Here is a 121,896-nt window from a genome sequence, read left to right as displayed (position 1 = left end):
TAGGGACATGTTGCACTTATTTAAACTTTTGGAAAGGAAGATGGGAATTTCATTTGTCTAAATCATGTAAAGCAGCAACTTCTGAACACACCGGGGTCACCAGAATAATTCTGGGGAGAGCACAGCCACTGCAGCCTGAGGAACATTAGCAACCTGTTGGAAAGAAGCAGAGCATGTTCATTAGGCAGAGACTTCAACAACAGCTGACAGCAAATAAGGGATCTCATCGTGTGGGGACATGCTCTTCATGTCTTAGCTTACTATTCACCTAAGGGCAGCCACTGGTGGCATGGGCATGTTCTGTGATTTGATCAGAACACAGTATTCTACAACACATATGAAAGATGAGGATTGGAGGAAAGGAGGTAGGGATCTTTTCCTGGAGGGACTTTGCATGAATGTATCTTTCTCTTGTTAACAGTAAGTGCTACATCAAGAGTACATACACATTCACAACATCATATTTCACACAATTTTATTTATAAAATTGTAATTATCTAACAAATTGCATATAAAATGATTTACTTCAAGTAAATACAGAATACTGCACGACTATTAAAACTATTGTATTGTCCATCATAAGTGTATTAAAACATTCCTAAAAAATGCCTCTATTAAAAAACAAAAACCCAAGAACACAAGTAGCATGACCAAGACCATTTTCAATAGCTTAAAATGAATTACCAGGAAGTTGCATTAACTTCCTAAGTAGACTCCAGTTACATCCATTGAGATCAGCATGTGATACAATACCACAGTCTAATGCTAAAGATGACAAGTAATACATTATGCACCTGATCTATGCTTTTCTCCTAGACTGAAGGGAACCAGTCTGAAATCAGAAAACTAAAGCTCAAGTCAAACTCTACAGGGCATGCAGTTCTGTAATAGCAATACTTTCAATTGGTAAGTGTAGTTGGCCTTTACAATCAATTTTACAACTGATAGAAAAGGAACACAAGAGAATACATTCGTATAAAAAGGAATGATACACAAAGGGTAAATATTGACACCTTGCTGTACACCTTCAGATGAACCAGAGAGAAAGATTCAGCTGGAACTAATCTGGAATATACATAACAGAAATGGCTCTGAGTCACAAACCCACATTCCAATCTCCCCAGAGCTCAAGGTCCATCTCTACTATGTACACAGCGTGAACATGAACACACATACAGATGGAGCTTTTTATTAACACACTTATATTGCCAAAACACAAAAGACAGCTAGCAGTGCTGCCTCGTGCACGCTAGTAGTACAACACTTCTTCGTATACTGCATGTTAAGGGAGATAGTTTTTTTTTTATTTCTTTTTTCAAGGGGCAAAATTCAGTAGCTAATGGATCAGGGTAGTATTTCATTTATTTTAGACAGTTTCATCACCTGTTACAGGTATCTGAAAAAGATTCAAAGAAAAAACAAAAATGGGAGGAACTGAAACATTCAGCAGTGCTTTACGCCTTTTAAGGTCTCCTCTCCTTCCTAGGTATTTGCAGAACTGCTATTTCAATGCACCCAAAAGACATACATAGCAAGAAGGAAAACAGAATCAAAAATTCAGACAATAGTTTCTCTCACAACCAACCATATTAATCAAGACCAATTTTAACAAGGGCATCTCTAAAGTAGTAAAAACACAGACTGACGTCCAGGACAGTTCTTATAGCACCATGTTTAGTCCCGCCACAAGTGATGGCAACCTCCCATAACTGGCAGGAGGTGCTGCCACCAACTCTCCACTTTACAGTCGAATGCTGTTCTAATGCCAAGCAGCAAAGGGAAAAGGCAAGGGAGGCCCTGCCACGACCCAGGCCCAAAGGGCTGGCCAGGGCTTCACTTTCCTCAGGTGCAGCCAGCCACACACTGGGCAAAGACTCAAGTGCAGGCAGCTGAGGGACTCCTGCTGCTCCACTGGGGCGAGGGACAGCCCAGACAACCACTCAGGACTCATCAGCAAATTCTCCTGGCAGACACCTTTCCTCTCCATAATAAACACTTTCAGGGTGAAAAGCAGTCATGTGCAAGAATCATTTAATCTGCATGCTACTATTTACATTTCAAACACTATTTACACACCAGAACTACAACGAGCATCTCTCTCAAAGGGGAGAGAAGAAGGCTTTCGGGACAGAGTACACTTGAGCAAACACCCCCACAGCTTCAAACTCTAAGGGGCACAATCAAAATTATCCTACTGCTACCAAAATAGACACAAAGAGATGAATCAAACATTTGTCCATTGGGCTATTAATAAAAAAACAAAAACAAAAACACCCCAAACCCAAAGAACTGAAAGGCTTGTGAATACAGAGGGTATTTAAAAAGCAGAGAAGCAAGGACTGTGATGCCCTCTGGCAGGGCTCAATGGGATATATGGAAATAGCTTTAAAGCTAGTGCTGCTGCTGAGCTACCAGAGTCCTCGTTAGCAATGCCACTACTCCACAGGAATCACCCAGCAAACAGAGCTCTTTCCCACTCTGTAAGCCTGACAACAATTTCTGAACAACTACTGCACATTAAAGATACTTAGATTGATCTTTGAACTCACATCTACCCCACCATGACACCAGGCAGGCTAGAAATTGCCATGGAGTCAGTCCTAGCACCTACCACATCTTATTGCTTTAGACACTGAGCCCATGTAGCCAGCAGTTGTGCTTTAGTTGCAGCTCACGTGAACTTTTCAAAGTTTCCTGGAAGAAAGTTTGCTTGTATTTGGCAGGCTCTGACAATAATACAATGATTTCCAAGGCCTCCCACAAGTTTTCCAAACTGGACACCTAAGCTGCTGAGTAGCTGTTGATGGGACATTTCTAGTACATCATACCTGACCTGTAGATAAAAAAATGTGGGATTTAAATGAGTAACATAGACAGCTAATGCCAAACATTCAGTGCACATCCATTAAACAATGCAGAAATAAGTAAATAAGCATCCTTTTGAGAACAAGGGAGGGAGAAGGATCAACATTCACAGCAACAAAGACAAGCTCTAGAAAAGTAAGTTATTTAGTGGTTTTTGTAAAAACAGTCAGTCATTCTGGGATTCAGCAGAAGTGTTGCACATTTGTGTGTAAACGTGCAAGTTGTGAGAACAAGAATTGCTCATCTTGGAGCATTTACCCTCCTCTCAGTCTGACGCTGCCAACAGCACAGCCAGCAGACTGGAACTCAGAACAGCATGACCACACAGAAGGCCAATACAGTACAACTGCAGAGATTCAAGTAGAAGAATGAAGCTATCTTCAGAAGCTCAGAGCAGCAACAGCAGTATTCAAGATCAGTGGCAACAAGGAATACTTCTGTAATTAGGCTTTTTGTTTTTCCCCAAACCAAAGCCCAGAATCACAATCAAGACTCTTTGGTGGAGGGGTCAGTTCCTCAACCCCACTTCCCTGACTCCTCCGTGCACCATTTTGTCTCAGTGCAGCAACACTGGTGCTGATGATCTATCTGTCCTGCCACTATCAGGAAAAATGGTATGTCCCTCTTGGGGAAAACAACCAGTAATCCTCAAGCAGAGGAGTAGCTAAGTAAAACATAACATTGTGCTGAGGTGGAACCAACTTTATTATGGACAATGAATTACAATTGTTTCGAAAGGCTTTAAAAAATACTCTGAGTCATGGCTGGCCTTTAACAGCAGATACCAAGGAATATAGAGGCTGCCTGATTCAGAGCCAGCCAGTGGGAGTTAACCAGAAGAGGATGAGGTAATGCTCAAAGATGGGAGGAAAACAGGTCTGTCTGAGGCATCTGTGAAGCACCGGCGTGCCCATCACCAGCCTTCAGAGGAGAGAAAAACCATGGCCAACTAAAGCACAGAAAGGCAAAATGTGCAAGGGTACATATATTCGTTTAAGAGTCACAGGACCAGAAAGGGCCTTAACAAGTCATCAGATCAGCCTTCTATCTATCCCCCAGAACAGGGAAGCTTTGAAAGCAATGTGTTCTGCTCTTCTACCCCATATGCCTCCTGTTTCAGGAAACTCAACTCAGAAAGATGTTACATTCTTACAAAGAGGTGCTATGCACCCTTTGCCACTGTCTAACCAAAGCAGGACCACAGCTTTCAGGACTGGTATGGAGATATTGAGAAGGTCATAAATTTATACAAAGTGCAATCAACTACCCAAGCCATGGCCAGGTCTTTAAGTTCACTATTGTTAATGAAGAAGAACAAATCAAAAGCGCTAAGCTGATGGAGTCTGATCTAAGTCTTCTTCCATTATTTGTGCTTTTTTCCACATTCTGTTTTCTTGTGTCCAATTCAAAAGGGTCTGTCTTAGAAGCATTTATTAGGATCATCTATTTTACGACTTATTCTGTTGCTGCAAGAAAGTTCTTTGTCGTCTTCAGAGCAAGAAAGGGAGACATCTCCATAGCATGGAGGTAAGCATTTACTCTGGCAAAAACTGTTCTCTCCAACTTCCAAGAGAATGGGATATGATCTTTCCATAATCACATGCATTTATCAATAAATAAGTTTGGATTAGACTGTATTAAAACATATGCACATATTTAAAGCACTGGAGTGTCACAGATTCTTATGCCACAGCTCATGCAAGTAAAAAAGAAATAAAGAAAAGAAAAAGAAAAAAAGAAAGACCAAAGCCCCAACTAGGAACAGACCAAAGAAACAAGCTTCACATGAGTATGTCAAAGCATTAGTATTAGTGAGATCCCTAAATACATTAGGTAACACTAAATTTCAGAAAAACAAAAGATTTTGCCATATTAGATACATATGTTTTGATTTTAAGTTAATATATAATTCATTCTTTGAATCTTATTCTACACTTGGACCAACATCCACACTGCTTTCATACATTTATACAGTTATATCCCATCCTTGCCTTAAGAGACTGATATCCAAAGATATGGCAGCAACCCTTGTTTGCCAAATATAAAACTTCTTTCTCTTCATACAAGGGCAGAGAAGGAAAAAAGATCTTGACAAAATTAAGCAATTCTCCCTTCTGCTGATTCCAATCTCAAAGTACTACAGGGAGATATTTGGAAGCTTGCATAAAAAAAATTTCCCTTGTTTTAAAAACAATTTCTTTTACTGTACAATAGATGCATAGAAAGTTGCTTCCTGCTTCATGGGTTTAGGCCTGTAGCTATGTTTAGCTGTGAAAACAAGAAGATTGTTCCTTTACAGAGTGGTGAGGAGATAGACCATCTCAGGAATATTTGGCAGCTATCAAAGAGCTCATGACATGAAGAATAAACAGCATATCCACAGACTACAACAATGCAACTCTGTCTCACTGAATACACCAATTTAAAAAAGTGTCCACTTGTTACTCAAAATCAAGAATACAGTAGAGATTCACGGCTCAACAGCTTTCAAAGTGGTGGTTTAAAAGAAAAAAAAATTGTCAGTGAGCAGCAGATTTTCAATAGCCCACTCTTCTTTCCCCCACCCCAAAGAAACACAAGTTCACTGCAATATCAGGAACTTAGACTTGAGGCTACTTGGGAGAGAAGTCTTCCCTGTCACCCATGTCCATACAGCTTGGTGTCGGAGTGACACACTGGAGGTTTCAGAGGTTTCGGTTGTCCAGTGTCTTGCTGTGGTTACTTCAGCAGTTTTACCAGCTGGCTCTGACAGCCTCAATGTCACTAACCAAATTCTGGGCTAAGCATATCCCAAATATCTGGAAGAGACAACAGTTTATTCATTTGGAGCATTGGACAACTCCTTTCACACAGGCAAACTCCTTAGGTTACACAGAACTTAGATATGAAAGAAACAACAGAGGTAGAAATTAAATTAACAGTAAGCGTTGGAAGAAGTAAGAAGATTACAGAACTCCTGTAACCCCATTATTTTTATGGTGGCACTGGGTTCCAGTTAATTAACTGTCCTAGTCCTGTTTCAAAGCAACCCTAAAGGCTCTCTGTTGTTCATTTAAGCACCACTGGAAACTGTAGGCCTGTACAAGTTTGAAAGACTTTACATAAGCTTTATCTAGCAGAGTGTTAGTTTCAGCCTGCTGAGAGTTGAAAAGAAAAAAATGCATCCCTGTAGATAAAAATTAAATATTCCTTAACACAAAGAAAGCCTCATACATTTAGTCCCCACTGCTAAAACCCACAAACAGGCAACTGGCACTACATTTCCCACTCTTATACACCATTTCCCCCGTCATGTATTCACTTTATCTATTATTCCTCTGTGCAACTTATTCCAGGGAACATGTTTACCTGAAGTAATGCTATCCCAATGAATATACCAGCAACTATGGTAAGGTTGTCCTGCAACCATTTCTCAAACTGAGGGACACAGCCTTTAGTGTAGATAACAATCTGCTGATCAACTTCCTGCCAAGGAGAAGAGGAAAGAAAACAGAGATAATTACATTTAACTACACCATCAGCAGAATAATCTCCTCTTGGAATAGGAATTCAGATCCTTAACATATCGCATTAAGAAGGGGGGGGGGGGGGGGGGGGAAAGCTTACTGGTTTTTGCCTTGCATCGTAGCCACACTGAGTATTAATAACATCTTCCTAAAGGAAAGAAAGAAGAAAGGCAATCAGTAAAATGTCACCCAAACACCTTCTTTCAACTCCCTGGAGTTGGTCCTATATGTAACAAGACAATCACGCAAACTTTGGTTAGCATATTGCTTTAATCAAAAACCTTCCTTCCTTCACCCTTCGCTATTAATTATTTGCAGCAAATAAGAGCACACAGTCAAAAAACTTTTTCTCTCTCAAGTCAGCAAGCTGGGAAAACCAGCCCTCCACCTGGGTGAACTCCATGTTCCAGATACAAGCATTTAGTAAAGGGAATAGGGAACATCAATGGCAAGTGAAAGAACTTCTGCTGAAAAATTTTGTCTGTGCTAAAAAATATGCCAAGAGTATTGTTGTCATTTTCAGGGTTCAGTCTGTGCAGAATGAAGAGGTGACAAGGGGCAGTTCTTTTGCAGAAGCTGCAAGTTCTTTCTAAGAGCATCTCTAGAAATAAGTACAGTTCCTTTCCAAAAACCTGAAAGAAAAAAGAACAGATGGGGTAATGTGTTCTTACTGCCTGTTCTTGATACCAATGAGAAAGGAGGGGTTTCTTTCCTACTCCCTTTCCTTTAGTACTCCTGAAGCACAGGTAATAAAATAGGCTCTGGCAGACTTTCCCTAGTGAACAAATGCTTCCCATTGGCAGCTGAAGCTGTATTTTTACTTTGTATACAGTTATTTCATGGTATGATATTTCATGGTATAAAATGAAGCATGAAACTTTTGGCACCAGCCACAATGGCAGCAAAATATTAAGTTACTGACTTATATAATGACAGTGAGCAGAAGAAGGACTACTCAAGAAAGTGAGAAAATCAGCCAGTCTTAGCTAGGTGTACCAAACACCACAACTTAGTCAAATTCTGGGAAGTGAGAAAGGCAAGCAGTGAAGAAATGGATTTTAAAAAGCAGTTATATGGAAAAAAGTATCTCCTATCAGCACGGAAAGCTCCTTTGTTTCCTCACTATGCAAGAAGTCCAACAGGTTGCATTCCATCAGCTGCCCAAACTGGATTCCCTTAATGGACCTTCAAAATTCAAGCAACTTTTATCTCTTAATGAGATGAATGCTTCTGTTCCAGAATCTACGTGTCACACACTACAAGGATGTAAAGGCACCTAAGATTCTAACAGAGGGATTTTAAGTTTTCCTCCTTGTACTAAATGCCTACTTGATTCATCATTAATGTCTTCTGCCTCTAGTCTTGGAGTTTGTTAACCAAAAGAAGGTACAAAAAATGCAATGGAAATAAAAAAGTTTTCTAAATTTGCCTGTACAGATATATGGAACACTTCAACCTCCTTAGCTACTTCAAAATGAACTACAATAGTTAAAATTTGTTTCAAGAGACTTATTTTAGCCTGCCTTAAACTTACCACTTCCTGATTGAAGCTAAACTAAAAACAGTAAGGCACCCACGTAACTGTTTGCATCAGTCCAACACTGAAACCTAATTCTAAAAGGACAAATTTGCTTTCTCATAGAATAAACCTGTGTTTATCACTGCAATTGAACCAATCACAGCTTGGTTACGATCATTTTACTTGTATGCATGACTTCTAATGTTTTCACTTTTTAAAGGCCATTAAGGTTGTTGTTTCCTTACAGTGAATGAGATTTATCTCTAAATTTCTGATTGCTGCCTCACACCCTAACAAACTGCATAGTCATTTACACAACAGAGAGAAAGAGAGAACTTTAGGATGGATTATGTATTTATAGGATTACCTTGTACTGCTGTCACTGGTTTGGTTTTATAACAACTATATTTTTAAAACTGGGTTGTGATGACCTCTGTGTGGGTGGGTGGGCAGATAGGCAAACAGCAGAGGAAATCCTAAGTACAAGGTAATGTTGAAGTCTAACCTACATTTTGTTTTAATATCCCATTAAAACATTTTCAGCTACGTTTGTGAGAAAAATTCGAACCACTGTAAAGACACATTCACTGCAGAGGAACCACAACCAGCTTGTGCAAGTGGCAGTGCCTTATCAGGAGAGGGGCAGAGCAGCAGCAACTGGATGCCAGGAGCAACAACTGCATCGCATTATTAGCAAGGCAGGAAGCACCTGAGGTGCCTTTTGGCAACTCGCCTAACTTCAGTCTGTGCTATACTAATACATTCAAGGAACTATAAGTTATTCCAGGTGGAGAAAAAGCCACAGCTGAATTGCTAGATAATACAAGCCAACTTCTCTCAAGCTATATAAAGTCAAACGTATCCAGTGCACATAACAGTTTCCATGCACACACCTATCCCTGTTCCAAGCCTTTCACTATTAATGAACTGATTCCCTACACTTCACTTTCCACTTCTTTATCATATCCATATTAGCAATGCACAGCTCCAACATTTTCCACTTGATGATCCAGAACTATAAATATTTTAAAAGACATGAAATTTTACCAAAAAAGCTGCTCCCACAAACAATTTCTGACCTTACAAGTCTGATTTCAAATGACTTTAGGACAGGCAGTAACTTTAAAGGTAAAAAAAAAAAAAAAGAGTATGTAAAGATACCCAAGTCAAGATTCTAATGCAAACATGTCAGTTCCTCAGGGCACAGACTGTCATTCCTTGCCGTACCTGGCACAAACTGGGTCAAACTGGTTGCAGCCTCAGGACACTGCATTAAATAATGAATAATACTTCCCTTAATGTGTCTGATCTTAAGGGTTCCTGTTCTGATGAATTTCAGTTGAAAGCTCACATCCTTCAACTCATTAAGTGCTTCTCCTTTTCATACTTGCCAAAATTAATATGTATGTTCAGCCAAGCCCATGGTTACCTCTTTCTAATAAAAGCCACAAACAATAAAGTTAGTTATCTTATGAGTTTTGCTGACTGCAGAAAATTTAGTGGCTAAACTGAGCTGCAAGAACAAAAAAAAATACAGGTTGGTGACAATAATAATAATTAGGCTAAATTTCCAGAAATAAAAAAGGAAAATCTTGGAGCATCATTTATGATTGGAGCAGCAGACCCATCCTACCCTCTAGACTGTCACTTACAGCAGGGTCTTTAGTACAGCAAGAGAACGGTACACCACAGCGCTCTCGACTTGCGTTGGAATCTGTACAATTGAAGTAAATATTAAGGTTCCAGTCATCGGCTCCAAAAGCCCCACAGCACTGCCACTAGAACAAAAAAAGAAGAGCTGCTTAAATTTCAGAATGGAAATCTCAGCATTAGTAACATGCATCAGTGCTGCCAGTTTCCCCTCTAGCTTTCAAAACAAAATCTGAGACACCCACTGCTTTCATTGAAACTGGCTTTTTTTGTTTGGTTGGGGATTTTTGTAATTTTTTAAAAATATGACATTCCAAATGTGTAAGTTGATCCAAAGTAATCATGTGATTAAAGTTACGTTCACACCCTGCTATGCTGCTCTCTGGAGAGAAACCTGTGGGTGAGCTGATAAGCCTACACAATACTACGGAGTTGCACAGGCCTACAAGCTCCGGCCCAAGGGACAGCAGAGCCAAGAGTACAATATCCAGTCTAATGAGCCCTGGATTTTCAAAAAACAAGCTACAAGGGCTACACCGACTGGTACAGCTACTCCTCTTGCCAGTTTGGGTGAACTTTACCTTGGCTGCACATTGGACAGTGTGAGCACATTGTTCCCTGAGCACCACACACTGCACAATTAACACCTTTCCTGAATCCTTCAAAGAGTAAATCTGCCAAAGGCAGGCTTAGTTTCTGGCAAAACATGTTGAACACACATGGAATTGATGTGTTTTGCTGAACATACAAAGAATGGATTGGAGGACCAGTGAAGCACTGACGCTTTACAGCATTTAAGGAGCTAGACCAATCTATCCATGAATCCATTCATGTCAACTTAAAAACAAAACAACCAAACCAACCATGTCTTTAAAACCATTGGAATAGCCATTCTCTCTTTTCAGATGTCGCAGTTCTCTCTGCAATACCTGACATGCTGTCTTCATGCACTATCTCTACTGGTTGAAGAAGTAACTTGCTCTCGCAACTCGGGCTGCCCCTGGCTTATCTGCTAAGTGCTACTCCAGTTAGGAGAGAAAGCTCAGGAGGTCACTGCAAAATTGGACTGTAGCCTTTGGCTGCATACAAGTGGACCATTACTTTCAGTTTGTAGCAACTTCTGACCTTCTTGCAAAAGATTCAAAACAGTGCAAGGATCCACATCCTGTTACTTACCATTTTTCCCCCAGGCTTGGGGAAGCAAATCAAGCACTGAAACTATTTTAATTGAAGAATGAAAAAAAATTAGTAAATATTAATTCAACCAACACTTAACCATGTTGGCCACACAGTGCCACATTCAAAGAGGACTTTGTCAATACAGGGCAGAACTGAGTACTGGAGAGGGAAGGTAGTGGCAGACCGTGTGTGCAAAAGTCAGTGCAAGACTTCTTCACACACATTGATACATTACAGAGCTTAATCTGCACAAACAGGTGTACTACTGGTTTCACCCTTCCCTCCCAAGTGCCGATGTGGCATCACTTAGAGATGCCCTACAAGAACTGTAGAAGTGGCCCACTTCATTAGGCTAATTCCATTAAGTCTAATTGAGAAGAAATAACATTGTGGTTTCGTTTGGACCAACTAAGTACCGCTGCCACTCTGCAGTGTGTTGTAGCACATCTAATGCTGCTAAAACTATACCAACATTCATCTTAGGATCAAATGAAGTTGGAAGAGGAATAATTTCTTAAACAGATGTGATAGCTTCTACAACAAAATATTTTAACTTTGGTGCATTTGACACACTATCTCTAAGTCTTCAAGAAAAGTCACCCCAACTCTCCATCTTGTTTTACTCAGTCATACATCAATAGAGCCACTTTACACAGGTGCTGCATGTTTGCAGAAGTTCTGTAAAAACAAATATAAATATTGTCAAAACCACTATATGCTAGAATATTTCTGTTGCTCCTTGAAGAAACAGAACAGATGGAAAGTAAAAAAATAAGAGCAGATATTCCTTAAAAGTAAGCTTTACAAAAAATAAACATAGTCCAACTTACATATTCCTGTGTAAAGTCTATGAGGTTTTGTAAATCAATGTCATCTCGGTATGCTCTGATGTTGTTGTTTATAAAGAAATACAGCTGGTCCTTTATCCAGTCTTTGAAAACAAATGCTAGAACACCAGCAGTGAGCTCCAAGAAGAAAATAATTCCAAGAAAAACAGAGAACTATGAAGAAAATAAAAAAGGCTAAGATTATTTTCCTTTATGACCAAAACTTTTCCAAAGCTCACAATTATATCCAGTGATAAGGCTTTATCTGTTTCAGTGCAAGTTCAAGCCATTTTGGCATATAGGAAATTTTAAATTAAAAACACACCATTTTTACTGGAGATGTAGCACAGAAATCTTAATTCTGTTCTAACAAATATGCTAACAAATGTCCAAACGTGGACATTTCACTGAGATTTTCAAAGAGATCCAAGAGAATTCACTGTAAATATCAAGACACAGTTAGTCACTGCCACATGTAGGGCCCTTGAAAACCCATCTTAAATTCCTGCATAGGCACTTACATTTGAGAAGGCATAAACAACCAATAGTGCCAGTAAAATGCTTTCTACATGACTTTTGGTTTAGATCCTCTCACTGGCAAACCTTCACCTAAGTAGACAAAGCAGAACCCGGTAACAGCAGAAATTAATTAATGACTAAGTCAGAGCGGAATGTCTATGAAATGACTCACATCCACATTAAAACTAAATGAGGCTGCTATGATTAATGCAAATGCAATGGATGCCAAAGGCATTACTAATGATCTGCCACTTTCTCTAAGCATTTCCACTGAGTCTACACTGTTTTAAACCACACAGGGGTCCTGGTATACTGGAAGTCCATCCCCTTTGCAACTGTGCTTTTGAGTTTCATTTTAATATGATCTCTGTGTGTGTTCAGATACATTTTTAATTTCTCCTGCAGCTGCTGTATGGGAAGCTATTTCTGGTACAGCAGATGGGTTCATTTTAGGCAAGCTAAGAGAAGCAAGGAAGAAGAAAAAAAAGTGTTACAAGCTGCTTTATAAATGTCTCGAGAACTGTGACTCTCAATTGCCTCCTCCCCTTACACAACACGTCTGTGGGAGCCAAATGTGTCACTTGGAGGCAGTTATTTCACTGGAAGCTTTTTCATGTATATATTAACAGTTAATGGTTATGAACACACAACTGTGTCCACAGGCTGCGCCCATCTCTGGGAATGGGAGTGATGGAGGAAAGAATCTTCTTTATTTTAAATCTTCAATTTATCTAAAAGTGAACATGACACTATTACCCTCAAAGTCACAGGAGGAAGTGTTTGTGCAAATACAGAACCTGGCTACTTAGCTAAAGAAGTTCTGCATACTGAGGTACGTTTGTATACCAGCAGCTCCTTCCCTAAGCAATAATCCAGTCCAGAGTTCAAGAAAACTTCAATTTTCTTTCCCCATCCTGGACACATTCTCCTCCCCTTCTCCTTCTCAGGCCCCAGCACTGAAAGCCGTGACGCCTCTTCCAATTAGCTGAATGGCACGGACTGAGGATCAGGATCTTTTAACAGTCCTATCTCCTTTGTACCATGAGAGGCCCTTGCACAGCAGAAGTCACATGGGTCACATTCACTGCTGCATCTACATCCCTCAGATTTCATAGGCAGCTTGTTACAGACTCCAAGTTTAACACGCAGAATCTCACATGAAATTTCTCCTTTTGTGTCAGGGAAGCAAAATGTTAGGCTACATCCATATGAAAAGTAGTAGTTCCATGTTATGATAGTTACCACCAACAGTTTCGAGCTTTAAAAAAAATCAGTAAGCACCAGAGACTGAAGAGCTGTAACGTGTTAAAAGCTAAGTGCTTTCCTAGTACTCTGACCCTGGATAACACCTTCCTCTCCAAAATACATTTTAAAAGCTTAACACAGTTAAACAGAACAGACAACATGGCATGCTACATAAATAAGAAATGTCACAGTTGCAAAAGCTACTTACAAATTTGAGAAGAAAAGTGTTTTCTCGTAAAGCTCCAATGCATCCTGCAAATCCCAAAATGAACATAACTCCTCCTACCACTAGGAAGAGCCAAACAGGATCAAAGCCTCCCAGGTCAGTGATGGAGGAGATATTGGACAGCACTCCCTGAGAAAGAGACAATGCCAAGGGATAAAAAGTATGTTCAGCTTTTTGTTGTATAAATTCTGCCTGCATTTTTCTTCTTAAAAAGGAAGAAGACTACAGGAAAATAAATGTTCTGCAGTACGGCAAGAAAACACAATTAAGAAAATCTTTGTGTCCCGAAAGAGATAAAAAGTGCGATTATGTGCAATATCTCTGAATCAACCTGTGAATGAGTAACAAAATGTTCTTGAAGAATTCTCTGCGAGAAACCCACAGGGCATTTCCTGCTTATGTAGCTGTAAGAAGCAGTCGGCCAGAAACTCAGAACAGATATTTGAACAAGACTTAACTCACTCTTATTATCCATTTTACGTATCATATACATCATCTATGTAAACATACAGTTACATGTTATATAGAAAAAACAGTTGAAAGCAATAAAACCCTCTGAATTTAGCATTTATTCTCAGTATTTACAGCAATCGTCAGAAATTAGAAGTGAGCTTCTAGGTTGCAGCATCTTGCAAGAAAAAGTTGTTCAACAGATTACGACAAACAACACATCTGGCCAATTCAACTTCAGGCATCTACAGTGCCAAAACCTCATTCCAGAAATAAAGTGTGGCTACTGACTACTTAGTTAGCAGGAAAAATTTTAAAATATCGAGGTCTCTTAGTAGGATGAAAGACAATTCAAGAACTTGTCTCGGGGCAAAGTTTACACTAATTTAGAGTAGACCTATCATATGTTAAACCACACATGCTGTGTTTTATATACGACAGCACAGTCTGCTTGTAATGCTACTTCTGCCTTGGAAGCAAAGCTTGGGTTGCGACTCCAGTAATCCTGAGGAACTATTTTAATTTTTTTTAACACATTTTAGGCAGAGTTTGGCTGATGTTGAACAGATGGGTCGTATCAAGAAGCAAGTACAAAGTTTACCCTGTGCAAACTCACTGGAATAGGAACAATTCCAGTTTCCCAAGGCTTTTTGGCAGAAAAAAAAAAAGCTCAAGTGTCACCATTTCTTCATTCCCCTCCCCAGTGCTGTAGGTCAATTCAAAGCACACTTCTGTGTTTCCTCACAGAAGCCTGAACCCAGGCTGAGTGCTTTGGACTACTTCTCCCTCTAACTCCTGCAGGATGCTGTGGCTTAAGAAACAGCAACAGAGATCTAACTCTACAGTGCCTTATTTGCAAAACTCTGTGGTTCATTCTTTTTCTTCTTCCTGTTCATACCCCTTTGTTTCTTTGAAATAGTCCCAGAACAGCAACAATTTAGAGGGAAGTTACCATAACCTCATATCCAGAATTTCAAATTAACATTGTTAATGATGACTGCTCACGAGTGTGGCTTTAGATCTGTGATTATACACACACAGACACACACACTCATTTTGGACCACTCAAAACATATCATTTATCATGTAACCAATATCTCTAATACATTACTTCATGTAGTCTGCAACCACTTTCATAGAGTTTCCCAAGTAAAACTTGAACAAGTAGTAAATGAAGACAGTGCTCAAAGCTTTTAATTCTGCAGACAAGAACGGAGTAAATAAAATATACATGTGAGTTTCACCAATGCACACCTCAAGGAGCAATAGGAAAGGCTGAAACCCAAAGAAAAATCTGACTACAAAGCACTCCTAAAGTACAAACAATAATCCAACAGCACGAATAACGTTCTCTAAGTATATTCTTTTCCCTCCTACTAGAGAAGGCTATTGCCAGAGAGGGATGGAAAAAAAAATTTTTAAAAAATCACATTCATCACTTTCCTCCTACATCGCATACTGTACTAGCCTTACTGTCATTCATTTAAAAAGCAAAAAGAGATGAAATGAACAATGTAACACAACTCAAAGCCAGCACTGCTACTAAAGTAGAGCAGCTGGCCCGTCCCTTTTTCTGGTACCATCTCAGTGGAGAGATGATACACACCAAGACAAAATGAACACTTACCTGTCATTAACACTTACATCAACTTGTGCAAAAGTTTTTCCATTACTTTGTCTTCATTACATTTGTCATAGAAAAGAAATCCAAGCCAACTTTCTGGCTAAGAATATCAAGCAATACAAACAGGATAATCCAACAACACAAAACCTTTGAAAAAATCAAGGCCTTGGCCCTACACAGGTCAAGAAACATGAGCTCTGCTTCAAGGGGAAAAGACAACTACAAAAATGATTTCTTCACAAAGTTTTAAAGTCCTTTCCTCTGTGCTTATATAGTTACCATAAGATGAGAATAAATTCTGTCTTAAAGCAAGCACTACTACTCTTTTCTTTTAACATTAGCCGATTTTGGAATTACTGGACTGTGGTGTAGTGGAGTGACAAAAACTAGTCACTGGACAAAGGATGTTGCCTTTGTTATTATTTGTATTTAGTTTAAAAAAACCCAAAAAATATGAAGATTTAAGTCTCTCTTCATAACACACTTTGTCTTTCTTTAAAATAAAGCGAACAAAACCAAATAAATCAACAAAAAACTCAAAGCAAATTACTACGCTAAATCAACTTCTTTCCATATCAAAGTAGTAAAATTCAAATGAAAAGAAATCAAAGTAAAATTCAGCTCGCATTTGTGGACAATACTGTTAGAGAAGACAGTCATAATACAAAAGTAGTGGTAAGAAACACACCACTCTGCATTTTGTCACAGTCACATTAAATTCCATGGCAATAAAATTTATTGAGCCGGTTTTATACTGATTTTCCCTTCACTTGATTTTCTAGAACTGCCAGGCTCTCAGCATCCTGTAATGCCACATGTTGACTGGCCACTCCTCAGGGTATCTGTGATCCAACACAAACTGCATAGATCAACACAGGCTTTAGCTGCCATTGTTTGCTATCCTTGGAAAGCACCTTTATATGCATCTGTTGCTAGTCCACATATGGCTATCATAAGCCTAGCTTGGATAAATCCCAAATAACACATCCTGACAATGCAAAGCACATACTGCTTACTTCTCATTTGTACTCCGTATGCTCTCTGCGTATCAACCACAAGTTATCAGTATTCGGGAGAGACAACTTAGGATCCACAGTCTTCAGAGAGGCTTTGTCAATTAAACAATAGCTAGCAGTGGGAATGAGAAACACAGACAATGCTCTGTGATTACAGCTCGAGATACAGAGGTAGTCTGATAGAAGATTACTGCTAACTGCTTAGAATACAATTTTCCAGTCTTGTACTCTGGACATTTACAAATAAGCTCTCTGAAGAGGCAGCAGTGCAATACCCTGAAGAAAAGCATTTTTTGTTTCAAGCAGCAGGGCAACAACTGGGGAATAATATCTCACTTTATATTGTTAAGAAGATCTAAATGTACAGTCCTCTAGGCACATACTCTTCTTATCCACTACAAGTTTCTATAATGCCTACTACACCTACTACCACAATATCAAATATTTTTTGGCTGCAACAGCTACTCCTGGGAAAAGTTTGACACAGATGTACAAACATCTGGCAGTGATCAATTCTGTCTTCAACCCATCTTTAGCCAAAAGCAGAAGTAAACATTTCCAGAGATGCTTGAGCAGAGGATCAGTAATCTCATATTCTAACAGTGTACCCTCCAAAACACGCTTTGAATCCTCAGGCTGAGCAGTCACTCATGGAATATATGGTGACTGTCCACCCCCTCATGCATCAGTGCAAGACCTAAACAAACCTTCTGTAAATACTTTAAAGTAAGGCTCTCTGCAAATGCAAGGTATTTTTCCTCAGCAACACTACTGCAGTTGCCCACTAAAACCAGGACTGTTAAATCATTTCAATACTCTGGTACTTTAACATCTAAAAGGAGGAACAATTTTTTCCTCTAGACAAATTCTTGCCTTGAAGTATGGTTATTTTTGAGGTACATGCACAACACTTTCTCGATAGTTTAGGCATGTGTGTAATCTATATTTGGCAGGAAATGCTTTGTTTGTACAAAGCTACATACTCTAGTAATTTACTTCTCACAATGGTGTCAACCGACGGCTCTGCTGTAGTCCCACAAGGAGAGTCGGCAGGACATGTTCCCTGGCTGATCTCCAGCTCATCTATTTGCTCTGTTCCTCCACCCTCCATAGCCTGCTGTATCTTACAGTCCATGAGTCACTATTTAATATTTTAATCCAACACAAGCCAAAATTTATTTGGCGTAGTGAAACAACAAAAGCATCATCCATAAGTGAACTAAAATAAGTAACAGTAAAGTTGTGGAAAAAGTTCCTTTATTTGTGAAATGTACTTCAATCATTAGGATACAATGACACATGGATGGAACAAGAAAGACTGACCCCACATTTCTACCCCACCCCAAATTCAGAAGAAGTCAAATGAAATGGTAAGGACCTGGGTGCATTCCACCCACCAAAAAATGTGAGACAACCAAGCCAGGCCCAACAAAAACTCCTGCAGAACTGGAGTCTTCTCCACCTGGTATGTGAGCACAGGTAGAAAAAAAGCCTAAGAGATGCCTGACAGGTCCTCTGTTGTCATGTCATGTTTTCAAGGCCAGAGCCCTCCATGCTACAAGCAGGATCTCATGTATAGCTCAAGGGAGAACAAGGCAAAGGGAAAATGCTGGTCTTGAACACAGGAGTTCCTGAATGCCCCTCCTGATGTTATAGCTGCACAATAGTTTCCCTATATCCCATCAATCAAGAATAAGGAAGCAACGGTTACATACAAAAGCAGTAAGGATGCACACCTCAGCCCTTCTCCATCTCGTACTCTTTAAGATCACCAGAACAGCTTGTACTGCTTTCCAGAGACAGACCTCTGACTCCAGCTCCTGCCTTTGGTGCACATGTGCATTAATATTTCAGGTCAGATCCAGCAGTCCTTTTGAAGTGATCACACACAAGCTGTGCTTCAGTTCACACCAGGAACAGTCTCGGAGCACGCAGACTGGATTACTTATAAATGAAGATGAGTCCCTGGAACACAACTCATGCTCCAACCACTAGCAAGCATTCAGTCCACAAGATCACACTAGAACTAGGTAGAAAAGAACTCAAACCTTTCAAAACCTGCAGTGTGCAAGCTGGATCTTCAGCACCACTTCCTCTCCTGTTGGTCCCCACTGCCTGCATTTAGCAGTAACAGCCCTCACAGGCTGAGCCCAAAGCCAGACACACACGTCAGCTGGAGCAGTGACCCAGTGTTATCACACCTACACAATCTGATGCGTTCCTGGACTCCTAAGAGAGTCACAAGTGCACGAACAAACCAGTGACACTTCCAGATCATCTGTTGCACAACAGCTGCTGCTCTGACAGGCACAGTAGCAAACTGCAGGACAAGAGAGGGTGGATCCAACTGAAAACACTCCAGGCAGCAGCAATTTCGAAAAGCTGACCCAGTAATGAAAATTCAAGGCATAATGAGTCAGAGACAACTTAGGAGAATCATCAGCCTAAGAAACAAATGGGTGATACAGTGAGTGGATATGGAATTTGGCCCACAGGATACATATAAAAGAGTGGGACTCAACACTACAGGAGGATGGGAGAAATCCTTTTTATTTTCCATTTCCTCCAGGATGGGGAAAAAAAACTTTTCTGCTGCAATATCTCATTACTGGGATGACAAAACAAACAAAACCAACCAATCAACCACCAAAACACATCACAACACCCAAGAAACACAGATGATCAGAAAAAGATACATCAATACAAGGTCGTCTGAAACATACATTTTTGCAAACAGAGGGTTAGCCTTTTCACAGGCTTGTCTCCAGGATTTAGTATCACTGGCAAACAGTAACATTTGGGGGGTGATGGTAGAAAAAAGAATTTTCAAATGCATGATTTTAAACCAGAAAAATGTCTCTCTGCTTTGTTAGTCACAAATTCCATGCAGTTCCTCCATGCTGCGCATTGGAATGAACATAGGGAACAGAACAATACTCACTGAAACATGCCAAATTAATTCTACTCCAGAATTTTGTCTCTGCAAGCAAGAAGCTAGGTGGTGGATGTTTACAAATCTTCTTTCCTTGATTTTTGTTGTTTCTGCATTTCCCACAGTAAACAGTAACAGCAGCAGAACTTTATTTTTCAAGTGTCTAATGGAAGAGAAGAACTAGTCTAGCTTTCTTGTCCTGACAAAGCAGAGTTCAATAGGTGAATAACTGGAATAAACACATACAAGACACAGATTTTTAGACGTTTCAGGATTAATGACTATAAAGTGTTGAAACACTAGTAAATCATTGAAGAGCCTGCCTGTTTAGATTACACATCTTAACGTACTAAAATTTAAATGAAGTGTAATAGTGAATCACCTCCTCTCTTCTCCAGTCCTACAAAACCCACACAACAGCCCTGTCTTGGAGGCAAGATACAGGCTTTGGGTATCCTTCAGCCTATGAGGAACATAGGATATGTGCAGTTTCCTTGTTGGCAATAATTTTTAGAAGAACTGTGTGATAGACATGTATGCATTACAATTATGGAGTGACTAGTGCATCACTCCTTCCTGATGTCTGCCACTCACTGGAACAATAAGTGAGAACTTTTTCTTGAAAACAACTTTAGTTTTCAGGGCAAGGAAAGACAGATTTGATCTTACGAATTGTGATTGTTTCCATGGACAGAGTTTAGCTTGTCCAAGAACACCAAGCAGACCTAAATCACCTCAGACAAGTAAAAGTCTATCTTAAAACTTAAGATCCAGATTTTGAGCTCCTGCTTACTAAGAATGCTACGCTGGCACCCAGAGGTACCATACTGGTACTCTAAACTGCACACAACTTGACTTCTGAGCTGAAGCAACTTATTGTTATGCTGATTTAACTGGAAAAGCTGAGAAGCCAAACTCATACACATTGTCAGCTTCTTCCACTTCTCCATCTTCATTTCAATTAACTTTATACACAAACTAAATTTAATCAACAAAATTTGAAAGATTTCCTCCCTACTTTACTATCTCTTACTTTTGCTACCTCCTACTTAAGAGTTTACCCCAAAACCACAGTGCTTTCTTTCTAAAGTCCCACTCCATGGACAATCTTGTAAGGTCTCAGATGATGTAACAGCAATTCATCACTTAGGCTCACTACTCTTGAACATAAATCTCCTGCAGATAGCTAGGAAACTTATTTTCCCAAGCACCTACTGGTATCACACCACCATCAGCCTTAAGACCACAATATCTAATATATACAACCAAGGAGGAAAACAGACATTTTGTACAAGTCTATTTTATTTTTAAAGAGCCAAGAGAAGACATGACTTGAAGTGGTCAAGAAAACCAATGAAATATAAGCATTTTCCCCTGCTGCTGAGCAAAAGTGCTCAAAGTTGTTGAGGTTTCGCACGGACTCTTTGTATGTTAACAATGTTCATGTCTCTGTCGCGGGGAGGAGGGTGGAAATCAGCTGCCATGGATGAACTATTTAATGGTACGAGCCCAAGCCTGGCATGCCTGAAAACACTGTGAGACTGTGAACTATACAGTACCACCATGTATAGATAGCTTTATTCATCCCCAGAGTTTATTGCCCCCACCCCACCCCCAGCTCTCTTTCAGGTTCATGGCTCAGAATGCTAATTGCCCAGCTTTTGTTTAGGGCTGGCTGACTGGCTGTCAAGCCAATTCTATTGCCTACTTGACAAATGAGCTCTTTTGCCTCCCTGTAAAGGCCGTAAGGAAGGCCACAAGACTGGATATTGTGCTTTTCTTCTTCACAAGAAAGTTTAAAGGGGAGAATCCAAGCCAACTTAGCAAAAAAAGAGAAACTAAGCACCAAATCCACAAATCTGTCCCAAACTGGTTTTAGCCAGCAGCCAATAGGACTCCTGTGAAGTCTGGATTATTTTTTATATCCTGCAGTTTTAATGTGGCCTGGAACACTATCTTTTTACCTTGGAAAGATTCTGTGAAGCAACAAAAGCATATACAAGTTGATGGCCAGGCTATAAAACCACACAGCTAAATATAAAGCCACACAATTCAAAACAGAAGTTAATCAAAATCCTCCCCACCACCAAATGAAATTTACAATAGGAGTCCTGAAGACCTACTCCTGCAAAAACCCCTAACAAATTTACACATTACACTACAGCAGTGTCAAATCCAATAAAGTCAAGTTCATTGGGGCAGCAGCAAGTCTTCACAGAATGGCTGAGGTCATCTGGCCACCTAACTCTGGCTGCATAGAACCCTGTCCTGATTGCTTTGGAAAAATCTCCAAAGACAGAGACTTCATTCAAAACATCTCTGGGCAAACTGTGCCAGTACTCAGTCATCCTCGCAATATAAAATAGGTGTTCCCTGATGTTCAGGGGAAACACCACCTGTGTTTCATTCTGTGCCCATTGCCTTTGTCACTGAGCACCACTGAAAATAGCCTGGCTCCATTCTCTTTGCATTCTTCCTTCAGGAATTTCCATACATTAAGATCGCCCGAGCCTACTTGTCTCTGGACTAAACAGTCTTAGCTTTCTCACCCTTTCCCTGTAGGAGAGAAGCTCCAGTACCTTAATCATCTATTCAGCCCTTTGCTAAATTCTCCAGTATGTCAGCATCCCTCTTGGACTGGGGAGCTCAGAACTGGACTAGGTGTGGCCCCACCAGTGCTGAATAGAGGGGAAGAATTCCCTCCCTCAGCTTGTTGGCAACACTCCTAATACAGCCCAGGACACATTCGCCTTCTTTGTCCCAAGCACACAGTGCTGGCTCATGGTTTGACTTTGTGTACACCAGGACCCCCAGGTCCTTCTCTGACAAGCTGCTTTGTTGTTGTACACTGTACCGTTGCAACAGCCCATAATGCCTAAGGATATCCATCCCAGCCTTAGACAAGCAGCAGCCTAGCTAGGGAAGTGCTTTTCAGTTATGTTACAGATCTCTCAAGCCCTGGGCTTCACCTCCTTGGCTTTCATCTTCGAATCCTCATCAGTAGTAAGAACAACTCTGTCTGGGATCTAAGTGATCTGCCCCCCATCAAATAACCAAGGGCCTTTGAGGACCTGGAACTTGATCCTGCTAACATCAGCTTTTGGCCACTGCCTGTCCTCTAAAGAGCTGAGTGAAATAAAGGACTCAAATTGTTTTGACACAAGTCAATTTTTTCATAGTTCTTCTACAAAACCCAAATCTGTCTGTGCTCAAGAGCTCTGCAGTTCAGCTATACCTATACAGCACTTTGATTGCTACAGCCATGAACTAAGACACTCCATACTAAGCATTGCAGAATAAAACAGTTAAAGAAGCTGGGGAAACATGGCCATTTTTCAAGGAAAAACCCGTGCTTTAAACCAATAAACAGTACTTTATTTTACTTGCTAATTGGAGGGGAAAAAAAAAAAAAAGCTAGAAAACCTACTACATATAGAGCCAGAGTTAATGCATATTAAACTGCGGTGGTTCTATTTGCTTGTCTTAAAACAACATGGCAATTTCTCCCCCTTTCAGAATCTGATTAAAAATGGTTTAAGATGACTTGGTAACAGATGTCCAAACCTCAAGTAAAAACATGAGCTTTGGCTTCTGGCTATTAGCAACTATGAACTGAATGCATTTTCCCTAGGAAAGGGTACATGCTTTCCCATACAGAAAATACGGAAACCCTAACAAAAAAGGATTCCACTAGAACACCTTCTAGCTGTTAAGACTGGCATACTTAGGACTTCAAACATTACAGCTGTTTTCCCTTACCTGCTCATTCACTCTAAGGAGGAATCATTTGTGTTACCTACTGTAATGACACAAAAATGTTCAAATATTTTTTCTATAAAGCCACTCCCAAACAGTGCAGTTCTCTGGGGCTTAGACATAGCTACAAACTCTGAGAGTATGTTCAGAGTATTAAATAAAACATATTTTTACATCTTTGCTGAATAAAAAAAGCCACAGCACCTCTTTCTAAGGTTGAGCTATCCAACATCAGTATTACATGACATGTAAATACACATATACATCTATATAGGTGTATACAGTGTGCATTAATTAATATCTCATCACTGTTTGTAATGATCTACATCCAAGGCACACACAGAGAGCAATTAGAATATAAGTTAACAACTCAAAATTTGACCTGAATTTTTTAGAGGCAGAACTCCAAAGCTTCCAAATCTGTTACTTGTTCTGCGGCAAGCACCGGTTACTACGCCTTAAGTGAAGATCAATTTATAACTTACTCAGTGTTTTCCATTAAAAGAAGAAAAACTTATTATGTAACTGAATAACACAGCACCGTTGTTAACAGCCAGGTTTTGCAATTTTCAATCTTTTAAACTAAGAAGAAAAGGAAATACTGGCTTTAATTTCAGCTGTTGCCTTTTAGCAAGCCAAACTCTTCATCCAGTGACCCAAGACATGCTGACTTGTTTTGTAAATTACGCCTTGACATTTTATCTTCTTCCCAATTTCTGCAGCAAGCAAACTAAAAATTAGGTTCTGGTTCAGAAATGTTTTCTCTTTCCCTGCCCACTCACCCCACACACACATACACTTCCCACTTCAAAGCTGATTTTAGAGTCTTGGAACAAAGGGTGCTCTAGTGGCCAGTGTCATTTGCACAAGAAAAAACAACAGTTATTCTGCCTCAGGTTTGCATTGGCTTTCAGGGCTCATCTTGATTTTCAGTTTTCTGGGTTTGTTTTTTTTAAAAGGAAAAGCAATTAATACGCCATGTTAAGGCAAAGCCTAGTTGGGTATTTTTCAGGAAGCTGTTTTCTAAGATATGTAGGCTCTCCCTCCATTTCTGGGGACACACTGCCCATAGTGCCCCAGTGGGGTGCTCTGAGCTGCGGTCTGAGTGTGCAAGGATTGAAATGGTTATTTTATGGGCAAGTGCCAGTCACCGCTTCTTGCCAAGGTATTCTTGGGAAAGATTCCAACAGTGTTCCTTCTAAGTGACCCAAGCTAAGGTTTTATTTGACAGACAGGCTTGATTTTGTTTCAGTAGAAACTGTGTGTGAACACAAAATATGCAGCATATTACTGTTTCAGTATTTCATCAGAAAAAGAGAGACAAAGAAGAAAAACAGTCTGGTGCTATATTCAACTTACCTTTTCATTCCATGCCCACAATCCAATCCCAAGAAACGCTATGCCAAGGAACTAAAAGAAAATGAAAAAAAGAGCAGGAATTAGAAATCTGTGGTGGGTTTTGTCTATAGGTTTTTTTTGAAGATACATACTGACTCATCCTCTCTGTCGGATAATAATTTTATCAGGACTGAGGGGCGCACTCAATGAGTTTTACAATATGTTTCTGGTTTATTTTATAATTCAACTACTTTAAGTTGAAGAATTTAAAACTTGCACAACTCAGGGATGTCCCACACAGGAACAGTAGGTGCAATAGGTGTCACTTTATCAGTACTGAGCAAGCAAAGTTCTTTCTGAGTTTGTAGGAGTCAAAGCAAACTCCACAGTCAAATAACATTTTTGTTTGCTATTTTACTATTGCATCAACACTGCTTGCACAAAGCAAATACCCTCATAGCGCTCTCCCAGTGGGAAAGTGATTTCAAAAAATCCTAAATACAGATTTATTATCAGTTTTGGTAATGCTGTCCACAAAAAAGAGCCCATAGTTTCTGAGGGGAAAAAAATAATTTAAAAATACTTGTGTGAAAGAGTAAGAATTCTTAAAAGCCCTGCAGCTAACATTTGATAACTTTTCTGATACTGATTGTTGCATAAAGGAAGTTCCATTCCCTTTCTTCTCCAAGGGATTCAACAGCACAAAACTCAAGAGACAGTCTTTCCCTCAAGATGAAAAAGGGAATGACATCTTTGATTTTGTTACATCCCTGCATTTTCCATTCAACTCAAAAACTTAAAATGCATCATTTCCCTCCAAATCTACTGGGATTCCATACAAAAGTTACACTAAAAACCAGTGAAACAAGCAAAACAGGCCTAATAAGCACTCCATCCCCCAACATCATTACTGCATATTTGGCACGATACAGTATCAATCATATAAAATGTTTAAAAAACATTTAGTAGATGTCTGAGCACATCTCTAAATGTCCATCTGTCCAAGTTGCATATCTGATTTTAAAAGTGCCAACTAAAAAGCAAACTATTTTCACTGTAGTTTCAGGGCATGTAATAGAACGTTGCTCAAATATAAAACTGGTTTTGTCATTTCTCCACACTGCAGTGTACAGACTTATTTTGGCACATAAATACCCTGTCTCTTAAGATCTGTGTAAACAGTGAAGAATTCTAATGATTTCTCTTTTGCAAACAGAACACAAGTGTTTTTCTGTTGAAAAGTGGGAGGAGGCAGGAACATAAAGTTTAAAACCTTTCCCAGAAGTGATTTCAACAGTTTCAAACAAAGGCTCCTTCCTTAAGTGCACTTTTTTTGAAGGGGCAACTTTAGTTTGGTATTACAAGGATATCTGTAAAGCATAACCAATTATCAAGTGGAATATACTCACTACAATGCCCTGAAGTTCCTAAACACCCCTTGCATTTCTGTAATTTTCTCCTCCAAGTGTGCTGTGCCAGCTACCCAAAGGACCATGCACGCTGGGAATCAAACTTTTCCTTTTTGACTTGAAGAGTCATGACTGTAAATTTAAACAATACTAGAAGTCAGCATTCTTCAGAGGAAACTGTTGCAGGCTTGGCTGCATTTTAACAAAAGATAAATGGAATTTTTTCTTAGATGGAAAGCAGAACTGCTGGTCAAGAAAGTCTTATTTCAACAGCCTTAATAATTTATAAAGTACAAGACATAGATTCAAGAAAGTCAGTACAGCCTCTTGTGATACACCACAAAAAAAGCCAAAAAAGGGTCACCTTACTTATATCAAGACTGCTTTTTTTTTATGGTTATAAAGCTTGCCAAAAGATAGTGTGTAATCTTCCTGACTGCAGTGATTATTTGAAACTTGAGATAAAGCTGTTCAGGTTTCCAAATCTCTCTCAGACGAATGCAGCTCTTTTTTTGCAGTAACAGGCTCCTTTCCTTCTTTCTTACACAGCCAAAGGCACCACAGCTGAAGGAACAGGAGTGGAGGGGGAAGCTATATATTATAAAAGTCTGTAAGTTATGTTTGTAAGAGGCAAATTGTTATATGTAAAGGGACACAAAACATCACGCTTTGTGAACAGTTTAATATGATATGAACAGAACAAGCATGGAAAACTAGAATACAAATATGTGATCAGTGCATATGAATGTAGCTTTACATTCATACATATCAGCTGCAGCTCTGTCCCAGCTTCACTGACTTTACACAAATTTAATCCAGTCAAGTGGCCCGATCCTTCACCAGAACTTGAGACTTAAGGATAAGATTACCTCATGGGTTGCAAAAGGTGACTTAGAGTAAACTACACAGGTCTCAAGCCAGGCTGAGCTCATCCCCATTTACAGACTGGGCGATCAGACCAGCTGTGTTAAACTGAAGCATCTAAGAAACAAGACTGTGTAGCTTCTGCCTAGAAAAAACAGAAAACTCAGTTCTCAGAGTTTTCAAAAGGAAAAGAGAATGACATACTCTCATCCTAAATGAAAAATGCTTTTTTGAGCAGATGAAGAACAGATGAGGAACAATGAGCAAGAACCATTAGGAGAAAAAAGATTCAGAATGGAATCATGAACTCTATCACAGGATGCTGTGGAAATTAAAAGCTTAATGGAATTCAGAAAAAAAAAAATAGATAATTAGCAGAATGGCCCACAGCTATTGAAATGTGATTCTGATGCAGCTTCTGGCTCAGAAAGTTTTTACACTGACACTCACTGGGAGATTAAAATCAGGAGAAGATTGCCGCATGCATGTTTTGTTGGTTAAATGCCTCTTGCCTTGGAGAAACTTTACTTGTTCTACTTGAGACACAACACGGAGGTGGGCAGACCACTGACCTAAGCCCCAGCAGTCATGCCCTGGTAACAGCCCACCTCTGGACAAACACAGCCTGTGATGGGGACAAAGCACACAGGAACACTCTCCATAACCCCCCTGGCAGAGAACACAAGTTTATGAGAAGACTTAGACCTCTCACCAGGATTAACTTTGAATTTTCTTGACAATTATGAAAGAAACTGCTGCATAGCCTAAAATTATTTGGAATCAATTCCAATGAGCAGTTAAAATGGAGAAGTTTACCTCATTATCAACAAAACACTTGACAGAGAAAAAGCCTCAATTCTCCACAGACATCTAATAAGACCATCTGGCCTAACTATAAATGGTCACTGCTGCAGAGCATGTAAAATCTTGATTTCCTTTTTTTCCTTACCTTTTTATGCAATAATTTTCAGGAGAATATTAAAACATTTCTCTGGAGCATTAGCCTTACCAAAAAAACTTGCATAGCAGGATTTTCCCAGCCATAAGTTTTCTACTCACAAACAAAACCCAAATGTTTTCATATTTCTCTTCTATAAAGATTAAATGTATTTAAAAGTAGAAGGTGTAGCAGTACTTGTACTGCTACTCTGCTTGTGAAATTCACATGCTGCTTTCCAAAGCGAACTGACCAGCATTTCAAGCTGTACATATTTTATTCTCAGTCTTGCCTGCATGGAGAAATTTTTTTTATATATATATATATATTTTTTTTTTTTTTAAGGGATGCAGCAATCACACAGCATTGCACTGAAAGGCTACTCGGGCAAACACTAACGAAAAGGCCAGAAAACCTTTGAGCAGCACTTAATTGAAGAGAGACCAGCGATTACTAAACATAGGGAATTTCTCATCACAGCTGACACTCTCAAATAACGTGACACCAGTTTTCAACCAAAAAGACAACAGAAGAAGGCCAAGCAGTAAGAGGTTGGTTAATGTGCCACATGCATCAACCAGCGCACCTTCAAGTGTGGTTACATTAAACACTTGTGAGAGGTGGAAGTCTTGTGCAGGCAGCTAACTTCAGCTTCCTTGTGACAACACAAACACAGCAGCCGAAGCCTGCCAAAACGGCCAGAGCTCCGAACCAGAGTTTTCTGCCTAGAGCTTTTCTGGCTTGTTGGGGTGGGGGCATGGGGGGTGTGTTTAAGTCCTGTATTTTGGCGGTGTGAAAATTTCCCACATGCCCTTCCTTTGAGGTGTCACAAGAACTTTGTGCATGGTGTTAGCATGGAGACTACCAGGATTCCTATGGGAACTTTGGTGTTTTCTCCACACCAGTGTGCTGTAGGTTATTCACTAAGCAAGACTTCCAGCTGTGATTCAAGCACACAAGGTACAGTATTTGACCAAGAGCACAGCAGTGCTCAGGACAACATGAAGTACAGCATTTCACATCCTGAAATATAGTCAGGAAAACACATGGCTCCTGAGCTTTGTGCATATATAAAGCAGCACTGACAAGTTCCTAACTGAACTCCAAAACCCCAAATGGACAATTTTTCCCAAAGAACTTCCTCTGCAGCAGTCTATGCTCAGACTAACTTGAAGTTATTTTAGCTGCAATACTCACTGCTTCTTTAAAGTATTTTATGCCAAATAAGTAATTTTACTTTTTAATCCAGGGCAAAAAATGAGCTTAATGTGTGGATCTATTTTCGTCCGTGTCAGAAAAGGATTTAGTTGTTGGTTTTGTCACTTGTTTGTTTTTAAGTAGCTCTGACAGAGAAAGAGCACCTAAGTAGAAATCAAAATGAAGTTTCACAGTTTTCCTCTCTCCTTCATGCCACTGATGTGTACTCTGCTTAAAACATGTCACTTAGCGTTCTCAAGCAGAACAGATAGGACATCCTCTCAACTCTACAGCTCTCACCTGCACCAGTAACATCACATGGAAGGGAAGTACCAGAAGTCTGCTATTATTTCTTTTTCCATATGCCCCAGCTTCAATGACTTTTCCATTCTCAACATAAATTGTTAACACATTGTCATATGACTAAAAAAGTGTGCTGATGAAAGGAGAGGCAAACTGCTCAAAGCACACCTATACATTCCCACATCTATGCTAATGCTTACAAAGAATATTTTCTACTAAAGCCCATTTCTTGTTTGCTTTGAGACTGGCAGCAAGAAAACTCCATGTACTACAGTCAGTGAACGAAGGTGCTGATAAAGATGCAGCGTAGGTGACTAATTACCATTTTAGTTCATGGTGATATTCAGACATAGAATACAAGATGTCAAACCTATCTCCATTTTATGTGCAGTCTCTAAAAACATCAAACTATATTTCACAGAGAACTGTCTTGGTAAATATTTTCCCTCCTGACACAAAACCCACACATGTGGAATTTGAAAAAAAAATAAATAAAAAATTTCTTGGTTTCCTCACATTTTTCTCAGCTAAATTAGAGACTTGACTGATTTTTATAGAACTATCCAAAGGAGAAAAACAGACCTGAGAACATAATGAGAAAAGCTGCCTGCTCCACCTTGCAAGATCCTTTGCATGATGTTTTCTAATGAAAAATCAAGCACACATGACCCCAATTTCCAGAGCAAGACACTATGGCTGTTAATATATGTTTTGTTTTCACCAGTATGGGGTTTTCCCTTTTGTCTGACAAGAAAGCAATATATATATATATAGATAGATAGACAGATAGATACACTCCCTGAATGCAGAGTCAATTGCCATCAATTTCTTACTGTCTTTTCCAGTTTTTTAATAGTAAAAGCAAGACATCTGTTTTCTGTTACTGTTGCTCTACATATTGATTTTATTGCTTTCTGGTGGTGCAATTGTATGCACTGCCAATCAGCTTAGAGCAAGAGTCCCTTAAGACTGAAGTCCCTCTTGCCCATAGAAATTGATATTCTGGAAAACACAAAAAGGAGAATGAATTATGCCCTATTTCCCCTGCTCCAACTTTTGAACAACTCCTCTCAAGCCTAGACAAAAAAATTTATCTCTTTTCAAATGCACACTGAGTCTTCAAACTCAGGTCCTGATGCCTAAAGAAAACACTTAATTTGGAAGAGATTTATTTTAAAGGATAAAAAACTTTAACATACTAACTTTAACTTTGTAAAATTCTTCAATAAAACTTTTGGGAGTTTAATGTTGTTTCTGTGAGATCTAGCTCATTTCCTAAAACTAGTACCTTTTTCCTCATACAAAACCCAAAGCCCATTAAGGTCAATACCACACCACTACCACACATTCAGCAAGGCTAGAGCTGAAGTAACAAGACATCTCCCTTCACAGTCACTTTGGTACACTCATCTCACATGGATCCCATCCTTTCTCTTCTTTCTACTGGAATTTGTTTTACCACACTCTCTCGGCTCTCCTTGAGCCCAAAAGACTTTGCAGAAAGACTGAGAAATTCTGCTGTACACACCTTTCCAAGGATGTCTTCCATGTCTTCATTTCTGAACTACAGTAAGTGCTACATGTCCTTCTGCCTTTCCTATCCAGCCTTATTCTGATCAACAACATCCCATCTCTAGCTCAGTCTTCTCCACAGCAGCATCCATGACTGAAGTCGGTTTCTATCTGCAAAACCTTCCAAAAATTATGTATGCGCTGCTGTAGCAGCATATATAAACAGAATGGGCTTAAAATACAAACACACTCAGTAGAAAATTGTAAAACACAATAATTGGGAAAAAACCTAAACCTGAATTTGACATCCTCTATCATTATACTCATCATTTTTCTTACGCAGTTTGACAGTGGAAAGACATAAAAGTCTTCTCATTCTGGCACACAAGGCAGGTATAAGAAGACGTATAAGGGCAAAGAAAGCATGTTTTGCTTCAAGCCAGGGTGAAGGAAAAAGGTCTGGAAGCAGAACTGCAAATGGGTCATTTTCCAGGTCTGTTTTTCTGCCCATGGTTAGCAGCTTCCAGGCCCTGAGGACAGCTAGACTTCTTCTGTCTTCTTCCTGCTGCTGTGCTGATCTTTTTCATCTCAAACCCCTCCACCTGAGCTTCAGACTCTTTAGGTGCATCCCCACCATGACTCTTCATGTTCTTTTTCTGAAGCCGCTGTTCCACTAAAATTTTGAAAAGTAACACCACATCAACAAAAAAGCAGAGAATACATTAAAGTCTCATTAGGAAACTGATACACAAGTGCTCACTTCTTTCAGCTGCAAGCAGTAAAGCTGTAAGGTCTACTTCAGGCATTTGATACAGCAAACAGAAACAACATGCGCTAGTCTTTTTCCCTAGTAACAAATGGGCAATTACATTGCCTACACAATTGATTGAACAGCTGAGAACATCAAGAGCGCAGAGCCAGGAAACACAAACAGGTTGGCTTGTCAACACAGTGGGATACTCTGAATGTTCAGCATTTCCTTTTGGGAGAGCAGCTTCAGCTTCTAGCTGTGCTTGTAGGCTACAGAGTGGGAGTCCCAAAATCTTTTATCCCAGCTACACAAGCTGCCACATCCCAGGAGATGTTTCATAGGAGATTCGTTCTCAGAGATTTCATAGGAGATTCGTCCTCTTCGCTTTGCAGAGAAGCAACCACATGTGGAGGATGAAGGAGGAATGAGTAGACTGAAGCAGTCTGAACAGAGGGGCAAGTGAACACCACCAGCTTTACAAAAAAACTTGCGCCAAGCAATTTAACTTTGCTCTCCTTCTACTTAAAAAAGGAAAAAACCAACCAGCACAGAAAAGAGTGAGCGTCAAGCAAATGGCGAACACACCCTCAAAATGCAAATGCACACAGAACCTTTCCTAGCAACTTTCTCAATAGCTTTATTGCCACTTCCCTCCACCAAAAGCTCATCTCTGGTTCTCTTTCTAGAGTCCCCCACAGTAAGATATTCAAAAGCATTTACAAAGAAACTGGTACCACATATATGAAGAAGTCATAGTGTGAAAAGTTAGGAAGTTACCGCAGTTCAGTAACATGCCAGAAGCCAAGCTCAGATGTCCAAAATCCTGGCCCTGACATGATGTGCTTGTAGCTTACCACACTTCCCCACCCCCGATCAAATCTGACTCAGAGTTACAAATACTCTAAGAGCAAATGCCCAAATGCATGGCATATATTAATACAAGAAATAAATCAACTTCCAATAGCTACAACACTGAGTATGGGGCGATGCAGGAGAGGGGCAGACACCAGAAGGGCTGTGGTAGCTTTATCAAGAGTTGACAGCCTAGCAACACTTTACTTTACAAAGGTGCACCAAGATGTAGAGAGGCCAGCAGTACTTCGTCAACATAAACAAAAGGAGAACCTCAGAAGTCACACCTGTGCAAAACTTGGTTTTTCAGAGAGATGTAGGGGAAAAAAATGAAGCCAAATGCTAAATAGGAGGGGAGAAAACTTATTTTCTAATACCCACGCACAATTGCTATCAGCAATCCAGACTCACTAAGCCAAATTACAAGACACACATTGCATAAATACTGACCAAAATTCTCCATCGCTTTGATTTTGCAGTCGTTGCAAGAGAGAGAAATGTCTCAAACAGAGAAGTATTTTAAGCCAATATCAACATTTCCTGTGTTTCACTAACTGCCCAGAACCAAAAAATTCAGATTTTGTATTAGAAATGGTTCTACAGACATCTGAGTGCAGCTTCCAGAGATACTAGAGGGCTGTTGACCAGAGCTTTTAAAAATCTCTTCCAGAAGGTAATTCAGCTCTGCATTGTCCTGCAGCGTGTTGCTTCTCACTAATTCTAAAGGTTACTGTACATAAATTAAACAAGACTGTTCACCAAATTAAGCTGTATTTTAAATTATGTCGACATTAACCCATGCTTTAGTATCTACATTTATACTATCAGATATCTTCCTAATTTCCAATAAAAGTAAAATATGCAGGGATTTACATCAATTTGTCCTTTCTGCAAGAGCACACTTTGCAGGGGCAGAGTAAACAAAAACTGTGATTTGAATTTCTTTTCAAACACAAGCGACATGGAACAAACCGGCAGCAACAAATGGTGGCAGTGCTGTTTACCTGAGGGGTTTCTTCCTAGGCAAAAGTTCCACAGTTTGGCAGTAGGAAAAAAAAAAAGGAAGCTATAAAACGGCTGCTTGGCTAAATGAAACAACTGTTGACCCTTTGTCTGATCTGCAAACAGCACCAAAAGCACCTCTGTGATTTGTCATTCTCAAACAAGGTGTTGGGGGCTTGACTAAACACGCGGACAAAATGCTCTTGACTTCTGTTCAGACGCCCCTTCAGGTCACAGCTGTTTAACGTGATGTGGCAGCCTGGGGTGGCTTTGCTGCCAACACCTTTGCTGGACTCGGGCTGAAGATACAAATACAATGCTATCACTGCAATTTAATTTGAGGGTTAAACTTGCTTTAGGAATAAATACATTTGAAAAACAGAACTACACTGGAAGATTTCCAGTTCACTATGACAGAGCCTACTCTTCTCACATAATTTCAGCTTAGTCAATAGTATGAGCAGTATCACCTCATCATATAAAATGCTCCCTTGCTAGCACGTGCGAACTTTTATTCCCAATTTTATTTATTTACCACTTTGAACTACATTATTTCCATAAACTACAGTTCCTAAAGAATCTACCAGTTTACTTACTGTTTGCACAAACCCTCTCTGCGTTGCACAAACACTAACAGCTGATTCCTCCACCGACACCTAGCAGTAAAAGAGGGACTAGAAAACGATTTGAGGGATCTGGAAATATAACTGTAGTACATGCAGATGGCTCCCTAAGAGAAAAGCTATAAAAAGCAAGTGACTAAGACCCTTGTGCTGCAAAGCTGGGCGCTCGCAGTCAGTCAGTCTTTGCTTACCACTTTTTCCAAACAACATCCCAATAAAAAAACCCCCAACAACTGTGCACAGAGAACTGGATTTGGTTTGACTTCATGCACTCAGCCATCACTTAAACTTAGTCCAACAACTGCTACTCCTCATACGAAAGCTTTCTTTCTTTCTGCTCAGCCTCAGAAGGGTTTCAAGGCATCAGGTATTTCAGCAGCACAAAGCAGCCATTTAATCATAAAAATATGAATACTGGGTAAGTTTCCATGCCCAGCTGGACATTGTTATAAAAGTGAATAAAAGAAAGCATTTATTTTTTACTTTTGAGTGCCAGCAGTAAAACTCATTTTAAAACTTCAGCTGTTTCCCATGGAACAGTCACCCTGCACAGAATCTCAAAAGGGACATCTGCAGTCCACAGAGTCTCAACTTCAGCCTTCCAGGCAAAACCCGCTACACTTGGCTCGATCCACTGGAAGATAACACCATTTTCTAGAACTCTGCCATTAAGAATTCCACAGAATCTTGTTGGAATAGTGATGCCTTGGGCATGTTACATGATAGCAATGTGTTAGGGCAAGCAGATCTCTGTCAGACTGAGGGGCTCAGAAAGCCTCCTGACCACCCCGATAGAAGACTTCTCAGCACCAATAATACAGTCAAGGAAAAAAAGAGATCCAGAAATGTGTGACAGAAATAAGGGCAAAAGCACCAGCCAGGACATTTCCTCAACTTTGCTTAACAGGTTTCATGCTGTAAAGAAGTACAACTCCACACTACAGATAATCCTATATATTAGCTAACAGAGAATTCTAAGGATGCATTTATATGGCAAAGAAGGCGTATCTCAGCTGCTAACTGGAGACAACTAATTCCTGCTAAAAACACCAATGTCAAGAGGGTACCCTGGCAGAGGAAAGGTAAAAACTTGAGTAAAGGAGAACATGCATAGCATCAAACTGCTAAATCAATCTTGTCACCTCTCTGCCTACACTGCAACTTCAATCCATGCTAGAAGAGAAAATAAACATTTTGTAACACAAAAGTTCAATCAACACTACATAGAAAAACGACTTACTTGGTTTTTTCCCCTTATCTGAAAAATAACACTTTAGTTTTACCCAAAGTTAATAGTGTCAGAGTTTCACTTTTCAGCTACTAACTGACAAACACAAGCAACAGGAAAGGATTCAACTTGAAAGGCATGTTTTCCCAGAGAAACGTTTAGAAAGGAAACCATTCTTAAGATAGCTTCACCTGCTTTTCAGCCTTGCTTTTATTTAAGAGCAAGTACATTTGGAAGCTGATTCTAAATTTGAGACGTAAATGCAAACAGAACAAAATAAAGTTTCACTGAGCAAGGAAAAGCAATATCAAACACATTTTTCCTGTTTTTCAATAATTCCATTTACTGATCCTCTTTGAAGCAACTGAAACAATTTGTATATTGACAAACACGCCCAGGAAAGTCCAGAATGCTCTGCCTGCCTTCTCTTCCATTTCAAAACATTTCAGTCTAGAAAATTTCCCCATTAACCTTGTAGTTCATCCAATGCAAGGACATTAGAAACCTTTCAAAGCATGAATTGTTTTCCTTTAACTGTATTTGCATACTTTTAGATATTTCTTTATATGAGCTGAAACACCAGGAAAGCGAAAGAGACCTTTAAATCTGGTCCTTCCCTGCTGCAAAAACCCTGCAGTTACCCCAGCACTGGGGCTACCCAGAGACAGAGTAAGAGGAGAGGTCTTCAACAACACACAGCTGTACCAGCTGTGACCACGACTGTGGAGCTATCAGCAAGAAGCCTTTCCAGCTACTCATGTCCTTTCCCTCACGCAGTGAAGAGAAGTGACCACAAACAAAATGGAACAGTAGGAGGGCTGAACATATGGGACATACAGATGGAATGAAATCTAACAATCCAAACACAGTGTCATATACTTAAAAACTAAGAAAATATCTCCTATAAGCTCAAATTTTTTTTCACTGGTAACACAACAGAAGACAGCCTTGAAATTGTGTGCATCAATCTGTGAGCTAGCAAGTTGATGGAATACAGAAGGAGAAAATACTTGACATTTAATACAACATTCTCAGAGACAATGTAACTGCTTCCTGTGAGTTTTTCTCACTTCCATCATCTCTGCAAAGATGTAAAATGGCCAGCACCACCAGTACAGCGGTAGCCTGCTAAATGTTTGTGAGCTCTTCTTTCAAGTGTCACATTGCCACTGGCAGTACCCAACTGTAGGAGTTACAGCATATGGATTACAACTCCCATTAGGAGACCCCACTGCACCCCATCAACACTCACTAATGAAACTGGGTTCTCAGGAATTTTGTACATGTATCTGTAACACCTTGTAAGTGGCTGGGCATTCAGCATAAAACTGCATCTTCATTAACTACATCGCACCCCAAACAATGCCAGGGACACGGGGCAGCCCAGAGAGTGTAGACTTAAATGCAAACACAAACAGAAGCATACAAGATTACACTCCCTAACTCGTTTGAGTGACAGGGGTTTTTGATTAAGGAACATGTCTTCAACAGCTCCTTCTGTAACTGCTAACTCCTTGTCTCCCTGGTAAATCATCAGGCTTGTGTCCCACAAACAGCAAGTAAGAGGGTTTTCTAGGATCAGGCTCGTAATTGCTTTCCTCCAAAGCCACTCTCATTCATTCACCCACTCACGGTTAGCCCTTCCCACCTGCCCTGAAAGGACAACACATTGTTTCCAGCGTGGGGTGGGGCTCCTCACTCCGTCCCATTTCGATGTGTCTGCATAAAATCACCACTTAATTCCACGACATTTGCTGCAGCGCTGACCCCTATTCACACAGAAGGCATGAAAGGAGCCCAGTGTAGTGGAACTGCGTTCCCGGCACGGCCGCGCTCTTCTGGCTGCCCTCACATGACCTCTGCTTGGTTTCTGTCACTGCCAAATGGGCAGAGCACAAACAAGTGCAGGGTGGCGTGTCACATCCTCTCTCTCGATGCACCAAATCAAGCAATTAGACTCTACAGCAGGCACCCTTAGGGCACTAAAAAGAGAGAGCAAGGGGAACACAGTGTGTGAAGACTGAGAGACACCGCTGACTGCTTTTTGTCTCTCCTTCGCTTAATCTGGTAATTAGCACTACCAGCTCTTGCCTCAGGCGGAGCAGAAGGAAAAACCCTGTACGAGTTGAAATGATGCGTCCCAAATTAAGCAATGGGGTTGCTGCCCTGCCTGCCATTACAGTCAATATATATGATTTTTATGTAACAATGCGGGACAACAAATCCATCCGTAGTTTCCTACACTGTCAGTGTGGTCTATCACCGACTTGCTCGGAGCTCCTACTCCTGCCCTTCCTACACAATTCCTACAAGATCCGGATGTTTGACGCTGTGCTACAAGAACGTACCGGCCCCAATTTGTAACACGCACAAGCCCCTGCACTCTCAACCAACATAATCACATTTCTGCACAAACAAAGAGCTTCTGATCAGCCATGAGACCGTGTGGAGGCTGGAGCTGCGAAAGAAGCAGCAGAAGGAGAAAGCCCACACTCCACAGCGCTCCAGTGACTAAGAGAGATTGGATTTGGCTGCTGGCTAAGCTGTCTGTCCCCATAAGACACTGCATCTATTATCTATCTAAAGGCATGAAACACAGCTAAGTTTGGGGGTTTTTTAATGTTTGAAAAAATTACACTGTTTTGGTTTTCCAGGCAAAAGATGCACAACAATCAGCATATACAAACGTACCAAATTGTGGCACAATTCCCTCTAGTTTCCCTTTTGACTTTAACAGTAGCCAAGAACTACTAGAAGTTTTTGCAAATTCTCTCCATAATAATTGCTAATGTCCACGGTGCCTGATTTAAGAGAAACTATTTACTACCAAACTAGTAGTTAAAACAGAGAAGTGGACCAAGAAAGCATAATGGGAAACCAGTAAACTCTCCTTAACTCTATTGCCAGTAATTCACATCACAGAATTAGAAGGCTAAAACTGGTGCCACTGTCCTTGAAGCCATCTGTTCCATCGCCTCTTAAAATATATTTTTATTTAGAAAGAAAAAAATTTAATGAGTGTCCACCAGCTTTACCAGATTTCCTGTTCCTTAAAATTGCATGCAATCAGTTTTACAAATGAAATTGGTTTAGCTCTTCATTTGAGAATAGCTACCTGTACTTTTGTATTCTCACACTGTTTATTTTTTAAAGAGTTAATCCCTTGCAAAATTAAAGCATCTGATAGATCACAGATTCCCTGGAGAAGAAAAAAAAAAAAAAAAGTTCCATGAATACAGCTTCCGTTCTTTTCATCACTTGAAGGATTCCCTCAATTCCTGGCTCCCAGTAAATATGAAATAACTTCATTCAGTTTGAGTCCTAAGATATTCATCCATGTTTATAAAATACATCAATTTCTTTCTCAACAAATCTCATTAATCAATGTAACACAAGCAGATCCTTCCTATTTCTGCCACATGAATCAGCAATAACCAGGAGCAAAACCAAAGATCCTAAGCTGCCTGACACTATGTCCTATGCACAGGAGTCTTTTTTGGCTACTTCCCTGCATTTCCATGCAGCCTTCCCATAAGCCAGGGGTGAAAAGACTGGAGGTTTGCACCAAAGTAAGGAACCAACTACTCTGTGGGTCAATCTCCACTGACAGAAGCAGTGCAATTAAGAGCTCAGCTTAAGCTCTGACTTATACTTTCTACTTAATTCACTCTTCCAAATCCCTTCACCAAGGGCTTTCCGAGTAGTGTAGGCACCCCAGAACTCCAGGTGCACATGAGGAAGGTAGTCAGACAGCTGATAAAATCACCCCCAGTGTACACTGGCCACAGGCAAGCATTTAGAACTTTGGACAAAACATCTCCCCCACGATGCACGGCCTTCTAGGGTAATGAGACATACTAGTAAATGCACAATCAGAACTTTGATGCATTTTTATAAAAATAATTTTTTCATATTGATCAGAATATTTTTCTGGCTTTAAAAGAAAAAAATGTGATCAGACACTAACAAAAATACTACCTGGATCTCAGACTCTTCTATCCCTCCTATTTTTCTTTTCTTTAGAGTGTGTGGCTCTGAGTCCTTCCTAATAATTGTTCTGCAGTTAATCTTACAAATTGAGGTTTTTATTCCTGTGTTCAATGATGCTGAAAATTGCCCATGTGAAGAACTCTCCTAGGAATTACACCAAAACTCCTGCTATTCTCAGCACATACAATGCCCAGTATGGTGAGCTCCGTGGTATGCATTCAGTTAAGTCTTCATTTGCAAAAACCTCTCTTCATAATGAAAATCAACATACCATCCTGCCATAACTTGCAAAGCAGAACCAAAAATATAATAAAGAAACCCTGACAAATACAATATCTGTTTGTAAAAATTGATTAGATGAGTTGTGCTCAGTGATCTGCCCTGAGTCCTGCACGACATCTGCCAGTCCCAAAGCAGTATCTTGGCTGTGCTGTGTTTTTAGAGGCGGTGCACTTCAGTAGTCTGAATAAGTAATCAATGCAGCACAGTCCACCTCATGATTTAGAATTATTTTTTTTAAATGCATCCATGCATGAAAATTTTCACTAGATTTTTTAACCTGAATGTGCACAATAGAGACTTCTTTGATTCACTGTAAAAAGATAACAAGCCAGTAACACTGACATCTTATCAAAGGCGATATAGTCTCACCAGTAATCCCTCATCTATCCCTGTTATGCCCTCAGGAAAAGGCATTGAGGAACACCTTCTAACTAAAATGTATCATTTTTATCAGTCAAATTGTAGACAGACACCTATTTTTAATACTTTTGCATAAGGCCATCGCTACTGATTTTGCATAGGAAAAAAACTCCCTGAGGAAGCAAAATTTCTTTCACCCCAGGAGTTGTCACCACCCATATTCTTCTACTGCAAAAGAGCTGCCAAAAAAATGTTTATACAGAAAAAACCTCATGTCCCCATCACCTCTCCGTTTACACAAGAGCTCTGCTAGAAGCATGTGTATGAACTCAAAGTCAGCAGTTTTCACACAAGACATCTGATGTGCTTTTCAGTGCGTCCTCTTTGAACAAGCCATGTGTCCTGCAGCACAGATAAATGCATTTCCATTGACTTTTTCTATCAATTGTTCAATTCCATTCCACAAAAGCAAAGCTGCAACTTTGACAATAAGAAGGATCAAGAAGTGTTTATTCTATTAGCGAGGGGAATTCTCCACTGAATTATTACTGATTGAATATTGTATATTCTGATATCAAATTACAAAAAATAGGGCACGCTTCAGTGAAATAATATGTTTTTTAAAAATCAAAGAGTGATTGGGAGCAATAGATTGAGATTGATACCATTGCAGCAGAGATAAAGAAAAAAACAAACCAGCCCCAAGTAAGGGCAATGAGCTCTTTTACAATATTTTAGAGTCACAGAAAAACACCTAACAAGTGTAGTATTTCTCCTGAGAAATACAACACCTAATATTATATATATATTTTATTCTATATCATTGTTTTATTCTATCACTGCAACTGGTAACTCTGACAAGCCTTTTTACAAATTTTCAGTTAAGATTCTGGTAGAACCTGTGAAATATGAAAGACAAAACCACTAAAACAAAGAATACAGCATCCAATTGATATGTTTGGCTGAATGAAGAACTAAAAGCAAGCCTTTTTTGTACTCCCATGTTTAATTTAACATTCAGAATGCTTTATGCAATATCCAAAAGTTTTATCTATTTGTTTTAATTTGTAATGCTTTTCATTATTAAAATTTGATCTGTCTGCCAAATTCAGCTAACTGGGGATTAGGCCAATTAACCGTAAGCATATTTCCCTCTAAAATAAGAGCAACACAAGCAGTAGAATTGCAGCAATTCTAAACAATATGAGAAGAATGAACTTCCAGCTATCATCAATTTCTTGTGTAAATCCCCAGTAAGAAAATTTATTTAGCACAAAGGTGCATGGTCAGTTCTGTTGGGTTTATTCACTTTCCATGGTCAGTTACAGACGCTCAGGACTAAGGCTGCAGCTTGGTTTTGAGAACTGTTTTTTTCAAACATTAGTTTTAATTTGCACTGTGGTATGAAACACAGAAAAGGTCAACCGTATAAGGACAAGAGATTGCAGTGGAAATTCCAGGGGAATAAATAAAGTAAAGTAAAATAAATAAAATAACTGTGGCCATCGGAACTTGCATTCTGCACCAAAGCTACCGCCCTTCACACAGAGCCCAGGAGCTTCTTCCAGCTCTGGCGTGCCTACCCCAATCTACCTTGGGAGCAAAGCACTGAGCTTAGGGCAGGGGTGACCACACAGCTGGTTTTAGAGAAGGGCTCTGAACTGTCTCTAGTTTAGATGCTCTCACACCTTTAATTGGGAGAGAGCTGACAAGCAAAATGCATTTTGTCTTGATGTATAGAGGAAGATGCTCTGTTTTCTGTTTAAGACCATCTAACATTACAAACTGAGAGCAAATCAGTTTTACACTTGCAAAGACACATGGGGTTAAACAGCAACTTCTGTGCAGTGCTTATAATGTACATAAAAAAGCATGAGAGTTTACTACCATGAAACAAACAAATGCCTAAAACTACACTCATGCTGCTAGAATCCTTATTATGCCAAAGGAACTTGAAATAACTTCAGAAAACAAAATCACCAAAAAGAGGATTACAACACAACATAAGGAAACTGTTGCATGCTTAGCAAAATTGAACATTAGCAGCAGCACAGTGTTTGAGTTGCTGAGAAAAAGCCTTGGGCCTGAACTACAAAGCACTAGCTCTTTACCTTTCACTAACCTTAAAATAAAAACTTCAAAAACATATATATATCTTTCTTTTTTAGCAGTAGTGACCTGAATGAGGACCTTTTATTAGCAATCCCTAAGGTCATGAACTTTTATTTACATACCAGACTGTTTGCCATGTAGTGTCCATAATCTGCTGATTAAAGGTCTCTCAAGTCCCACAGACACAATAGACCATGACAGCTTAATGACCTGCTTATCATAATCTGATGTAAAATACTTCTAGAAATTAACATTTTCTCATTCCAAACTAGTCTTGGAATTAATGAAGAAGTTTAGAAACAAGAGTGAGAGACCTGAAGCTATAAATCAGACAATGAACTGAAAGAACAGATGGCAGCCCCACCACCAGAGTTAATGAGCAGCCTGACCTGCAGTACACAAGTTACAAGTTGATTAGCAGGAGTCCTGGGAAGTGGCCGCCCACAGTGAGCAGGGGCTGACCCAGCAATGACACAGCAGCTACAGCACCCAAGTTCTCACCATGGATTTGCCACTGACCTGCAGCAAGACCCTTCCGTGCCTCAGTCTTCCCCATCATCTTTTGTCTTGTCCAAATAGACTGAATTCTTCAGGACAAGGCCTGTCTCAAAGCTGATGGTTGAGTACAATGCTATCCCTGTTGTATAAGCAAAAAACCCCTGCAGTTTCTCCAGCTCAGGAAGGGTAATATGTTGATGAAACATTGGCTTCTTATTGTCCAATTAAACGAGACTCAGTTTAGGGAATCATGATAGATTATTGCTAGTTCCACTTCCACTTTAAGGTACGGAGCACACAAGAAAGAACACAGCATGTGAAAAAGCATTTAGCAAAGGTTTCACCTTGGCAATACTGCCAGCACTCACTGGTTTTGGCCTTGCACTATTACGGTGGGTTACAAATCCACTATTTGATAGAGTTAAAGTCTAAAGAAAGGGAAGGGAGGGAAAAGGGAGATAAATGTAGGTGTAAAGGAATGGCTCTATGGTCATTTGATTAAAGTCTCTTGGAAAATCCCAGAGGAGACATGAGAGAAATGCAGAGACCCATCTTTTCTAGTGGCCTGTTCTAAATGCCAGTAGAAAAGTCTAAGAGCAGCTTTATCAGCCATTCCCACCTGACAAACTTTCAGCAGCAGCAGGATATTCAAGGTTGTTTTGGTACCTTTTAGTCACAGCAGGCAGCTATACTTTAAAAGATGCAATTAGCTTGTGTGACAAAGCCAAACACTTTTTTTTTTTTTCCATTACAAGTCTGAGAGTCAAAGAAGGAAGAAAAATAAAGCAAAGAACATAAAAAGCAGGATAGAGGGGGTTCATGTGACTTGTGCTGTCTAGTTCATTTTCTCCTTGCCTGTCCTAATTAAAGTGCATTTGGGATCAACATAATTAAGTCTAATAATGCCACAGAGGATCCTAAGAGAGCAAGGTCACTAAGCTTGTTTGCTCCAAGCTGCATGTCCTTGCCCTTGCCAGAATAATATGAAGTGCTGACCAGATTGAAACCTGCCCCTTGTGATATTTTCTGCCACTCTGGGACATCACAAATACAATTCAGGAAACACCAAGCTGGTAGTGGCCAAAATCACAGACGGACCTCAGGCAAGTCAATGAAAAGATACTAACTACAACACAAAAACAAAATAAAAGAAATCCAGAATTGTGGTAACATTTCCTTCTGTGGGCAGCACTAGCTACCTACTATTATGTCTGTTCCAAAATTCCTCATCTGGTTTTGCATGTCCACCCAGTTCTCAGAAGAGGAGAAATTCCCCTGTGAAACAAGGCTTGGAACAAAACCCTTGTTTTGGGACAGCAGATTTCTTCCATTTCATTTGCACTGCAGATTGCATTCATTGCATTAGATTTTAAAAACAAACAGAAACCCTAAGAAACAAGAACAGAAACTTGTTCCAACATGCCTTTAGGCAACAACCAGCTTTAATCAGCTCCTCCAGAGAAACAAAAAAAATCCAAACCTCACATAATAATAATCCCATGCGCTGAAACATGACATAAGTTTACTGCTCAGTGACAAAATGTTCATTCTTTAATGTTCCCTGACCGTGTTATTAGCAATGAAGACTGCAAAACAGATCTATCTAGTTTTCCATATGAATTATCAACTTTACATTAAATTAGTAAGTAGTCACTTAATTTTAACTGAATACTTGCTGTGCAGTCCCAAAGGTGTTTAAAGGATAATTTCAAATTAGAATGTTCTTGGAATCTTTATGTTGAATACCTTTATGTTGCTTTTGCTTATTTTTTTTGTTTTTGTTGGGATAGGGTTTTTTGTTTGATTTAATAAGAAAAAACAGTAAGTTACACTTACAAATAGAAGGCTTCCTAAGAGATTCATGTTTTCATCCAAAATGTTGACTCTGCTCACTCAAATACTTTTATTCCTTCCCACAGACTGTCAGCAATGACAAGACAAAGTAAAGTCTACATCAAAATTGGCAGAGTAGTCAAAGCAAGTGAGCGGCTGTGCGGCGCACAGTTGGAGGCTGAGGTTAAACCACAACAGCGTATCAAAGATGTGAAATAACACAGAATTCTAAAAGCTTGAAAGCTTCACAAGGTAGCATCTCCTTAAATCACAGAACCAGTTCCAGTGTTTTACCACACTCTTGCATGAAGCTTCTTCCTTACATCTAATTCAAATCGACCCTCCTCAGTTTGAAAATGTTACCCTTTGTTCAATCACAACAGGGTCTCCTGAAATGTGTGTCCCCAGCTTTCCCACAGGCCTCTTTAGGTACTGGAAGGTGCTGGAAGTTCTGCCCAGAGTCCACCCCTTCTCCAGGCTGAGCTGCCCCAGTTCTCAGACTGTCAGCACAGGAGCTCCACTCCTCTGATTCACATTCATGGCCTCCTCTGGACTTGCTCCAATGGCTCTATGTCCTTCCTGTGCTCAGGACCCCAGAGCTGGGTGCAGTACTCCAGGTGGGGCCTCATGAGAGCATCCTTTAAAATATTTTTAGGAATCAATGGGGAAAGGATTTTAAACCGCTGTTGCTGCTTTACAGCTTACAGAATGAAAACACAGGCTCCTGATGACCAGCTTTGTCATGTTTGCCATGTACCAGGGCAAACTGCTGCCAAGCCCAGCTCCACTTGGAAAAGCAACTGAGGAACCACTAACAGAGATATTTACCCATTTCCAAAATTAATAATGACTCTGAAGCAAATCAAATAATGAATGGAACTTTCTTTTCCTCCATTCAGAGGACAAGCAACTACAAAAAACAAAGGCCAGCAATTGTCTCTGTATTCGTTAGAAAATAAAACCTGACAAATGGTGTCCCTGCCCATGGCAGGGAGGGTGAAACTAGATGATCTTCATGGTCCCTTCCAACACAAACCATTCTGTGATTCTATGTTGGGAAGACTACTATTATTTAATGCCACAAGACTGCACTTCCCTCTGTGCACTTCGAGCGCTCCTAATGACACCCACTGCATTTAGATCAAAAATGTTTCCCAGGGGACGCTGACAGTGCAGCTGTGCATTGTGCTGTTGAAATTATTTTGATTAATGTCAATGTACAAAGTAAAAACCTTATTTTAACAGCGTTATCCCACCCACAAGTTCTCTGGTGCCTATTCTGGGCCCCACTATCTCCAACAAGACTAACTAGTCTTAAGCATTTTGAAAGAATTGGAATTAAGAGATTCTTATTATCAAATTTGGGTAAGCAGCCTTAGTTAATCTACTAGCACACGACAGTGAGAATGGGGAGAATAGGCTAAGTAAGCAAATAATTACCATTATCTCCCCACCAAAATGGAAGGGCATGACTAGTAATTTCCAGGTGCCTGTCCTGGATCATTCAATATTTTTCTTACTAATAAGATAAAAGAAAACACGACATTTAATAGGTCTTCCTATAGCAATCAGAATGAGACCTCATGTTTATTTCAACCAAGTCCAGAGATCTAGATAGAATGGAACCATCCATTCAGCAGAGGCAACATACAAGGAGCTACTCAAAAGCTTACACAGACAAGCGCAGCAGTGCAATGCAGAGAGCAGCATGTGGCAGCTCCTCACAGAATAGGATCTAATACAGGATTATTCAAATGGCTGATGCTGGTTAAGACTCTCAGTGCAAGTAAACTCTGCCCAGACTTCAAGATCCCAGCTATATATATACATATAGCATGTAGACTTCTCAGGATGATCCCCCACTTCCCATCCTTTTGCTCCCTCCAACATAAACACCAAAGCACTGCTGCAATTTCAGCCACAATAACTATGTGCTTCTCTGGCAAATCCAGATGATTTGGCATCATTAAAAAAATTAAAGATCAAAACCAATAAGTTTTTTAAAGAGCTAAGGTAAATTCCAAGTTGAGTCAACAAGAAAAAGCCATTACACAAAAACCCCACTCCATACAGGAGCTTAAAATTGAAGCCATATATCCTGCAAAATGCAGACAGTAATCCTTATGTTCTATTTAGTCCCTGTAAAGCTTAGCTGGATGTTATATCTAGTTTTAGGCACTTAACTTTCACAAAGACATGGATTGCTTAGAGTGCCTAAGAAAGCAAAGAATTAACTGTTGGCCTAAAAAAACCCCAACCGGCTTAGAGTCTTTATTTACAACACAAAGGACAGCAAACTGGCAATAGATTCCAACCACTGCATAAGGAAAAAGGAAAAACCTATACTCTCTGATCACAACAGAAACAGCAATAGGCTGATATTTAATCAAAGAGGAGTCAGATGAGGCATCAAGTAAAGCTCTAACAGGAGGACAGTAGAACACATCAGATTCTCTGGTAAGATCTCATTCTATTGCTTTCTTGAGCCAAAAACATTGAGTACTTGAGCCTTCCCTGTATAATCCATTGTTAAGCTGTCTCCCTACTCAACAACACACTTGTCTTTTCAAAGAACTTTCTTTTGCTGCTGGTATACTTGTAGAGGCCCTCCCTAGCAATTTTTAATGTCCCAAGACAGTCTGAACCGCAACCAGGCTTTGGCCTGCTGGGCGGCACCCACAGTGCTCCACGTCTGCACACACCCTCTGCCTGTCTTTGCTCATGGTTCTTCTATGCCCTTTTTTTACATTTGAATTCACTAAAATTCCTTGCTTAGCTCAACATCCCTTCTTCTGACATTCTTGGTACTCTGCACACTGGGATGGTTTGTTCTCGACCTCTCAATAAGCTTTCCTTAAAGATCTCAATTAAAACAAACTATTAACAGTTCTCTCTTATCAAGTATCAATAAGAGAAGCTGATTTGTCTTCAAATCTTTTTCCATCTGAGATTCAAGAAACAAGTAACAAGGTGGTGTTAAAATTTCTGTTAAAGAAAAGCTAATACTGCAAAAGCAAGAAAAAACTTGTAAAAATAAGAGGTAACTAAAGCTAGTACAGACTAACTTACAAGCTGTCATTGTAATTATGTTGCCATGTCTCACTCCATGTCCCATGCCTTCAATGAATACATTCTTTGCTTTTGAGCTGAAAGCTTTTTCTTCAAGGACAAGAACAAATTGAATGTATTGAAAGGTTTTGTGAGTGAAACAGAAATTACAAATAAAGAGACTAATGTGGACTCCAGATCTGGCAGTACACACTAAGGATAATAATCCTCTACACCTCAGCACCCTCGGTGTTATTGTTTAAAGTCATATATTACGAGTCACTATAAAAGGCTTCATGCATGCTGCAAATGATCACTTGGAGAAATCTGACAATCCTGCCTGTCTTTATCCCCAGGCTGGAAAGGGAGCTAATTCACTCCTCCAAACCAGCATCTTGCTGAGGATGTAAATGCCAGACAAGAGATCCACTTTAGAGTCATGGGCACCAAAGGCCTAAAATAGTTAAATGGATTTTCATGGTGTGTAAATCACATACCAACTAACTGCTGTTTATAAGCTTTTTCTCATGAACCTTGTACCTTCCACACAATACCATGGTCTAGGACTGATAAAATATTAGTGCAGTTTGCCTTGTACTAGCACTAGATTCACTTTTTAAAAAAAGACACAACTCCTACTGCTAAAAAGGGGCAAAGAAGTTGCACCAATTGGAGAAATCTGAGAGAATATTCTATGGCAAAATGCTGGCAACTGTCACATTCATCAGCATAATATCAACATCAAGTTCTAACTCTCTTTAGCCACTCCCCCTAGAAGAATAAACGGAATATGGCCATTTTTAAGGACCACATAAGAAATACCTATATTAGCAATAAAATTTATTTGCAACATTTCACTGCTTTATCCCCTAACCCCCTTCTTCTGCATGCAGTCTCTATTTCCATCAGCATGCTGGTTTTGGCTGGGATGGAGTTAATTGTCTTCACAGTAGTTAGTATGGACTATATTTCGGATTTGTGCTGGAAACAGTGTTGATAACTCAATGATGTTTTCATTCCAGTTGAGCAGCACTTGCAGAGCCAAGGCCTTTTGTGCTCCTCACCCCACCCCACCAGGGAGGAGGCTGGGAGTGCACGTGGAGTTGGGAGAGGAAATAGCTGGGACAGCTGACCCCGGCTGACCCAAGGGAAATCCCACACCAAATGACATGTTTGGTATAATGCAAACACATCATGTGAAAGAGCATTTTAAAAGTTTTCAAGCAAAACCATATTAGACCTTGAAAATAAGACATTTAACTGTCCTGCAAGGGTCCCAACAACATCCAGACCAAGAAATCACCGGATTTCTTGGATGGATAATCATGATACTTATCACCACAGAGTAATTAAGAGTCTAGCTGCTTGGAAACTTGTTTAGGATGATAAAGACATTGTCCTGGTTAATTTCTCAATTTGTCTGAGCCATGGGCTGAATCTGATCAAAATATCTTCTGAAAATATTACCAGCCAAACAAACAATTCCATATTGAAACAAGAAACTTGGAAGAATGCTTTCCCTTAATAAATAAAAGTAAAAAATTAGGACACTTTCTTGGTAATATTTAAACGTTTTTATTTCTTTATTTAGAGATCCTCAGGAAGCTGGTTGATTTTAGAAAGGGAAATTTTCCTTAATTTATTACTATTGGAAATGGTTTAATTTGGTAACATACTGAGATTAGCAAAGAGCCTCTTCCCCCACACACCGAAACTCCTGCATATTTTCCCCATCTGTGCTTTCACAGGTGAATGCCCAGTTTCCAGGATCCTTGCCTGGACAGATACAGCCTTTGCTCAGCTTCTAGCTCGTTGCTGGAAGATATTTGTTTAGGGGTGAAGCTACTATAAAACAGCATGACAATAAGTAGTGCAGTGCATAGAGGCACAAGGCACACTCATTGTCACAGTGAAGACCTGGCTAAAACAAGCAACCTCTACTGCTTTGCACTCCTGCATTGCTCTTGCTATGAGGAACTTCTTGTAACTTGCTCAAGTAGAATTGTCAAGGGCCAGACTGGCATCTACCACTGAGAATAAAGTGTGGTGTCCAGATGAAATCACTTAGTACCTCTCCAGCTGAGAAACAATAGTGGCATTTGCTGAAGTACTTCTGCTGCGTATTTCCTAAAATTACTTCTTCAAACCCTCATCTGTTTTGATTGCTAAAGGTCCATGGCTAGCAAGGAAGCTAGTACGGCTTCCTTCGAGGAAAGCAGGGATATAGCTTCACACAAAGAGGCCTTTAAATAAGAAGCACATTTTGCAGACAAACTGGCCAGTGCTCAATATATCCTTCTACTTTTCGTTGGCATTACTTGAAATGTTGTGTTAGCAGAATTCCATCCCTCATAAGTTTAATATCTCCCTAACCTTGGCCACCCTACTTACCATGACCTGTATCTGAATCCCTGCCCTGCATACTATCTTCACCAGAAAAAGTAGAAATAAGCACAAACATGATACAGATAGTGAGCTAGAAAAAAAGCTTTTCTCTATCCCTTCCCCCAGGATGATGCCAGTCGAGGAGTGACCTGTGGCAAATTGCCCTTTGGATACAGAAAGCAAATGGGTTATGAGCTACTGGATACTGAAAGGCTTAGACTTAGGTAAGAAAGGACATTGTTTGTTAAATCCATTCCTTAAAATCCTCATCAAAAGGCAACTGTCCTTTGCTAGCAGGCAGTTCATCTTGATGTCAGATCAATCAGGGCCACTGGTGCTTCAAAGGCTGTTGTTAGGCTGATGCCTCAGAAGTAGCTGCCCAGCTCATTTCCATTTCTAACAACTCTTTTCCAGCAATCTCCAATCTTCCCAGTCCACTCAAGAGTCATGCAAGAAACATCCAAGATAACAGCTGAAGAAATGGGTATAAAATCTTGGATGAAAGCCAGCAGCTCCCAGAAAACAGATCTTATTTCTATATTCCATTCCTCCAAGGCTGACTACAGGGGAACATGCAGTAATCAATTTCTTATGGGAACTTTAATATCTTTGGACAGAGACTGGGAGGAGTAAAATAAAGGGAGTTCATGAAGGCAAAGAAAAAAGCCTAAAAGAGACAGATGTAAGGGAGAAGTGACATTTTCAGATTTATTTCACTAGAGTGGACAGAAGTGCACATCACTTGGGCCTTTCGTCCAGAACAAGGGAAGACTAGAAGTGACAAGTGAAAAAAATAACCCAGACTAAAGAACAAATTCACCCAAGAGTTTAAGAGGGGCTAAAGTAGATCCCTGTACTATTTATGTAACAGAAAAATACTGAAATGACTGGCTATTTATGAGTAATTATCACAGCTATTATAAAAAGATTTGTTAAGGGAATTTTGGCCGTTATATAATTATTCTATGGGACACCATCTGTCTTTAAGTCTTCATAAAATTAAACATATGTTGTTTTCACCAACTGCTGTAGTAGACTCACATTCTCATCCTGCTTACGTGCTGCAACATAAGAAGTCTATTCATATCACTGGGAATATGTCTGAGCCAAATATCAAGTAGTGCTAGCAGTTCCTTTGGAAAGCCAGTCCTCCTCCTCCCATGCTCAACTAATAACTGGAGGGTAACTCAAGGGTTGCACTAACTCATCATACACAGCTTAGTCTCTTGCTTTGCTGCAGCTTTCCTTTGGCAACAGAGCCAGGATATGAATATTAAGGGATCTTTCTGCTCTTCTTAGCTGTTTTATTTTTCCCTCCTCTTTCAAGTTCAGGAAGAGGACAACTCAGAACTTTGACAGCTCAAAGTGTTCCTGTTAATAAAACAGGGTCCTCTGCAGCAGCTTCCTACTCCATCTCTTCAGAGAAGGTTTTTGGATAGGATCAAAGGTATATATTCATTTTCCTTCCAATAAATATTGCAGATGCGGGCCAAAGGGCTTCAGAATTATTACAGGGGGGAGAGAAGGGCATAACACATTTAGCACCTTACTTCCCTTGTGTTCTTGACAAGAGGACAGCAAAAGTTTGAAGAGCGGTGGTACAAGAATTGTCCTACACCAATGCCATCTTTCAGTCCACTGGTAGGCCATGGTACAGGGCCAAGGCTCTGCAAAACACACCTCCTCCTCCTCTAAAATTAGTTCCAAGTAGTAACAAATTATGCTGGCTACTCACAAATAAGCTTTGCTATTTTGTGACATCAGTATAACAAAAAACCCAAACAAATAAAATCGAACAAACTCAAAATAAGACAAAACAAAATGAGCTGCTGAATCCAGAAACTGCATGGAAGACCCAGCTGAGCTCTCCAGAAGCAAGATTACCTACAATATAACACGTGAAACAGAATCCTTTACGCATACCTGTCAAGGCTCTCAACTCAAAAGGCCTTAGAAACAACTACATATCAAAACCTCAAGTGCTGCTGAAAACAAGTTTAAACCAAAACACATTTTACCAAATAAAGCCGGCCCTTTGCATCTAGTCTTTATTTCCCTTATTCATTATTTCCCTTAAGTACAGAAGAGTTATTACAATTTCTCATAGCCACTAGGACAGTTGCAACACAATTAGCTGAAGTGGGCTGCCTCTCTTTCCAAGAGCTCACAGAAGGAGTAATAACCTCAGGAACTGGACAAGCAGAGTCTGATTTCACTTCTTAAAAATTTTTAGAATGACTAGCAATTACAAAAAACTGTCAGATGTAAAATAATCCTAATTAAAAATTGAACACACTGTTGATTTGGCACTGTACTTGACACATTAACATGTTAGAACTGATAAAAAGTCCTGCAAGTTTAAGCCTCTTACAGAAAATTGTCTACAAGGCTTTAAACAAAAGATGTGCCGTGCAACCAAGACTATCTAAATGAGAAGAAACAACAGCCAAACACTGGAGCCTTTAGGCAAGATTTACAAAAGGTATTTTGTACAGACCCACACATGCTAGCCACTACTGGGAAGAATTACTGTCACAAGTCATCAGCTTCAGGTCTGAGCTACACAGCACTTCGTGTAGCCACACAGGTGCTGCTGATAAGCTTGTGAGTTCCATCCCTATGTAGACCATCCACTTAGGAGCAGGACTCTATGATTCTGGTGTGTCCCTTCCAACACACTAATTCTGTGATAAGTATTTTTAAAAGTAGCACTCCACTCAGATGAGAAGGAAGGACAGTGTGTGGCAACAGCACTCAGACCATTTTTGTTCTGCAGGAATAAAAGGAAATTAGCAGGGCATAGCCCAAGGCCAGAGCAGGAGCTGCCTGGGCCCTGAGCCTGTCACAGGGGGGTGGGCAAGGCCCCCTCAAGCCCCCTGCAGTGCCTTCCATCCAAGCCTCAAATCAGTATGCTTTCTGTGACTGGGGCACCGTATGGTGCTCAGCCCACACTTACTGCTCAGTCCAATCAGTCCTACTGTGTCCAGTATAGAGCTGGGTAGCAAACAGACCCACAGAGTGGCCCTTTTACCCTTCAGACTTCAGGCTGCGCAGATGTGTTCCCTCATGGCAATCCCCCGGGATCAGCCCAATTAAATCAGTCTGGTTGCAGCACTGGGACACTTGGCCCCAAGAAACCATTTACCTCCTAGCACTGGGCAGACTGACCAGCTTCCTATCAGAAAATCTACTCTGTTAAAAGATGCTTCTGGCCAATCTCCATCAATTCTTTCTGTCCTTCCAGATCCAAATAAACTTGAATGTGTTTGGCTTCACCACACAAATAAGTGAGAAAAAAGAAAGGCAAAATTTGTGGAAGACGTTTTTTAAATCCTCCTCAACCTTCAGCATTCTCTGGCTAGACTTTTTAAAACACCTAATAGCAAATTAACCAGGCAGGGTTTCATCATCCAAACTGACTATATATTAAATGTTTATGGTTCCATCAGTAGTATTGAAGCTGGGGGGTGGACAGTGGCAATAACCACACATCCAGCACTGCTCCACAGTGTTACATCTTAAGAACTGTACTAAACATATATTTCAAATATTTAACAGTCCTGTAACCGAAGGGCTAAAATAATTCCACCTGCCATGATCTGCCCAGTTTCAAAGCAAAAAACCTCCACACACAAAAACCAAGAGACAAGATGATCTTACAAACTGGCACACTTTTTTCAAACACCTTTGCTAGGCTTCCCCATGCTAATCCCTTTCTGGAAATGCATAATTTCTGAAATATTTTAGATTAACCTCCCCTTGGGAAAGCCTATTTCCCTGCCTGCTGCCTCTCCCCAGACAGTGATGGCACAATACAGCAAAGCAGCTGCAAGTCTGAGGACTGCCAGCTTGGGGCAGCTCCCCTCAGGAAAATAAGGAAATGAATGCTGCAGGACTTCTGTATTAAAAGCTCAATCTCAGGGCTGATACAGAAACTCCAACTTGATTATTAAGCACAGGACTGGAGCACAGCAGTATTTCTAGTATATGAACAAAATCAGTCCAAGTAATTGAATACCAGGGAGCAATACGTAGATTCAGCAACAAATTCATTGTTAAAAAGATTATTTATCACTAGCTGCTATAGATGTATTTTGATGAGCTCCTGTTTGTTGATCTTGAAATTGCTTTGTTTCCCTACAGATAATACAAAGAAGGTAAAAAATATTTTCTTTGAAACACAACTCAAGAAAAAAATTATAGTGTTGAATCTCAGCTCTTGTGAAAGGTTTTAAAAGCATTCACCTAAATTTACTATCATACTGTCATGTAAAATAGGCTTTCAATAGCATCAGTGCCAATACATCTCACACAATAAAGCAACTTCCAGCACACTGAGAAGTACAGCTTCTGGAAGAAAATGTAAAGATAAAGTCTCACTCCAGCTGATGAGAAAAACCCATTCACTGTAAAAGCCTTTTCATATGCAGGTAGCTCTGCTGCTCTTGAATATGAAAAACGAGTTCCATCACATCACTCTTCCCCACAGTGCTGCTCCTTTCCTTGAGCTCAGCTGAAAGCATGAGCAGCTAGGAGTGGCTAGTGAGGGCAACTGGAGTACACCTAACCATATCTGAAGAGAAACTCAAATTCACGGATCAGCTCTGCAGAACCTCTGCAACAAAAAGTTTTCCATCTGCTGTTTCAGGAGCATAGGGTTGCATTTCATGTCATTTCCTTGCAGGAAAAGCATATCGCTAGGAGAAGGGCAGGAATGCAGTGTTCTCGACTAATTAAGGAAGCACTGGAAGAGAATGAGTGAACACAGATGAACACAGCCATTCCACGTTCAAAGTGCAAGTAGAAAGAACACAAAGATCATCTGTCTCCACCAGCAGGCTGGGGTGCCACCAAGAGCCAATAGAAGTGAAAGGGCAGCACAGCAGCCACACAACCTCTCTTGGCAATGCTCATGCACTTAATTCATGATCATGGCTACATGTCAATGAAGTCATCTACACTGCAGCAAACTCAAAACACAAATTCCCTCTCCCCTGCAATTCTGCTGAGGAGAATCCGGTCTAAAAGTAAGAGAACCTTCCTGTCCTATTCCATGCAGTGTGCATGCACTAGCCACTGTGCAAGCAAAAGAAAGAGAAAAATCACACACTAGTATAATCCTAAAAAAGATACCCCAAAAATTTCAGGTCTAAATGACCCAAATCACACTTGCTATTCTGCAGGTTAATCACTCAACTCTATTTCTAAGGTACAAGGTAAAAATGCCAGCTGCATTTAAAAAAAGGTCAAAGCGGGTTACAAAATAATGCTGAAATCCAGCGGTTTAAATGGTATAAGAATTGATGATACACTGGAATGAAGCAAGGAATAAAATAAAGCTCACTGTATAACTACTAATATACAGCAATTTACTTGGGAGTAAAAATGATTATGTAGTGCTGCAGTGGGCAACTTGCATTAAATGGAGAGAAAAGTGAGGACAAGCCTAAACTACAGGCAGCTAAAAAGCAACCAAAGCATAACAGATTTAATACTCCTGTTAAAAACAATCTTCAGTAAACTTGTGATAACTGCTTGATGTTTGACATCTGCATGCAAAAGAAATCTTTTTAAGCTCCTACTATTTCAAATTCCCTGCACCACTGCATTTAGCCTGCAAGCAGAAAACTGACAGCACCACAGAGAACCTCCACTGCATTCTCTTATAGTTGATCCTGATTTCCTTTCCAGGAATATGGAATATGTATGGGCACATACTGATGAGCTTTCTGCCAGGGTTTGGTCTGTGCCTATGCAAGTGACCTTTTATCAGCAACAGTTCTAAAGCCTCAGATCTTCCCTCCAATGCTCATTCCTCCTCCACCCTGGCACAGAGGCTGCTTCCTCCTCAAGACACTCCTTTTTTAGCTGTACTCTAAACTGGAACTATGAATTACGTAATTTTCAAAGAAAACAAAGTAAGACATAAGAACAATACGTTTGCAACCCATATAATTTCACCATTTCAGCTGGAAGAGCTGTCAAACCAACAGAGACACCAGTACAATTAACAGTGTCGCCTGCCAGCAGGTGGAGAATCTGCCACCAAGGCAGTCACTTCACATAATACAGAGCTAAAACTCACCAAAATTTTTCTGAAAGGATGCTCCTCAAAACAAACTAAGCATGATTAAGGTGGACAGGGTTTTCTATTTTGTTCTGCAAGAAGTAACTGAATGTAACTGGAAGCATCAGGAAAAGCCAGTATTATTACTATACAAAGATTTGGAACTTAAGAGTCCTAATAATCAAGTACTTTGGATTAAAACAGCAGATGTGTCATTCGCACCTCACTACTCTCTTGCTGATCTGTTCTGCAGCCAGTAGAACACACTTGACAAAGATCTGGATGTAAAACTTAAGCATTAATTCTGCACGCACAGCACTTAGCAGAACTAGTTTTGATCAACAAATGAGTCACCAGTGCTGAAGAAAACAAAAAGAACTGGCACACTAGAGCAAAGTCCTTATCTTCTGCTTCTCCTTCCACCAGTGTGTCCTTCAACACCATAGAAGAAATCCCAGTAAGGAAAGCAACCTTTCCCAGCAGGCACTGCCACATGCAATGCACTCCACACCAGGAGAGCCCAGTAACTCTACAGCCGCTGTGAGAACACATTCCCACATCGCCTGTGCCAGCTGACACCAACCTGGGACAGCTGCAGCCACTGCTTGACACTGCTCTTTTAGCTGGTCACCAGCTTCATTTCCTCACAGCACCTGGTTTCCAAAACCTTAAGCAGAAGCTAATTTTAGCAGTGGTGAGTAATCTTAGCAGATTTAAGAAACTCAGTGTGATTATGTTCCAGTATCCTTTCCTACATTTCTAAGCGCTCAGCTGACTTCTCTGTGGTCCTTGCGGTTGGAGGCTACAAATAGAGCTCAAGGAAGGAGCCCACCAAAGTCCATTTTGGTTCTCCTTAGCAAGCTACAGTAGGGAACAAACAGAAGGGAAAGTCCAGGAAGATCATCCTGCTATATAACCAACAAGGTAGAATGACATTCAGAGTGACCGCTTCCTTACGTACACATCCATCCCAGATTTTCAAATCTGAATTTTTTTACTAAAAGGAAAAAAAAGGAAAATTTCCTATGCTTATATCATTAAATATAATGAAAAGCATAGTGAAACTAAGTGAAATAATAACTTTCCAGTAAGAGTGAAGCACCCTAACGCTGCATCAGCGTTGCTTTGAGATTCACACTGCACTGTGGAACAGTGGGATGATGCTAACATATAAGGACAGCTCCTCTGCAAGTTTTTGGCTTTTATTGTGAGAAGAGATTTGAATAACAATAATCAGATGCCCTAGTTATGTAATGAACTCTTAAAACATTTCCACGTGTATTTTCTACAACACTTGAGATCCTGCCCTAAGTGGCACATTTATTTGTTCCACAGCAGATCGGGCCTTTACTTTGCATTTGTGTGCGCTCAAAAACGGCTTTACACGAGTACCTCAAACTCACCACAGGTCACAGTTTTTATACTTGCATACAAGTGCTCTTAAGAGCAGCAATAAACGTGCATGACATGTACTATCCAGAAAACTACACTAAGTGTAGTTTTACATAATACAAGAGAAGTATTAAAGAACCAACAGATGGGAACACTTCATGCAGAGACTGAAGTTACAGCCCTATCTGCAATTGCCACTCTGTTCACCAGAACATCCTTCCACCTTCTCTCAGAAAGTGACCATAAGAAAGGCAACCGAGGTAATCACTGGGTTTGGGGAGGGCAGTCAGCATTTTCAAAGAAAACAGCTTGTAACAGTGTTCACTGATTTACTCATAGAACAGGGACTCACATGGTTAACACAGCATGTTGCAAAATTTGCCACGGTCATTGCTCACAGGCTTTAATCCCAGCTGAAATTACAAGATCTTCTCTCCTAGACACTTGGCCTCTCCATTTTGTGCAGTTTTAGTTGCTGCATCCATGAGTGTTAATAACTGAATAGTCAGGCACAGAGTTCTCCCTAAGACTCTCCCACCATCACTGGGGGAACAGAGCAAGCTAACCAGCAACCTCTCATGAAATCGTTTATTCATGTCCTGAGTATTTATCACACAAAGGGACAGTTCAGTTCAGTTCCTACATCAAGAGATCTACAACATCTAGACCTGTTTTCTTTCTCTCCCTCTCTCTAGTCCTTAGAGGTGAAAATCTACTTTAGATGCCTTAGGTGCGTGAGAACTAAGGTTCTTTCATGTTTTGTGTTGAAACCTGAAATTGCTTGCCTATCACTGAGTCTATCTGTTAAGAAAGTCTTATATTATGCACACAAAGATAAGAAAATCAACAGTTCCACCGGCACACAGCTCTTACAGGAGGTCCAGATCACATCATGTACGGCTGCTTTCACAAGAACTTGAATCAGTCACTTCGAGAGATTGTTAAACAAGGCTTGTGTCTTCAGATTTGGGTTTCCTTTGATCAAATCTACTGGTAACTAGTGAAGAGGTGCAGTGCCATAATGTACTCTCAAGTCAAAAAAGCTGGCATGTGCAGAATTCAAAGACTTGAACTTTCATAAAATGTAATGAAAAAAAAACTTGAAAAAATTCAGTAAAATCTTTTACTACTAGCAGTCAGTCATCTTCTTGACCAAGCCCAAGTAGGAACAGGTACTCATGCACAGCAGTTAATGTTGGTATGGAACATCCAGAGCAATGTCAGTCAGCGGCGTTCCTTCCACTAGATAAAACCTCTGGATAAAACCACTGGGGTAAGGTAACCTGAGCACCACCTGGGGAGAGGACCATCTGATCCATTTGCAGAACTCACTACAGAGAATCTGAACCTCCCCCTAACTCCAAAAAGAGCTTTCTCATAAGAAAAATCCTAATTTCTTTCCCTTCACAAAACATGCTCTATTGTAGGAATCAACCATAAAACAAAGTGCAGATGTGGCACTCAGGGACATGGTTTCATTCTGCTTCACTCTCCTTTCACCCCCAGTTCTTGCATTGAAGTCTACTTTGAAAACTTAAATTTTTCATTATAAAACAAACAAAACATCACATTTAAGCAGAGGCCTTCATTGCAGTTTATTATGAAAGGATATTTAGCTTTTTGAAAGTTCTAACCCTTAGAGAAGGCCAGAAGTATGCATTATATCCCTCCTACTGGCAAATACAGACAAAATTACCTGTTGAATCTCAACCCCTCAAGCACTTGCGAACAAACAAGCTCCGCTACACAGCACATCCCTTTACTTTGCTTCCCTTTCTATGCAGCTCATGATCATACTGTCAGCTACCTGTCCTTCCCTCAGCAAGGGGCTGAACAAAGGCAGCACAAAATAAAGCCCAGGCAAGGAATTGCAGAGCTCCATGGATTTCTCTTGCCCTGCCACTATTCCCTTCTCAACGTGCTGTGGATTAAGAGAAGAGAAAATTCTGAGAATAACAAGCACCAAGCCCTGGCAGCATACAACACAGGCACCAGGGCTGTGTGTATTGAGGCTGGCACCACAGGCTACACACTTAGCTAAAGTAGCCCGGGGGCAGCAGAACAAGGCACAGATTTCCAGAGAGGCAGCTCTGAGTTACCTGCACTGCTGAGCACTGCTCCTTACCAGAGCTTCTGAAGTCAGCGTAGAAAGACCGAAGGGGAACTGTGCAGCACTTTCAAAGCTAAGAACTCAGCTTTATTTGTCACACACTAGCAAAAGCTCACAGATGCCCCCTTATTCTCTCTCCCCTTCAATGTGCTCAGTATTCTCAAAACTCAACAACACTCTCCTAACCACTCGTTAGCTCACCAAACAATTCAAGCTGTGAGCCAGTTTTTGTACATCACTTAGTAACATTCAGCATTACCAAGCCTAACACCATTACACCATCACAGCTCCAAATTTAACATTAACAACCACACCTATTCTTTAACACTGCAACAATAAACATTGGGCTAAAAAAATAAAAAAGGAGGAAAACAAACTTGAGACAATTTTTACATTTAAAAGGTTTCCCACCCCTCTCTTTACCTACTCCACTAACAAAAATACTACTTCCTGAAGTCTCCCTAATGCCAAATTCCACACTATTGTTTCCATTCCAGATATTTCAAAATGAAACACTTTTAGAAATATGCATCTACAGCAAGGATGATAATAACAACCATTTATCAGTTGTGGTATGCCATCAATGGGAACATACACAGCGATTTTACTGGATAAGCCATTACAACACTGATACTCCTACTGAGAAAAAGACAAATATATTGAGGAGTTGCACAGCAGTCTGAAACACATCCTTGTGCTATTTCGGTTAATAAAGATGTTTTTGAAAACTCCAGCTCTTTCCTCTTTAAAGCCTTCCACCTACAAAAGAACAATGCTCAGACAGGCAGCAGACTCCGTACAATAGCTGTTCTCTAGTATACCAGGGCATTTGTCTCCTAGGAAACAAGCAAAAAAAAAACCACCAAAAAAAAAAAAAAAAAAAAAAAAAAAAAAACAACCAAAAAAATACCCGCAACCCAACTAACAAAAAGTATCCAGTATGTTAAATTTGCAAATAAAGTAGGTCACGGCAGTCATATTTCACTCAATGGAGCAAAGAATCCACAACTCATTATATTCTGGAGTACAGGATTAGTTTTTCAGTAACTGCTCAAAACTGAATGATCTGTTTTTCCACAGGCACCTCTGAAGTACAATGCCTTTTAGGAACAAATGCAAGATCAGCAAGAAAGGACTTTACTTATAGCATGAACGTACATGTTGTTTTACTGCCAACATAAATATTCTTAATGCAAGTGTATTGTAACTAGCCAGCTATCTGCACAGCCGGACCAGTTCTGCCCAATGCACTGACAACAGCAAGGCACACCAAACCAAAGCGTATTATTTCAGTCCAAAACCTTACCAAATCCTGGGCAAGTTTTCACTGTGTCTGTCTATAGCCCACAAGAGAGAGCCAGAGTAATTGGCTTCTTAACAGAGAAAGCAGGCCAAGCCTCACTGCTGTAGGAAGTAGAGGAAACAGAACAGAACAAACTACCCTTTTCAACAATACTTTTCAATATCCTCAAGGTAATCTATCAGCAGTTGTTTCCCAAGCTTACATGAAAAAATGGAAGGTCCTGGGAAGATTAGCAGGTCAGTGTCAAAAAAGAAAACAACCCAACAGCTGCATGCCTCATTCTTTCTTACTAATGTGTTCTTCACTGCTACACTTGAAATAACATTTCAAGAATATACTTGGTGAGAACGAGAAGCCCAGTTTTTTTACAGTATTACAGTACCCACAGCAGTACATAGGCCAGGGCAGTCAACCCCAACCAAGTGTCAAAAAACTCAAAACGTCACAATCAGCCTGTTTGAAAGCATTGCAATCATCCAGCACAATACTAACAAAGGAACAAAGTATCTTACGTTGTGAAAGGGCCATGCCAGCCAAGCATAAAAGCTGTCAGCTGAATCACACCAGTGCCAGGCCAATGAATTCTACACTGCAGCTCCACCCTCCCTCTCTGACACTGAGACTCTTCAGCTCATATCAGACAGGGAGCTGTAATTAAAGGGCCCTGGTTATAACTGAGGGTGGAAAGAACATTTCCTGAAAAAAGGAAATCACCACCAATGTTACTTATATTGCTTGTACAATCTTTCCAAATCAGAGTGCAATAGCAGACAATTACAGTCTAACAAGTACTTCAGCTACTGCCCCCATTTGCTTATTTTCCTGCCTGCAGAAGAGAGCAGCACAAACATCAAAAGTGCCCTCATGAACTCTTCATGTCCATTTTTTTAGTTATGGGATTAAATAAGAAGAGGATGTAGATATGCTTCTCAGTTCTCTTCCTCCCCTTATAAGGGTAACACAAACACAAAGATATGCCAAAAGTACAAAAAAATGTTATTTATTTAATCAGCCAGGAAAGGACAGGGAGGAGCTTTACACAGAAATCAACCTTCTGAACCCACAAGCAAGTCAAGTGACATCGATTCACAAAAACGTATAACGTATTCAAGGATAATACCATTTCAGAACAAACAAACAAACACAAAAACACAACCACACCCATGAGCACCATCAGCTGACAGGAACAGTAAAATTTCTGCAATTAATTTCACATGCCTTTAGCAAACTTCTTGGGTAATCTCAGCACAGCCTGGAGTCTTCGTACCAAAATACTCTTGAACTGATCAGAATTAAGCAGACAAACAGCAAACCATTTCTCATTCTCCCCCTGTAGAAAGCTCAGTTTAAGATTAAAAGAAGGCAAAAAAAAAAAAAAAAAAAAAAAAGGAAGAGTCAACCAGTTGTTTACAACAGCTCCCTAGAAGAGCAGCTCAGAGATCTCAGTTCACTCAATGCAAGCCCTGGCCGGCAAGTTCCCATGGCAGACTCTTGTTTGTGCCAGCTGGGGTGGAGTGACAGGGGAGAGTTCCCAAGTGCTACAGAAGCGCTCTGCCACCGCACCTCAGCGCGGAGGCTGCACAGCCACTCGCTGTCCCACTCACCCTGCTGTGTGTGACACGGGGACACGGGATGCCAGCTCTTCATCCGCACCTGCTACTAGCATGGAACTTACTGAAGGAAAAGGACACACACGTTTTTCATCACCTGTGCATTTTGCTTCCATTTAACAGCTCATTTGCACAATGTTGTCCCCTTGCCCCACCACCACGGCAGCTTTCACCTGCCTAATCCGCAGAATAAAAGGAACAGTGTGAGCAAGTCCTGATGCTTCCCTCCCTCCAAATCCATAAAGCCAATTCTAGAAATCAAGACATTTTAAATGTAACACAACGGTGGATAAAAAGGTTCTGAGCTTAGGCATGTTTTGCTTTTAGGCTTTCACAATGTGGAATATTATTAGGAATGTCAAAATGGTATTCAGCCTGTAACATTCACTGTTGCAGAGCCTTGCATTTAAAGCCAAAATGTATCTACACTAAAGAGAAGCAATGGAGTCACTGCACAAATCATGGAGAACCTCCACATCCATAATCCAGAGAGCAGTGGATAAAATGAGCAGAGGACCCAAACAAAGCAGCATTGAGGACTAGCTGACAATTATACACATAGAAATGAAAAAGAGCAGGTTCTCATTTCTTATATTATTTTCAGGCACTGAAAATGAACCCTTTATTGAAATGCTTTTCCTTAGGGCTGTCTTCCAATCCTGACCATGGCCTGAAGACAAATCCAACACGACAGAAGCTACAGGCAAGAGGATGCAAGTTTAACACTGAATTCCATGGTGGGGAACAAAAGGGGGAAAAAAAAAAAAAAAAAAAAAAGGAAAAATAGATATTTCAAGAAGAGTTAAAAATATAAAAAACCAACACTCAAAATATTAGTCAGTTAATTTTTTTGTCCCATAAAGGTGTTCGAATTTAGACTCGGACTGACATAGTTAAAACAGAGAAGAGGACTAGCAAAAACGTGAGCACTCTATAAAAAGAATATTCAATGCCATTGGCATAAGTCAAATGCCCAATAAGCCAAACCAGCCTGCAGAGTCTAAGGCAGGAAAAAGCACGGGAAGCAAAATTACTTTAATAGAACAATTAAAAATAATCATCATCCTCACCACTTTCCACCTACAAGGAACAGTCCTCATATTTAAGCACATTGAGCCAAAAAACATCTGCTATGTCCAAAAAGCACAGGGCAAAAACAAAACAACCCAAAACAACTTTAAAAAAAAAAACACCAAACAAACCCACCCAAACAAAAACCACCCCACTGTTGGGTCAGGAATTCCACACCACAGCCAGTTTTGTGGCATGGCATTCCATCCCACCACTAAGTAGCTCCCCCTCCACCCTCTGGGGCCGAGACCCCCAACACGAGCGTTGTAAGACACCAGGTTGCAAAACAATAAAAGCCCATTGGAGAAAACACTCGGGCTCACTGCTGTGCCCTCAGTCGCACACACACAATAGCAGCACAATGGTTCTGCTGTTTCTAACACTACCATTCACTTCGTGGGGAGATGAGAACAGGAACTAGCCCTGGATCTTCAGCAGCCATGAAAAGCACACAAAGAGTCCATCTCCTCCAGGCAGTATGAAAAGCAGAAAGACTTGAGCTTTTGGTGAAACCCACATCTCTGATTCTTTTCTCTGCCAACTGCTCCAGTGACACAAGTACATAAAACATTTAGAGTTACTAGATTGCTGCTGCTATTCAGCTCAGTGGCAAAAGACTGTGACTGAGACAAATGCAGAGGAAATTCTTGAGAAAAAGAAGAAAGTCAAGTGAAGATGATGTAGGAAGGTCTGATCTGCCATTGCACTGCCAGCCAAGAGTGGCCACAGGAGACCTTTGTATTTTAATTTATGCTCCCTCAGTGAGGCTGAGGAGCAGCAGCTGCTGCAGTCGGAGCAGAGATGGCGCGGCTGTCAGCAGAGCAGACGGGAGGGCAGTCCTTGTGCCTGCTGCCCTGCGGAGAGAAGAAAGAGCAGGAAAAGAAAGGCTTCCCCAGCAGGGACCCCTCACTGCAAAAACAGATTCTGTCTGGCAAGAGCAAAAGCTGTCCTCTTACACGAGTTTCAGCGGTATTGGTATGGAACAGAAGTGAAAAAACAGAACATGGAGAAAGAGTTAAAATATATACATATATACACTCACAAGCATACCTGTGTGTATATATACATGTAAAAGTAAACATGCTAACACACAGTGTCTACACTAGATTTTATTAATGCTAGAAAAATTCACAGTTTTCTAGCAATTACACTTTTGGAAGTAGAGCTAGCCTATAGCCTTAAATTCAATTTGCAGGATGGGTTTATTTCTCATTTAGTAGAATCTACCATATGCAAGATCAAGGCACAATGCAGAACACGGTTATACAGAGACAGGGATGGGGCAGAGAGGGAACAGCTCTTGGTTGCTGCCAAGAAAACAAGAATTAATTCAAGTACTTCGCATATATATAACCAAATAAAACCACAAAACCACCCACCCCCCCACAAAAAACCCACAAAACCACACAGCTAAAAACTTTAAAAAACCAAAACAACCCACTAAAGTGATACACACTGAAATGCTAAGCCTCAAAGGGTTTTGTTCTATTGTCCAACTTCTGACTGAAGTACTTCCAAAACACATCCCCATGCAGCAAATAAAACAGATTTCAAAATGGACACCTACCAAACTGTTTTCTCAGGGCTTTTTCCTTTTTTTTTTTTTTTTAAGCTTTCCTACAGAAGGACTAAGTTCTTTACCTGGAAATCAAATTCCCAAGGGGATCAGATCATGGACCTGAGCCCTGGGAATAAGAATGTACAAAGGCATTCAAAAGCATTCATTTATTATTTTTAAGTTAAAAAAAAAAAAAAAGTCTTAGAACTCTGTAAGCTATTTTTTTTTTTCTTATTCTCAAGTCTAGTAAACTAGCTTAAATCTGAAGTCAGTCTCTGTATGGTCACCTAGCTTTAAAGGATCTGATCATGCCATTGTGTTTATGTTGCTCTCTCGCCTCTCTCTTCTTTGTCAGCCAGTTACTACCAGTCGTCATCCGTGACACATCCTTACTTCCTTCCTTCCTTCCCAGGACTACTATGCAAATAAACAAGAAAAGTCTCATATTTCATTTATCAGATATCCAATGCTGTGGTATAAGGTAAAATGACTTTTATAAACTTGCCTTGCTTAACAGATTTTCTTGGGCTACAACACAACCTTCCAGCAGTCACACTTACACAGCACCAATGACTCCACTCTCCTGCCTGGCCAAGGATATACCTCTTGCAGCCCCTCAGGGCTCTGCTCCCAGCACAACACTGATCTCTGCCTCACAGACAGCCTGAGCAGCTCAGCCCAAAAGCCACACATTTCCTTAGGAGCTTTTCTCAGGGACCAGTCAAAAAAGGAACTTAACACCTTTCCTTCCAAAATAACAGGTAAATGCTACATTTGACCTTTTATGTTACAGCCAATTCCTGGAATCTTCCAAAACAGCAATCTAAGGAAGGCATAGTCTGGTGTCTGCCTGAGAATACCCTTCAGATTCACCCGCCCATCACAGAATTTTGGGTTTTTCTACACTGTTTTGTTACTTAGTAAGAATGCACCATAATCAATAGCAAAGTAAGGACTCAGGGAGTCTAGGCTTGCATGTTTCCTCTTTTTGTGAAGCACAGGAAAGAGGATGAAAAAGGACAGAACTGCAAGGAATTGCAATCCTACATAAAAAACTGCCAACTGTATGTCATACTGTTAAACATGGCCTGGGCTGAAAATGGTTATTTCAGTGTAACTGGAGGAACTGTGAAGAGATCCAACTAGGTCACCATCTGGAAACTTAAAGCTCCTCTTCCCAGCAGCAGTTTTTTCATCTGTGACATCCAGCTGTAGTTGCCTTGGACTGCTACACTCACTTGACTTTACACGCCTCCTACATTTGTAATTCAACCACCTGAACCACTGAAAAGGAAGGTGTCCAAAATTTGTTTCTTAATGGTATTATGTGGAAAAGCCAGGGGCAGGGTACAGCAGGGAGCAGATAAAAGGTGTTTCAAGCTACATTCTTCAGATGCAGGATTTTCATTGTGGTTTCACAGAAGCTAAGCAGATGAACATGAAAGTTAATTGACTCCAAGCTGCAGAATGCTTTATTAGATGCCTGTTGGAACTCCACCTCTCCCAAAGTAAGCCAATACTAATGGAAAAAAAGGTACGGCTAACAACTGGATGTCACTCGCTTCAGAAAATTAGAGATTCAACGATCAACCAGATAAATTCACAAAGAGAAAATCATATAGTGATACCAAGTATAAAAGATACTAATTCTGGATCTGAAAGGCTGGGGATTCAGAGCATATCCCCAAGATTTATTACATTGTACCTGCCTTGTTTCTTACACTTCTCAACAGCTCTCTACCACTGGGCACTTTCTGAGGATATTTACCTTAAACAGACCTATTGCCTGGCCAGCATGATCACAAGTATGGCCTCTTAGCTGCACATGTAAAAAGGCTGAGGTCCTCCTAGGCAGTAACACCTTATTTTAGTTTTCTATTTGAGGAAATGCTTCAACCAAGCATAATATTAGGTGTCAGAGAGAACAGACTAGAACATCACAGCACATCCCCCATAAAAGCTTCAAAACAACTTTCTGTCTAGCCCCATGCAAGTTTTCATTCTTGCATCCTATCCAAATCCAAGATCATTCCCTTTTAGCTTAAATGCAAAATACCCATAATAAAGGGAACTGATTAATAGTGAACATGTCTGAATTTAAACCAATGTTTTAAAGCCATATATTTTCATTGAAGCAGCATAATTTCTTGAAAATGTCAGAGCTACCTTTAAAAAGCTCACAAAATTACTTCCAGTACTAGCCTCTGAAACTTAGGAGGATTTACTCCTTTTGCTCCCAGTTACTTTACTGATGATTATAATTTGTTTGGAACATTGCACAAACAACAAATACATAAACCTCACCTTACTCTCACTGTGAATACTAAGAATCCATTTTGAAATTTTGCAACAGTTTACAGACCATGAAGTACAAATTGCTGGCATTATCTCAAGTTAAACCAGAATGAAAAATTTTCACTGGACACATTAATCCCAAAAGTTCAAGGGAGAAAGAAAAAATCTCACTTTTATTACCCTTCAGCAAAGTACAGCAGAAATACCATTCCAGACAAACTCCTACTGGGTCATACCAGACCAGTATTAATGGTTTCATTTCCATAACTTCTGTAGTAACTGTAGCTCTGCAGATTTCAACATTCCTTTCATACCTTAGGCTTTCCTAACTCAGTCAGGGGTTGGACCAAAGGTATCAGACTATATGAAAACAATATGAACATGACAATGTGGCCACAGACTTGAGCTAATTAGGATTAAATATTCCAAGGGACATTGCTCAGTGTACAGTAGGCAGGTTTATTTCAGATTGGGTCTGTCCATAGAAATGAGTAATTATGCCAAATACTAATTGCAGGGTTCGTGTTTGACATGGGCACCACTCAGAAAAAAAACCAAAAACCCTACATGGCTTTAAGTCAGGACAGGCAAACCAGTCTGGGTGTTTCAGCAGCAAAAGGTTCTCCCAGCCACATCCTCCCTGAAGGAAGCTGCTCTCCTCCCACGTCACTCTTCACCAGCCCCTGACTGGTTCATGAAACCACATCTTACACAGGCTTTAAGCTGCTTTAGCTGGCAAGGACACCATCTTCAATCTCTGGGACACAACCATCAAAACTCCAAACTACCTTTGGACTGTATTGCACCCCAGGCAGAAATTAAAGATTATTCAAAAATGCCCTTTTATCGCATCTTTCACACCATACCAAACACAGCCAGATATATTTTAAAACAAACAAACCTGTTCTAGATATTTAAATTGTTAATCCAAAGGTAACAGAAATCCAGATTACAGGATCTTTAAAGAAACATGTTTTTTGCTTCTTTATCACTAACACTTCAACTCGTTTAATAAGAACTGTAGATGCATTGATACAGTGTCTCTTCATACCCTAGAGGGAAAAATAAGAGTAAGATTCTTTCCCCTAGAGAACTCCCTTGCACTGGATCTCGTGAAAAGGCAAGGGTCAGCACTCTCCTCCAAAACCTTGGAGCAATTTTCGGCCATGAAGGTTAACCTTTCACATAAAGGTTTGTGACAGTGTAGCAGACTAAGGATTCAGTGCAATAGCTCAAAGTTCTTCATCTCACTTGGTGGTATGATGAATCTAAAATCAGGGATTGTTAACCTTGACATTTTTTTTTTCTAAATCATCAATAAGAATCAGTTTCACATTTCTTCAAAGCCCTCCTTAAGGGCGAAAAGAAAGGTGGCTCTCGTTTACTTTTAACAGTATTGAAACTATTGGTACTAGCACAAACTAAAACTACCTACTCACACTGCTTTACCACAAAGTGCTGAAACAATCCCAATAGTAGGAAATAAATGCAATATTCTAAGTGCACTCAAGTTCTGCACTTAGAGAGACTGTTTTTACTTTTACTCCATCAATCACCAAAGCATAAACAAAACTAGACCTAGATGTTCAGTCCCCATTCAGCTGCAAATTGATTTTCAGGCATGATTTATATACACATCTTCTTTCATGCTTTGTTTACAAAAATTCCTCTATCTGACACACTAGCTCACTTAGTAAGATAGCATTAGTAGGAATAGAACATATTTCATACAGAAGCCATTATCTTTAGCCAAAGCTGTTGTTAAAGTTCAGATGCCACTAATAAAATGTGGAGGTTTCTTATGTGGCTGCTGGTAGAGCATGTCAGTGGTGGTGCTTTAGAGCTGGGCATTAGCAGCTCCCTGAGACACAGATGCATCACGGAGTTGCTGTTATTATGGACATACCTGGCAAAAGCAGGACTCAGTACTCAGTGAAGTGCTGGGAATCTCTACTTATAAAAAATGAAAGCAGTGACCAGCTGGCTGTCCAGACTGAGAGCAAGGCACAGCCTGCAGAAACCACTGTTTTGTGCACATATTCCAGCACATGTAAAGGTATTTCATACAAGCAAACCACTGCTCTGCAATGAGAGAGAACACAGCCACAATTGCTTGCTGAGGATGAACTCTGCCTCCTGCATCAACTCAATTCTCTCACTGCTCCAAGGATTAGAGTCTCACAGAGCTCCTGTTGCTGCAGGGAAGTGATCATGTAATGGATGGCCAGGCAAGACACTTACTCTGAAACACAAAGGAGCAGGAAGGCTTGAGCAGGAGCTGGGTAGGCTTGAGCTTCACTGCTCTCCGCCAGAGTTTTTAGTTAGTAGTTAAGATCTTTTTGCCAGGTCTTAACTACTTAGGCAACTGAAGTAATTGCTCCAGCTCCTTTGAATGACTTTTCAGTGTTTCATTTGGGGAACCTCTTTGGGCTTTCTCAAACATCCTCCCTTTTTTTGTTTTTGTTTTTTTAAAAAAACCCTACATTGTTTGAAAAACAATTATGCAGCTGCCAACAAGTGATTCCCACTGAAGTCAACAGGATCTGCTTTTATGCAGAGGGTCGTAGTAAGTGCCCAGCCATTTCCAGTGCTGAAAGCCTTTGTACTCTATACTCTAAGTGCATGAAGGGCTAAGCAGGGGGCTCATGCAAAATTAATAACACATCAGGAAGTGGATGAGGGAGAGGGAAGGCACTGAATAATTGATCCAGGTTTTTTTTTTTCTGTGAATTCTGAAACAACTTTTTGGATGTTTGTTTTGGTTTGCCTTTGTGTTCGTTTTTTCTGAGGTAGAAAGTTTTTGAAGTTCGACTAACAAAACCGAGTGAAACAATGACAAGAATGGCCCTTTGAGAACAGTAACTGCAGAAAAATATCTTCCCAAAAAGAAAGATGGAGATGCAATAAAAAACAAGGCAGGTCTTTTTACAGACAAAATATGACTACCCTCTCACTTTTATAAACTTACATTCTTAAACACTTTCTGCTCCATGAATAAATGTGTGTATTCCAACCCTCCTTGTTCTGTGAAAATTTACAGGTTCCTCTTCTCATCATCAGAAGTCCAATTACATCCTACAATGCAAAGTCCATCCTTCCATCTTTTAAAGTCCTTCAAACTCCTCGAGCTGGGACTCTAATACTGCTCACTTGAACAATTTTGATAACACAGCTACACCAAAAGTGTTCTACCCTGCTCCATAAATCATCTGCAGTCATTTTAAGGACACATCATGGTGGCAGATAGGAACAAGGCAGCCTTTTACCATAAATGAAAATCTGACCCTAGTACACTGAGATTTAAATAGCAGTACTCACTGGAGTTCTGATCTGTCACCAAAGATACAAAAAAAGGATTCCCACCAACTCTCAGCATACAGTACTTAGGACTTTACAGTATGTTTCTAACCCATATAGCAGCAGCAATCACCAGCCTATTTAAATGTCAGTCCTGTACTCTGGCCTCAAAACAGCACTGAGATCCTGTGCTTCAACAGCAACAGGCCTTCCATGTGGTGCAAACAGGAGACACAGCACATCCCTCAAATCTCTATGATCATGCCAGTCTCTAAAACAGCTTCACCCCTTCTCCTTCACTTGATTCCACATGGCTCAGTCTTGCAGCAATTTTTTATGAATTGTTTTGAAGCGTGAAAATCTTCACATCAGAGCCAGAGCTGTGTGCACGGCTTTGATATTCAGCAGACTTACAGTGTGACACAACTAAAGAAGGATTATCTCCCATAGGTGTTATTTGGGAGATCTTGCACCAACACAAGGCTTGCTGTTTCACAAGGAGAAGCCTGCACATGACCCTGAAAGGTGTACACATGTTTATGGAAACAAAGCTGTCAAATAGGAACAAGTACCTTATAAAATGGTACAAAAAGCAGCCAGTGTTGGAGTTTTACTTCTCCTTCCCACTTTCCTGTGGTCATGTGGCTGGACTCCAGTAACAGAGAGCACAAACTGCCTCTCTGGCAGCACCACAGTGACTATGCAGAGGCTCCTGCGAGCTTTCTACTCCAGGTGTAAGAACAGACAGATACATGGAGAGCCACAGAAAGGGCTCCCCCAGAGAATGGAACAGAGAGAACAGCCTCTGCAAGCTGCAGCAGAGCACAAACTGAAAGGAGGGCAAAACCAACAAGAATAGGATATTTACAAGAGGCAGTAGTGAGCTGCTATTGACATGAAAACCACAAGTAAGTGGAGTACTTCATCACCGTCATTTAACAGGCAGGATATCTAAAACAATATATGAAATACCAGATGACAGAGAGTTCACTAGAAATCCTATACACACCTCTATTTCTGGGATGGGGAAATTGAAGACAAAAGCTACTGTAGCCCACAGCTGTCCTTTCCCCTCTGTCAGATGTCAGCCCCACCGCAGGACAGCTGATAGGATCATGAACCTACGGGGCAGAGAAGAGTATTCAAAGCAATTAAAATTGCCAGATGGGAGTCACAAGTCATTCACCTGCTACAGTGGCACAAACCCCTGAGGGTCTGTCTCATCAGGATTTCGACTGGTTTCTTCAATATGCAAAGTTACTACCTGCATCCACTCAGGAGCTACTTCCTCTCCCACAGGTATGAGAGTGATTTAGAAAAAAACGTAGGAAAGCCAGCAAGGATATAAACAATGTAAAAATGTAATTGGCTTATGTTCCTGAGTCAAACACATGCTTATTTGCATGAAGAAGTTTCTGCAGAATAAAACATTGATTCAAATATCACCACAAACTTTTAGACTACCCAGGCAGTGGTTTTACCCATCTTCAAAACAAAGAATACAAAAAGAAAGCAATGTTTTCAAACCACACCCAGCCCCACACAGCTGAAGCAGGAACATTACTTGTGACCATGCCAGAGCTCCCAGCAGGAGCAGAGCAGGAGAATTCAGTCAGAGGAAGCAGAAGTCCTTCTCTGCATGCAACAGCAGTTAGATGGGTTTCCAGTCCCTTCAAGTCCTGCTTTTAGGTACATAAGTTAATAAACTTCTACTCTAGCAAATCAGAATTAATTTTTTAAGCACTGCATTATTTTGTGTACATATTATGTATTTTTATACACGGGTGTGAATATATATGTATATGCATGTATAGTGTTATATATATATATATATAAATGTATCTCCGACACTAAATGCATAGAAACCTTTTGTTTGTAACAGGCCACCAGAAAGGACACTACTTGGGAGTGGATAATCATGACAAACCATTTCAGAGAGGTCATCTGCTACCCCACCTAGCAGGCCACACCAAGGAAGGTTTAGCACTATTGGAGGGAGTGGCACAGTGTTTGCAATAACATTTATGGGAAGGAAAAGAAACCAGAGAGGTAAATGATGGAGCTGTCCACTCAGGTTCAAATTAAGTTCACATTACAACAACCTTGGAAGACAAGCACTGCTTTTTGTTCCTCTATCACTGAGCAAGCAGGAGTAAATAGATAACCACCATAACTCTTCCAAAACCAGTGAAGATCAAAGTGCACCAGAGGGGCAGTACTTATGTAACAGTGCTCACTGGAGCTAACCATTGACCCAACACCGTGTCTTACACCTCTGGGTACTCCAGACTCCAAAACCACTTCACTCAGAGCTGAAACAGGCCGTGCTTGTACAGTCACTTTAAGTTGATCTCCGCAGGGAAAGGACAAGACAGTCCTACCATCTTCCCACACTTCATTCTTGGAGCCAAACAGCAAATCAATAGGAATTGACCCAGATGAGAAAGTTCTCAGCCAGATCTGGTAATAGACTGCTGTCGGCCCACCGAAACTGCATTAGCACATTTAGCTCCGCAGCCTTGTGCCAGCCTCAGCTGTTTGCAGCCTCCTGCTCTTTGGACACCAGAATTTGCAAGGCCACACATGAAAACCAATCCTGAAAGGTTCCCACAATCAAAGTGGGAAGGGGCCCTGCAATAGAAGCAGCTCCACCTCAGCATTCAGAGATGAAAACAAAAAAAAATTGAGTTAGGCAGCAGTTCACGTCTCCCCTTAATGGCCACAGAACGAAAAAGAAACAAGAGAATGGTTGTGATATCAAGCAATATTCATTAAAAACCAGACCTTAGTTATTTTTTTAACTGCAATCATACATATTTTGTATTTGTGTATATATTTGATAGTCTTCACAAGCCAGATGGATGAATTTTCATCTGGAAATTAATTGAATAGCTTCTTGGAAAAGGGGAATTTTAATTTTACAAGTTCTACCTCTTCTTTTTTCACTTTTTAAATTATATATGTAATTATTGTTGGACTGACTGAATTCACACATATTCTTTCAGACATATATGCATGTGAACTGGTGGTCAGGAAGACAATTTCTAAAAAATGCTTTCTAAAAATTTCCACTTGGAAAGGGAATCTTTCTGGTTTTATATTTAAATGGCAAAAATTAAAATTAAAACATCTGAAAGCCTTGCTCTGTGCACAGTACAACACTCCAGTACACTCCAAGCTGAGAGCTGCCCAGGATACTTGGCAACCCTTCTCATTACCTGGGAGGACCCACTGCTTTGAAATGTCACCATTTCCAAATTCTGTGCTGAAACACTCCAACCACATGGCACTGCAGAGACATCTTCCACAAGGTGACACAGTTAATTGAAGCACAAAACCTTTGCCGCACATTTTCTGGGAACTTTTTTCCTCAGTGTTTCTGCTCCTATATAAAAACCATTTACAGCACGTAAAGGAAATTCCCTTCAAGCTTTTTAAATCACAACATTTTAAAATCACAGCCCACTAGAAAACAGAGCGTAGCAGAAGAGATGCAGCTCAGTGAAAGGGAAGCACAGAGAACCCAGCCTCACCAGGCTAAGTGTATGCCCTACATGGGTAAGCATAGCAAAGGTATCCAACAGGGAGAACCTGTGGTGCAGGCACCGGGTGGATCAGCTTGGGCTGACATCCCACACGGTGCTGCTGCACCTTTGCTTGAGGCACCAGAGCCCAATTGAGAGAACCTGCCCTCTTGACACAGAAAATCCTGACACAAAATAATGCTCTGTGCCATATAAGAATAGCCCCTAAATCAACAAAAATTAAGCTGGACTCCCATCAAATGTAATCCTAACACTAGGAAACACCCCACAGGCCAAGTTACTGCATCCTTGCAGCAACACTTATTCCACACTCAGTACCCTCTATGAGTAGTCAACTAGAGCAGTGACAGCAGACACCCTCAGGTTATAACTCATCAATATCTTGTAGATAAAGTGAGCAAAACAGAATTCTCTATGAATCCAAAATAGTGCACATATCTAAAGACATCTGGTCTTCTTTCCATGTTTTTTTCTGAATTCAATACCACAAAGGAGGACTAAACACTTTTGGAAATAATGTTACTTGCTTACTGAGAAGGAAGAGAACCTATTTTTAGCAAAAGTTCCTGTAATTCTTTGGTTGTTTTTTCCCTCTAAGAAGTTTTGCTGTTGGGAAAACCAGGAGGCAACAGCTACAGAATAGGTACACAAAGCGTTTTCATAATATTTCTTTGCTTTGCTGCAAAAGGAAAAAAGCTCTTCTGTCACCACACATCAAGAATGTTGCTTGAAATGGTTTTCAACATGATTTGATGTAACAGAGTCTTCACTAGCAGCAGAGGGATTTTCAAGGCCTGGAAGAGGCATATTGATTTTTCCCAGTTCTGTGGAAAATTGACAGTTCATTCATAAGATCCTCTGTGTGTGATGAAATACTTATTCTAAATGCTGTCCAGAGGAAAGTGACTGGAAAGCTGAAACATTAGCTGAAGAATCTGATGCAGAGACTGATGTGTATTAAAATAAACACTGCTACAGCCTCATTTAGTTTATAAAGCTAAAGGAGTAGGATCTGACTGTTTTTAGCATCTCTGCAAGTCAGGCCATCTGGAGGTTATATGAGATCACACTGAGTCAGAGTTTGATACCAAATCAAGCACCCTTGACTGCAAGGCTCAGTGTGCTGGTGACATTTTTAAATGCCAGCACACAGAGAAGGCTGAACTGCTCTAGATCTCTGTGTGTGTTACAGAAGCAGCTACACTGAGCACAGTGCCAACACAGACATCCACCCACATCAAGCCTTACACCTGTACAAAAAACTGCTGAAATCAGGGGAAATCTCTATCCACAGAGAAGCACATGTGAGAGACTGGAAGGACTGCTGGCTCCAAGTATTTTGGGTGCATGTGTGGGAGAACAGGTAGGTCAGGCCTTGCTCTGGAGAGGTGATACCCAGCTCTGCGCACACACACATCCCCCTCTGGGCCTGTATCCCAGCCGCACCACGGGCAGTGCTCCACACCCAGCCCTGGAGCCCCAGATCAGCCCCAGAGGGGCCGGATGACCTTAAGTCCAGCCTGGGGGATGGGCCCAGGAAAGCCAAAGGGCACTGAACTGAAGCATGAGGCAAGTACAGGTCTTGACCCCACCTCCTCCTGGAATTTCTCTCAGCTGAGCACTGCTGGAACCAGGTGGGGTAGGGAGCTATACTTGCTTTTTTTCTGACTTTCTCTTCCTCTTTCTCCTTCTCACTCTCTCTTCTCAGATCAGACTCGGAGTTGCTAAGTTGAATGGGCTAAGTTAATGCTTTATGAAGTGTTTTGAGTGAACGCTGCTCTGAACTTCTGCCAAAGTTCTCTGATTTTCTGAAGTTGCCAATGAAGTTTTTTGCTGTTTTGACCTCTTGGCAACATCTTGTCAGTGTTTCTCCCATGCATCTACCGCAGCATGTGAAAAACCATAAACCTTTTCAGGAGCCTCATCCAGCGTTTTTTGGGGCCTTACATCACAAGATATGATATTTTGTGGCAGAAGCAGCAGCACAATCAAAAGAAAAATGGGATGTTTTCCAAATTCACATGACAGTACGATGAAATAGAAACAGATTGTTCTTTACTGATTTAAGGCCTAATGTATTGCTGGATTTTACCGTCAGACTGCCATGAAAAGCAATTCAGTACATCCATTAAAATTTGGACAAGCTTTTTTTGTTTTAATTCTTTACTGCATTGTAACAACATTTGCTAATTTTTAATGAGAAACAGACAACTTGTACATGAGTACAAAGTCACTATAAAATTCAAGCTAATGGAAAAGTCAGATATGAAAAAGTTTAAAATACCACCATACTGGAAGACACTTTTATGGCTCATGCTGACAGTGACTTCTGGGTCATCTCTAACAGAGCTGGGTTACTTCATGAGCTGTTCAGCTCCTCACTCTCCTGTCTACATCAATAAAACAAATACAGTCCTGTTGACAGGCTACCAGCTATGCATTTGAGAAGTGTGCTGCATATTTTGGGCAAAACATGGCTGCCCTACAGAACTATAGTTTTAGACCAGAATTTCCTAATGGGTAGAATTAGTCAAGTGATTTTTTGGGGTCAAAAATACTTACTCTCACCTTTGGTTTTATGTGAAAGCAAAACAGGATATTCTAAATGCACACAGCAAATCTTCACAGGTTACTGCTTTTAGTTAATGGAGTATGAACTGCTTAAGTATTTAGCCCAAGCACTTAACACATCGGTTTCTTGCTCCAAATTTATAACTTGTAGCAGTCCTGGTGCCAAAACCAGTTTATATTTCTTTTTCAACACAGACTTCAAAATGTCTGTTTGCAGGAATGGGACTCAAAAGAAAAGGAAACGATGTTTCACTAACTGTAAGCTCTAGTTTCTCATCCTCTACTAATCATTAACTTGCATCTTAGAGAGTTTGAGGAATAAAGAATAAATTAAAGTTCACTAAGAAGTACATCAGGATTAATGTAATCTATAGAGTTAGGGGTTAGAAAGTATTCTTAAATAACAGGTTACACACATACTTTCAAACTCCTCTCCACTGCAGAGAATAGAGAAGTTCCTTCCATTTTTCTTCTTACTGCTCTCTGCACAGAAACAATAACAACAACAAAACCTGAACCCCACCACCCCGCTCCAAAAAAACCTCTCCCACATTTCCCATCTGAAAATTGTCCTACACCAACTGCACCTTGGATGCAGTTTTTTTGTTTACAATAACATGTCTTCTGGGTTCCCATCTGAAAAAAGAAAACCTGTCTCCCCTAGAACAGCTCATGTCTTCCCTACACACCTATTACATCACAGACTGCAGTTGAATATGTACATACCTAATACATACACCAAAAAGCTCACAGTGCAAAGGCTGCCCCTTATCAGAATTAAAGCAGCACATCCACCTCCAAATTCAGTGTTGCAGAACATGAATTTGTTGCCTTTATTATGTGATATTATCAACATGCAACAATGGCAACGGGGATTAGGAGCAGTGCTAACTTCTCTTCACAGACACAAATATCCATAAGATGTTTCACAGAAGCGTTCTGTGCTCTGGGTGCCATTCACATGGATCAGCTTTTCTCAGACTGGCACACTGAAGATTCAAAATTGACTCTTCATACTTTGAGACAGATGTGACACCAGAGAAAATGTACTTTGATAAGTCAATCAAGGTGGAAGACTGGTAAACATATTTACCAAATTCATCTTGAACACAGAAGGAAAGTATATAAGCTGCACATGATAGTTCCAATAATATTCTCTTGAAGCACACTGACATCAAACAAGAGAAGTCACACAATTAATCACAATGGGTTTTCTCTAGTTCTAGTTCCCTTGTGCTTCTTCAATCTTCTAGAAGCTAGAAACATCAAATAACTTTAAACAGTAACATATTTATAAACACCCAATTTTGGCAAAACAAATATTTATGAGAAAGGAAATAGTTTCTCCCATGTTCCTCAGCTACTTCTTTTTATATTACCAATGATACAGCCTACCACAAAGTTGTGAGGGAACACAAGGCCAGGAATATTTTCATTCTAAGAATGACCTCTACAGATCTGAAGCAAGTCCCCCAAAGCCAGCAGTTACTAAATTTTTATATGCATTTGAAAGACTGAGGCTACATCTGCTGAAAGAGGCACTGAGGAATTCAAGAATGCCAAGCTCAAAATAATGCATCTATTTCATCAATATATGCACTCTCACCTTTCACTGCTGCAAACCAGTGGAGTACTAGCCCAAAACAAGCATTGTTCTGTTTCTGCCAAGACCACTGGTGGAATGCTTAGCTATGCTTCATCTATGCTATGAAGAAATGCAAAATAAAAAAGTCATTTGATCATAAAAGGGGGAGGGGAGGGAAACTAACAGAATGCTTCCACTTCCACTGCAAGGACATCCTCCCAATGCAAATTTTTAAAGATCAAATGCTACGGAATGCATTTCAAAATTGCATGGAACAAGCGATTCACATTGATTTGTTTGGGGGGTTTTTTTTAAACACTGTGGCAAGAGAAAAACGATAAAATCAAAACTTCCTTGTGGATATCTGAAAATCAGCCTGACATCAGAGAATTATCCTATCCCCCTTTGAAAAACAAGCTATCAACAATGTACAAAATTTAATAAGCGATATATTGGTTGTCCTTCACAGGTCAGTGCACTTGTCCAACACTTTCCCTGTAACACACTGACATAACCTTATCTTCTTCCTGCTACCTTTCTGTAATTCAGAAGACTGTCCAGATTCCCATATGGTTGCCATCAAATACAGCAGATGCCAAGCAAATTAAAACACAAGTTATGACTTGTAATATGCTGATGTATCATAATTGCAGCATAGCTCATAACTACAGAGTGAATCACCAGCTAAAGCAAAAGTTTGAGGTGTTACTGCTTTTTATCCATCTTTCCAATGAGACCAGGGTCAGTGGAATCAAGTGAGGATTGAAATTTAGCTCTTAACAACAGTATATATCCACCATTTCCATCGAGTATAAAAAAAGCACATAGAACAATTCAAAAACATCTCTTGGAACTAAAAGTCAGCCTAAAGCTGTCTTCCCAAAGCACGGGGGAAATAGTTCTTGCCTTTTGTGAAGCAGGGCAGCCTACTTTGACGTTTTGTACCACACCTTTGACATCGTTCTACATGGAAGCCGAAGTGGGAAGGAGGCATTGTTTGTTTGCTCGCTTTGAGTACAGGAAAGTGTTCTCTGATACCTCACATTACAGCTTTATGCCTTACCCAGACAGGAGCAGAAAGGCTCCCGACAAAGCCGTGCCTATGGCAGCGGCTGCCCGCCGGGAGAGGGGGCACACGGAGCGTGTGGAGTGAAGAACAGGCGGGTGCCCCGATGCACAACCGGCAGCCCGGCAAAGGGAAACACCGCTCTGACTTCCAGCTTTAGATTTAGATGCATTTGGGCCTGTTAGTTCTCTGCTCCTAAATATTGCTTTGGTGACTGCCCAATGAGCTTTCCTTTTCCACAACAGCATAGCAGTGTTACAAAAGAAGTTTTTTGAACAAACACTTCCAGAGTATTTAACAAATTTAACACTGAACGGCTAAAAGAAATTAAGCCTGCAAATATATCTAGAACATTAATTATGCATAGACTCAGCAGATAATAATATTGTCTTCTACAACAGTATGAAACACATATTTAGGCAAGAATAAGTTACCTGGGGTGGTGCAAGCCTGAGAACCACCTCCTGAAAAGTACACTGTCATCTTTAGTCACAACTACAACACACAGCACTGGAGTGCAACTTTCCCATACTCATTACCCCAATAATTCTGTGGTGGCTTTTAAGGCATGAAATACCTCACCAGCACAAAACAAAAAAGACAAAAAGGTCAGGCCATTTATTTTGCCCCTGTTCTGTGGTATTTAAACCTTCAGATTTTTTGTAATAACTTCAGTTTAAGTAGGAAGTACAATCATTCCCTGCATAATTTCAGCAGATCTAAAATATTCCTCTACTCAAAGCACTGACAATTTTCTTGTCAAAATCATTACACTTCCAACTGAGTTCTCTTTATTTTTAGTCCATTGTTTTATGATGCAGAATAGAGGTATTTTCTTTGTTTACATGAACATTTTAAAAGATTGCGATATAAAAAGACTGTATAATAGTGTTCAGATAGGTGGCCTACCAAGGTGTGCTCCCTGTTTGCAAGATCCTGGAAAGTGTCACGGGGTTAATACAATGACCTCTTCACCCTTTCAGTCTATTTAGCCGCCATTAGCGGCTGTTTTTGATTATCACTTCCTGTAAACAACCAACCAAATTTGCAATTTGCATTTACAGCTTTTCTGGCCCAGTTATTGAAGAGTTTACTATTACTTCAGTAAAAGCAACATAAGCATGCATTCAATAGGAGTATCTGCCTATGTTTTCACTCCAAATCATGAGAGACATGATAATAAAGGCAGGCTTCTCATAAAGAGATTACAATTTTCTAAAGAAATTACTAAACTCTCAAAGCGCTTGGTCTTCATGAATTTCAACAAGTTTAGCCAGAAACACAAATGAGACAACGAGAGTTCTGCAAAAGCGGAAATCTGCAAGCAAGGGCCTCACATCAAGCAAGTAGCAAAGTGGGTGATACACAACTGTATTTTTTCAGGCTCTCAGATCAGCATTCCAGCAGTGCAAAGCCTTTGGCCCATTCAGTTAGAACACAGGCACTACCTGCCATCATGCAGAAGCTACACCAGCCTCAGGAACATGGGAGTAAGAAAAAGACTAGTTACAGAAAACCTAAACCATAACCACTTCCTCACTGGCACCGCCACACATTCACTTTCAGAGAATAAAATGAAGGAAATGACAGGATACAGAGCTGCTGAGACACTGACAGTGTCTGGAAGAGCGAGCTAACATGGTTATATATTCCACCCTAATCTCCCTCTACCCAAGGACACAGCACACAAGTGTTCCTCACACTACTTGCTCCCTGCTGAAAAACATCCCTGTTCACGGCAGCATATGCCTAGCAGAAGCAAAACAAAGAAACAGACAAGGGCAAAGAATCATGGCAAACTCAGCCACCGAAAACTGAGCCAAGAGTACAATCACAACAGCTCTGTAGGGTCAGAATACTACAAAGCTTGCTACCGTTCATCTGCAGGGGTCGGTCTGGGGCCAAGTAAACACTGACATAAAGACACAGTCAGCTTCACTCTGACAGCATTTCTTCTGGTTTAAGAAAAGGTAACACAGTATAAAAGTGGACCTAATCAAAACTCCCATCCTTTCACAACATCTTCAGCTACGTTTCTTCTCCAGGAACACAGACCTGAGGCTGGCTACGGATACCTGCTATCCATGCAACCTCTTTCTTCCCAAGGGCACAATGAGAAGCTCAGCACTGCCGAAAACGTTTCTCTCCTCTCTTCTTCCCTACCTTCATCCACAACCTCCAAGGTGGTGTTGGGGCTTTTTTCACCAATTCTCCTTTCTAGTCCAAGCAAGCACTACACCAGATATGTATTCAAGTTAATTTCAAAGGCCCTGAAGAACACATCCTCACTACCTGGGTTTGATCCAGAGCTGGACTCGAGGATCCTGGTGAGTCCTTCCAACTCAGAATATTCTGTGACCCTGTGAAGCTGCGTTTGGGCATGTTTCTGATTGCTCTGCAGAATATAACATGTGAATAGGGAAATGTAAGAGCCTTCACCTGACTTTAACATCCTGGGCAGTGAGAAGACCCCATCATTCACACGTGTGCGAGAATGCTCACCCCTCCCCCCCACCTTGTGGTTACAAAATTTGGCGTGAACATCCAAAACCAGCTGCTTCTCTTCAAACCCAACACCTTGAGAAGATGCTAGAAGTGCTGTTACAGGCAGGTTACATTTCACTATGGAGTTCTGCCTACTCCACAGCCGTGGGGAATGGTGCGACAAGATACTGTGCAGGCAGATCAAGCAGCACAGCCAGGAATCCCAACAAATGCCCAAACAGGCCTCCTACGGGCTTGCACTTTAGGGATGGGTGGAAATACCATTTCCCCCCTCCTCCATCCTATTATTACTACTACTACTATGTGTTAACAGCTAACCATAATAAACCTGTGCCATACCTAATTTCATCATTGTGAAATCACTGAACAGCATTGTGCAGAGAACCAGAGCTATGATTCTTACTATTATTTGCATCTAACAGGGATGGCAGCGTGAAAACACGCAGATCAATTCGTTCTCCAGGCCTGGGTGCCTGGTTGCTCCCTTCCTCTCCCACCACAAAGCAGAGGAAGGAGGGAACAGGAAAAAAGGAAAAGACGGGGTGGTGGAAAGAAGGCACGAAATCCGCTTCGTACTAACAACAAAAGCAATTAGGAGGGCCGAAAGGGAAGAGAACCGGCACCCTCGGGAGGTGGAGGAATGCAGCACCACAACTTGCCCGGGGAAGGCAGGGCTGACGGGGGTGATCGGCTCGGAGGCGGCGGCACCCCTGGCCTCGCACCCCATGGAAAATGCCCCGCGGCCTCACGCCGGGCTGTCACACGTCCCTGGTGCTCCTGCCTATGCTCAGCCCGGGAGCGGCGGCGGCCGGGGACGAGGAGGAGGAGGAAGCAGAGGAAGACACGAAACCGGCCTCACTTACCCAGAAAATGACATTGAAGCCGAAGATGAAATATTTGATGCAACAACTGACTTCAGGCCCCTTGTAGTGCTTTCCGGACATCCTCTGCGCTCATGAAGACGCTTTGCTCGCAGCCAGGGTGAGAACCAAAGGGGTAGGGGGGGGAAGGGGGAGAATAAAAAAAAAAAAAAAAACCAAAACAAACAAAAAGGAGGAAGACTAGGAGGAGGGCTCTGGGAAGACTAGAAGGAGGGTGGGGGCAAGACTATGAGGAGGGGTCCGGGGGCGGCGCGGCGGGCAGAGCTCAGGGCCGGCTCCGCGCCGCGGGGAGATGCGGCAGGAGCGGCGCGGCGGCGGGTCGGCTCCGACTTGCCGGGCGCCGGGGATGGCCGGCGAGCAGCTCCCACCTCCTCCTCCTCCTCCTCTTCTCCCGCATGGAGGAGGCCCCGGCTGCTCGCGGCGGGAGGCAGGAGAGAGCGACAAGGAGCGGGGACGCCGCCGGGAAAGGCGCCGCCGGGGCAGGATCGGCCCGGGCAGAGGCCGGAGCCGCGCGCCCTCTCAGTGCCAAGGGCCGCCGCGCGCGCTCCGCCCCGCACCGTGATTGGCACCGCTCCCCGCCAATCCGGCCGCGCCAAGGCCGCCGGCGAGGAGGCGGGGCGGGAGCGGCCCTGAGGCTCCGCCCGCGGCGGGCGTGCCAGGCTGAGGGGCTCCAGCCCGCCGTGCCCGCCGCCCGCCGCACTCGCCCCTTCGTGCCTCCCCGCCGGGAAACAGCGAGGACTGGCCCCGTCTGACACGGAGAACACCGCTCCGCAGCGGGAGAGCTGCCAGCGCCGGTTCTAGGCTGGCTGCGGTAATGAGGAGGAGCAAGACCGTAATCGCACCGTGCAGGTTGTTCTCAATGGGCGCCGCCGGATCGCCTCCCACATGATCTCGTATGCGCCACACGCGCAGGAACACATGAAGAACCATTTTACAATGATTGCTAGGGTTTATGTTTTAACGTCTCTTGAATTCATATTGAACCTGACAGCTGTGAAGTTATGTGGTTTAGTTGTATTCATATGCTGTTCGGGATTCAGAGTGCACATGGTCTGGCATTTACAGCATAATTAATAGGTTTTCTTTGCTGGACGATGTCGTCATTTCAATGGATCAAGCCTTCAGAGTTTCCTGGTCCAGCTCTAAGAGAGAGGCTGGAGAAGAGGAGGCTCAGGGGTGGCCTCATCCCTCTCTACAGCTCCCGGAAAGGAGGTTGTGCCAGGTGTGACAGGATGAGAGGAAATGGCCTCAAACTGTGCCAGGGAAGGTTTAGGCTGGACATTAGGTGGAATTCTTTCACAAAAAGGGTTGTTAAACATTGGAATGGGCTGCCGAGGGAGGTGGCGGAGTCACCGCCCCTGGAGGCGTTTAAGGAAAGACTGGATGTGGCCCGTAGTGCCACGCACTGGTTGATGAGGTTGGGATTTCTTAAAGTTGGACTCAGTCTTGGTAGTCTTTATGTGATTCTGCATTCATCTGATTCTGCATCAACTTTTGATTCAATGGATGGAAGATTTCTTTATAATAAAATACATTTCCCATCTCTACAGGATTGCAAGGTAACACACTTCAGAAGCATGATACTGATAGAACTATGGAAGACAGTCTTAATTCAAGATCACATATCAGTTATGGGGCCTTGTTATGAGTCTTTTTTGAGAGCCAAGAGAAATATTTGTCTGTTGCATCTGGTAGACAATGAGAAGAAAAAGCACCTGCTGAAATGGAGCCAGGAAAATAAGCGACGTTTTTGATAAATGAGAAATTAATGCAGCACATATATACACTATAACCACAACTGTGTAGTTTATCACGACTGTTATCCCTGTGTCTATTAACACTGTTTTTGCAAGGCTGTCCATAGGAAGAGAGTAGAAAAGGGTGAATAAATAGTAACGTACATGTTCTGTACCAGTGGATAAAGGCACATCACCACTTACAGTAGAGTATGGTAATAATGTATTATATTAAGGTGCTGGTTTTATAAGTGTCTTCAAATATTGGTGACAACCTGTACAAACGTTTATAATATTGTGGTCATAACGTGCTCCTGATATCATGTGTTGCACCCTTTAGCATTTTAATTCTTCACAGGCAGGAGCAAAATATTGCAGAGTAATATTTATTATGATAAATTCAGTAACGATATCAGATGTTTTACCTATCAATCTATTAATTTCCAACAACTCAAACAGAAATGCAACCTACATCATTTATAGCATCATATTACATGAGTTGAGTGTAGTATTATAATTGCCAAGTGTCCTTTTAGAGCCAAAAGCATTTCACATTGTCCCATCATCTGATCAGCTTAAGGATGTCTGGTTTTAAGGGTTAGATTGCTCACTTGAAGAGGGTATTGAAAACAGAACCCTGCTCTTTTTAATTCACTGTGTGTGTAATAAGCAAGCAGATAGCAAAGGCAGCGGAACAGCTTTGGTGTAGGTAATTGATCTTTCAGAATGCCAGCTGTAGCAGAGCCTTCTGCACCTGCATCAGCCTCTCTTCTTTGCAAACACATTTTGCCTCCTGTCCTAAACAAACAGGGATAAAAAAAATCCCCATCCTTCGGCTTTGTGCCATCTCTTGTGGATTGCTTCTTTGGCCACCTAGGCCTAGAAGCTGAGCAAGATGACTGTGACAGCACTTTAAATTCACTGTTAGTTACCAGTCAACACTGAATTCTACTGTGATGTTTTGGCACAAAAGCCTGAGGCGATACTAAGCAGGAGCAATATTACCTTTTCTTGCAGAAGGGCAAGACAGTTATTCAAATTCCATCAGTTCATAATTCATCTGACAAGGCACAGGAGGACTAATGGGCGGTATTTCAATGACAAAGCTGGTTCCAGCAGCACAGTGCTTCATAACACCAGGAATGCTTTGATTTGCTACTGATGTTGAGAAAAAGTCCCATCTGAATGACTAAATCTACTTTCCATGTCTAAGATGCAGATATAAATGGACTTCTTCTGACTAAAGACTGGCCAGCTCTAATATTAATAAGTGTGGCAAGTTGGAGAAGTTTATATCTTAAAAGAGGTATAGTTGAGGACTCTGAAATTCTTACTTCCCACCCAGTAAAGAGTCCTCAACCCAATTCCTCAAGTCAATCATTCCTTAGATCCAGTACCTCTGTCTTTGTGTCAGCTCCTGTTTCTTGATCTATGAATTCTTTAACATTTTCCAGGGAAAAAGAATTGCGAGCAGGAGTGACTCAAGAAGAGAAATGGCAGAACAGCACAGTGAAGGCTGTAGTTCCATGAGTTATCCCATTTGCCAATCTCACCTTGTGCCACGTGCACTGAGATAAGGAGCTGTGGTCTAAGAAAAGTTCAGTGTCTGTCCACAAGTCTACCTATTTCCTGGACACTCCATTTTAGTGAGAATTCATAGGCTAGCAATCTTTTTCCATGAGGAAACTGTAGAGCTTTCTGAAAGACAAGATTTATAGAGTCAGAGGTATTATCTACCTCAGAATATTTTTAAATCTAAATAACATACTAGCTCGTAATGCCATTTGTGTTAATTTTCTAGTTTTGCAACCATAAAAGCAGTTTGTTTTCTGCTTAGCAAAAGTGTGAGCACTGATTAGGGGACATTGTTTAGATTTGGAAGGAATTCTGAGATAAGAATTTCGTAGAACTAAACTCAAGTAGTGATACAAGTTAAATTGGCCTTGGTGGAAGTACATGCTCTGCCCCAGATGTGAACATAACTTCAGCTTCCCTCAAGTATAACAAGTGCAAGTACTGACTAATTACTGTTATGCGTGACACTGGTGAGCACTGAGCTGCTTTTTCATATGAAACTTAGCTCTCAATACTGGATAATAATATCTTCTTGCAGGACCAACCCAACATCGTTATAATGTGATAAGAACAATGTTGTTAGGATGACTCATAAAGCATGAAGCGTGTCTATACACCTACCGGGTTAGAGGCCAGAACCTGAAACTAAGGCAAACCAAATAACAACCATCGTGTCTGATTTTATTTTCTCAAGACAATGTGTATCTGAGCCTTTATTTCTTTTCGTGTCAAGCCCCCCGAGCTGCTGCCTCTGCTCCTTGTGAGAGGAAGGGGTGGGAGTGGTGGCACACTTCCTGCCCACGGCCGTGCGGGCCGGGGCAAAGGAGCGCCCGGGGCTGCAGCTGCACCAGGTGCTGCCTGGGGCAAACATCCTGGCACACAGCTCTGTTTCTGTAGTGGGTGCTGTGCCTCAGCAAGCCTCTGTTCTGGAGTTTTTTGCAGAGCTCGCTCTTATCAGGGATCATCCCCTGACAAGTCTATACAACAGTGAAGCAGGAATAGGATAACATACCTGGTCCATAGCTCACTGTCACACAGTGGCTGCAGGTGTAGTTCCAGGAACTCTTACAACCAAACTGGCTCCAAAGGGCATTGATTGTGAGGTAGTTCTTACAACCATTTTATGGACACGACAGTGACAGGGTTTAATGAGATAAAACATTTGCATTATTCTACAAAAAGTGACACAGATTTGCAGTCCTAAATTAGAGAGAACTGCAATCAGTGTGAGTAGTCACCTCCCCTTCCATTACTGGTGCTACTGGACCATGGTCATTAAAATGAATATAAACTTAGACTCCAGTAAGTGCCACATTTATCTTTTTCACTTTGTATTGCTAAAACCACTGGACAACGTCTGCAAATTTGGAAGCTTCTCACTTCCCAAACATGGACTATTGCTTGTGTATACCTGAAGGTTCAGGTATAATTCTTGACAATGCTCTGTCCAATAGGACAACCAGTGTTTATCCTGTAGCAGAACACCATATGATCTTCCTAAGGTCCATTAGGTCTTTCTAGGCTCTGAGTTGCTTTCAGTCATTCTTCATCATACAATACAGGACACTCTCAACTCAGAGGTTTAGCTTACAGTGTTTGCTCTGTAATACCACTCAGGAGAGTGACTATCTCCTCTGAGTGTGTTTTTAATGGTGATAAGATTTTCTGCAAACCCACCATTTTAAGTAATCTTTGAGAATGTTTCTCTTCACGGGTTTCCTTTACTTGGGCCTAAACCACCTGAGCTTCTCCCATCCTCCCTGTGAAGATTTTTGTTTCTCCTGGCAACCCTTGATCAGAGTTTACTGCAAGAACAATCAGGAATCATCCTGGCACCTCTTTCCAAGAACATCTGTAAACCTGTCAGAAGTTCAGGGAGTGCAAACAGGTGCTGGGATGAGAGAGTGCAGCACAACAGCTAATCTGGCTGTTGTAGGCTTTAAGTTCTGCCAGAGTGGTAGGAAGAGAGGCTAGCAGAGCAATTAATCTCAGAGCCCAGCTTCTAGAGGAGTTTTCCACCATGGCCTAGCCAATAATTGAGACCTCTGTGCAAGCAGGAACATAAATTGTCTTGCTGAGAACAGAGTGGAAAAAGCCGACCGTGCAAAAAACTCTCATTTCAAATCCAAGCAACATTTTTTTCTTTGCTTTTTGATTCTAATGGCTACAGAGATGCTGTGATCTGAAGAGACTCTATGTCCTTGTCTTCACAGCAGAGAGCTGATCCAGAACCCTCTGGGGAGAGCAATGAGGTACACAAGGGGTCAGCACCTGCTGGAGGAGGGCCCAGATATGCAGTGCAGCCTGGCTGCAGGGAGCCACCTCCTACCCTCTGTCAGGAACAGGCTTGCTCATTTGGGCTATGGAAAGAGCAGTGACAAAAATGCTGTCATCTCTGCTGTGACACTGGTGTCTCCTGTCTGTCAGCCTACACGACAGGGTGTATCCAGGGCCTCTTAACAGTTTATTAGGACCGTGCAAGTGAGCTGATAATCCCAAAGTAAGGTTGGTGATACATTTAAGCTGATTTCCTCACAATTTTCTGTCTGGTTCTTCAAACCCACCTTCTCTATTCACATCCAGTGACAGCTACCACATAGCTGGATCAAAGATACCAGTTTCCTTTACCTTTGATATTGACACTTCTGATTTCTCAGATGTTATGCAGAGCTGCCACAGCAAACATAGCACTCGTAACAGCACTAGTGAACAGGTATTTTACAGTAGTATTCTGTATAGCTTATATCAGTGGACCTGATTAGGAACAAGGTAAATAAAAGAGATTTATTTTAACATCCCCAAAAGGCATAAAATAGCACTACTAGAGTGATTACAAACCATGGCTTTTTGCTTCTCACAGTGTCATAGGAGGAATACACAATGCCTGTGATTATGCTACATCTGACATTCTGTGATCAGTAACAACATTCTGCCTGTGACAGGATCAAGTAGGACTTTGTTTCTGAACTACTTCCAAATGTGAGGTTGCTCTTCATAAATAATCTGCACGTTACCCTTCAGGCACCTGTAAAAAGGAAGCACTTTGAAAAATTCACAATTTACTTGTTTGCAAGTCCACTAAATGGAAATTTCCAAGCCTTTCTTACTCTCTCCTGTTGCATTAACAAAACCAGAAACCTTGCTGCAGATAAGAACAGAATAGCCACTAATATTCTTGTTGGGTTGAACAATTACTTTTGAAGACTATGTATTCAGTGGCTCATCATTTGCTGTATTCTTCACTACCTGTGTTCCTCTGAGTCCTGATGGGTGGAGTTCATTTGCATTTCCTGCTCTTCCACCACACTAGTTAAACCATCAGCTTCTCTCTCTCTCTTTTTTTTTTTTTCTGTCATAGTGTTTTAAGAAAATTAAACTGTGAGAGACTGCTACTTAGAAAAGAAAACCCACCCCAGAACTATTTCTATATTCATCTTACTATTTCATGTATCATCGTCTTTAGGCACATCCTCAGGCTCCCACAAAGGTGTTTAAGTGCCTTAAGATTTCCAGGTGTGATATTTTAGATTATATTTACCTTGGAAGCAGGGTCAATGATTTCTCCCTCTTCCTGCAAGTGGCAAGTGTAAAATGGCAGTGCTGTGACAGCAAAACAGCTAAAATAATTTTAATTTAAAAACATACTTCTCCCTTGTTTTGAACTCAGGACACAAATACATCTATAGACACACAATGTGAACCCAGTAAATACAAGTAACAGAGCTGAAAATGTGAGGAGACTGATAAGGGGAAAAAAAGTATTATCTTCAAGAAACAGATTCTCTGCCTATTCCTCTTGTCTGCTTTCAGGCAGAAGAAATTTTCTTTTTGAAGTGGGCCTTCTTGCTCTGTATAATGTATCAGTCTGCAATCATCAGGGAAGTTGACATTTTTCATCCAGAGGTATTAATTTTTTGAAGATATTGGCTGTGGGCAAAATAATTTTTTTTCCTAAAGGAAAGACATTGCTGTCCCAAATCACAGTGACATGTATGTCAGTGTCTAAAAGTTTTACAGATTTTTATATCACCAGATTCACCAGATCAAAGCACGTGGCTGTGACTATTCAGGACACTATGATGCTGTTTTCCAGTCTGAGTGGTGAACTGTTAGATGTGTCCCACTTACGCATACACCTACGAAATAAGACTCAGTGAAAATAGTATTATACATGGAATGGAAAAAACCCCAAGAAGAGAGTCCGCTGTTCTGGGCTAAGCAGTCACTGAGCTGGGCACAAAACTGAGAGCTGGACAAAGAGGAGGTCCAGCCATCTAGTGGTAAATTACCCCGCTGTGCAGCCTGCTGCTGTCTGCCTTCCACTGGGATGCTGCAGCTCAGGGCCTCGGTGTACTCCAGACAGGGAGAAAGGGACATTGCCCAGATTTTGATTGGTTCAGGACTCGGCAGTAGTGAGGACATTTAGGGAGCAAGGCAAGGTGCATAGGACCCTACAGCAAATCTGGGAGAAAGGGTGGCAGGAGCAGTGACCATATCCAGCACAAGGGCAGCTTGGGCTGGTGCACTCAGTCAGTTCTGCACATAAAGAATATCTTTTCACAGGTGCCTGCTTACAGTGCTTGCTGTCTTTCAGAATACATCTTTGTCCTAATGAGCTTATACTTGCTACCCTGCCCGCCTCTGTACAGCAGCAGTCAGAGAAAAATTTGGGCGGTTTTCCATAATCCCGTAGCAGAGAACAGCATGTCCAGTAGATACGCACAACCAAATGATGCAATGCACTCATGTCCCACTTCACACACAGGAAAAAAAGGTTTAAGCCAAATTGTTACATTTGGAACAAGGATGATGCAATCAAACAACTACACAAAGAAAGCCACATGCTGAGTCCAAGCTGGAATGAAACACTTACGCATAAATTTATTGAGTGTGAACTGTTTTATATCTTCTATGTGGTTACAAAGTAATAGAAAAAACTTAACCTTGGCAAAGCCAGAAGAGACATCAAAACAGTAAACCATTAAATACTTCAAGGAAAGTTTAAAAACCAAACAATTTGTATGCCTAAATACCTCTCAGAGTTCAGCCCAGTATGCCAAAGCTCCCATTGCAAAACTGATCTCAATGCTTAGAAGACCAAGTCTCCTTGAAAGCAGTCACATGCAAGTCCTACAGGGCTTCGTTTGCAACTTGCTTGGGCCCTGAAAAGAGGTATCCCGTGGGATGGTGTAAGCAGTCTGGATTTGAAATGACCATCGGTGGACTCATTTGACTAGCTAATTTCACTGCTACACAACACTTTTGAAATATCAAATTTTGTCCAAAGCACAACCCTTTCTTGGCTTACAGACACATGAAGCTGCATTGCAGGTTGTTCTCAGCTTCCAAACACTGGCCCAAGCGCAGTCGTGGTTGTACCAGGCATAGTCAGGTGAATATGAAATAATTCTCTGAAACTCCAAATGGTCAACTTTGTGCTATGAGAATTTTTATAACTGAGACCAAAGCTTTGTTTCAAGTAGTTACCACAGCATGAACTGATTTTAGCAGAAACATTTGTTCTTTATCAGAAAATACAGTAATAGAGGGAGCACAGAGGATAATGCTTCCCTTGAGGTAAGAGAAAGCCGAAGTCAGCTCAGTGTTACTTGCTGACAGCCACTAGTGTAGAAAAGAGATACAGCTGTGTCCTCCCAGAGTGGTATCAGCTACTGTATCTCAAACCCTTACTGTTCTTTGTGAAATGTTTCTGTTCCTCACAGTGGATAGCTAAAAACAGCAGGGAGGAAACATCTGGTTACTACTTTGAAGTGGTACTTGCCATTGATTTTCCAATGTAACACTAGAAAAATAGAGATGCAAATTCATCATGCATGTTTTGACAAAATTCTGGTCTAAGGAGTATTTGGCCATGGAAAGGGTGAATTTTCCAATGAGCAATTATGCTCAGTTTTCATCTGTCCCAAACATGCTCTCTTACCTGGCTAACAGGAGAAATTAACTGCCGGTGCCTGAAACATTGTGTTCCCCAGTGGGATGGCTCATGCCATCTGGCTTTACTACTTTCATTTCACCTAATGGATCACACCTGATATTTGCATTGAGTCCTACACCACAACACTTTCAGAGCTGTCTGAAACCAAAGACTTTAGAAAGAAAATAAAGATAAAAGTTGTACTTCTCACTTCTCTGTTTTACCCACTGGGAAGCTGAAGCAACAGGTAAGATGTAATGGACTTCCTTAAAGCATTCAGTAAATCAGCGGCCAGGTTTGCTGCCTGTTCCTGTAGTCAGAAGTAAATAGGCTAGGGTAGAATGCTGGATATGAGCATCTTGCTCCAAAATCTGACAGTGTGCTTTTCCTTTCTTTTTCTGGTGAACAAGACCTCATCTCTGGGATGGAATAGTACCCAAATCTGCATTCTTTTGCCATATGTTTTGGAGATTCATTGAAACAGAGTTATTTTTTAAAGACTTGGAAGTGGAATTTAAAAGCTGCTGACTAAAGAAAAAGGGGTCAAGAAGGAGAGCAACAGAAAAATGGATCAATATTTTTGGGCAGAAAACATGGAAACAGCACCTCCTTCAATTTGTAAAACGCCCACTGGGGTCAGGGTGGGGTTGTTTGGCAATGAGTACAAATGTACACAATCCTGGAGACATTTGGGGCTGTCTGCACTCGGGGGGGGGGGGGGGGGGGGGGGGGACCACTGCTGTCTCGCTTTCCACTGCTCTGCAGGTCATCTGCTGTGCTCTGCAAACACACTCCTCTCCTGTGGTTATTTTTGAAGCAGCTCCTTAAAACAGATGTCCTCATATATGTCTCTTCCCAGATACACAAATAACACTTTGCCTCATGCTCCTGCCATCCTTTTGAACTAAATTAAAAAAAAAAAAAAAAAAAAAAAAAAAAAAAAAGGGGAAAAAAGAAGAATATCCTTTCCCGTTGGTGATTCCTGTTGTAACTTCCATGGCACTGTCACTCTGGGGCACATGAGTTGCCCTTGTGCCCTTCATAGAGCAACAAAGGTTTTTTTCTTTCTGGTTTTCTTCCTTGCCCTTCCAAGGATTCTTCCCTCTTTAGCCCCTTTCCAACTCTCTCCCTCTTCTCCTTCTCTGACTTCCAGCTGCACTGCAAACACCATGGGTCTCATAAAAACTTCCTCTTGAGTAATACTACCAGGGAAGGATCCACATGTACCAGTTACACTTTGTCCTCCTTGCATGGTCTTCCTGCAGCTACCAGTACCATTGTTTGGCACCCAGGCATGCCTGCTTTGGGCATCCCAAACTTTTCCCTTGGAAGGAATCACTTTTTTAAAATATTTTTGTCTTCAATTCTCTTGGTGATACGAACATAGGTATGTTTCTAATGAAGCAAACAGAATGTGTGCAGGATGGACTAGCTTGAGATGCAATGATTAAAGGAGGTGCTAAATTGTGAACAAGCAGAAATAGTAAAATACCCTTGATAGAACATTTGGCCTAAATGTCATTATCTGGTACCTTTTGTGCACACAGGCACTGATTCTGCCAGCCTTGCTCACTGAGTAGGCAGGAAGTATCCTTAGGGGTTTAAAGGGAACTGATCAATAAGGTGCTTTCCATGAGTGGAGGAAGCAAGCACAAGCCAGCAGAGGTAGAAGCAGAGGAATTCCATAAATCTATGAACTTTGAGCCCACATGTAAAACCCCAGCTTTGAGAAAATCATTAAGAGTGGGGATTTTGGCTGGGGGTGGAGATGTTTTACCACACAGCTTATTGGGCAATGTTTCTACCAAAGTGCAAAACTAAACTAATTTGCAGAGCCAAGGGCTTATAACAAGAGAAGAATATTCTCCCCTGTATCCAAAGTCCTGTGTGTACAATCAGCAATGCCAACCCTAGAAGCTAAACCAAGTAGCTATAGTTTAGAAAATGCAACTTCTCAGAGACAGCCCTGGTGGTATAATAGCATTCCTGAATAGCTGCTGTAACACTGTTGTTAACAAGGCCTCTGGAATGCCAAACAAGGTTTCAACAATTGTTAATCCCACTCAGTATCATTTGCTTCTTCCTAGGGAACTGCAAAATTTTCAGGCTGTCCATTTCTACTCCTCTTCTTTGCCTGATGTCTGAGGTCCTTCAGTGCCTGCAGAAGCTTTGTTACTGGTGGCACAGGGATTATAAACAAGCCATTGTGTAGGGATAGGGTTTAAAATGGACTCTTAAGGTTCAAACTTGTTTTTTTCAGTTTGTGAGTTATTCTTTTTTTTCCAACCGTGTAGCCTCTCTCTCAACAGCCATGCTCCCCCTAATGCTAGAAAAGGAAAACAGCCTTCTCTAATTCAGTGCTGTCTAAGAGGAGAGGGAAAGATGCTTGACACACAGACAGGCCTTGCACACCCTGTGGAGGTTTTTTAGCCTTAAGTTACATCTCCCAGCATGACTTGGCCAGCAAAAGAAACCGAAAATGGGAAGTGTTGCCTGCTAGGCACAGTTCTGTGCTACGCTGTGAACTATTACATCTTTGCTGTTTTAGCACAGAAAATGGGTCACAGTTGTGATTTCAGGAGGAGGTCATTGGCCCAATTGCTCAACAGTGAGAAAGGGAAAACTTTAGCTGCTGTTCTGCTGCCAAAAAAAAAAAAAAACCCAAACCAAAAAAAACCACCACAAAAATCAAAACCCACACCCAAGCACAAAATCAAAATGAAGCAATTTAATTAGAGAAGATAAAATAAAATCAAACACCCTGAGCCCCACAAAGCAGCTATGCTGGGGAATATGGAGGCACCAGCCTCCTTATGCCGGCACATGCAGCCCATTGGCAGGGATACAAACACGGCTACACAGAGGTAGGAGGACACACTGACAAAGGGTCAGCTCATGTAACAAGAACATGGGCACATAATGATAGGAAATGGGGAACAGTTTTAAATTAAAGGAAGAGAGATTTTAATTAGATAGTAGGAAGAAGTTCTTTACTGAGAGGGTGCTGAGGCACTGGAACAGGTTGCCCAGAGCAGCTGTGGATGCCCCGTTCCTGGGAGGCCCTGGTCATGACCAGGCTGGATGGGACCACCCTGGTATGGTGGGTGACATCCCTGCCCACAGACTAAGGAACACTCAGCATAGCTGCAGTACAGCACCTTCATCATAAACACTGAAGCTCTCAGCATGATAGAGAGAGCAAAGAAGGAGAAGGCAGCAAAGGCCTCTTGGTGTCCTTACCCACTGCAAGAGGAAGGGGTTTAAAGTCCCCCCCACACCTATTCAGTTACAACTCTAACATTTCACTGTCAGCACAAAATAGAAGAGAGGAGGACATTCTCTTTAGGGGAGCAGGTTGAGGGTGGTAGACAACAGCATAGGACACCTGCTGTTGGTGGCTCTCCACCAGCCCTAGGACATGCATTCCCACCACCACCTGGATAACACTTATCCCTCCCTCTCCACACAGTGCAGAATTCACCTCTCTCATACAGCCATCCAGACAGGAGGGAAGATAGGCCAGGAAAACCTATCCAGGGTGGATGTGACACCATGCCTCTGGCAATAGAAGGAGCTTGCTGCAGGTCACAGCTCTCTTCACAAAAGCCTGAGCCACCTCCTCCAGACACCTTCTGTCCCTTACTATCACCAGCTGAGAGAAAAAAGACTAGTCCTGTTTTAGTTAATTTTAAACCAGTGAAAGCTGATTACTGCTTAGTAAACCTAATACATGCCTGCTTTCTAAACACAAAGGGAAAAATATGTATGTTTTCCTTTATATAGCAAAGAAGAGTAGACTGAGGCAAAAATCTCTTCAGAAACTACAAATCAGAGGACTTGGCGAGAGCTGACCAATTTGATCTTCTTTTTTTCTAACTACCACTGCAACCAGGAGCTGAAATTCTGCTGGGCTAAAGCTTTCAACAGTGTGGTCAGCTCTGTGCTATCAACACCCTCATTCTGCAAGCTCACTCACACTTTGAAAAAAAAATATATTCCTGCATGTCAGAAGCAGTAAATTTCAAGAGCAGCAAATTTCACGAGCAGCAAATTTCACAAGCAGCAACCAAGGAAAAATCAGGGAAACTTAGGTGCCTGTGACAGCTGGAACAAAGGTTTAGCAATACATGTCATGCTGTCTGCATCAAACCACGGGCAACAGATGCACTTTGACACCAAATCCTCTTTCTTCACATTTAGGTGTATTAACTGAGTAAGGGCTTCCTCCCACATACCTATTTTCCACTGCCCTTAATGCATGGCATTCTGCCACCCATAGTGTAAAATGCAGTCACCTTTTTCTTCAGATCACAGAGCAACTCCAGCCATGCTTGAAGCTAAGCAGTGTCCCAGCTGCCACCACTTGAGTCTCATAGCAGTTGAAGCTGATTTAAAGGCAGCAGACAGCAAAGTCACATCAAGCAAAACTGATCCATTTCTGCTGCAAAATTTACACAGGGGAAGGCAAGGGCAGGCAGTAGCAGTCCACGCATCTCTGAAAGAATTTGGTGCAAGGTGCAGAGTTGCACCAAAATGAAAGCAATGCAGGAAGGCTGCTGGGTTGCCCACATGGCCGGGGGACAGGGGAAGGTAGCAGCTTCATCTGCAACTATTACCTATCTCTGGCAACAGACTCAGAGGAAAAAGAGCAAGATCTGCACTCTCATTTCCCTTCTCTCCTGCAGATGCAAATACTCAGATTTTCAGACTGCTTTTCTACCTTCCCATGCTTCATCACATCAAATATTTGCAGGAGACACAGTGCTTCTTTTTGAGCCATCTCCTCCTTAAACCTGGATTCTCCCTTCACCCTCTTCTGCTTTGTAGTCTTGGCTTTTCTTTTTGCGTGGTTTGCAGGAAAGATAAAGGTGTTTCTCTCCTTACCCTCCCTGCAGGGGTGAAACCTGACAGGTTTGACCTAAAGCCATTACTTCACTATTGCTGTCATTGTAACAAACCCACTCTTCTTTCTCAGGGTTTTCATCACAGATGCATACCAGATAAATTTGGCCTACCTGTGCAGGGGTGAATGACACTTAAAATACCTGAATCACTTAGAATTTAATCTACAATACAATTTATAACTAGCAAAATGGCAGCTGCATGTCCTCATAGGTCTATAATCCCTAGCTGAAAAAGCTTATATTAATCCTGCAAGACTTGAAATCAATTTCAGGTACAGACTGAAGAGAGTTAACCAGCAGTTGTGTGGATCCAGCTGTCTCATTCTAGGGGCAGACACCTTGTCTAGTACAGGCAAGAGGTACATGAGTAACACTTTGATAAGCATCACCCCGACTGGGCAGGAAGGGGTTTGCAATTGTTTGGTTTGTTGCAAAGAGCCACAGAGAGTTTCTTGTGGGCCTGTGAACCAAAGCGGGGAGTTTGATGAGAACAAAACAATGAGCATCTGGGGCTTGATGACACACACTGACAGCAGAAAATCTGCAGATGGGTGCCATCATCAGCAACGAGAGGCTATAAATGTTCACAAGCTTGAAAGTGCTTTTCTTCACACATATGCCAGAGCAGTACTGGTCTGCTCCCCTACAGATACCAGCATCTTCCAATCTTCTCCAGTGCAGTTGCTTTATCATTATCAGCAGAGCCCACAAAATTCTTTACAGAGGAGCAGGCTGGTCAGGTTATCTGGCAGCCTTAAAGCTGTCACATTCTGACAAATACCACACGTTCTGCTCTAGGAATGGGCTGGCCCTTACTTGGAACAGTAAAACAAGCCTAGTGGTTAATAAATCTAAAGTCAGATCCAATGAATATATCCAAAGCGAACCCTCCCAGTGTCAGGCAGATAGGTGAGTTTGAAACCTGAACTTTGACAAAATAATAACTGATAGCAGCTGCAAACTAGAGCTGGCAGAGCTGGAGGAGTCACGTGCACTTTGAAAGTGGGCTTTGTCTTTGGTTGTGAGAAAAGGAGCGCTCTTTGTTTATATCATCTAAGGCAAGATAACTAGTGCAAGGTAGATGAGGGAGCAAGCTGGCCTTATTTTTAACAACTAACAGAATGAAACCACTGATGGGCATCATGCAGTGCTTAGACCAATGCGACTCATACTGAAAGGACAAACAGTCCGTGACAGGATATGAACTATCACATACAAATAACATCTTCTTTTTCCCCAACCAAATGCATGTCTATAAAGCCAGGGAACAGGAAGTACATCCTTGCCCCTGGCATAAACCCACCTGCTGACAAAGAACATCTGTCATTATGCAACTTTTCCATGGAGCCATTTTCTATGGCAGATATAAATTTGCAAAAGGACATCCTGTGGCAGATACCACAAATGACTGACTGGGGGAGAAAACCCTTTTGTCTTATGATTCCATAAGATAAAAGTCCCATTTCCATTGGTTTTCCATGTGCATGATTGAGTTTTGACCTGACTGGTTACAAGAAGAAAGTTCATCCATTCACAGTTAACTCACATGTAAATAGTATTTCATAAATATTCCCACAGTCCCTTGGCAGTGCTGGCAGCCTCCATTGCAAGAGTGCCTAATCACATCTAAGGAAAATTATAAAGTCACACCTTGAGCACCATCCTTGAAGTCAGTGAAAATTTCTTTACACCCCTAGTGACATCTGACAGCAAAGGAACTGTTCTGATTGCTTTAAGATGTTCTGCACCGAGTCCAAAAGCCAAAGCCCTAATTACAGTACCAGAAACCTGAGGCTCAGCAGCCACATTCTTTCCCTTACTGTCAGCTCAGAGGCTGGCACAGCAGGTTCAGCAAGAAGCAAACTGAGCACCAGCAGTGCCTGCAGGACTTCCATGGTCTTACCTCAATGCTCAGAGATGTCCTGTTCCACTTTGAACCTGGATTAAAGCTGCCCAGGCTGAGCTGTCAGTATGACTCAGCAGCAGCACCGATACCCACTGATCACACTGAGCCTCTCACTCGTGTGCAGAGTTCACAGCTGCATTACAGATCTCCTCAGAAACTTTATGTAACATAAAGGCACCAAACACAGCCTATGCATTACATCAAGGTCCATAACAAATACAATTACCTCAATTACATCTGAGGACTGAAAAAAATTGCAAACTTGATGTACCTCTAAATCTTGCAATCTCCTCTCCCTCTACATTTTTTCCAAAGAAAGTAAGTTATAGCTGGAATTCTCTATTATTTGAGCTTATCTTCAATCAGTTCTTGAACGACTTGTATCCCCTTACTCTTGGACTGGAGAAAATGTATCTTCAAGAAGTTATTATGTGGATTGGCTTATATTTTTATAAGCTTAATAAATAAGATTTTTTTATTAATAAATTACAGTAGAGATGCATGAAAGTTAATTTTATGGAGGTAGGATGAGGGATGTTCATTAAACTTCCTTTACTGCTAAAACTTGTGTACATATAACGCACTATTAGTTTTAAGAGGGTTTTTATCTTCAACTGAATTTGTCTAGAAAGGAGTTAAGTTTTTCAGGAGGCAACATGATGCATGAAATCTGATAAGACATTTCTTTGGCAGAGAAAAATCCACAGTTCTTTGCAGAACAGTTGTAGCAATTACATCAAGGTCAGGCTTTTACTCCTTTGCAGACACAGACCCTTTCAACATGGAAACTCTGAAACTGAGAAATTTAGAAACCTGAAATTCAGGCTGCAGTAACAGGTCGAATTCCCTAAAAAGTTAATACCTATGTGATTGAGGGTTTTATATATAGTAGTATTTATCAGTAACAGTAGTTCCTTCCTTTTTGCAAGTTTCATCATTAATTAATATTCTAGAATAACCAAAGGATGGAAAAAATCCCCCCAAAAACCCCACAAAAAACCTTTCTCTCAAGCAGACCCAAGTTTTGCTCTTGTTAATTCATACTTCTACATTTCCAGGTCAGCCATTCTGTCATCCAGGATAGACAGGATCTTAATTGGGACATAAACAAGAAGCAGAATAGAAAATAAAGAAAAAATAATCGGGATCTTCTCAAAACATCTCTCTCACTTCAACCTTTCTTCAAACAGCACGAAGTAGGATCCGGCTGACAGCATTTATTCCCTTGAAGGTCAGCTTTAGAAGAAGGAGCTACTGTAGCTGCCTCAAAAGGCTGTGAAGCTTGGGGTTTTTTTGGGGGGGTTGGTTTTTTTTTCAGTGGAGGAGGGAGCCTGAACTCTGGAAGAAGGCAACAGGAAGAGACAGGCATGTGCTCACCCAGGGAGATGCTCCCATGGAAATATAGCTCATGCCCCACAGCTGGGGTCCCGCTGCTGCTGGGGGTCCTGATCTGCAGAGCCCCTCGAGAGGGGAATGTAGAAAGCTCCCTCACCGTGACAGAGAAAGATGAGTTTCCATGATGAGTCACCTCTGTCTCAGTGCCTCTCCTATCTGACAGTGTTGAGCCAGCAAACACTGACTTTCCGTGGCAAAATGCCTGAGTGAGGAGATTAGGCTGCCTTTGTTTATGGCTGTTACATTTATTAGGTCATGAGCTTCCTGAAGCCACCATGGGGCTGTTTGAAAACAGCAACACACGAGGCCAGAGCACAGGCAGAGAAGGTTCCTCTGCAAATATGCACAATTTGCATTTGGTGACTTTTAACTGAAAGAGGATTTACTGCATCAGCAAAGTGAAAATTACACAGTACCTACAGACAGCTCTGCCAAGCGACATCTGGACTTAGTGATTTGACTGTTATCAGGGTGCTTGCATTTGAAACAACCCTGGCCCTCTTGATCAGGTGAGGCAGACTTGCAGAGGGGCACATAGTACTACTTTGGAAAAGTTGTGCTAATTATCAGGAGTTGCTCTTTTTTTATCTGGAGTCAGATTTTCTGCTCCTGTAATCCCATTCTTTTTATGGCATTTATGGCTAAATTGCAGGACTTTTATTTACATACTGTAACAGTATGGTTTGCATGGCCCTAGGTGGAAGACATTAAGTTGACATAACGAGGCTTCCAGTACTCAACAATTGAAACCCACAAAAAATATGCAAACTAAACTGCACAGTTAAAAAAACCAAACAAAACCCAACAAATTAAAGCAAAGGTATCTCCACCCCCTTTTGCTAAGTGGTAGTTCTGACATGTCTGCCACCAGACTGAATTGAAAGGGGAGGCTCAATCTGAACTTTTTTGTGGGGAGCTACAATGACACAAATGGAAGTGCTTTCTCGCAATGCATCACTGTGCTGGAAATTCAACTGCTGTGTCAACTTCAAAAAACAGTATAATAAATTCATTTAGAAAGGGACTCACCAAATTAATGGAGACAGATCAATCAGGAGCTATTAAGCACAGCAGTCTTAGGTGCACAGTTTTTTGCCAAAGGTGGATAAGGTGTCCCAAAGGAAAAATCATACCATGGATCTTTCATTCCTCAAGCTGTTTCCTAATCATCTGTCACTGGTCACTGTTGGAAACAGGACATAAAGTTCAGACAGTATTTTAACCAAGTCAGTAGGACACCTTTGCTGTCAGCCTCAAGTTTAAAATAAGCATGGTTGAGAGTACAGTATGTGCCAAAGGAAGGCAAACAGCAGAGCTCCTGGCTCCCAAGTGGGCCAGAAAAGTAATTTTCTGCATGGAAAGCTCCAAGTAATAAAGTATCTTTAAAGCTTTACTAGCAGTAATGAAACTCTTGCATTGGGGAGAAATTTTGTGTTTTTAAACTGCCTCCAGAAAAGAAGCAGGTTCTGGATCTTACCACATGCAGACAAGTAAAGCACATCCCCTTTTAGTGACATTTGAGTCTACAGAGCACAAGTTCCTCTCAGCCCAGTTCAGTGTTACAGTTACCTATAATTAATTTTTCCTACTTGTACCACAACTCATAACAATAGATAAGAATTAACAAAGATGTTACATTTTTATCCTCCTACATTTTATCCTACATTGAAGGGAGAACAAGAGTCACATGAAACAACTATCAGCATTTTCAAAAACATCCACTATGATTTATGAGTTACCTTTCTAATCCAGTCAGCTACAGAGAACTGCTCTAACTATGGTATTTCCAGTTTTGGACTGTGGCAAGGCACAAGAACAATTTCTGCAAGTTATTTTCCTCTCGAACATCTCATGCCACTAGATAAAAGAAATAAGCTCTCTCAAGGGCTCACTGCAAAAGGCAGCCCATGCCACAACCCCCACAGCAGAAGCCTATTGATTTTTCCAAATGTGTTAAGTCCTTCTTGCTGGGGCAGATAGGAACAGCTTTATAGGAAAACACAGTGAAGGTGTTTTTAGGTGATCCTAAACATGGCAAACACAATACCAGCTGGTGGGAAATGGCAAGGCACTACTGGCTTGTGTGTCTCTTTTTACTGGAGTTCCATTTGGGATACGCTGCCTACTGCTGCATTGCCAAATGCCTCCTTCCAGACATGTTCACCGCTTGAAGCTTTTTATAGACCCATCTTATTGCTGCTTGAGGGCAGATGGCAGCTAGAGACCAGCACCTGGAAAATGTGCACTTGCAAATATTTGAGTCAGCATCCAATCATTTCAGGCAGGAAGGAGATGGGAACAGGCCCAGCTGTCAAACCTTTCCAGAGCCTATCTGGAAACAAAATACACACCTGGTGAAGCTCCCAAACACTCCTGTGTGTGTGATTCATAGCCTGCTGCAGGGAAATGTGTGGCCACATTCCCTCAGCAGAACAGCCTAGCACAAAACAGAGGAAAGAGAATACCTAAAAGCCAGGAATGGCACTGGACTCAGGGAGTTTGCAGCCTGGGTGGACTGGAGCTGTTCTTACCTGTGCCTCTGGCAAACCATCTCCCCAAGAGAGCATATCATCTCCCTACTATCTGCCCATTCTGTGTCATTGAGAAACTCCTTTCCCCAGGGCAAAATTCTTAAGCCACATATTCCTTTCCCTGACCCTTTCTAGAGTCTCTGCAGCAAAATTTAGACCACCATAAATTGTCCTCGTGTTGCTTAATGACAAAGCAAAAAAGAAACTTTGCCAAAAGAGAAAAAAACCCAACACAAACCAAGTTTTTTAAGTTGTCAATGACTGTTTTCTCCATGGGTAACAATGTGGCAAGAATGGACCAGACCAAACACCACAGGGCTGAAGTTACTGGAGAACAAGAACTCAGTCCTCAGTGCTCACTGAAATTTGTAAAATAACCCCAAATGACTAGGTCTCACTAGATGAACAAAAGAAAAGATTTAAGTAGCACCTTATCTGACTTGTTTCCCTTTCTACAAGGCCTCAAACTCAATTGAATTACTTTTCTATAAAATATCACAGCAACTGAAGAAAGTTAAGGAAGTCCAGTGATTGCATTTTCTACCCCAGCACTCCCCACACAGACATGAAGACCAGGATGGACTTTGGCAGACTATTAGGAAGTGACAGAAACTTTTCTCTCCCTTTCTTCCTTTCATGTGACCTCAGAGTCTTCTCCTAACACCTGAGCTGAACATTGGACCAATGCTACAGCAAACTCCATCCAGAGAGCAGAAGTCTTTTCTTGTCTGGTTGATATTTACACAGAGACTTTGCTGCATAGAGCTGCAAGCTTATTTTCTTCCCTACTTTGTCTTCTTCAGTTAAAAGGCCTTTACAGCCAATTGTCCCAAGGGAGACCTCAGACTACAAACTGGAAAATATGAACTGCCCTGTGCAACAAAACCATTTCAGAACCTCTGATTTCTGCCCACTGTAGTAAGGGAGCAGCACAGGGTGAACTGGAAAGACCAAAAACATTGCATTAAGTTAAGCAACCAACAGAACCGACACGTGCACAACAGTCACCTCACAGAGCAGCTGCAAAGGAGGAATTACAATGCTTACGACAAAACCTATAAAGATTTGAACAGCATTTCAGGTTGACCACTTCAATCCAGGAGAAGCTGTTTCAGTGCCCCAGTAATTCAGCTGCTTTTTAGTAATCGTTTCACTATCCTCTGGCACATTCCTGTGAGAATGCTCCTCTGTCTCCTGCTGGCCACCCCCTCTCCGCTGATAGGCAAGCTGAAAGAATGCCTTTACTATCTGCAGTCTCCATTTTAAGGTTATGGCTCAGCTTTGGGAAAGAAAAACCTCCTCAAACCAACCCTAAATAAATGCACCAGGCTGCTAGGAATCTCTTCTACTCCAAGCAAACCAACCCAGCTGCAGCCAGCATGCAGGTACATTAACCAGCATGGTGCCCCAGAACTGCTGGAAAATGTAAGCACTCCAGTAACAGTTATATATATAAAAAATAGTTAATAGTGCCAATAATAGTTACTACTGAGGACAGCTCAGCAATGCTGAAGAAATCCTCAAAAACTGTTAGAAAATGGCAAAAATAAAGCCTCTGAAAACTGACACAACACAGGGAAGAAACCAGGATTTTAAGACAGAATTATTCTCAATTGTCATTAACACCTGTACAAACCTCCTCACAAAGTCTGGAACCAGCACTGCAAGGCACAGCACTTGGCAACAGGACAGCTAGCAAATGATCTCACTGCAAACACTTCACACTGCTAAGGCATTTTATTCCCTTGCTGACACATGCCAATTCTGCTGCAAATTCCTTTAGTGGAGAAGAAGGCAGACCTAAGCCATAGCCCAAGCTTACCTGTTTTAAAACAAAGGCGTATCTACACTCCAGCATTTCCAAGAAGCTGAATCTCTATTGTTCAAACCTAGGAAAACTATAAATTTAAAGGCAAGGAGTAGGACTGAGTTGCCTCAAGGTAATTTAACTAGAGATGACCCCAAACCATACTACTTCTAGTGCAATTAAGTTGTAGCCTCAAGAGCATAGAAGAGGAAAGGTTGGTTGGGTTGCATTCAATTCAGAATTAATCTCACTGTGGCACCTAGAATTTCACATGAATACCCATCTTGGAAGTAACAAGGGGCGGAGTTAGTGTGACAACATCAAGTGCACGGGACCAGAAGCATGTTTGTACACGACAGAAGTGCAGTTGGAGATCATGTCAGAGAGTAGAAGTGAAAACCTCATCTCTCAGTCCTGGAGCTTTACTGGAGATAACCAAGAGCACCCACTGCACAAGCTCAGAGAAGAGGAGCAGCTCCCAGCTGCCAAGAACTGCCTCAGTGCGGGTGTCCCCTCAGTAGTGCCATTGCTCCTGCTGCCATCAGACAGCTGCACACAGCTGTGCAGGGACAGCACCACCTTTACCGAGAAACAATGGCCAAGGAAAAACATCAAATCCATTACAAAATATAATTCTTCCCTTTGGACCATTTGCACATTTTGCACAAATGTGAAAGAATCACCTATTTCTTAAGAAGTCATCCATAGCCAATGTGTTTTTTGCAGCATGTTGCTCAAACATTTACTGCTGTTACAGCTTATGACCACTCTGCACCACTATGATCCCCGAAAGACATTGGCAAAGCACCAGTTAAATGAAGACAAAAAAAGAGACATTTGTGTGGCCTTGTCACACTCACAAACTTTCAATTTAAACACTGAGGGTTTGGTGCTACTTTAGCTGTAATTAAAAGAATACCAGAACCTTGAACGGGGAAATTTACCTTAAAATTCCATAAAACTGTTGGTGCTTGAATCTTTTTGCCAATTTTTATTTCTCCCCAAATGACCTTTGAAAAACCCTCAGAGCCTGAGGTGGAAAAGAATAAAAAAGAATCAAACCTCAGTTCTGCCCTTGATGCCCACCTCCCCCTGTCCCCCCCTAACTGCTGGGTACAGGGAAGACACCTCTACCAATGACACAATAAACACTTAAGAGACCTTTCTAAGCTTTTTTTCTTTTTTTTACCCAAACAATCTGGGCTGCATCTGTCCCCACATGTCAGCCTACAAATTTCTCCCTCACTTTTAGGTAATGTACTGAAGGATGAATTTTCCAGGTACAGTGAAACTGCGAAGCAGCATCCCCCACCTCAGGACTTTGCTCATTGTACAGGAGCACTCCCACTTCAAACACACAAAATGAACTGAGGCCACAGAGTGAGGTCAATTTACAGCCAAGTCAAACATCTGCCCTTGTATCAGAAGACCTCTCTGGTGCCGAAGTGCACAGCTGTGCAGTGATAACACCTACACAGAGTTTCTTTCTGATGCTGAAGCCCCCAATGGACAGCACAGGCAGACCAAAGCCCTCCTACAACTTCCCGGCTCTCTCCAGCTGTCTGATGTCGCAGTGCATCCTGAGGTGCTGTGCTCCTGCAGTGGCACAACAGGAGCTCCCGTTAAGGGTTCAGCTGCACTTCCCTACTGGCTGATCCACTACACCATATTTGGACTACTTCCTACTGGAGAAACTCTGGTAAACAAGGGAAGAGCAGTGATTTTGCAATCGTGTTACACCAGTTCTGTCTAGAACAAGGCTGATGAGTGGGCAAGCTGCAGGAGCCCCAGTGACACACAAGCTCCACACTGAAGAGTGAACACAGGTTTCGGAGTAGTTCCATACTCATTTTTGTTTGATCTGCATTTCTCTACATCCCACACAGAGTCAAGAAGCTGAGACATTAGTTCCTCAGAAACTTTATTTTCATTCAAACTACAGAAATAAAGTAGTACCTTCCAATTTCCCATTATATTTTCTGCTTATTTGTACGGCTCAGGGCAAGATGCACTAGGATAAACTACCCTGTACATATGGAGGAAGATAAGGCTCAAAAACTATCGTTACTTCAAAGAACGCCAAACCTTACCTAAAAGGTTGGCTCCAACTCTTTAATAACAATAATAGGCACAACATAGGAAAAAAGATTGATCTAAACTACCTATTGTAAGCAAAATCCAATAATTGATTACAGAAAGTCAAAGAAACCTTTTAGAAATAACAAAACAGTTTTCTACTTTGAAAAAATAGATGAGTCATTTTTGCTTTATATACGATATATTCACACACACTTTCAAGTATCATTTTCACTATTATCATACTTACATGGCTAAAGATAAAAAAATGAAATCCCATAAGCAGATTATTATGCAAAGAAGTCACAAACCGTCTTTATCTGGGTTTAGCAACACCTGGAATTCTCCACGGTATCACAGTGACTAAAAAAAGCAGTGACTAGACTCAGTGTAATTTTTCCCTTTATTAAACATGTTTTAGTAAGGCTTGAAAAGCATCAGGATTTAGAAAAATGGAGACATGAAAAGCATAGGCAGTCATAAACCCCACACACTCATAAACCCCACAAATTCACAGCTAAGCTTGTCACACGCTCAGTACTAGCAGGGAATTAAAAGAAAAATAATTCTGAGTTATGTTTGGTTAGCAGGCAAGCTGATACCAGCAGGCAGACTTCAGCTAGGATGTTTTTACATTTAAGGCATCACACAAAATAACAAGGTAATGCTGGGAAGCATAACAACCATCATGTGCACAGCCATAATTCACATTTAGCTCTGGACATCAGAACCTGCTTTATTTCAAAACAGAAAGGCTAGGAGGGAATCCCATAGTCTTTTGGGAAAGAGCCAGGCAGCCACCAGGCAAGAGGAAGAGTGACTGTGGTTTTTATCACGGGGGAAGGAATTTAAGTGCTTATTAAAGGCTTTGCTGCGGTGCCAGAGTCAGACAACAGAGAACAAATTCCAGCAGAATACAAAACTTCTAAGAGCTAAAAGACAGCAAATCTGTTCAAGCAGCTGCAGTGAATGGGTGTCCCACAAAGAGATGAGAAATGGCAAGCCTTTGGGATTGAACAGCTCCTTGAGCTCTGACACGATGACGGAGGCACAGCAGGTGCCTTCCATAGGACTGGTTCCACACTGCTTGCTAATGTACTTTGCACTTCTGCCCTCCAAAGAATTTATACTGACAGGTGTGAAATGTCTCAAAACTAAACAGTTATACCTATTTCCTTCCTGCTCATGTCACTTCCATTTGCCTGTTTCTTGTCCAATGGGAAAAGGCACAAATTCTGCTTAAAAAAAAAATATTTTAATACCTAAGTAAAACCTATTCACAAAAAATTCTGCAAAAACCACTGACTGATTTTAAGAGGGCAAAGTCATCTAAAAGTTAAGTGCCAGGCAGCCCGAAAGCTTTATGGTTTTAACTACGAAGCTTAACTGTCTGGTAGAGTATCTGAATGCAGGATGTTCTGAAAAATTACTTCTAAAACCATCAGACCAAGACTCAAAAAGAAAGCTTCTTGGGAATGTGGGAGGTCACATACCAAAAGGAAGATCCATGTCACTTTCAGAGTGTAAAATGCAATGTTTAAAGGTTGTTTTTTTTTTCACATTTAGTAAGAGTCCCAGAATGGAGTCCAGAGTACTTTTCCCAAGCAGTTTAGTAAGAAAGGATTCCACTAGGTAGGATGGAAGCTTTGAGCTCACTCCGAGCTTGGCTAAAAGCCACTACCCCCAAGTTTCCAAAATTTGGGTAACAATAAAGTTTCCTGAGCTAGAGACAACTTGATACACAAGACAGCAACAGCACAGCAGGACAAACAGAAGTGACAATGAAAAGGATTGCACAGCCCAAGATTTAACATTATACCCAGAAGCTGACAATTCACACGTATTCCTCATCTGTTGCCCCGTCTTCACTGTAGGCTGTATTTTGGCACATTCTTACACCTCTTCGAGCACAGCAATTTCTGCTGTCTTTCCTTGCTCTGCTGGTTTTGTACCACATAACCCCACTCCTGAAAAGATGCTTTAGACATTTACTCTGTAGTCTTCCCAGGCTTACTAAAACCACACATTGACAACAGCCACCCCTTTAGCTGGGAGTTTAATCACACTGAATATTCTGCATCAATACAAGATACTACAACACTTACTGCTCTGTCCTCTCCTGAGCCTGTGGCTGTTATATTAATACGCAGAATGGAAAGCTCTCCGCTTTCTCCCTTAGCACACAAATACAAACTACACCATTATAATCAGAAGAACATTAGTATGCAGCACAAAGTGATTTGCAAGCTGGAGAAAACAAGGTTTGTGGTCATTTGCTTCCTCTAAAAACAAATTAAAGGCATAGGCTGTATATTTGATAAACCAACCATGCCAGCTAATTTCCTCTCAAGTCTTCTAGAAACACTGCAATTGTTTTGTGAGAGCAATGAGCCTCAAATCAACCTGCCTGCAGTTTCCATACTACAGGCAAGTTAGCTGGCTGCTTCAATAGGTTCAGGCTCAAAGACCTGAGGCCATACCAAAAGAAACCTATCAATTGCTTTTCTAGATGAACAAAATGCTGCTAGCCTAAATAATACTCAGGTCAGTCTTGTAGCAAAATGAACAAACCCAATACCACGTAGTTCTCACAACAGCACTCAGGTAATGTCAATGCTCTTTACAAAGGGCAGCACTACCACTGTTTCCAGTGACACTCCTTTGAAGCAGCCTGGCCACCGTGCTCCCAAATTATACACACGCACTCACCACTCAGGAGGCTGATTCATCTTCACATTCCCATGCATGCAAGCATTACTGATGATTAACTGAAGCTCGGAAACAGGCATGGACTGCTATATTCTACTATCAATGGACCTATAAAACAAACTTGACTTGCTCTGCACGCCTGCTGAATCAGGACAGGCAACCAGTTACACAAGAATCCACAGAAACCAGCACACAAACAGCCTTGATAGCTCTCTCCACGTTCACCAGCTACCCTGGTTAATGACCAATACTGAAGGCATAGTATCTTTAGATAGAGATGTCTACTCTAAGTCTTTCTATTAACAGCTGTAATAATGATCCAGACATTTTTGGCATAGTCTGATATGCTCTTTATGACACATTTCTGATCAAATGTGCAAGGAAAGTGTTCAAGTCTATTTCAGCACACAGACACTTCAGTGCCTTCATCATGCAGATTCAACTAAAACTTCACTGCCAGTGACTAAACTTGCTTTAATAAGTTATCACAAAGATCAAAACCCTAATAAGCACCTGCCTTGACACTTAGCTGAAGAAAGGCTCCATAGCCCTGGCAAGATCTTTAAGTACATCACACACTTGAAAAAAAGTAAAAAATCAGCAATAAAGCACTGATTTTGCTGCATGCTCTGCTTTAAGAGGTGGAAAGAAAAAGCCTCTCATCTTTTGCTCAAAATCAGTGAACTCGACCCTCAAAATCTCCTTCATCCTGTGAGCTTCCAAGTAAATTTACAGCTCTCCTGGAGTAACTTTCAAACAATGAAACAAAACTTCAATTAGTCAGACACAGTAATAGCAAGCCATCTAGATACTCATACTTTCATTTGTAGCCATGTCTCTGGTATGCTCTACTTGGACTTTATGTATTATATCCTTAGAGCAGAATCGCTCACTAAAGCACTTTTACTGTAGCTCCTACCTGAAACTAAACAGCTTTCTGTGTACCCTTGAAATTCTCGGTTGGACATAAAACAGAAGTCAAAAGAGAAACAACACAAACCATGATCAATTAGACCAAGCACTAAGAAAGAACAGTAGCCACATTGATATAATTCCACTTTGATTTAGGGTGCTATCTAATAGGTTTATTAAAAGTTTCAACAGACTATAGCTCCAGACTTCATCTCTCTTGGAAGACACTACAATAGAAGCCACAGTAGAGACTGCCTTGTCACAAGAGGTACAAATACTTGCTGTATAGCTGGAGAAATAAAAGGACAAATCTAGTTGTCTAAAAGACAATTCACTGTACACATTTTATTTACAGTTTTGTACACTGTCTTAGTATGAATGGGACCGCTTTTCTACTTGAGCCATTTTAACCAAAGCAAAATAACCTAAGTAATACAAAGTGTTAAAATACAGCGTAAGATACAAAAACAGACATACTATTTCTAGTAAGGAATGTAAATTATGGTGTTACATCAAAAAAAAAAAATCCACATTTATGTTCAGGAAATCACAAAAAATATGACTGATTTGACTGAAATGCATAAATCTGTAGCAAAGTTTTGATGTTACAAAAAAACCAAAAAATTACCAAAGAATGCACAAAATTAATGTTTATTCCACCTTTGTCATATTCCCAGATTCTTCACCAAATGTTACATGAGCAAAAACAACTGAAATCAAAATATCACTAATGTTACCAAATAGGGAAAACAAATAAATTAATCTAGCAGCCATCAGCATAGGTTACAGCAAAGATGATGCTGTATAAAAAAATGCTAGAAAACTGTATGCACCATACTTTTTTTCCAAACCAGCGAAATCTTACTGCATACAATGCAAGTGTAAAACAGAGTTATTTCCTGCAGGTACAGAAATGCAACTTCTTCTCTGAATACTGTGGATAAACAAATTATTTCTTTGCAATAGTAATGTTTCTACCAAGCTATTACAGAGTGGGCCAGAAACACACTTATGGATTTGGGGGGGTGAAGTGTACTAAAATTCCGATTGGTAACGGTTACTTCGGCCAAAATAGAAAAACTGAACATAGAAGTACAAGACAAAGGCGAATGAGACTTCTCACAAATCTTAGCAACATTTAGATGGAAATCAAATTTAAATGTAGTCCACTCTGCTTTTGAAGAGGCTTTGGTTCAGCTCCCAATCTCGATTGCTTGACGCAGTCTCCTATGAAAGAATACTCAGAAGGTGTCGTCTTAAACAACAAACCTATTTTTAGTGGTGGAGCCGCTCTTAGTAGCTGTGTCTGCATGGGACTGATAACCAATCACTATCTTTGGAGGAAGTCCTAATCTTTCCTTGTATACTCTCCTGGAGAGGAAAAAAAAAATAAAACAACAGTTTAAGCAAAGTCCTTAGGAAGGAATTAGGATCAGGACACCTGCTTTTAAGATCTGTGGACACTGTAAGAAAAAAAAGCTGCCTATTTAGAAACAATTTCTCAGATATGAATAAAGAACTTGAAATACAATTTTTCTAGTGTACTGTATCTAAACCCCACTTACAGTTCTGTGAAATTACTTATCAAATATAATAGGATAAGCTCTTGCAAAAAATAATTACCAGGCCTAAATAAATGCAAAATGCGGGGACTCTACACTGTATTCACGTGAGTATCATTAATACCAGAAAGCTGTATTTCCAAACACAAAAAGAAAACTATGAAGTACTCATGGTTCACGATTCCAGAACTGAGATAAAGTCACCTGAACCAAAGAAAACAGCAATTCCCCAGAACAGACACTTTTAATCACCCCACACATTGTGGCTCCAGAGAGTTGCTGTCTTTCCTTTAACTACTGATAGAAAGCAGACCTCCACAGACCTGGTGACAGGCACCTTACCCAACAGAAGCTTCAAGAAAAACCAGCTTGGATCGCACGTTTAAAGAAAAAGAAGCAGCAGTACCTGCCTTAGACACAAACACACACAGTGTTCCTTAGCACAGAGTAAGATGCAACTCACTAATGGCCACTCCTGCTGGGAGTTAGCATAATATAGGAGCCAGCAGGCAACATAACTTACCTTGGTCCTTGCATCAGTTTGCAAAAATCTTAACTTCTTCACAGTTCTCTAAAGGAGTTAACTCCTTAGTTAATGGTTAATACCATTCTAAAATGCTGTCTGATGCCTACTAGGTTTATTGCAACGTTCTGGTAGCAGAAGATGAACTCCATAGCTTTGCTTGGTTATTATTAAACACTTACCATTAAAACCTGAAAACATGACTGTGTAATAAGATTGCTAGTAGAAGGCAGACACAGATTCTTAAAGGCCCAAAAGGGGCATGTGTCAAAAGAGCCATCCTAGTGAAACAAGTAAGCTGCTATGCCTGACAATTCAAGTTTGGCTTAGGACAGATGCACTACGCCAGGAAGATAAATATTTTCATTGGTTTGCATAAGGTAAATGGCCTACAATGACAAATTTAACAGCAAGTTATTCCAAAGCATCAGCATTATAGAATCCAATAAATACTTGTGTAATCACATAATTGTGTAAATAGTAACTGTGTAATTAATAATACTTGCTACACACTAGAGCAGAACACGCATTTTCCATAGCACAGACTCAATCTGAGAGAACTACTATTGCTTAAAGACTATAGCATGCTATTACACAGGTCAAATAACCCATGAATCTCAGCACTGCTTTATCTGTACTTAAACAGAGGCAAAATGTAGGAAAACACCTGCAAAGTTTCACAGCACATCACTGCACAACTTTTTTTGGTTTTTTTTCCAAATTTAAGTATATCCTTCTGTGCTTAAGATCTGCAGGACCTTTCCTTTCCTATCTTATTTGCAAGTACCACTTTTCTTGAAAAAAATCTTATCAATGCTCTGCTCTTACTGACTACCCACCTTTTACATACTGGCAGGCTGGAACAGATTGCACATTACCTACAGTTGTTAATTACAATGCCTCCTTGTGAAATGAGCATTTTTGCCAAGATTTGTGTATGGGCATGCATTAGTAACTACTCTGTACTACTGCACTACCTTCACTGTGGTTTAGAAATGAAGAATTGAACAATCTGGCACAGTTACTTAAGCTTGGGATACAGCTCTGCACAGGCTCCACTTGCCTGGAATGCCTCCATATCCAGCCAACTGGCTTTACATGCACGGTTACACTTCACGCAGCCCAGGCACTGATCACATTACTTACCCTATATGCGTAACAGCATCCCTGTTTTCACATTCAGTTGTCCATATTGCTATTTTGTCACCCTTAGTTCTAACATTAACAACAGCACCACACACATCATCACTGTAGTCATCAAACGACTCTCCAATAAGGCACAGCAGCTGGGAAAGAGAAAGCAGTTCAGAGTCAGAATACTGTTCTGTAGGCAAGCATTCAAGTGTACACAAGGACTGGAACACATTTTACAGCCTACAGCCACTTGCCATACAACAATCATTTTCTATTTATTGCAGTGTCTTCTTGAAGTTCCAAATATTTCGAGTGAACATAGTCTAGTAGGGCATCTTCCTTCTATTCTGAATTTTCCATTCCTCCTCCTCTGCCACCTGCTGCAAGTTCTGACACAGCTGATCATTTCCACAGTGCTGCCTTCCACCCCATCCTCCAAATCCAAAACAAGAGAAGAATTAAAGCACTGTATTCTTCTTTCTACGGTACACTTAACACAGATAGGGCAATCTGAAATTTTAGGTGTTTCCATCCATTATCTAAGAATAACCTGGTATGGACTATTTGCACAACATCAGGTACATAAGGTTTAACTTCAATGCTGAAGTCTATCAATTCAGAGGTAAATCTGACCACAGCCAGATGGTAAGTGCTATCCAATGAAGTGTTACTTCCTATTGACACAGGAAGCTTCAGTGTTTCCATAAACTCTAAAGTGGGCATTAATGATCATGAACAGGGTTTAATACGATGCACCAATGCAGGTGCACAAGTAACACAAGGTTCTTCCTCCCAGGTTTCTAGCAGTGAAGCTTGGAATTGGCCAGGAACATCAGACTGAGCAGGGTCACAGCGCTGTGCAACATGCTAAGTGTTAGAGCGGTATTTAAAATCTTCAGCTTGCCATCGTAAAACAAGTAATCCTGATATTCAAAACTACTAGTTTCTTCTGCTTGGGACAGATTCACCTAGACTATGCTGAATCAAATATTTCTGCATGGCGAATCTGCAAATGGACACTTGTTTCCTCCTCTTCCACAGTACATTAAATTCTGTTATATCAGTTTTCTGGTATTACTTGTAACATTTGGAAATTCAATATGTTTGCAACTTTTCAAAGCAGGACTTCCAGTACCCATGTGACCCACAAGGGCTGGCTTACTCAAGGGAATACAAAAAGGACAAAGTGTGCTAATGAATAAATCAGGTATAACTAGACAAGCTTTCAATGTTACACTCAACTGCAGGCTACACATACTCACTGAGACACTGAAGCCATAAATGCTTAAGATCACACCACACACAACCATGCAAAATATCAAGTGTCTTAGTTTACATACAAGCAAAGATGACTACCATGTTCAATAAACACTACTCAGGTACATTTTTCATGAATGTTGCACAACAGGGAAAAAAGTCTTCTCCAGTGAAGTTTAGTTTACAGTTAAGATTATATTATAATAAAAAAATTGTTCTGAAGGGGAGTTATAATGGCTTTGATTTCTGTTGCAGAAAATTGGTTGCATATAATTACTGGAATTAGAAGTGACAGGGTTGTTTTAGGGCACATATCACAGTCACCTGGGTATTCAGGCTCTGTGCCATTGCTCACTGCTAAGCAAAAAGCAGAGCCCTCTAGCCTTCAGTTTACACAGTCTATGTACATGTTTCCAAGCCATACGCCATGGCTATTGGCAGTCAGGACTCACACACATCAGGCCAAGTACATGCAGCAGGATGTTAATTTGCTCACAGGCAGTCACACTGCCCAATATTATAATGCACTCTTCAAATCACAACTACAGTGACTATAAAGATCCTGAAAGTTCTGACATTTTGGACACCTCTGCTTTGATTCCAAAGGCCATTTCTCCCTTCCAAAGGGGTGCAATACTCCTTGCTTCTCACAAAAACAAGGGCAAAAATGAGAGATTTGCCAAGACCGCTGTGTATTGTCCTGTCTGCAATCCACATCACTAAATCCTAGATTGCACTAGACTAGTCTGGGCTATTCTGAGTCAGTTCCCAGACAATATATTTCTGTGTAATACATCTATTGCAATCCACACTAGAAACATATTTACCATTCAAATCTATTCCAAAGAGATAAGAGCAATGGAAAAAAAGGTACTTTTATGATGTGTATATAGAGGATGCATGTGCTATTATTGCCTATGCCAGCATTAAGATAAATACAGAAAGAAAAAAATAAATCTGAAAGTCCCATGTTCAAAGTGAAAACCTGAAAACTATTCACTTTTTTAAAAAGTATTTGTAAAACAAATTGTTTTATCAATTGAATCAGCAAGTTGCACTCACAACAATGTATTACTTTCAGAGTAGTTCAACAGTAATGTTCTGTACAATACATGGGAAAAGCTTAATCTGTCCTGCAGAACTCTCCCTGTTGCTGCCTATTACAAGGAAATATTAGACAGAATACACCCATATGAAGGATCACTATTGAAAAAACATGCTTCAAATACAGCCTGACAATAAAACCCTACACGACACTGCTGCCAAGAAGTTAGAATAGTGTAGCACACAAATATCAAATCAGTTAAATATATTTTGACACAAACATAGGACTCCTCAGCTGCCACTGGTGCTTACTGTCTCTAGCCAGAAGCGATCAAGGTCACTTCGTCTCTGCTGCTTGTTTAGTGTGATTAGCCATCGGCCTCCTCGCTTGTTTTTTTCATCTTCCCACATGGGTTCAATTCCATCCTGCAAAGAAAGGCCACAAGTTAAATCAGACTCCATCTCTGTTTTTCCTAAAGAGCCACCAAAAGGCCAGTGATAACTGCAACAGTAAGTTAAGAAAGAAGTGTACAGTTTAAGATACACACCAGAACGTCCAGAAATACTGTCTCACACCAGTATTGAACTTCGAAAACAACAAGTACACATTCTAATGAATTTTTAGTTCTACAAAAGCATCACTGTCTGGGCAAAAGTCTTAGCTACATATTGCATTAAAAAAATCCTGAGGCAACAGGCAAAGACAACCACTTGCTTTGCCCTGCATGAAACCAGAATGCAGCTGATAATTTTATCTGGAGTCCTTATTTTATGTCTTGCACTTAGTGCAAGATTTGCCAAGTGCTTCACTTATGCATACAGATTATTTCACTGAAACAGACACCTTCAGCAGTCTCTCTCAACTTCCTTCACACACAAGGTAAGAGGTTTTCATTGTTGGTGAGGGAAAAAAAAATAAAGTCAAGATACCCTTTCAGAGCAAGGTCTGATTCACATTCTACCAGTGGCCCTGCACTGAATTAAATGATTATGCATGTGCTCATACAGCAAAGCAGCCAGCTACTACTCTCATATCAACCAGCTATGCTCACTTCAGAAAAGCATTTAAAAAGTAAGCAATTGTCTAGACCAAGGCATTCTGTTAAGAACTGCACTACAGAACTCATGGCTGGAAACTAAGTATTCAACATGCAGGATGGAGTGGTGTCATCTCACTTTAAATATAACACCCTCATTGGCAGATGCAGAGCTTAAACTACTTCATCACATTTAAGAGGACTTCTTAAGAGGTCACAACTGAAGGACAGCAGTGAAAGATTGCCCAGAAGCCTGAAACAGTTGGCAATTCTATACCTGTTCCATGGAGTTATGTAATTATTACTGCTTGATGACAAGCAAACACAGAACAGATGCACATACTTAAAACACAAATTAAGGATTCATGTAAAAAATACAAGCATTATCCATAGATATCCTAATCTCTGAAGGGCCTACAGCTTCTCAAAATTCTAGTAAAGTTTCTCAGTCACCTAGAACACCCAAGCAGCATCACCTCTTCACCACAAACCCACATGCTGGATCTACAAGCAGCGCACAGCCTGTTGAGGAGCCTCAGCCTATGGCTACTTTTTATGAGCAAAGGAAGAACCAGGCACCAGCACTCCAGGGACTATTTAGGTGCTGGAATCCAGAAAGGAAGCTGCATGATAGAAGCACTACCAAGAGGTTAGGGTTTAACTTAGAGCCCCAATTCAGATCTCCACCCCAGCTGAGGCATGATTTCATGTATGCTTTCCCATCAGCATTTCCTACTCACTAGTCTGGACACTTCCTCAGCATGTTCTTATTGACCATGTTGGGTGCACTTTTCTATTTCATACTTGAGTAATACAGCATTTAACTGTAGCATAAAAATTAATAGGGATACTGTGCAACTGGATAGTAGTACCCATAAGGAATAGTGGACAACATTGCTGCCTCCCACAGACATTTTAACTCATTTCACATCAAGTGACAGAGCTGGAAAATCTTTCATATTGAAGAATGTACACTTAATTGTTTGCACAAACATTGCAAACACAGAACGAAGACTAATAGTCACAGATTAAAATCCACTGTCTGTGGTATGCGTTACAGCAAGTGCTGGCAGTTTCAGAAGTAGTGACAACCTGATTATCAGACAGCACATGTTTGTGACTTCCTCAAAAAAAAAATTAACACCTTTATGACATTTTCAACCATGTCCCTAGATGTCTTAAGTGAAACATTTGGACAGTGTCTTGCTTAGTCAGGAAACCATCCATCAACAGCCTCAACTAAAGAAAAAATATTACCAAGCCTACCTTAAAGAGCGAGTAGTCACAACCAGGCATTAAATTACTAGAGAGCTGGATATGGTTGTATAAACTATTGGAGGGAAAAAAGCAGGATTAGAAACTAAGCATGGTTTTAAGGTACAAAATTCTTAAAGAATTTAAGACATATGACCAAACAAACCCCCAAAATTAAGGAGCAATAAAGTTATTTCAGAAGTAACCCTATTTCTTAAGTATTTTTTAACAATCTAAAAGTATCATTAATAAGGTGTTCTATGCTTCAAGCAGAACGTAATAGGAACGCCACAATTGCTTTTAAACTCAATTTCCAGTGCTTCTTTAAAACCTAGTTCTAAGGTTTAGAATTAAAGTTCAAATTTATTAGGAACATAACTCACTGAGCTTTCATGGAAACAGGTTCTGTGTCCATGTGTAATCTATACATTTAAGGAATAAGAATAATAGTTTATATCTCTAGGGATGCTCACTGCTGAGAGTTTTTAGGAGGAATGTTCAACCTTGCTATTTGATACAGTACTCTAGGTATGAATGCTGTAAGCCTGATAATTCAAATTAAGGACTCAAAAGGAAAGAAAAGATGATAGACAACAAAATATATATTCAGAATTAAATTTACAACTGTGCAAATGAGAAAAACAATCAAATAGTGTCTCCTCCTTAAAGAAGGAGACAGATGCCTTTTTTCACCCCTGCACTGTTAGGGTCACTTCACAAAGAGGCCTGCACATATTACAGCAACATGTAGCCCCAGACCAACTAACATTGAGGCACAGCTCAGCATCAAAAAGAAAACTGATTACTGTGATGTTCTAACAATGAGAAATTACAAACAGGAATTTGTAACACCAGTTACAAGTTTAACAGTTTGCCTCTTAAGCTTACCTTGACACTGAAATTTTCTCCCCAGACACACCTATTTCCCACTCCAGCCACAAAGGAGGTGTAACTTAACTGCTGGTGGCTGATTTTATACCTTCACTGCAGGCATCTGGATTAAGCACTTCTTAATTACCAACACTATATTGGTTATAGAAGCTCAAAAACTTAACCTTAACCAACTTTAGTAGGGAGCTTCAAGCAGCTCAGCTGCCCATCAGATACCACATCACCCTCAGCTGAGTGAACCAGAGTTTGCAGTCACTCCCCACAGCAGGAATACAAAAGCTGCTAACAAGCCCAGAATCCCATTCCCCTGCCAGAACTGCACCAATAAAGTTACTGAAAAGGCTGAAGCATTTTTCCTCCCAGTGCAAATGGGTCACTGATGGGTTATTTCTTCTGTAACCTCTAATGAATTTTTACAAGGATGCCATTAATCTCCATGAATCTCAAGTACTACACTCCAGATTCAGGCACTCTTGAACATGTGACATGAGCCAGTGATCAACTTAATCAAGGAGGAAAACGTGGGGCCATTGAAGTGGCCATCAGTTGGCCACCAGAACTTACAGGTTCATGTTACCATGAGATAGCTACTGCACAAATTAAATGTTCTACATGTCTGTCGTGTACACACCTACATGGCTCTTATGTACACATAAGCAGTGCCGCAGTGTTTCAGCAAGACAACTAGCATTGAAAGGATGGACTTCATTCATATTTTCTTCAACAGACTTCAGTTTTGCAAATATTTCAGATTACACAAGAATTTGCAGTTAATGGAGTACTTTTTTGACTTGTACATCAGCTTTGTGAACAAATCCCAGAATTATTGTGCAGATTGAAAAATCTTTACTTACGCCCAAAAATCTTCAACAGTATCGAACTTTGAGATAAGACGAAGATTTGCTTGCCAAGTTTTGCTCTTGTCATTTTTAAAAAACCAGAGTGCCCATCTAAAGGAGAGCAAAATAAAAACATCTAGAAATTAAAGTATATTAAAAATGTAATTATTTCTATTGTTATGTTCAAACTAATTGCAAACCTTAATATATTACGAGCACAGAGGTCAGTTTTCATCAATAAGCTACCTGATCAATTCTTTACAGACCAACAATATTTATCCTTTTAATACAAGAATCCTGGCAAACTTTATCAATCCATTAGGTAAACATTTTAAATAGCTTTGGAATTCTTTTAAGACTCTAAACCTCAGATGTTTCTCCTTGCTGTCACTGCTAAACTGCTATCCCCTACCACAAACAACTGATTATGGTCTAAAACAACACCGACTATTCAGACTGGGCTCCCTGGCCAGTAATTTCCCTGTAAAGGTTACATAAGCAAATTATATCACTCCACAGCTATGTATGACATGAAAGCTTCCCAAGCACTCACATACTAGGAAAGCATAAAGTTGAATGGAAGCTGCATTAAACTTACTAATGGCAGCCACCTCAAATCCACACAAATTGTTTGTTTCAAGTTTTAAAATTAGCATATATAATAAAGACAAGACTAAATGAAAAAAATCATCTCTGCTGAGTACAAGTATCAAGATAAAATTGAACCTTTACACAAAGCAGCTCTTTCTGAATCTAAAAAGCATCATTGCAGCAATTTAAAATGCTGGAAGAGGATACCTAGTGAAGCATTTAAGCAAACAGTTGGGTTTTTTTCCACTCTGATAATTTCAGTAGTGTTGAAATACTCAGGTTAGCACTAGACTAGATTTATCTTCTCTCAGCAGAGAGCTTTAAGTCACGAGGTGTCAATCTATTGTTTTGAGTCCCTTCCTGACATTTCAAACCTAGTTTTAAAAGTTTATTCCTTTCCAGTAATAGCCTCACTACCACTAGTAAAGAAGTGTCAGCATCAATTTAATCAAGGTGTCCAGAGGAAAGAGGAGGACAGAAGCTGAAAGACAGCAAGGAAAATGGGATATGTGCAGCACAGCACCGCAGGGAAGCGTTTTTTCCCACACTTGCTCAGAACTTAGAAAAAGAGTAAGGTATCACTAGCTAAAAGCTACCTGCCAACAGTGAGTACTGAGCATTCCACAGTAACTCATCAGCTCACTTGGAGAAAATTATTTCCAAGCCGGTCCTTTTGAAGCTGTAGGAGGGCTTGAATTTTTCACTAACTTTGAAATATAATTATAACTACAAGTTTTTACCACTGGCACCTTAATTTATCAAAGTCCAAGGCAGAATGCAAGGTTTTCCAGTTCTAGTGGGCAGCAGCTTCACCTCAGTGTCAGCCTCTTAAAATACACCACACAAAAGCAACAAAACCTTTGCTTGCCTCTAGCTAAAAGCAAAGCTATGCTCTTTCTATGTACCTGGCTGCATTTTGAAAACTTGCAAAGATTTTCAGCTTCTGTAACTCCCTGAAGAAGACACTGAATATTAACATGTGGATCAGATTTTCCTTACTCTGCAACCCCACCGCAAAAATCTTCAAAAAACCCACCTGAAAACTCCCAAAATCCTGCTAGAGAATGTAAGGTCTACAAGAGCTGCAAAGCCACAGGCATTTTTCTATCCCTGGAAAAACGGCAATCAGTTTTCTGTGCCACTTACCTGTTTTGTAGTGGATGTTTAATATACTGTTCAGGGCTGGCAACCTCCTGACTAGGTGCTGGCTCGGTTTTCTCCTCTTCTGCCGGTTGGGGGTTGGGAGTGGTTTCCTGTTTGAAAAAAGAAGTTATTAATACATTCCTTCCCAATTTTTATTGAAGTAATTTAATTCCCTGAAGTTACCTCAGAAAGGGTGAAGCTAAGAGTTCCTATAATTTATCTTAATTAGGGGTCCAAATCACATAATGGAAGCACAATTTGCATCCCTTTATTCTTCAACATCTGAACAGGTCCTATGATAAACCCTTAACCGCAGGAATACGAATTTTGCTGTTCAGAAATTTGCTTCCCATTAAATTTGTTTCCAAAATGGTTTACTATACATACTTGTCTAATTTTGCAATAGTTTAGAATGCTATTTCAGAAATATACAGTCTATGT

General features: G+C 40.9%; 2 protein-coding genes across 3 annotated transcripts in view; both read right to left on the bottom strand.

The window, feature by feature from the left end:
• Window positions 1–458: 458 nt before the first annotated feature.
• On the bottom strand, window positions 459–83,195 carry TSPAN5 (tetraspanin 5). Of its 2 annotated transcripts, none has more exons than XM_066186337.1 (8): window positions 82,677–83,195; window positions 24,674–24,724; window positions 13,519–13,665; window positions 11,550–11,720; window positions 9,543–9,668; window positions 6,472–6,519; window positions 6,214–6,330; window positions 459–5,663 (listed from the first exon to the last, which is right to left on the bottom strand). In XM_066186337.1, exons 1-8 carry the CDS (start codon window positions 82,755–82,757, stop codon window positions 5,598–5,600), a joined length of 807 nt encoding a protein of 268 aa, XP_066042434.1. In that variant the 5' UTR covers window positions 82,758–83,195; the 3' UTR covers window positions 459–5,597. The 2 variants fall into 2 exon arrangements, with proteins under 2 accessions (XP_066042434.1, XP_066042433.1); XM_066186336.1 differs by lacking the exon at window positions 82,677–83,195 and adding an exon at window positions 81,601–81,936.
• Window positions 83,196–110,495: 27,300 nt separating this feature from the next.
• The window catches only part of EIF4E (eukaryotic translation initiation factor 4E), a 20,048-nt gene continuing 8,647 nt past the window's right edge, over window positions 110,496–121,896 (bottom strand). The window contains exons 2-7 of the mRNA XM_066186335.1: window positions 121,459–121,565; window positions 119,737–119,832; window positions 118,004–118,067; window positions 116,013–116,126; window positions 113,412–113,551; window positions 110,496–111,551 (exon numbers count right to left, since the gene is read on the bottom strand). Coding sequence (XP_066042432.1) covers window positions 111,437–111,551; window positions 113,412–113,551; window positions 116,013–116,126; window positions 118,004–118,067; window positions 119,737–119,832; window positions 121,459–121,565 — 636 coding nt within the window. The 3' untranslated portion in view covers window positions 110,496–111,436. The remainder of the gene's footprint in view (window positions 111,552–113,411; window positions 113,552–116,012; window positions 116,127–118,003; window positions 118,068–119,736; window positions 119,833–121,458; window positions 121,566–121,896) is intronic.

The sequence above is a fragment of the Chamaea fasciata genome, unplaced genomic scaffold (genome assembly GCF_029207755.1).
Source record: "Chamaea fasciata isolate MVZ Bird 193981 ecotype frontalis unplaced genomic scaffold, bChaFas1.0.hap1 SCAF_6, whole genome shotgun sequence".
In the NCBI taxonomy this organism is placed as follows: Eukaryota; Metazoa; Chordata; class Aves; order Passeriformes; family Sylviidae; genus Chamaea; species Chamaea fasciata.
Note: the sequence above shows the minus strand (reverse complement) of the source record. Positions and strands in the feature narration are given on the sequence as shown.

Coding starts and splice junctions, on each gene's coding strand:
- TSPAN5 (XM_066186336.1), bottom strand. CDS start 81,690: ATGCCCAAACGCAGCTTCACAGGGTCACAGAATATTCTGAGTTGGAAG. Junction 11,721..13,518: donor ACACTTTTCTTCTCAAATTT/GTAAGTAGCTTT, acceptor TTTTCTTCATAG/TTCTCTGTTTTTCTTGGAAT. Junction 5,664..6,213: donor TTGGGATAGCATTACTTCAG/GTAAACATGTTC, acceptor TGTCTCTTCCAG/ATATTTGGGATATGCTTAGC.